Raw genomic sequence first — 144,179 nt, forward strand, 5'->3', positions numbered from 1 at the left:
TAAAGACGGCCCTGTGTGTGCCGCTGGCGCTGCACTGCCGCTCGTGGGCCCCTTACCGAGAATTGTGTGCCGCTTCGCTGCTGCTCGGGGGCAAAAACAAATGTAAGAATTACCTACAGATGCTCTTCATAAGTCCATAGCAAATGCCTATGGCAGTACATATCAGTATGGGCGGAGTAATTTGTGATGGGTAGGGTATATTGGTGTGGGCATGGCATACCTTGTGGGGGAGGAGCTTAGGGGCCTCCTCAAAAAATCTCGCAGGGGGACCACCAAATTTATTGTTACCCCACTGAGGAGGACCCTACCGGAACGGAGTAACTCGGGCTTTGGGCACCACCATACCAGGTACGGTATACTATACGGTACCGGGACACCACAAATATTTCCCAATCTCTGTTTCTCAGGTTGTTGCAAGACTACAACTCCTATCATGCCCTTATAATGCAGAATAAGTGTTGCTCCAGCCTGTGGCTCTACTACTGTTGCCAAACTACAACTCCAGTCATGCCCTGATAGCTATAAAGCAATGTTTCCCAATCTGTTTCTTAGGCTGTGGTAGGACCACAACTCCCATCATGCCCTAACAATGCAGAATCATTGCTGTTGCAAGACTTTATCTCAGTAGTCTCCACTGTAAACCTCCAGCTGTTGCAAAACCACAACTCCCAGCATGCCTGAAAAGCTAAAGGCTATCTGGGCATGCTGGGAGTTGTAGTTTTGCAAAAGCTGGAGGCACCCTTGTTGGGAAACATACTATGCTATTTTTGACAAAATAGAATCACGTTAGGGAAAGATGGGAGTTGTAGTTCTGCAATAGCTGGAGACCCAGATGATGGGGCACGGCGCTTTATATTGATAAGAGCGGAAACTACTACAAATGCTTCCTGGGTGCCATATTAGTCGCAACCCAATAGTCTCCGAAACAAAACAGGACGGGCAGACCAGTCTTGGTAATGTTTGGTAGATTTGCCACCAGTCACATACTGCTCTCACAGGAGCCCGCGCCACACTGGCTGACGTGTTTCCATGACAACACGCCATTTCCCTCCCTCGCCCCGCCCTCTGCCTATTACTGGCCGCCGCTCAAGCCTTCTGATTGGCTGGCCCACTGTCTCCCTCAGTGCTGCAGTTTCCTCCCGCAGTGGATGGATCGCAGAACGTCGATTGCTGCTGCTGTTTACGGCCACGCCTATAGGGGGCGGGGCTATCGGCTCGGCGTTCTCTGCCGGCGATTGAGTCCGCCTGGCAAGGTAAAATGGCGGATGGTGCTATTAGGTGCTGAGGAGACCGGACAGAAGAGGCAGACGGGGGTAATGTTGGGTATGAACAATGAAATCTCCGTCAGTAACACGTCCTATGCGTCTGTATGTCCGGATCGTGTGCACATGTGGGCTGTAGGCTGCTGTATAGGTGAGGAGTGAGTACTACACTTCCATAGCAGTGTGTATTGTGCAATGCCCTGGGTATGGGGCTGGTACTCCTCTATAAACTGGCAGCACTGTGGGGCATAGCCTGGCATGGGATTTATCCTGCAGTCATATGTGGCCCACAGGAGGACTACAAAGCCTAGCATGTCTGGTTAGCCGCTTGCTGAGATTTGTAGTTCCTCATAGGGACCTATGGGTTGTCTCCCTGATCCAAATCACATGATGCAGTTTCGATCACACGCTGAGCTGTTGCAGCTTTTTACATTTACACACATACACATATATCTATATATATATAAACAATTGGCGTAACCCATGGCGTCTGAAGCCCATCATTCCCAAACCTCCTGGATCAAGTCATTGTTTCCCAACCAGGGTGCCTCCAGCTGCTGCAAAACTACAACTCCAGCAAGCCCGGACAGCCTTTGGCTGTCCGGGCTTGCTGGAGTTGTAGTTTTGCAACAGCTGGAGGCACCCTGGTTGGGAAATGCTCTTTAGCCCCGCCCCACATATTTCCACTGGGTTTCGTTTCATTGTGTCCAGGTGCATTATGTGTGTCCCATCTGATTAATGTTTTTTTTTTTTTTACAGATAGGGGGCTGCAGCTGCCCGTGTTCCGCCTGGCCGGGCGACATCATCCCCCAAGGACTGGACGCAAATGAGAATGGAAGAAATGTCTCTGTCTGGCCTGGATAACAGTAAACTGGAGGTGAGGAGGGCCTCTACCCTGATATCATGATGAATATAAAATCTATTGTATCCAGTGACTATTAGAAATGTCCGCACGGGAATGTGCCGTCTCATAGATGGCAATGCATTCCGTGTGGAGTCCGCAGAAAGAATGGACGTCTTTATTCTTAATGCGGACACCAGAATCAGAATTTCTGCAGAAATTCCGCCACGTGCACAGCAGAATCCTGTTGAATTCAACAGGACTCTGATGCCACGGAATCTCCGTGCAAAATTCCAATGTGGAATCCTGCACAGAAATTCTGACATGTGAACATGGCCTTATAATCAGGAGTCTCAGAAAGTAGTTTAAAACCTATGCCAGTGTTTTCCAACCATTGTTTCCAGCATCGATTTGTTTAGTCTTGTATGAATCAGTCCTTTTTTTCCCTAAGTGTTCTGATTCCCTGGAAAAGACTGGAATGAATCTTTGGATATTCCCATTCTTAAAGGGGTACTCCGCCCCTGGCATCTTATCCCCTATCCAAAGGATGGGGGATAAGATGTTAGATCGCCGCGGTCCCGCTGCTGGGGACCCTCGGGATCGCGCTGCGGCACCCCGCCATCATTACTGCACAGAGCGAGTTTGCTCTGTGCGTAATGACGGGCGATACAGGGGCGGGAGCAGCGTGACGTCATGGCTCCGCCCCTCATGACATCACGGCCCGTCCCCTTAATGCAAGTCTATGGCAGGGGGCGTGACGGCCGCCATGCCCCCCTCCCATAGACTTGTATTGACGGGGCGGGCCGTGACATCACGAGGGGCGGCGCTGTGACGTAACGATGCTCCGGCCCCTGTATTGCCCGTCATTACGTGCAGAGCGAACTCGCTCTGTGCAGTAATGATAGCGCAGTGCTGCAGCAGCGATCCCCGGGGTCCCCAGTAGCGGGACCCCGGCGATCTGACATCTTATCCCCTATCCTTTGGATAGTGGATAAGATGTCTAGGGGCGGAGTACCCATTTAAGGGGGTAGTCCAGTGGTGAAAAACTTATCCCCTATCCTAAGGATAGGGGATAAGTTTCAGATCGCGGGGGGTCCGACCACTGGGGCCCCCCGTGATCTCTCTGCATGGGGTACCGGCTCACTGGCCAGATAGCGCATATTTACCACCGCATGAAGCAGTGGCTGACATGCCCCCTCAATGCATCGCTATGGTAGAGCCGGAGATTGCTGAAGGCAGCGCTCCGGCTCTGCCTTAGAGTTGTATTGAGGTCACGTGTCAGCCGCCGCTTTGTGCGGTGGTCAACACGCCCCCTTCCCACGGGCCCCGTACAGGAGATCGACTCAGTTGTCTGGTCCGTATTTTCAGCCTTAGGCTATGTTCACACATCAGAATGTCCGCACATAAAATCTCTGTGCGGACATTCCGCAGACTGCGGGTGCCGGCATAACATGCCGGCGCTAGGACCACATGGGAATGCGTCGTCTTATAGACCGCAATACATTCCATACGTAGTCCACAGAAAGAATGAACTTGTCAAACACCTGAATCAGAATTTCCAAACTGGAAACATCTGGTGTGGAAGTTCAGGGGTGCGCATAGTGCAGCAGAATCCTAGAACCTGTGGAATCTGCGTGTAGAATTCCAATGCGAAATTCCGTCTTGTGAACATAACCTTAGGTTACGTTCACACTGTGGAAATTCCATACGGAATTCCACATGGATTTTATGCCAGAAATTCTACATAAATGTATTGCCCATTCACTTTAATAGAATTCCGCATGGTTGTTCACACAGCAGAATTTCTGCTGCAAAATGTTTGATGCGGAACTCCCGCCTTCCGCGCTCCGGAAAAATATGCCTGGTCTTGATGCGGGCATGCAGATTTAGGCTATGTTCACACGGCAGAATTTGCTGAAGAAAAATTCAGTTTGGAAATTCTGTTTCATGAGGTTAACATTGTGGTAAATGGAATTTCCATTGTCCCATGGTTTTTTTTTGTTGCAGAATTTCTGCATGCCAAAATTCTGCAAAAACATGGGGGGATTTATCAAAACCTGTCTGGTTGCTATGGGCAACTCAGCAACTTTTCCTCTGGACATTTTTATTTTTTTATTTATTTTTTCTATTATTATAAATCTCCCAATCATGGAACCGGTCTATAGTTTTTGCAGTGTTTCTCAGCAGAATCCACTGAAGTCAGTAATTCTGTCAGGAATTTGTGGGGGAGATTTATCAAAACCTGTCCAGGAAGAAAAGTTGCTGAGTTGCCCATAGCAACCAATGACATCACTTCTTTCATTTTTGAAAAGGACTCTGAAAAATGAAAGAAGCGATCTGATTGGTTGCTATGGGCAACTCAGCAACTTTTCCTCTGCACAGGCTTTGATAATTCTCCCCCTATGTGTTGAGCGCAATAGATTCTGCATAGATTTAGCACAAATTCCATGCACATTCCCAAAGAATCTTTAAGGGTTTATTCACACGTACAGGATTAGAAGCTGTGTTTAGTCAGTTTACATTGAAATCTGCAGCAGAAAATCCTGCGCATCAAAAATGTGCAGAATACTGTACATGTGAACAGACCATAAAACTGCAAAAAATCTGCGGCCAGCTTGGTAGACAGAAATTTGAGCAGAAGCACAGAAATTCCAGTGTGAACATAGCCTCAACAAGGTTGTCCAGTTAAAATATTCTTATGCCCTTCCCACTGGATAGGGGGAAAAGTATCTGATCACATGGGGTCTGACCACTCCTGAATGGTACTCTGTGCTTTTTGAGCTGTAAATTCAGCTTTATTACTCCAGAAAATGGCCCAAAATACTGTGTTTTAACATATCTTCACACTCCATAAACTTCAGTGGAGAAAACCGAGATCTTACTACATAGGGCGTCTGACATTAGAGGAAAAAGTGGTTTCTTTTTTTTCTTTCTGTTTGTCCGTAGACTGTATCTGGTATTGCAGCTGAGCCACAATTACCTAAATGGGGATGAGCCGTAATACCAGGCTTTTCAACAAGATCAGCGCTGTTAATAGAAGAAAAGCACACCATTATATATATATATATATATATATATATATATATATATATATATATATATATATATATATATATATATATATATTCCATCCCAATACCTGTCCAGCAAAGCCCAACAACTTTCCAGAAAATAGTGATACAGATATTGCTCTGTACACAGATCTTCTCACTGTTGAAGAAAATCCATATAACATTGTTACTTTAAGTGTAGCAAAAAACAATACACATTAAGCACATTTATAAATAAAATAAAATTAAAACAAAGTACTATAGTGGAGCACAGTGCACTGTAATAATTTTTATAAATCGTGTTCATTTTGAATTTGATGCCTTCTTGGTCATCCATTCTCTCTGCCACTTCCATCTCCATAGCGCACATCTCTAGTATAACCTTGCCCTGGGTCTCATGCTGGAGGTAAAGAGGGAAGCTCCAAATGCACGGTTATATACTGCAGGAAGCACAGGCGTTCATGAAGATATTCCGGCACTAAATTCAAAGCGAAAAATGACTATTGTGCACAGTGCTGCATAATAATTATTCATTATAGTATCCAAAACTGTAGAAGTACACTTAAAGGAGATATCTAGAGATGAGCGAACTTACAGTAAATTCGATTCGTCACAAACTTCTTGGCTCGGCAGTTGATGACTTTTCAGCTTTCAGGTGCTCCCGTGGGCTGGAAAAGGTGGATACAGTCGTAGGAGACTCTTTCCTAGGACTGTATCCACCTTTTCCAGCCCACCGGAGCACCTGAAAGCTGAACTAATTTATACAAGAAAAGTCATCAACTGCCGAGCCGAGAAGTTCGTGACGAATCGAATTACTGTAAGTTCGCTCATCTCTAGAGATATCCAGTGCTGAAAAACGTATCCCCTAGCCTAAGTATAGGGGATAAATTTCAGATCGTGGGGGGTCCGACCGCTGGGGCTCCCCGCGATCTCCTGTACGGGGCCCCGGCTCGCTCGCCAGATAGCGGGGTGGTCAACCACCACTCGAAGTGGCGGCCTACACGCCCCCTCAATACAACACTATGGCAGAGCCAGAGATTGCCGAAGGCAGCACTTCAGCTCTGCCATAGAGTTGTATTGAGGGGGAGTGTCAGCTAACGCTTTGTGCAGTGGTCAACACGCCCCCTTCCCGCTGCCGGGGCCCTGTACAAGAGATCGCGGGGGCCCCATCGGTCGGACCCCCGCGATCTGTAACTTATCCCCTATCCTTAGGATAGGGGATACGTTTTTCAGCACTGGATATCTCCTTTAAACCTGTAAGGCAGCGATCCCCAAGGTGTGGCTGTCAAGCTTTGGCAAAACTACAATTCTCAGCATGCTCTGACACATGCTGGGAGTTTTAGTTTTGCAACAGCTGGAGGACCTCACCATGGGAATCACTGCTATGTTCCCACTAAGCTGCAATTTGTTTCCTTTTTATGGTTTCCTTTGCAGTATGTTGTTTTATAGCACAGAAAATAAGTATACCTTGCTTTTATTATAAAGTAAGTCAAGTAATGGTAGTCTGTTACCATGGAGACACATAGGTCTGCATATAAACTGTGGACACAAACCGCTGTATCATTTAAACTTAATGCAAAGTAGCTTCATGTTTTATTGTGGAGATGATGGGACAGTAAACAAATATACAGTTGCTAAGGTGAGAGATCCTTTAACCCATTGTTTCCCAATCATTGTGCCCGCAGCCGTTGCAAAATTACAACTTTCAGCATGCCTGGACTACCACATGCTGGGAGTTGTAGTTTTGCAACAGCTGGAGGCACACTGACTGGGCAAACACTGCTTTAATTGTTTAGGCTTGATGCTGAGACACTGATGTATATCTGGTGCTGTGCTTAAATGCCTCTTACTGACATTGATCTCTGCTCTTCCTTAGGCTCTTGCTCATGACATATACACAGATCTAGTAGAGGACACGTGTCTGGGGCTGAGTTTTGAGGTCCACAGAGCTGTCAAGTGTGGATACTTCTTACTTGATGAGACAGACCCTGAAAGTATGAAGGATTTTGGTATGTACCTACACACTAAATGTGTTATATATGTACAGATAGGTATCTGGGGGGGTGAATTACCGTATAACACGCACCCGCATTTTAACAGGGAAATTTAAGTAAAAAAAAAATTTTTTTAAATAAATGACTTGGACTAAATGCCACATCATCCCCCCCAACTTTGTTTTCTTCTGCACCTCAGTTTGGTCCTGTCCCCTCCAGTGCCACATCATTCCTTCCCTTTTATCAGTCCCTGTGCCACCTTTACCCCTCTCATCGCCACCCCCCATGTCTCATCACTTCCCCCTGTCGTAGACTACCACTAGCCATACAGACATTAAGCATTTAGTGCCTCCCCTGTCTCATCATCCCCCACCCTGTCTCATCATGTCCCCCATCATGTTCCTCCTATAAGTGGTTTTCAACCTGTAAACCGCCAGATGTTGCAAAACTACAACTCCCAGCATGCCCGGACAGCAGTTGGCTGGGAGTTGTAGTTTTGCAACATCTGGAGGTCGGCAGGTTGAAGACCACTCTTCCCCTTTCCTTAACTGGCTGCGCTTCGTCAGGTCAGGCAGGTGGTCTTGTGGGCTGTGGTCAGTGAAGCAGATGAGTGACGTCCTCTGCCGGCTTCTTTGCACGGCATCAGGGATGTCACTTTTCGGCGGCGACTACAGGAAATGAAAAGTGACGTCACTGATGCTTTTCAAAGCAGGGAAAGGGGGAATGATAAGGAAGGAGGGAGGTAGGGAAAATAAAAACTGTCACTTGTTTTCTCCCGCACTATCCACAGGTACTGGTGGATAGTGCGGGAGACGCTGACAAAAAAGGTAGGGCAGATCCGGACAAGGTAGGGCTCATTTTAATCAGCGTCTCCCGCACTATCCACTAGAGGTGCACCGAAGTGGAAATTTCAGAACCGATACGAAACCGAAATAAAAAAAAATGTCCGGCTGAAACCGATACCGAAAATGACTTCTACCCGTCTTCTGGTAAAATGCAGCGCTCCGCTCATTAGCTTAGATTCCCCCACATTAGGTCGGGAATTCCCCCACAATAGTAGGCAGCTCCCCCACAATAGTAGGCAGCTCCCCCACAATAGTAGGCAGCTCCCCCACAATAGTAGGCAGCTCCCCCTCCACCATAGTAGGCAGCTCCCCCTCCACCATAGTAGGCAGCTCCCCCACCACCATAGTAGGCAGCTCCCCCACCACCATAGTAGGCAGCTCCCCCACCACCATAGTAGGCAGCTCCCCCACCACCATAGTAGGCAGCTCCCCCACCACCATAGTAGGCAGCTCCCCCACCACCATAGTAGGCAGCTCCCCCACCACCATAGTAGGCAGCTCCCCCACCACCATAGTAGGCAGCTCCCCCACCACCATAGTAGGCAGCTCCCCCACCACCATAGTAGGCAGCTCCCCCACCACCATAGTAGGCAGCTCCCCCACCACCATAGTAGGCAGCTCCCCCACCACCATAGTAGGCAGCTCCCCCACCACCATAGTAGGCAGCTCCCCCACCACCATAGTAGGCAGCTCCCCCACCACCATAGTAGGCAGCTCCCCCACCACCATAGTAGGCAGCTCCCCCACCACCATAGTAGGCAGCTCCCCCACCACCATAGTAGGCAGCTCCCCCACCACCATAGTAGGCAGCTCCCCCACCACCATAGTAGGCAGCTCCCCCACCACCATAGTAGGCAGCTCCCCCACCACCATAGTAGGCAGCTCCCCCACCACCATAGTAGGCAGCTCCCCCACCACCATAGTAGGCAGCTCCCCCACCACCATAGTAGGCAGCTCCCCCACCACCATAGTAGGCAGCTCCCCCACCACCATAGTAGGCAGCTCCCCCACCACCATAGTAGGCAGCTCCCCCACCACCATAGTAGGCAGCTCCCCCACCACCATAGTAGGCAGCTCCCCCACCACCATAGTAGGCAGCTCCCCCACCACCATAGTAGGCAGCTCCCCCACCACCATAGTAGGCAGCTCCCCCACCACCATAGTAGGCAGCTCCCCCACCACCATAGTAGGCAGCTCCCCCACCACCATAGTAGGCAGCTCCCCCACCACCATAGTAGGCAGCTCCCCCACCACCATAGTAGGCAGCTCCCCCACCACCATGGTAGGCAGCTCCCCCACCACCATGGTAGGCAGCTCCCCCACCACCATAGTAGGCAGCTCCCCCACCACCATGGTAGGCAGCTCCCCCACCACCATGGTAGGCAGCTCCCCCACCACCATGGTAGGCAGCTCCCCCACCACCATGGTAGGCAGCTCCCCCACCACCATGGTAGGCAGCTCCCCCACCACCATGGTAGGCAGCTCCCCCACCACCATGGTAGGCAGCTCCCCCACCACCATGGTAGGCAGCTCCCCCACCACCATGGTAGGCAGCTCCCCCACCACCATGGTAGGCAGCTCCCCCACCACCATGGTAGGCAGCTCCCCCACCACCATGGTAGGCAGCTCCCCCACCACCATGGTAGGCAGCTCCCCCACCACCATGGTAGGCAGCTCCCCCACCACCATGGTAGGCAGCTCCCCCACCACCATGGTAGGCAGCTCCCCCACCACCATGGTAGGCAGCTCCCCCACCACCATGGTAGGCAGCTCCCCCACCACCATGGTAGGCAGCTCCCCCACCACCATGGTAGGCAGCTCCCCCACCACCATGGTAGGCAGCTCCCCCACCACCATGGTAGGCAGCTCCCCCACCACCATGGTAGGCAGCTCCCCCACCACCATGGTAGGCAGCTCCCCCACCACCATGGTAGGCAGCTCCCCCACCACCATGGTAGGCAGCTCCCCCACCACCATGGTAGGCAGCTCCCCCACCACCATGGTAGGCAGCTCCCCCACCACCATGGTAGGCAGCTCCCCCACCACCATGGTAGGCAGCTCCCCCACCACCATGGTAGGCAGCTCCCCCACCACCATGGTAGGCAGCTCCCCCACCACCATGGTAGGCAGCTCCCCCACCACCATGGTAGGCAGCTCCCCCACCACCATGGTAGGCAGCTCCCCCACCACCATGGTAGGCAGCTCCCCCACCACCATGGTAGGCAGCTCCCCCACCACCATGGTAGGCAGCTCCCCCACCACCATGGTAGGCAGCTCCCCCACCACCATGGTAGGCAGCTCCCCCACCACCATGGTAGGCAGCTCCCCCACCACCATGGTAGGCAGCTCCCCCACCACCATGGTAGGCAGCTCCCCCACCACCATGGTAGGCAGCTCCCCCACCACCATGGTAGGCAGCTCCCCCACCACCATGGTAGGCAGCTCCCCCACCACCATGGTAGGCAGCTCCCCCACCACCATGGTAGGCAGCTCCCCCACCACCATGGTAGGCAGCTCCCCCACCACCATGGTAGGCAGCTCCCCCACCACCATGGTAGGCAGCTCCCCCACCACCATGGTAGGCAGCTCCCCCACCACCATGGTAGGCAGCTCCCCCACCACCATGGTAGGCAGCTCCCCCACCACCATGGTAGGCAGCTCCCCCACCACCATGGTAGGCAGCTCCCCCACCACCATGGTAGGCAGCTCCCCCACCACCATGGTAGGCAGCTCCCCCACCACCATGGTAGGCAGCTCCCCCACCACCATGGTAGGCAGCTCCCCCACCACCATGGTAGGCAGCTCCCCCACCACCATGGTAGGCAGCTCCCCCACCACCATGGTAGGCAGCTCCCCCACCACCATGGTAGGCAGCTCCCCCACCACCATGGTAGGCAGCTCCCCCACCACCATGGTAGGCAGCTCCCCCACCACCATGGTAGGCAGCTCCCCCACCACCATGGTAGGCAGCTCCCCCACCACCATGGTAGGCAGCTCCCCCACCACCATGGTAGGCAGCTCCCCCACCACCATGGTAGGCAGCTCCCCCACCACCATGGTAGGCAGCTCCCCCACCACCATGGTAGGCAGCTCCCCCACCACCATGGTAGGCAGCTCCCCCACCACCATGGTAGGCAGCTCCCCCACCACCATGGTAGGCAGCTCCCCCACCACCATGGTAGGCAGCTCCCCCACCACCATGGTAGGCAGCTCCCCCACCACCATGGTAGGCAGCTCCCCCACCACCATGGTAGGCAGCTCCCCCACCACCATGGTAGGCAGCTCCCCCACCACCATGGTAGGCAGCTCCCCCACCACCATGGTAGGCAGCTCCCCCCCCCCCCTCCCCCACCACCACCACCATAGTAGGCAGCTCCCCCCCCCCAGACATACAGCTTCCAGCCATATACAGTGTATGGCTGTATGTCTGTACTGCTGCCCCCACAGTGTTCCGGTCACCGCTCCTCCGGCCCGGGGTCACATCTACTGCTATAGCCTATGGACCATAGCAGTAGGTGCCGGAGGAGTGACCGGAACACTCAAGAAGATGACGCGCCGCCGGTCACTTACCAGGCCCCGGCCAGCGCGCGTTCTCCTGCGACGATCCTGCGGTCCTCCTGTGTCTCTATGGTTGTACGCACGGGACGTCAGTGACGTCCCGTGCATACGACCATAGAGGCGGAGAAGTGAGGGACCGAAGGAGGATCGCAGGAGGACGCCGGGGAATGGTGAGTGACTGGCGGACATCCTTATGTCCCGAAAAGATTTTTCGGGACACAGGGATGTCCGGGATAGGAATACTTCTTTTTATGTGCCCGGGCCGGCTCCCGTGTGTGGCTGCAGGCGGGGGCCGACCAGAGCATATAAAACCTAATACTGTATACTAAAAACCAGGGGGCCTCCAGCTGTTGTGAAACTACAACTTCCAGCATGCCCGGACCGGCAAAGTCTGTCCGGGCATGCTGGGAGTTGTAGTTTCACAACAGCTGGAGGCCCCCTGGTTTTTTTAGTATAAAGTATTAGGTTTTATATGCTCTGGCCGGCCCCCGCCTGCAGCCACACACGGGAGCCGGCCCGGGCACATAAAAAGAAGTATTCCTATCCCGGACAGCGCGCCCCCCCAGATGTTGAGGCCGCCCCCCCCCCCCTGCACCCCCCACGAGTGCCTCTGCCACTGGCAGTGTTTGTAACTTGTGCTGTGGGCGGGCAGGGGAGGTGGGTCATTATCGGCACATTTTTTGTTGTTTCGGCATTTCCCCGAAATGGCTATTTTCGGCTGATATGTATCGGCCGCCGATATATCGGTGCATCCCTACTATCCAACAGTACCTGTGGAAAGTGCAGGAGAAAACAAGTGACAGTTTTACAGAGCGGGGAGGCGACGCCGCTGGTCACTGATTTAACCCCGTAACAACGCAGGACGTATATTTACGTCCTGCGCCGGCTCCCGCGATATGAAGCGGGATCGCGCCGCGATCCTGCATCATATCGAGTCGGTCCCGGTGCTCATCAACGGCCGGGGCCCGCGGCTAATACCACACATCGTCGATCGCGGCGATGTGCGGTATTAACCCTTTTAGAAGCGGCGGTCAAAGCTGACCGCCGCTTCTAAAGTTAAACTGAAAGTGGCCCGGCTGCTCAGTCGGGCTGTTCGGGACCGCCGCGGCGTCCCGAACGGCTGACCGGACACCGGGAGGGCCCTTACCTGCCTCCTCGGTGTCCGATCAGCGAATGACTGCTCCGTGCCCGAGATCCAGGCAGGAGCAGTCAAGCGCCGATAATGCTGATCACAGGCGTGTTAATACACGCCAGTGATCAGCATAGGAGATCAGTGTGTGCAGTGTTATAGGTCCCTGTGGGACCTATAACACTGCAAAAAAAAGGGAAAAAAAAGTGTTAATAAAGATCATTTAACCCCTTCCCTAATAAAAGTTTGAATCACCCCCCTTTTCCCATAAAAAAAATAAAACAGTGTAAAAAAATTTAAAAAAAAAAGCATATGTGGTATCGCCGCGTGCGTAAATGTCCGAACTATAAAACTATATAATTAATTAAACCGCACAGTCAATTGCGTACGTGCAAAAAAATTCCAAAGTCCAAAAAAGCGTATTTTGGTCACTTTTTATACCATTAAAAAAATGAATAAAAAGTGATCAAAAAGTCAGATCAAAACAAAATCATACCGATAAAAACTTCAGATCACGGCGCAAAAAATGAGTCCTCATACTGCCCTGTACGTGGAAAAATAAAAAAGTTATAGGGGTCAGAAGATGACATTTTTAAACGTATAAATTTTCCTGCATGTAGTTATGATTTTTTCCAGAAGTGCGACAAAATCAAACCTATATAAGTAGGGTATCATTTTAACCGTATGGACCTACAGAATAATAAGGTGTAATTTTTACCAAAATATGCACTGCCTAGAAAAAGCCCCCAAAAGTTACAAAATGGCGTTTTTTTTTTTCTCTTTTGTTGCACAATGATTTTTTTTTTCCGTTTTGCCGTGCATTTTTGGGTAAAATGACTAATGTCACTGCAAAGTAGAATTGGCGACGCAAAAAATAAGCCATAATATGGATTTTTAGGTGGAAAATTGAAAGGGTTATGATTTTTAAAAGGTAAGGAGGAAAAAACGAAAGTGCAAAAACGGAAAAACCCTGAGTCCTTAAGGGGTTAAAGTGTCCGCGGCCGTGCTGCTAATACTTAACAAGCAGCCGCTTTAAATCAGTGACCAGAATACTTATCGGCGTACACCACACAGGCTTTTTGCCTTAAATTTAAGTTTTAAAAGTGCGTGTTATACGCCGATGAATACGGTAATTATTAGTGTCGATTTTTGTGCAATTTTAAACTTGCTGCGCAAGTGTGTATTATGTTGTACACGTCACTTTATAAATGTGTGCAAAAGACAGGAAGCCCAGATATCAGGGTTTCCCAACCAGGGTGCCTCCAGCTTTTGCAAAACTACAACTCCCAGCATGCCCGGACAGCCTTTGGCTGTCCGGGCATGCTGGGAGTTGTAGTTTTGCAACAGCTGGAGGCACCCTGGTTGGGAAACACTGCCCTGGATAGTGCAAAAAAAAGGTGAAAAGCTTACAAACACCCCTACACCAGCTAGTCTCTGAATAATTACGAATACAATTATTTTTGCATAAGTGTTAAATTCAGCGCACTAACTAGTGTATCTGCTAACCGCGCTCCACAAGAAAAATGACGGAGACAGGGCAGACAAGATAAACATAACGCAAAATTAGATAATTGTGGCGCAAGTCAATGCGCAAAATAAATACACACTGCTACACGCAATTTAGCAGATACATGTCACTTGATAAATTCCTCCCCTTGTGTGCAGGACCCTAAACGGGAAGAATGATTTACGTTAAAGGGAACCTGTCGCCACAACAGATATTTTTAGATTAGGACACTAGACTGAAGAGCACAATTGCGCTTCGTTTATAGTGGGGGAAGGGACACTGTCCTGGGGAAAATCCTGTGGCCATTCACAAATACATACAAAGGGGTTAAAAGGGGACTCTGCCCCTAGACATCTTATCCCCTATCCAAAGGATAGGGGATAAGATGTCAGATCGCCGGGGTCCCACTGCTGGGGACCCCCTGCATCTACCATGCAGCACCCACCTGTAGCGGCTTCCGGAACCACTGGAGGTCCTCAGGCTGAGTCAATCTCGACCACCGGGACGGAAGATCGTGACGTCACGACTCCGCCCTGTTTGACATCACACCCCGCCCCTCAATCCAAGTCTATGGGAGGGGGCGTGACAGCCAAATGCAGACTGCAGGTTAGTGCTTTAGGTCTGTGCCCGCTTATATTTTTCCTGGACAATCCTGTTTTTCTTCTGCGCAGGCATGTATCATGTGTTCACCCATTCATCTTTCCTATACAACAATAGGCTGGCCTCTGTCTTCATTGTCTTGTTTTCAGCCGCTGTTTTCCTTCATTTTTTTGCAGAAATCATAGACCAACCTGGTGTGGACATCTTTGGTCAGGTCTATAATCAGTGGAAGAGCAAAGAATGCGTATGCCCCAATTGTAATCGCAGTATAGCAGCCTCCCGCTTCGCCCCCCACCTTGAAAAATGTTTAGGCATGGGCAGGAACAGCAGCCGTATTGCTAATCGACGGTGAGTGAAACAATGGAGGATATACTTGTGTGCTAGAATGGTAAATAGAAGGAAAAGCATACCGTGCAGGATCAGGAATGTGATCATCTAATAGTTCGGACAGTTACGCACGCGGTGATACCAAATATGTGTAATTTTATTTTATTACATTTTTTTTTTTTTTAGTGTTTCATTAAGGCTGCCTTATATAACTACCCATAGAGAATACGGAGTGTAGGTCACATGCTCCTCTATCTTACAGATAGGGGGCAGGGCTTCTCATATGTCCACTGTGGGAGCACATTGCAGTAAGTTAGTGACATAACTTTACTATAAGGCTATGTTCGCACTACAGAATTTCCGAGTAGAATTCCGTTGCAGCAGAATCCCATTGCTGGCTCTTGCACAGACTTTGGACTCCGGCTGGCCTGGCAGAAGTTAAAAATCAGGAAATGCAGTCTGGAGTTCTGGGGGGTGGGGGTGTGTGTGCAGTCTTAGCCAATCATAGCTCATCTCACACACTGAATTGCTCTGGGCTGTGTGTAGCAGAGTGAGGGAGGAAGTTCTCCCCTGTATAGCTTCAGATGATGTCACGCCTGCTGGGGAACGCCCCTTCCCAGTCTGTGAATCTGACTGAGGCTGAGCACAAACTACAGGGCAATATCAAGGTAGAAAACTAACAAATAATAAAAATAAAGGCAGGGGGTGGTTTATCATGATGGGGGCAGTGAGTAGGGAGGATTATAACCTTTAACAAGATCATGAGACATTCTCTTTAAAGTGCAATTATTAATTTTAGCATAAAATGGTCCCCTTTAAGATCAGCATATTGGCAATGGTGTCAGGAGTAGCATGCCATCCTGAACTTTTTGGCTCATAGCAGTGGCACAAGCTTTCACCTCCATAAGTCTCCAATTGATGAATTATATATTTGTAACTCATTTCCAGGATTGCAAGTAGCAACAATATGAATAAGTCAGAGAGCGACCAAGAAGACAACGACGACGTCAATGATAATGACTGGTCTTATGGATCAGAGAAGAAAGGTGCGTTTAGTCAGTCTGGAGGTAACTAACGTGCTGTGTTTTATTACTATACTGCATTTCTGCATCACATTCATTGGCCTGAACTGAACATTTTCTTTTTTTTTTCCCCCTTCCCCTCACACACACTTTCTTTTCTGCTTTGCTTCCCTATCCATATTTTTTTCCCTTGCTTTTTCATGCTTGGTAAACCTTAACACTGCTCTTCTCCCATTCTCTGCCATTTTCTCCTTTCCTGCTGGATCCCTACTTTCTTCTTTATATCTGTATCCATCTTTCCTTTTTTGTAGCAAAAAAGAGAAAATCAGAAAAGGTAAGAGATCCCTCTACTCCTTATATTAAAAGAAATTAGGCCATGTTCACACGTCGGAATTTCCGTGCGGAATTCCCCATTGGAATTCTGCACAGAGATTCTGCTGCAGCAGAGTCCTGTTGAATTTAGAGGGATTCTGCTGCTCTGTGCACACGGCGGAATTCAACGGGACACTGTTGCAGTGGAAATTCTGGCATGTAAACATAGCCTTGGGCAATAGGAAATTGCGATTTCTGTGTCCACAGAAAGAATGAATCTGTCCATTCTTTCTGCAGACTCTGCACGAATGCATAGCAGTCTATGTGACAGCACATTCCCGTGCAGTCCTAGCACCGGCATATTGTTCTGGCACTATGCAGTCTGCGGAATTTCCGCATGGAGATTTTCTGAGCGGACATTCCGAGGTGTGAACTTAGCCTTAAGGAAATCTAACCTTGCATAGGAAAGAGAGCAACAACTTATTTAAAGGAACGCTGCTAGCGAAATGAAGGCACTGTTACTCCTAGCACAGCACCTAAGGGGGATGGAGCATGATACAGGGATTCAAAATGCCCTCTAGTGCTGCCATTCTTCAATCCTAGTCCCTGCATTCACCAAGACTTAGTTTTGCCTGAAGTGTTCCTTTTGGTTGCGTTCCCACCTGGCGTATACGCAGCGTATTTCACGCACAAAATTTGCGGCAGCAGCGGGAAATACGCTGCGTATTCCTCTCTCACTATACACGCAGGGCTTTCCGGCAGCAGCCTTATGCGTGTAGTGAGTTTGAGGCGGGGCCCTGTGCTGGCGTGCCGCTGGAAAGCCCTATGTGTATAGTGAGCGAGGAATACGCAGCGAATTTCCTGTTGCTGCCGCAAGTTCTGCGCAGCGTGAAATATTTACGCTGCGTATACGTCAGGTGGGAACGCACCCTTAAAGGAAAACTCAGCAAACTTCCCCTCTATTAACCAGAGGCACTGGCTGATAGTGTGGGGGGCGCTGATCAATATGCTGCCTACCATGCCCAGATCTGTCCCGCCGTTCGCCCGTTATCATCTTTTTTGTGAATATGCAAATGAGCTGCACACTGGCACAGGCGGGGTTACAAGAATCCTTCTGGCACTCTGACGCCAGCGCTGCTTGTTTGCCGCACCACCCGGCTTATGAATATTTATCCCCTCCCTCCTCAGTGGAGTCCAGTACAGAGTGGGGAGGAGCAGTCAGAGGGAGGGGATGAATATTCATAAGCCTGGTGGTGCGGCGGACGGGCAGCGCTGACATCAGAGTGCCAGAAGGAGCCTTGTAACTCCGCTCGTGCCAGTTAGCAGTTCATTTGCATATCCACAAAAAAAGATAACGGCAGGACGGGAATGGTAGGCTGAAAATTGATCAGCGTCCCCCACACTACCAGCCAGTACCTCTGGTTAATGCAGGGGAAGTTTACTGACAGTTTTCCTTTTAAGTGTCCCTGTCACTTTAGAGAAAGAAAAAAAAAACTCTTGACATGGGTCTGGTTGTTCAGGTCCCCACCAGCCTAGCGCTTCTCTAGCTGCACTTTCCATCTGGCTGCAGCACATTGATCCCATAGTTGAGATCCTTGTAGAAAAATGACACTATTTTGGCGCTTGCTGGGTCAGGAGATGGAGTAAAGGTTGGCAGATGGTTCCAGATGTAGGGTGAACAGCGTTCTTTTATTGCAGTTGGAAAGGGTTGACAACGCGTCTCGAGGGGGTCTGCATCCCTCTTCCTCAGGTCAGGGAGGGGGGACATGCATACAGGGGCAGTTTATATACATGTACAGTTTGAAAAAAAGCCTGCGAGTGAGACCCGGTCTGTGGGCAGGTCAGGTGACGTCACAGTGGGCGTGCGCTTGCAGAATAAACAATGAACATCTGGTTTAAACATTACATTGAGTTATGCCTAACAGCAAGTGCATAAAGTGTAATAGTGTCCACAATGAGGGACATCTGCGAGGTGTTCCGTGTGTGACAGTGAGCGCAGGGGATCGGGAGGGATCCCGTGCCCTGTGCTATTGATGAGATGGCCGTCGGGGTAACATGCCGTGCGCTGGGTGCTTTCATTTGCTCCGCAGACAGCATCCAGCCCTAAGCATGGGGCCGCCGACAGCCGTAGTAAGTGCCGTGATGGGTCTCCGGGTGAAGATAGGGGGTATCTCCGTGCGCGTTTACAACATCTGCAGTCCCCCGAATCCGGGACCACTGTATGTGTGCGCCTGCGGGAGCTGCGGACGCCTGTCAGGTCAGCGCCCGGCCGGGAATAGCTGACATGCTGCGCTTGCGCAGAAGACTCGTGTGCTCGCAGGCATGGGACATATAAGGTAGGTTTGTGGCAAAAATCCTGGTGATATTAATTGAACATATTTGTACAAGGGGAGGCATATGTAACGGTTTGTAGTAATGTGTGAAATAAACACATGTAGTAGGTTGTACTGGTTTAAGAGAGAGGTGCATAGGGCGGGTTGTAGTACTGAAAAGGATCATGTTAAAAACTTGGCTGACGTATATGATGCAAGGACCATCTCACCTAGCATAGGATAGCGATGGTGCTTATGGTTGCTGTAATAGTGCAGAGGTACCAGTGCTGTGGTGAAGAAGTTCATGTTAAACAATAGGGGGGGGGGGGGTGAATAGTGGCTTTGATTTAGTGTACGAGTTCAGTCATTTCGTTGAGACCTTGGGTTGGAGTGTGTCCAGGTTGTAGATCCAGAACATTTCTTTCTTCGTTAGGGCTTAAAATCTGTTTGTGAGATGTCTGGGTACCTGGTCAATCAGAAGGATGGAAATGGGATTTTGGTTCCCAGGGTGAAATCTACTGCAGTGGCGTGAGAGACCATGCAGCTGGTAGCATTTTTATGTTTGCCCTGTGTTGGTTGAGCCTTATATGCAGGGGTTGTGTGGTCCTACCCAGGTATTGCTTTCCACACTCGATCAGGTAAACGACATATCTTGATTGGCATGTCAGATGTTTTCTTATGGGGAATGATTTGTCTGTGTTGTTGCTCTTAAATGTTGTTTCGCCATGTCGGATCGTCTGGCAGCACATGCACCTAGGTGCTTTGCATTGAAAAGACCCTTTCTTTGCCGTGGATTCAAAATAGTGTTTCCTGGAGTGTCGTTTCAGTTTGCTTGGGGTAATCATCCCCCTCAAGGTGGGAGCTCTCCGAAAGGTGATACCTGGTATTTTGGGAATGATGTCCTTCAGATAGAAGTATATTCTTCTATCAGATCCCTATCTGAAGGACATCATTCCCAAAATACCAGGTATCACCTTTCGGAGAGCTCCCACCTTGAGGGGGATGATTACCCCAAGCAAACTGAAACGACACTCCAGGAAACACTATTTTGAATCCACGGCAAAGAAAGGGTCTTTTCAATGCAAAGCACCTAGGTGCATGTGCTGCCAGACGATCCGACATGGCGAAACAACATTTAAGAGCAACAACACAGACAAATCATTCCCCATAAGAAAACATCTGACATGCCAATCAAGATATGTCGTTTACCTGATCGAGTGTGGAAAGCAATACCTGGGTAGGACCACACAACCCCTGCATATAAGGCTCAACCAACACAGGGCAAACATAAAAATGCTACCAGCTGCATGGTCTCTCACGCCACTGCAGTAGATTTCACCCTGGGAACCAAAATCCCATTTCCATCCTTCTGATTGACCAGGTACCCAGACATCTCACAAACAGATTTTAAGCCCTAACGAAGAAAGAAATGTTCTGGATCTACAACCTGGACACACTCCAACCCAAGGTCTCAACGAAATGACTGAACTCGTACACTAAATCAAAGCCACTATTCACCCCCCCCCCCCCCCCTATTGTTTAACATGAACTTCTTCACCACAGCACTGGTACCTCTGCACTATTACAGCATCCATAAGCACCATCGCTATCCTATGCTAGGTGAGATGGTCCTTGCATCATATACGTCAGCCAAGTTTTTAACATGATCCTTTTCAGTACTACAACCCGCCCTATGCACCTCTCTCTTAAACCAGTACAACCTACTACATGTGTTTATTTCACACATTACTACAAACCGTTACATATGCCTCCCCTTGTACAAATATGTTCAATTAATATCACCAGGATTTTTGCCACAAACCTACCTTATATGTCCCATGCCTCTACAATTAACTATCTCCCTTTATTTTGGACATACCATATTGGTGAGTCACCCCTATAATGCTACACCACATCTGGGTGCACAGCATAACCCTGCATTTGTCATATGCACCTATGACATCTCTTTACCACCCCAAGTTGCCCCCGAACAGAGTTACCTCATCACAAGGCACTTCTGTCACAGGCTGACCTCTACAGCCTCCTATGTGACCATATCTGACCCCACAGGTTACAGCAGCCGAACCCAGCCAGTGGTCCCGAGCTGGTACTGCGGCTGCTGCGAGCGCACGAGTCTTCTGCGCAAGCGCAGCATGTCAGCTATTCCCGGCCGGGCGCTGACCTGAAATGCTCACGCAGGCGCACACATACAGTGGTCCCGGATTCGGGGGACTGCAGATGTTGTAAATGCGCACGGAGATACCCCCCTATCTTCGCCCGGAGACCCATCACGGCACTTACTACGGCTGTCGGCGGCCCCATGCTTAGGGCTGGATGCTATCTGCGGAGCAAATGAAAGCACCCAGCGCACGGCATGTTACCCCGACGGCCATCTCATCAATAGCACAGGGCACGGGATCCCTCCCGATCCCCTGCGCTCACTGTCACACACGGAACACCTCGCAGATGTCCCTCATTGTGGACACTATTACACTTTATGCACTTGCTGTTAGGCATAACTCAATGTAATGTTTAAACCATATGTTCATTGTTTATTCTGCAAGCGCACGCCCACTGTGACGTCACCTGACCTGCCCACAGACCGGGTCTCACTCGCAGGCTTTTTTTCAAACTGTACATGTATATAAACTGCCCCTGTATGCATGTCCCCCCTCCCTGACCTGAGGAAGAGGGGTGCAGACTCCCTTGAAACGCATTGTCAACCCTTTCCAACTGCAATAAAAGAACGCTGTTCACCCTACATCTGGAACCATCTGCCAACATTTACTCCATCTCCTGACCCAGCAAGCGCCAAAATAGTGTGTCATTTTTCTAGAAGGATCTCGACTTATAAGACCGCCCCAGAACGCCTGGTACGGGCAGACACAGGCAGCTGCTGCTTCATCTTCCGCCTTAAGGCTGACTACGGTGTTGTGCCCGAAGCACAACACACCCAGGTGAGCAGCTATATTTTACACACCTATATACACTGCCGACACAAGGTAAAGGCACAGGTTGCGCCGGTGCATGTCCCAATTTTTTCTCCATACATAGTTGACATTGATTCCATAGAGTTACAAGGGAACCCGTCTTCTGCAGTGAGAGGGTTTGCAGCTAGCAAAGGAGAGAAGTGTTCAGCCATGCGCTTCTCCCAGTTCTGTCTAATGGTCTGTTGGGGCCTAAACATCCAGACCCCGACTGATTAAAACTTTTGACATTTTTGTGTCAAGGTTTATTTTTTATTTAGTGACAGGAACACTTCAAAATGTTACTCTCTGTTGCACAGACATGTCAAATATTTTTGATCGGATTAGGGCTCACACCTGAGACCCACTGGGATCGTGAGATATAAGTCGGGGAAGTGTAGTATATGTGTTTCTGTCGATCTATACATACACTATTAACTTAGCGATAATTTAATTTAATCTTTTATAGAATCCAAATTCTCCACGGAGATCAAAATCTATAAAACACAAAAACGGTAAGTTGTACGTTTAGACCATCCAACATACAGTGCGTGTGTGTCAGTTTCCCAACCAGGGTGCCTCTAGCTGTTGCCAAACTACAACTCCCAGCATGCCTTCTGGATGTCCCGATAAAAAATTTTTTAAGTGCAAGTACAAATACTTTTTTTTAAGTACTCGCCGATACCAATTACCGATACTTTTATTTTTTTCTCTTTAACCCCTAAAGGACCATTTGGATTTTTAACATTTTTAGTTTTTTCCTCCTTGCCTTCTAAAATTAGTAACTCTTTTATATTTTCATCCACAGACTAGTATGAGGGCTTGTCCTTTGTAATAACATCACTCATTTTCCCATAAAATGTATGGCGCAACCAAAAAAATACTATTTGTGTGGGGAATCTGATAAGAAAACTACAATTTTGAAAATTTTGGAAGGTTTTGTATTCATGCTGTACACTTTACGGTAAAAATGACATGTTTTCTTAATTCTGTGGGTCAATACTATTAAAGTGATATCCATGATTACATACTTTTCTATTATTGTACCGCTTTTAAAAAAAATCGCAAACCTCTTAACCAAATTAGTGCGTTTAAAATCCCTCTATTTTGCTGACCTATAACTTTTTAATTTTTCCTGTGTAAGCGGTGGTATGAGGGCTAATTTTTTGCGCAGAGATCTGTACTTTTTTTTTTTTTTTATATGACCTTTGCATGTATAAAACTTTTAATACGTTTTTATAAAAATTTTTGGGGGAATAAAATGTTATTAAAAAAAAAAGCAGCAATTTTGGATTTTTTTTACATTCACGCCGTTCACCATGCAGGTTAATTAACATTATATTTCTCGGTCAGAAACCATTGGGGATGCAGAACCGTGGGTGTATGCTCTTGCCACTAGGAAGCGCTGAGGCATACAAAAAGTCGGCCCCTCCTGGCAGGATATACTCCGCCTACTGACCCTGAGCTAATCAGTTTTAGCTTAGTGTCATAGGAGGCAGACACAGGTCAGGTGTTTTGTTTTTTTAGGTTCTTTTACCCCTTTTTTATTTTCTGTTTTCAAGTGGGAGTTCAGGAGCATGGCGCTACCTGTTCTCCCATATGCAGCTAAGGGGCATGGTACATAAAATGCAAATGTACTGTTAACCCCTTCCAGCCAACAGCCAGCACCTTGGGTACAGGTCCCCCTTTTCTCCCTGCTCGTCCTGGTCTGTTGCAGCATGATGTGATGCAGTCACCCATAAGACTGGCTGAACACATCCTCGGGTGAGTATGGCGGGTACAGGGTAACTATACCCCTCCCCCCCCCCCCCCCCCTTTTCACTACTCTCCACTATCCTATGGAGCCCCTTATTTCTGGGGTCTCCTTTGAAAGAGGACAGGGACTTCTGACCTTTCTACTTCATACTGTTTTTCTTTGCCGGTTCTCCGGATTGCGGGACAGTTTCCCCCCTCTTCTTCTCCTTCCTTAAGGGATATTTGGGGTATGGTTTTTTTGCCGGCCGCAGCTCCAGCATCTGCGGTCGCGTGGCCGGCGGCTTTTACTTTCGGGAGCCTCGCACGGCCGACATCCCGACTGGCGTCTTCCCCCCCCCTCTTGTTATCGGCTGCTGCCGGGACCGCATGGCCGGCGTCTTACCTAGCTGGAACACCTCAGAGCCGCGGGGTTAATATAAGCATGGCGGCGGCCGTGCGGAGTTTCTCCCCACATGAGTTGCAGCTCCGCCCACTTTTTCGCTTGTGGGTTAATTTGATCCAATAGGGCCTTTCTGGGAGGCGGCCTGTTATATGAGCTGCTGGCTCCTCCTCTCTGCTCTGTGCCCCACGCAGCTGCTCCGGGTCTCCTCAGCTCTGCTATACAGCTTCTTCAGCGGGATACAGACCTGGTGAGATTGCTCCAATTTTTTCTTCACTGTCATTAGGCTCCTAGCTATATCTGACCCCGTCCCCCTTGAATCCGCCCACTCCTCCAAGCTGGCTTTGCCGTCTGTTTCGGTGTCTCCTGATGTTCCGTCGGAATGCGTGGGGCCCGTCCCTCCTCCAGAGTGGGTATCTTCCCTTACTTAGTCGATTTCTGAAGTGGCTAGGGTCTCCAAATCTGTCACCTCTACCTTGGAGCAATCTTCGATAACGGGATTCGCCCAGGGAATCTCGCTCCATTTCCCCATACCCACTATTCCTCCCCGCTTCCAAGCGCTCGAAGGTAATAACCTCTGGCTCTTTTCTCAACGGTCTCGTTCTTCCTTTCTTGCTCACCGGCGGCGCCCCCGCTCCAGGGGCCATTCTCCGGGTCTACGTTCTAGGTCCCCGTCCTCTCGTTCTAGGTCTCTCTCACCTCAGTCTAAGGTTGCCTCCGCAGGTTCCCACTCGCCAGGGGAAGCAGCGGACGATGGATCAGATTCCGCCTTGGAACATGAGGACTACTCCGCAAGGTCTGAAATGGACGGATTAGTGTCAGCCATCAGGGACACTTTTCAGCTGGAGGACCCCAGAACTTCGGATCCTGATCCGGAAGCTTCTTTTCGCCGCTCTCAGCGTACTCCCAAGCCTTTCAGTTCTCATGCGGAATTTGACGCCTTGTTGGACGTTGCTTGGAAACACCCGGTAAGAAGATTTCAGGGAACCAAGAGGGTTCAAGCTCAATTTCCCTTTCCTCAGGACCTAGTTTCCAAGTGGACAGTGCCACTTAAAGTTGATCCTCCGGTCTCCCACCTGTCCAAGTCCACTACTCTGCCTCTTGCAGACGCAGCATCTTTTAAGGATCCTGCAGACAAGAAAATGGAGATTTTAGAGAAATCCGCCTTTTGAGGCGACTGGGTCTTCATTACTTCCCGCTTTTGCCTCTGCTTGGGTGGCCAAGGCGGTTTTGGTTTGGGCTTCCCACCTTCGCCAGGGTATCCTTTCAGGTGCTTCCAGGGAGGAACTGGCGGACATGGCTCGCCAGCTCTCTCAGGCCGGGGACTTTCTCTGTTCAGCAGCATTGGAGTCCACTCGCTGCACTGCCTTTTGCCTCGGCTAACATGGTTGCCATTCGCTGCTCCATGTGGCTGAAGGCGTGGGATGCTGATGCTGCTTCAAATAGGTCACTTACAGAGTTGCCCTTCACTGTTTCCCGACTCTTTGGGAAACAGCTGGATGAAATTATTTCTGAAGCTACGGAAGGTAAGAGTTCTTTGCTACCGCAGAACAAGCCTTGTCGCTCCGACCCCCGTCGGAAGGAGACTTCCTCTTGGCCCTTTCGGCCATTTGCATCGGGTCTCCCTCCCAAACAGGCGCAACCCCAGTCTCGGAAAGCCCCCTTTCAAGACATGTCCTTTCGGCCATTTGCATTGGGTCTCCCTCCCAAACAGGCGCAACCCCAGTCTCGGAAAGCCCCCTCTTTCAAGACACGTCCTTCATAGAAGTCGGACAACCGATCTGGCAGTTTCTCTGCCAATTCCGGTACCCGTAAGCCTTCCTTTTCCTCAAGGGGCGCCCCCACCCACGTCTTCTTCTCGGGTGGGAGGTCGCCTGTCTCTCTTCCAGGACGTTTGGCTGACTCAGGTCCAGGACTCTTGGGTACGGGACGTCATTTCAGGGGGTTATCGAATAGAATTCGCTTCCATCCCCAAAAAACGTTTCTTCCGATCCCACCCTCTGCATTCCCCTTCTTTAGCAGCGGCCTTTCAGGTCGCTTTGCGTACACTCCTCTCTCAGGGAGTGATAGTACCAGAAGAGCTCTTTTCAGGGTTCTACTCAAACCTCTTTGTCGTTCCCAAGAAGGAGGGCTCTGTTCGCCCCATTCTGGACCCCAAGTTACTCAATCGCCATTTGTGTCTCCTCCACTTTCGGATGGAGTCTCTCCGGTCCGTGGTGGGCTCCATGGATCAGGGCGAGTTTCTTTCAGCGGTTTCTTCCACCTCCCTATCTCCCCGGCCCATGAGCGGTTCTTCGCTTTGCTGTTCCGGTGGGCCACTTTCAGTTTGTGGCACTCCCTTTTGGCCTCCCCTACCTGGACGATCTTTTGAGCAAGGCCCCATCCCAGTCCCAATACCTGGAGAGTCTTCAGATCACGCTTCACACCCTGTCCTCTTTCGGCTGGGCGATAATCTGGGAGAAGTCGCATCTGTCCCCTTCCCAGTCTCTAATATTTCTGGGTCTTCTTTTCAACACAGCAGTAGCCCGTGTCCACCTTCCCTTAGATAAATGTCTCTCTCTGCAGCTGGGTGTTCGTCGCCTACGACGCCCCTCCCTGTTTACAATTAGTTTCTGCATGGAGGTTTTGGGCCGGATGGTGGCTGCCATGGAAGCAGTCCCCTTCGCTCAGTTTCATTGTGGCCCCTCCAACTGGCCATACTGGCCAGTGGGACAAGTCTCCGTTTCTCTATCGGCTCCATTGGGGGGGGACAGACCGTGGGTGTATGCTGCTGTCTCTAAGGAGGTGTGACACTATGGTAATAAAAAAGTCAGCTCCTCCCAGCAGGATATTCCCGCCTTCAGGCTCTGAGCTAGTCAGTTTAAGCTTAGTGTCTGAAGGAGGTGGACATGGTCTGGATTTTCCAGACCAGGTCTTCTGTTTTTTATTTTCCTAGTATAGGGACGTGTTTAGTTTTTTTTATTCCTTTCTTTTCCGTTTTCAGGTGGGGGCTCAGGGACTCCGGTTCCCTGTTCCCCCATTGCGAGTAAGGGGGCACAGACATTGCGTATATGCGCTGTTCACCCCCCCTCGCCAACGGTCAGCGTTTGTGTGGTACCTCATGGGTCCGGGTCCCCCTTTTTCTCTGCTCGCCTCGCTCGCGCATAGCAGCCAGGCGTGATGCAGAGACAAAAGCTGATTAAAGACTTCACTAAAGACTCCATTAGGTAAGTTCTTCTGACTGAGGTAAGTACCTCCCCCCCCCCCCCCCCCCCCTTTTTTTTTTTCTCCATAGGTACGGACTCGCAACCTCTGGCGACCCCCTGTTTTGGCCCACCTTCAGTTATGGGGCTTGATTATACAGGGGCTGCATGTTATGCTGGGGGAGCAGTGGCACCTGAGGGCATATAGTATGGGGCACTTTATTATCTGGTGTGTGTTGGTGCAACTACTACAGTGCCTTGTTTGCGGCTCTCAGCTCCGGGCCGGGCGCTCTCAGCGCCGGCTTACTTTCGTTATTCTTGCAGCACCTTATCGCGGCTGACAGACGCGGCGCTGCTACGAGCCGGGCGCTTCAGCGCCGGCTTACTTTCACTCTCTGCCGGCCGCCCGCTCTATTCACCCGAGCGCATATACGGCTAGGCAGATGCGCTCGGGACAAGGAGCGGGCGCCATGACAGTTCTTCTTTGGCCATCTGTAGCTCCGCCCACTGGGCTGGGAGCTCTCAGAGGTGCGAAGCAGCACCCAATCAGCGGTGTGGGTGCGATTTTCTATGTGAAGAGGTCAGTTACTGTGTGTCTTGCTTCAGGCACGCCCCTCCCTCCCTATTGGCTGGCCTGTTCAGTCTCTCTGGCTGCACGGAGCGAGTTCTCCTCACTGCAGCTGACAGGGGACACAGACCAGGGTGAGAAAGTTCCTGTCTTCTTTTTTTCTCACATTATGTCCGTACCCAGGGCTGTTCCTCCCTCCAAACAGAAACATGGGAATTCAGTGACTTATTATATCTGTAAGCACTGTAATACCAAAATGTCTGGCTCTGCTGAGCCCTCTTGCCCTGCCTGCTCCACTGCTCCCCCAGACCCCCTGGTGCCCCCCCGATGCCCCTTCGGTCCCAGTGGGTTCAGCCACCTCTCCAGCCTGGGTTTCTTCCCTGACCCAGTATATGGCTGACTTGACCCAAGTCTTCCGTTCGGTGGCTGAGGCCTCCCGGGAAATGGTGTCCGCCTTGAAGGGGTCTTCCCTGCGCAGAACCTCTGAGAGGGCCCGCTCCTCGTCTCCCCGTACTTCACGCTCTCATAAGCGTGCTAGGGGGGCCTCGTCTGACTCTTCCATTGAGTCTTCTGATAGACGTGAGCGTTCCCCTCGTTGGTCCCGCCCCCCTATCTTCTGGGCACAAACGTCACTCCTCCAGAGGACGTTCTCGGAGTCGCCGCTCTGCTACACCAGAGCCGCGTACCCGGTCTGGGTCACCCCCCTCCAGGACTGCCTCTACTCATTCACATTGCCCTGGTGGATGAGGTTTCCGAGCTGGCATCTGACTCAGAGGACCGCTCGGTGAACTTATTGGTGACAGCCATAAGAGACACCTTTCACTTGGAGGACCCAGGATCCCAGGAGTATCCTTTCATCGTGCTAAGCCAGCACCTCAAAGGTTCAGCTCTCACGCTGACTTTGACGACATTCTGAAATCCGCATGGAAACATCCAGACAAGAGGTTCCCGGGAATCAAGTCAATTCAAGAACGTTATCCATTTGACAAGGACTTTGTCGCTAAGGAGGTTTCCCCACCCTCAGTGGATCCACCAATCTCCTGGATCTCTAAGGCGACTACACTGCCTCTGGCAGATGCCGCTGCCTTCAAGGATCCCATGGACAAGAAGGTAGAATCTTTAGCGAAGTTCGCTTCTGAAGCAGCTGGCTCTTCTCTTCTTCCCATCTTCGCTTCGACATGGGTGTCCAAGGCCCTGTCGGAGTGGTGCCAAAAGCTCCATCAGGATATCTCAGCGGGTCCCCCCCCCCCCCCCCCCCAGAGGATCTATCTGCTCTGGCTCTCCAATGTGCTAAAGCTGGGGACTTTCTGTGCACAGCTTCCATGCAGTCAGCCCGTTGTTCTGCCTGTGCTGTGGGTCACCTAGTGGCTCTCCGCCACTCTATGTGGCTTAAAGCTTGGAATGCGGATGCCGCTTCCAAGAGTTCTCTCACTGAGCTTCCCTTTACGGGTGGCCGTCTTTTTGGCAAACACCTTGATGAGATTATCTCTGAGGCGATGGGAGGTAAGAGTTCCTTGTTACCTCAAAATAAGGCTCGCCCTACTTCCCAGATAAAGTCCTTGTCCTTTCGGATCTCTGGCCCCAGTAAAGGTTCTGGGCAGGCGCCCTCGCAGGACAAGAAGGCTCCCTCGTTCCGGGCACGCACATCTTGGAAGTCGGACTCCAACCGGTCCGGCCGTTTTGCGCCCAAATCGGGCAACCGCAAACCCTCTTCTGCATGAAGTGAGGCCCCCACCCGCGGTTTCTTTTCGGGTGGAAGGTTGTCTCTTGTTTTTCCGAGACATCTGGACTTCGCACATTTAGGACTCTTGGGTCAGAAATGTGGTGTCCAACAGTTACCGGATCGAATTCGCCTCCCTTCCGAGGGATCGCTTTTTTTCGATCCCGGGCCCCCCGGTCTCCTCCTCTGGCGAAGCAATTTCGAGCGGCTCTCCAGTCTCTGCTTTTCCAGGGGGTTATTGCCCCCGTTCATCCAGGGGAACGGTTTCGGGTTTCTATTCAAATCTTTTTCTGGTCCCCAAAAAGGACGGTTCCATGCGACCAATCCTAGACCTCAAGCGTCTCAACAGTCACCTTCTCATCCACCACTTCAGAATGGAATCCCTCCGTTCGGTGGTGGCGTCCCTGGAACAAGCAGTGTTTCTTTCATCGGTGGACATCAAGGATGCTTACCTCCATGTGCCAATATTTCCTGGCCATCATCGGTACCTCCGCTTTGCAGTTCCGGAGGGGCACTTTCAATTCGTGGCCCTCCCCTTTGGTCTAGCCACGGCTCCTCGGGTCTTTACAAAAATCCTTGCGCCAGTGATGGGCCTGTTACGGTCGTGGGGGATCTCGGTGATACCTTATCTGGACGACCTTCTCATCAAGGCTCCAACCAGAGCCCACACTCTGGAGAATCTGGACGTCACTCTCCACACTCTGACTCGCTTCGGGTGGATGGTCAACGGGGACAAGTCAGTCCTCTGTCCTACCCAGTCTCTAACCTTCCTGGGACTTCGATTCGACACTGCCTCTGCCCGAATGTGTCTTCCACCGGACAAACGTCTGGCGCTCCGGTCAGGGGTCCGCTCCCTTCGGACCCAGGTATCAATCTTCATCCGCACTTGTATGGAAGTCCTGGGTCGGATGGTGGCAACTATGGAGGCCGTACCCTTTGCACAGTTTCATTACCGCCCCCTTCAACTGGCGATTCTCTCTCGATGGAACAGGTCTCCCCTGTCCCTCGATTGTCAGATTGTTCTCCCTCGCAGGGTCCGTCAGTCTCTGCTCTGGTGGCTCCGCTCCCCCCTTCTTCTCCAAGGGCGGTCCTTTCTTCCCCTTCACTGGCAGGTTGTTACAACGGATGCCAGCCTGTCGGGCTGGGGCAGTGTGTTCAGGGATTGGACGGTTCAGGAACTCTGGTCTCCCCCAGAGACTCTTCTCCCGATAAACGTATTGGAATTAAGGGCGATTCTTCTTTGTCTTCTTCATTGGGAGTCCCGTCTTCAGTCCCGTCCTGTCCGCGTTCAGTCGGACAATGCCACGGCCGTGGCGTACATAAATCATCAGGGCGGCACTCGCAGCTCGGCAGCCATGGCCGAGGTGACCAAGATTCTCACCTGGGCGGAGAACAAAGTTCCGGCCATTTCTGCGATTCACATTCCGGGAGTGCTCAACTGGGAAGCGGACTTCCTCAGTCGGTCCTCTCCTGACCCCAGCGAGTGGTCTCTTCATCCGGAGGTCTTCGCGCAGCTCAGCGACCTCTGGGGCATTCCGGGCGAGGATCTCTTCGCGTCCCGGCACAATCGGAAGATTCTTCCGTTTGTGTCCAAGTCCCGGGACCCTCAGGCTCTGGCCGTGGACGCCCTAGTGATTCCTTGTGCGGGGTTCCCCCTACCTTATCTGTTCCCTCCTCTTCCGCTCCTTCCCAGGGTGCTGAGGAAGCTCAAGTCAGAGGACGTCCCCACCATTCTGGTAGCTCCAGATTGGCCCCGAAGGTCGTGGTACGCAGATGTAGTCAGGCTCCTGGACGAAGCTCCTCTGTGCCTTCCGCTCTGCCCGGACCTACTCTCTTAGGGTCCTCTTTGCCACCCCAATTTACAATCGCTGCATTTGACAGCGTGGCGGTTGAGACCGCGGTTTTGAGGGCCCGTGGGTTCTCTTCCCAAGTCATTCATACCATGCTCAAGGCTCGTAAGCCCTCCTCCGCAAGAATTTACCACCGTATTTGGCGGTCTTATTTTCGTTGGTGTGAAGCTCAGGACTTCTCCCCGGTGACCTTCTCGGTTCCCTGTCTTCTCTCTTTTTTTGCAGTCGGGGCTGGAACTGGGGTTGTCTGGTACGTCCCACGGTCTGTGTCCCTCAATGGAGCCGATAGAGAAAAGGAGATTTTTTAACACTTACCGTAAAATCTCTTTCTCGAAGGCTCCATTGGGGGACACAGCTCCCGCCCTTTTTTGGGTTTTTTCCTTGGTTCTCTGTCCGAGGGTGTGTTCAGTTATGTTTTTTTCTTCTGGTTCTCGGATAGTTTTGGGTTTTTCCTTGACCTATTGGTCTCCTCCTATTGCTCTGGAACTTAAACTGACTAGCTCAGAGCCTGAAGGCGGGTATATCCTGCTGGGAGGACCTGACTTTTTCTATTACCATAGTGTCACACCTCCTTAGAGACAGCAGCATACACCCACGGTCTGTGTCCCCCAATGGATCCTTCGAGAAAGAGAGATTTTACGGTAAGTGTTTTAAAAATCTCCTTTTTCCCTGGATCTCCGGATCCTTTTGCCTCCGGCTGTTCGGCGGTCCCTTCTTTGGTGGCTCCATTCTCCCCTTCCTCTTCTGGGGAGGTTATTCCTCGCTCTCCTTTGGCAGATCGTCACGACCGATGCGAGTCTTCAGGGCTGGGAAGGTGTGTTTCGGGACCTGACGGTCCAGGATCGCTGGTCCCCTCAGGAAACCCGCCTTTCCATCAATCTTCTGGAGCTCTGGGCCATCTTTCTTTGTCTCCTCCACTGGGAGAATCTTCTTCAGGATCGGCCGGTCCATGTTCAGTCGGACAATGCGACGGAGGTCACATACATCAATGGCCAAGGTGGCACGCAAAGTCGTTCAGCGATGGAGTAGGTCTCCAGAATTCTTCTCTGGGCTGAGGCTCGAGTTCCGTCTCTCTCTGCGGTCCACATTCCAGGTGTGGAAAATTGTGAAGCAGGCTTTCTCAGCCGCTCTTTGGCGGATACGGGGGAGTGGTCTCTCCATCCGGATGTGTTTACATAGATCTGCAATCTCTGGGGGACCCCGGATGTGAATCTCTTCGTGTCTCGCCAAAACAGGAGGGTTCCACTCTTTGTGGCGAAGTCGCAGGACCCTCTGGCTTTGGCGGTGGACGCTGTGGTCATTCTTCCGTTTCCTCTTTCCGCCCCTTCCTGTCCTGCCCAGGGTTCTGAGGAAACTGAAGGTGGATGGCGTTCCTGCCATTCTGGTGGCTCCATATTGGCCCAGATGCGCGTGGTACGCTGACGTAATTCGGCTGGTCGACTACGTACCGCTGCGTCTTCCGCTTCACCCCGATCTACTTTCTCAAGGTCCCCTTTACCACTCCAATTTACTGTCGCTGCATTTGACGGCGTGGCGGTTTAAACCGCGGTATTAAGGGCGCAGGGTTTTCCTCCGGGGTAATTCTCACAATGCTTCGGGCATGGAAGCCTTCGTCTGCCAGGATTTATCACCGCACCTGGAAAGCTTATTTTCGGTGGTGTGAGGCGCAGTCTTTTTCCCCGGTCGTCTTTTCTTTTCCACGCCTTCTTGCTTTTCTCCAATCAGGGTTGGATCAGCACTTGACCCTCAGCTCCCTTAAGGGTCAGGTTTCGGCTCTTTCTATCCTTTTCCAACCGCAGTTGGCTTCTAATTCCCATGTCTGCACCTTTCTGCGGGGTGTGGCCCACAAAGCTCCACTTTTCATCGTACCGCCACAAGGGCAAGGTTCCACCTTTTCAGCTGACAGCACATTCCATGCGTTTCGTTGGGGCTTCTTGGGCTCTCCGCGATAGGGCTTTGGCCCTGCAAGTCTGTAAGGCGTCCACCTAGTCGTCCTTGCACACTTTCACCAAATTCTATCAGGTGCACACTTTTGCTTCGGCTGACGCCAATTTGGGCCGCAAGGTGTTGCAGGCGGCAGTGTCTTTGTCCTCTGCCTTATTTTGGGTTGAGGGCTTTTCTTCCCACCCCGGGGACTGCTTTGGTATGTCCCATGGTTCTGTGTCCCCCAATGGTTTCCAACCGAGAAAAGTAGATTATTATTTTTTTTTTTTTTTTATGCTTACTGTAAAATCTTTCTCTGGGATCCATTGGGGGACACAGCGTCCACCCATGGTTTGTGTACAGGTTTTGTTTGTTTTGTCCGAGGGGTGGCTCAGTTTCCTTTTTTGTCTGGATCCCTCGGACTCCTGCTGGTTTATTTTTCTGTTGGTTTCCTCCTACTGCTTTGGGACTAAACTGATTAGCTCTGGGTATATCCTGCCAGGAGGGGCTGACTTTTTTTTGTATGTCAGCTCCTCCTAGTGGCAAGAGCATATACCCACGGTTCTGTGTCCCCCAATGGATTCTCCGAGAAAGAAAGAAAGATTTTTAGGATGAGCATACAAAATCTACTTAATAGTTATATAATAATAAAATATATATATATATATATATATATATATATATATATTATTTTTTTTTTTTTTATTATTATTAATAATAAAAATAAAAAATTATATATATATATATATATATATATATATATTTATCATTATTATTAATTTTTTTTAACACTTTTTGGGGGTAAAATGAGGAAAAGGGGACAATTTAAATATTTATTTGGTGAGGGGGTTTTTCAAATATTTTTAACTTTTTTTTTTTTTTTTTTTACACTTTAATAGTCCCCATAGGGGACTATTTATAGAAATCTTTTGATTGCTAATACTGTTCAGTGCTATGCATAGGACATAGCACTGATCAGTGTTATCGGTCATCTTATGCTCTGGTCTGCTCGATCTCAGACCAGAGCAGAAGACGCTGGGAGACGGACGGAGGCAGGTGAAGGGGACCTCTATCCGCCATTATGGATGATCGAATCGCCGCGGCAGTGCTGCGATCATCCATTTTTCTGACCGCACTTTCGCAGATGCCGTTATCTGTATTGTTCATGGCATCTGAGGGGTTAATGGCAGACATCTGTGCGATCACAGATGTCGGCCATTACCGGCAGGTCCCTGGCTGCTGTCAGCAGCCGGGAACTGCCGGTCATGACCCGAGCATCGCTCCGATGCTTGCGGTCATGTATAGGACGTAAATGTACGTCCTGGTGCGTTAAGTACCACCGCACTAGGACGTACATTTACGTCCTGTGTCGTTAAGGGGTTAATGGGGTGTTTTTTTTTTTTTTTTTTTTTTTTTTTTTTTTATAGAAGTGTGTGTGTGTGTGTGTGTGTGTTTTATATATATTTTTTAAATTATTTCTATTATAATATTTAAACTTTTTGAAAAGGGGGGTGATATTAAATTTTTTATTAGGGAAGGGGTTATTTCACATTTATTTATTACACATTTTTTCACAATTTTTTTTTTTTTAGTCCCCATTGGGGGCTATCACTTCCAATCTGCAGATTCCATACAATAAATTAATGCTATTTAATAGCATAGCGTTGATCAGTGTTATCGGCACTGCTTTACTACTGCCTGTCATGGGTAGCTGCATTAATGGAGCGACGATCGGACAGCTCTGAGCTTGGTAAGGGACCTCCGGCCATCCTTTCAACTGATGGGGACACCGCGATTCCACTGTGATCTCGATCGGCATCCCTTAGCTAACCGGCAGTAAACCTCAGGACTTTTAGACGCAGAGATCAACTTTGATCGCAGCGTCTAAAAGGTTTATGCGGATCCCGGCTATGATGTGCGCTCAGCTTCTGAGCGTGCTGCATAGCTTGGGAGTGGGCACAGTGCGTAAATTTACACCCTGCATCCTCTAGGAGTTGATCCGAGCATAGAGTGGAGGCTGCTTACTGCACCTCTGAGTAACCTGCCAATGGGAGTCCCGCTGGCAGGTATCGGATTAGGTATCGGGGACATTTGCAAATACTCGTACAAACATCCAGTATCTGTCCTGATCGGGACATCAGGTATTGGGACATCCCTACTGTCCGGGCATGCTGGGAGTTGTAGTTTTGCAACAGCTGGAGGCACCCTGGTAGGGAAGCATTAGTCTATTTTATAAAAGCTGCTTTACAATAGGTTGACCTCTGTGTCTTCCAATTCTTCTAGGAGACATCTCTGTAAACCCAGACCCCTTTAAGGTACATTTATAGCTTTTATATTGAGGGGGTTTATTTTGTTTTTAATCTGTTTATTAGTCATCAGTTTATTAGCCTAGTTAGATGTACCTGGATTGCATGTGGTGTGTGTGTGTGTATATGTGTGTGAGTGTGTGTGTGTGTGTGTATATATATGTGTATATATATATATATATATATATATATATATATATATATATATATATGTATATGATATTTATATATTTATATATTCCCGGTGAATTACTCCCGACCACAACGTTCAGGTCTTCTTGCAGATTTCTTTCAGGTCACATAAGATTTAACTTTTCAATCATATTCGAGAATAACATGGGGTACGATGGTTTACATCCCAAACAGCTGCGGCAGACTGGAGCTGAGGTATTTGTCGTCTTACCTGTTTGGGATGTAAACCATCGTACCCCATGTTATTCTCGAATATGATTGAAAAGAAAAATCTTATGTGACCGGTCGGAAATCATGCTAAAAGATTAGAATCTATAGTCATTCGTGTGTGTGTGTGTGTATATATATATATATATATATATATATATATATATATATATATATATATATATATATATATATATATATATATATATATATATATATATAATATAATATATATATATTCGCCGCATGCAATCCAGGTACATCTAAGCTTGTATGGACGGTGATGGCTTTGTTAGATCCATAAGAATACATTTTATACATAAGAGTAATCTATTGCTATTGAATCAGTTTATTAGCAATCAACGTTGATGAACATTAGTCAGCATATCCCTCGCCTGAAGTGACCGATAACAGGGAAAAACAATTAAATAACACTGAACCGTAGTGCAACATGAGATCTTTCTGTGCGTACCTCTGAGAGGGAAGCTGTTTTGATCTACATATTTCCAATGTTTTAGTATTTAAATTGTACTGCTTTGCAGACCAATATGCTGGCTTTGATGATCATATATGTTGTTTGTTTTCACAGCAGTACAGTAACAATTCAGGAATTAGTTACGAAAATCTGGGTCCAGAAGAATTGCATACGCTTCTAACCACGGTAAGCTACCAGATTCTCTAGCTTCCCTCCCCCACCTCTTGGTTTACTCTGCAGTTGCACAGGATAGGGGATAAGTAAATGGTCGTGGGGGTCCAATCGCTGGGACCCCGGTTCTCAGTGACGAGCATATGTATCAGACGGCATGCGCTCCAATTATTTCTATGGGAGCTCTGAAGGGATCAGAGTACAGCACTTGGGCATCTATGGCTCTTCCATAGACATGAATGGAGTGCATGCTGTCTACCGCACTCGCTCCTCACTGAGAACCGGGGTCCTATTCAGCAGATGCGTGGAGTCAGAACCCCCCGCGATCAGGAACTTTTCCCCTATCCTGTGGATAGTGGATGAGACAGTTTCCCCTGGACCACCCCTTTAAAGGGAGCCGGTTATCCCTTCCTTTCATGCTGCCTTAAAGGGCAAGTATCATGTAAAAAAACGTATCCGCTATCGCGATCTAAAACGTATCCCATATCCTTCAGATAGGGGATACGTTTTTTTTACATGATGCTTGTCCTTTAACCACAAGTCATCATGGTGGTCCCCAGTGGCTTCTTTTCACTAGCCTTGTGTGATAGACCTCTACAGGGAGATATCTATCAAGGCTGGTGGTTCTGGGATAAGCCATAGGGGACAACCCTAATGACTATTGGTTCAGGCAGCATGAAAGTGATGACAGGTTCCCCTTAAGTTGATGTTGGGGTTGAATGTTTTGCTTTGAATTTATCAGCTAACATCTAGCTGCACTGTAACATGGTGCTGAATGGCGTTTTTACACATCTGCAGGCACAGCTGCCACCCTGTTTGGTGTTTTTATTTTTTTATTTTATTTTTTTTTAAACTCCCTTGAGATTAACTTTACAAGGTCTGCAAAGAGATTGCATCAGTCTTGCAGTGACCCCACTAGTTGGCTATTTCCCGACAATCAAAATATCAAGAAATGCAAAAATCATATAGGGGCTGAGCATGTTCACCTCAATCGAGTGTGCTTAAAGGGACATCCCCCCCCCCTAGTTATTTCTGGTGGACCCCTACGTGTTTGTCACCTGTATTGTTGACATCATCAAGGGAAACATACAATAGATGTAGAGGCAAAAAACCTTGGATGACAGAAAGTGCTAGGATCTGTGCCATAGGTGTAATAAAAATACAAATGACTTCCTTGTACCAACAATCAAACCTGTGATCAGCAAAGTGATGCCAAATCTATGCATTAGCGCTGTGTTTTCCAAGCAGGGTGCCTACAGCTGTTGCAAGACTACAACTCCCAGCATGCCCTGACATCCTTTGGCTTAGTCTTGCAACAGCTGTAGGCACCCTGCTTGGGAATCACTGCATTAGTGGTTGATATTTTAGCTACATGATATACTTAGACATGTGCCGTGTTCACCTAGGAGAAGGTCAGAGATGCAGTGTACTTGTAATAAGGCAGGAAGACTTCCAGCTAAATAGTGCTCGGAGTACGTGAGGCTCTGTGAATCTACAGCAAAACCCATTCACACTGTTATTCTCAGTACTCTTACTGCTGTTTGTAATATAAGCCTTATAAACTCTCCGATGCCATCTTTTATAGTAAGGCAAGCTCAGGGCGTGGCACAGCAGGCACCATCATGCCCAGCCATTGTTGAAGAAAACGAGAAATTGAAGTATTTAGCCACAAATGTCTCACTCACCAATGCTGGATATTTGTTCTTTTTCATTCCTAGCAATGTGGTGTAATATCTGAGCATACCAAGAAGATGTGCACCAGGTCTCTACGCTGCCCCCAACACACTGATGACCAGCGGAGGTCAGTCAGGGTTTACCTCCTCGGATCCTCAGCGTAAGTGATTTCCAGCTTGACTGTAAAGGAAAACACTGTAGCACTGTAGGCCCGAGACATACAAGGGAGTTTTAATGATCTTACAATGGCCAGTGTCCCCCAACCTGTGACTCTCCAGCTGTTGCAAAAGTACAGCTCCCATTATGCCCTCATACCCTGAAGCTGCGAGTGCATAATGGAGGGGGGTGAGTGGGCTTGCAACAACTGGAGATCCACATATAGGGGACAGCACTGGTTCAGCCATCTCTGTTTAAAGTGGGGATGAACAGATGAAGGGATGAGCAGCACTTGCTGGGGCACCTCAGCCCAATTAATGCACAGAAGCCTAAATAGACGTGGTCCTGTTTACGTGAATGTGTTGAGCTGCAGTACCAGACTCAGCCACACTCTTTGGATGTCACTGTGTGTGTGGTACTAGAGTGAAGGGCTTGCAGAGCTTCAGTAAGTGCCCTCAATTCTTTGATCTGTTGATCGTGGGATCTTGGCCCTTATATGCAATCTTACTTTTTTTTTACAGGGTTTATTCTGTGTATATGTGATATATACACAAAAAAGTCAAAAATTTGCAGAACTACTGAAAAAAATAAATACCACAAGGTGCCAGCATCCACAACCTGTTCACAGTTCCAGTAAACATTCAAACAATGGCGCTGGACTCAATGCCAAAATAAAGTGCAGTTTATTTTCTCATGTCACAGCAAGGTTTCAGCTTCTCCCTGATGCCTTTATCAAGCATTATAGCCTTCATGGAGAAGCTGAAACGTTGCTGTGACATGAGAAAATAAACTGCACCTTATTTAGGAAAAGATATAATATTGGTTACACCTATAAGGCCACTTCCTTTTTGTAGAGGCTTCCTTTAGCCAGTCTGCAACCACGTCACGTGACCATCCTGCTGTATGCTTCCCCCGATCAGTGATCATCGTATTCTGATCACATGCTCTCTGTAAGCGCAACCACAGCTCATGACCACCTTGTTGCTGTACACTTCCCTGATCAGTGATTTTGTGGAGTTGGAGAACCCCTTTAACCTACAAACGTGTCATAAAGTGTGCCCCATCTGTGATGTGTATGAAGACCATTGTTCATATCCTTCTCCCTTCATATACAGCTCTTTACCAGAGCCTGATGGCAGCACGGACAACGACAGCTTCGACATAGTGGAAGGACAGGCGTTGATGAGTAGATTGCCGTGGGATGGATCATCTGATATCTCTCCGTCTGATTCTGCCTCCTCCAAAGCCAGTAAGAGTGTTAGTCAGAGGTCTAAGTGACGTGTGTTAGCAGATGGGTACTTAAAGGGAGACTCCACTATTAAAGGGGTTGTCCCACCTTGCCTGTCTACGGCCGCAAAAGGTGGTCGGAAAAGCTGGAAGCATCTGAAGCTGGGAAGTTACCCAATTTGCAGAACTCCAATTTACTATGAGAGTTAAAGGGGTACTCCGCTGCTCAGCATTTGGAATAAACAGTTGCGAACGCTGGCGCCGGGAGCTCGTGACCTCATAACCATGCCCCTTCCTCACGCCCCTCCCCTCAATGCAAGTCTATGGGAGGGGGCATGACGCTGTCATACCCCCTCCCATAGACTTGCATTGAGGGGGGGGGCTATGATGTTACGAGCCGCCAGCTCCAGCGTTCGGAACAGTTTGTTCCAAATGCTGAGCAGCGGAGTACCCCTTTAAAGGGGTACTCCGGTGAAAACCTTTTATTTATTTATTTATTTATTTATTTATTTTTTAAATCAACTGGTGCCAGAAAGTTAAACAGATTTGTAAATTGTAAATTACTTCTATTAAAAAAATCTTAATCCTTCCTGTACTTATCAGCTGCTGAATACTACAGCGGAAATTCTTTTCCGTTTGAAACACAGAGCTGTCTGCTGACATCATGACCACAGTGCTCTCTGCTGACATCTCTGTCCATTTTAGGAAATGTCCAGAGTAAAAGGAAATCCCCATAGCAAACCTATGCTGTTCTGGACAGCTCCTAAAATGGACAGAGATGTCAGCAGAGAGCACTGTGGTCATGATGTCAGCAGAGAGCTCTGTGTTTCAAAAAGAAAATAATTTCCGCTGTAGTATTCAGCAGCTGATAAGTACAGGAAGGATTAAGATTTTTTAATAGAAGAAATTTACAAATCTAGAAAAGAACTCCATCCGGCACCAAAGTATGGGGTAAAAGGCTTGTCTTTATTTATTCCACAGCAGGATACATACAGATCAAGATGTCTGACGTGTTTCGCCCTTTACAGGGCTAAATCGTAGACTCAAGCCCTGTAAAGGGCGAAACGCGCCAGACATCTTGATCTGTATGTATCCTGCTGTGGAATAAATAAAGACAAGCCTTTTACCCCATACTTTGGTGCCAGACGGGAGTTCTTTTCTAGTACAAGGAGTTGCCGGAAGCGGTGACGGCAGTCCGCTTCACAGGTGTGTGAGGTTTCTGACGCTGGTGAGAGCGGTATCCATATCCTTTTTTAATTTACAAATCTGTTTAACTTTCTGGCACCAGTTGATTTAAAAAAAAAAAGTTTTTCACTGGAGTACCCCTTTAAGGAAATGTTCTAGCTCCATGAGTTATGTTGTTAACGTAACACCCGGAGCTAGCGGGGCTATGGTGTTTACACAACTGCCATTAAAGTCAATAGGAGTTGTGCAAATTGAGTAGTGTCCCCACTTGGGCTGCTTTCGGCTTTTCCGGCAGACAGCTGGCTGGATCATAAGAGTAAGCTAACTATGTAATGCTTTGCTTGTCTTGTCTTGTTTCTGTTCTCCCACCATTGGTTCTTGAGCTGCTTTAAAACTACGGCTGCCATCATGTCCTGACAGTCTTTGGATGTTAAGATTAGGTGGGAGCTGTAGTTTTGCTCGAGAGCTTTGCCAAAGTGTTTCCCCAACCAGGGTGCCTCCAGCTGTTACAAAACTACAGCTCTTAGCCTTCGGCTGTCTGGGCATGCTGGGAGTTGTAGTTTTTGCAACATGTGGCGGCACACTGATTGGGGGAACACTTGTATAGAATGTAAAAGCCTTATGGGGACACAGACTATTGTCTAGTTATGTCCGATATCACAGCACAGAGGAGCCAAAATATTTGACGCCACTTTCAGGCCACGTATGGTATTGCAGCTTAGCCATGTTCACTTCAATGAACCAGGATGTAATACTGAAGGACAAGCCATATACGGGTGTGGGGATGTTCCTGGAAGATTTTCTCTAATATCTATTACCCATTTAAAAGCTTTTTTTTCCCCAGAGACCATTCTACACTTAAAGGTGAATTGAGAATAGGGAGGTTTTTAAGCTAATGTAACATTTTGTCAGGCATTAATAAAAAAAAAAGCCTGTTGCATTTCCCTTCTGGGTTCCCCGTGGTCAACATGCCACGCTGCCCCACCTCGGCCAGTGATCGCTGGGCTGCAATCTGACATATTGAGCCCCTCCACCAGTGCCTGACAGAATTAAATTTGCTTAAAATGGGCTCAATATCAGTTGAATGAGCGCTCCAACCTACGTTTGTTAACCATAAACGGCCTTTGAAAAAGGGCCAGCGAGCAGTCGACGAACTAGCAAACTCGTTAGGTGGCTGATTGGATTTTTTGTGCTGCCGGTAAAATGTTCACTGTTGGCTGCACATCGCTCTGTGTACGCAGTCGTTGTGCGTTCGATGGTGAAGAATTTAATGGGCCCCACAAAAAATCCAGGGACATTGAGGTTAAACCAGCCTTGGAAAGGCAGAACAAATTCGCGCCAATCACACAGATCGTTGTTTCTTATCTGCATCCTGATGGCCCACGTAAAGGGACTGTCCACGGACTGTGTCAGGTATTGGAGATAGTGCCACTTGGGTAATCCACACAGTTTATTTCCTCTGCAAGTCTGCAACAGAGAGACAGGCCGCACGCTTGAGACTCTACACCGCAGCATGGGGAGCCACTTTTCAATGACTGTCCTCTGCAGCAGGTATTTCCTGGGCAAATCCACAGCTCTTCTGCCTTGGATGAATTTGTTTGATTAGCACTGGACTGCAATTCCTGACACAGCCCATGAACAAGAGGGGGCGCTGTTTCTTGAGAAACACATTTATTTTCTGATCTCCTGTATAATCATAGCAAAACCATAGAGCACTATTAGAGAATTCTGATTTGTCCTTTTGACCCTTAGGTACAAATAACTCCGACACAAGGAAACCCAAAAAGAAAAAGCCAAGTCACATCAACATGAGTGCAGGCGGAGCCAGCAAAAAGAAAAAACCCAAAGGCCCCGCACCACTAACGCCGGGAATGTACAGTGAACTCAACTGAGCGTAAGACGTTGTGGTGTCATGGATCCAATGGCTGTGGGCCTTTTTCTACATGGGCTGTTACCTCTGCCTGCTTAGCCCACTGGCTGCAAATGGTTAATACCAGGCTCCCCTCTAACCCCATGTGAATTAACCCTCTACTGTGAAAAAAGAAAAAAACAAATCCTGTCCTATATCCAAGGTAAACGTAATGCCTTATGCGAGGCAGCGCACTCCTTTCCACCATTTCTGGCGTGTCTGTTTGCTGCCATGTTCTGTATGCTGCATCTGTGCTGCCTGGCTGATGTCATGTGTGATGTCAGAACTATAATGGGAGGAGCTTCTGAGAGGTGGGGGGGGGGGACTTGAAAACCGAGGAGAGGTCTACATTAAGATGAACATTTTACCTAATCATGAAGTGTTAGACCCCTGCTGCTGAGTTGAACGGAGACTCGGGGTCTTGCAGTGGATGAAGTGGACCGTGCATTACACAACGGGACTCCGGCTCTCATCTCTGGAAAGTGAGACAGTAAACTTGAAGATTTTCCAAAAAAAAAAAGAGAAAAAAAAAACAAAAAAAATAAAAAACCATGTGTGACCTCATCACTTCTGAGAAGGAAGTGCTATAGGTGTTTGGGTGCGGGCCCCCCACACAACCCCAAGGGGCGACTAAGTAAGTGTTTCTGCCCCTGGCGGATGAAGGGTAAAAAGATATCTTGCACGTATTAAAAATTCACACTAAGTATTTCCTTGTAAGCAGATCTGCTTCATTGTAAATGTGTATATATGTGTATAGCGGGAGCGTCCTTCACATCGATGTAAGGGCCACAGGGACTTTGTGACAGCTGCAGCTTTGTTCCCCGGTTGAAGGAAGTGCGTGTCAGGTGACGGTAGGAGATTATATTGCACTTGTATTCAGTGTTGTTCAGAGAGAGAGAGAGCGCCCCCTATGCTTGGGCCTGGTGGGGAATCGTGTGTAAGCTGCTACCATTGTGCTGCCGGAGATTTTATGAATCGAAAAATCATGTCATTAGAAGACGGCTGAGATGTCGTGACAGTGGTGATACTACAACTCCCAGCATGACTTGACTGCTGCAGGCAGCTTGTCTTGGGGGGGGGGGGTGTCCTCTGCTTTATTAGAAGGGTCGATTCTTCCTGGGACTCTGTAAATTGCGAAGAATCCTGGCAGTGATTAAAGGGGTATTCCAGGCAAAACCTTATTTTATATATAATCAACTGGCTCCGGAAAGTTAAACAGATTTGTAAATTACTTCTTTTAAAAAATCTTAATCCTTCCAATAGTTATTAGCTTCTGAAGTTTTCTGTCTAACTGCTCAATGATGATGTCACGTCACAGGAGCTGTGCATGATGGGAGAATATCCCCATAGGAACTGCACAGCTTCCGGGACGTGAGTCATCAGAGAGCAGTTAGACAGAAAACGACAACTCAACTTCAGAAGCTAATAACTATTGGAAGGATTAAGATTTTTTAATAGAAGTAATTTACAAATCTGTTTAACTTTCCGGAGCCAGTTTATTTATATATATATATATATATTAGTTTTTGCCTGGAATACCCCTTTAATTTCCCAGCAGCGCCACCACAGGTGAAATGAAGCATTGCACAGTGTCCGTTCCCATCAGTTGGTTGTCTGTGTAACGTAGGACTAGACAGGCCCCACTTATGCAGGAGACGCTCTTTATATAGCTGCTGTTCCCTCTGGCCGAGAGATGGGGACCTTCCCCCATGAAAACATTCGTGGAGGCAGAGAGACAAGTGGTCACTGCTTAATTAATTTCTTCCCCTTCCCCAAAACATCTAATGTTGGACAAGGGTCTGGTGACCCCCATAGACATTAGATAGTCTGTGGGATTTGTAGATGAATGCCTAATTTCTATGGTTTTGCTTAGAGCAGTGTTTCCCAACCAGGACGCCTCCAGCTGTTGCAAAACTACAACTGCCAGCATGCCCGGACAGCCTTTGGCTGTCCGGGCATGCTGGGAGTTGTAGTTTTGCAACGGCTGGAGGCACGCTGGTTGGGAAACACTGACTTAAAGACCTACCAAAATGTTATAAATTTAGTCTAATCTGTTCTATGCTGGGATGAGGCTGCACTACTGAATAATTTGGATGGAAGCATTTCCTGTTCTGGATTATTTCCTGTTCTGGATTATTTCATGTAAACGTTGCGTTCGGGTTGTAGACATTGATGTGGATGGTGATTTTCGTTTGTCTACGTTGGATAAGTGTTGGCTGAACCCAACAATTTTGGTGGAAGCACTGACCCTTTATGTAGGTCTGCCTCTTGTTTCTCTCTCATGACATTGAGGAAGTTAAAGGGGTACTCCGGTCCTATCCTTTGGATAGGGGATAAGATGTCTGGTCCCGTCGCTGGTGACCCCCGCGATCTCCCTGCTGCACCCACTTATCATCAGCCTTACAGAGCGAATATCGCTCCGTGTCAGACTCGTGCTACAGGGGCCATAATATCGCGATCTCACACCCCGCCCCCTCAATCCAATCCTATGGGAGGGGGCGTGACATCTAGAAGGGGGCGAATCCGAGACGTCTCGATACTCCAGCCCCTGTATCGCGAGTCATCAGACATGGAGCAATCTTCGCTCTGTGAGGCTGATGACAAGTGGGTGCAGCAGGGAGATCGCGGGGGTCACCAGCGGCGGGACCCCTGCAATCAGACATCTTATCCAGAGTTCCCCTTTAAGGAGCAAGCAGTTAGGTTATCTCATGCCTGGTCCTTTTTGTTCTTGTCCACATAACCATCCGCCAGAGGAGTCTGGCAGCAGCTTTCTCCTCTTTCCCTATTAAAAGGGGGGGGGGGGGGTTTAGGAGCGATAGCTGTCGGCTAACAACTAACTTATATGTACTGTATAAATAGGAATTAGAATAGTGATTTGAATCCACACTATTCTCCATGTTAACACTGAACACCCCCCCCCCCCCCCTTTAAGAAACCGGATCTATAGTGGTCACAGCTCCCCAAGCATCTGTTAACAATCCCATTGGTCCTTACAAAATGAGCGTCTCAGGTGTCACCTCTTATCTCCCCCATAACTGTAGTAACATGCGGAGCCCAAGTTGGTTGCTATGGGGACTGCTCGATAATTTTATTTTGCACTAGTATTGATCAATCTCCACCAGTGTTATGACCCTCAAACACTGTGACTTAAAGTCAGCGGAACCTGCTGCCTTGTGTGAGGCCGGCTGACTCTTATAAGTGTATGGGGGTCTCCCGACTCTTCCCGTCGGGGAGAGCAGGGTCGAGCTTCTTGGATATTAACTGCATGTCATATTTGTTCTCAGATAAGCCACTGCCAGAGATGTCTGGCAGCAGCCTACCCCTCTCCAGGAGAACACATGAATGGTCATGTGTATGGGGAGATCAGGTAAGAGAGCTGTCGGATGAATGCACGTTCTGCTGACAGCTATGAAAGGGGTTATCCAGGAATAGAAACAAAAACAGCACCACCTCTGTCCTCAGGCTGTGTGTGGCATTGCAGCTCAGGTTTATTAAGCCAAGTTGTGATAAAAAAAAACATGACCTGAGGATAGGGGTGGTGCTTGTTTTGGTAGAATTTAGCTCTTTTTCTATCCCTGGATAATCCCTTTTAAAGGGGGTACTTCAGGGAACTCTACTTATCCCCTATCCACAGGACCCCCACGATCTCCTGTACAGGGCCCAGCAACTCTCCTGTCCTTGGAGCGCTCCAGCCCCCCTCCTCCTGAGATGAGCCTACGTGGCGGCCGCTCGGCCAATCATCGGCTAAAACGGGAACCCCTGCTGGTCTCATGGGGGGCCAGAATGCCCCGAGGATGGGCAAGTTGCCAGGAACCTCAAAAATTGGACACTTATCACCCATCCTGTGGATTGGGGATACATAACTTTCCTTGGAGTTTCCCTTTAAAGGTTTAATGCCACATTTAATCAGTGACTTTGATGCTGAGATTTACCGCACAGTCAGTGATGCAACTTTAAGCAATCGTGTCTTCATGTAGTCACCGAGGATCATGTTCTGAAACCTCATGAGATATTGGCTACTAACAGGCTTGTCTGTGCTGTACACTATGCATTGACAGGACTTCATGTGGCACTGTTAAAGGGGTACTCCGGTGAAAAACTAGTTATTAAATCAACTGGTGCCAGAAGGTTAAACAGATTTGTAAATTACTTATGTTAAAAAATCTTAATCCTTCCAATACTTATCAGCTGCTGTATGTTCCAGATGTTCCTTTCTGTCTGACCACAGTGCTCTCTGCTGACACCTCTGTCCGTCTAAGCAACTGTCCAGAGCCGGAGCAAATCCCCATAGCAAACCTCTCCTGCTCTGGACAGTTCCTGACATGGACAGAGGTGTCAGCAGAAAGCACTGTGGTCCGACAGAAAAGAAAATCGAAAAGAACTTCCTCTGGAGCGTACAGCAGCTGAAAAGTACTGTAAGGATTAAGATTTTTAAATAGAAGTAATTTACAAATCTACAAAAAGAAAGTTGCAACAGCACTCTAGGTAAAAAAATGGAGGCTCTCAGCGCACTTTTTGATCAAAATGTGTCTCCCCATCCACCACGCGGAGGTGGCCTCATATCGGATGGGACCCTAACATGATAACTCACCTCTGCTGTGCATATAGCCTCTGACTGTGTGACATGTTGGATCAGCCATTGACTAAACCACCTCCAGTCTGAGAGGGGTGAGGTGCACGGCTAAAGAGGGTGCCACACCCCCCAACTTACAAAGTAAAAAAGGCCACCTCCGCGTGGTGGATGGGGGGACACATTTTGATCAGAAAGTGCGCTAAGAGCCTCCATTTTTTGACCTAGAGTGCTGTTGCAACTTTCTTTTTTGTACATTGTGTATTTGCCACAGCAGCGGGCACCTGTGTACTAGGTTGTTGTGCTGGCTAGTTTTCTTTTTGTTTTTAATTTACAAATCTGTTTAACTTTCTGGCACCATTTGATTTAAATAAAAATAAATAGTTTTTCACCAGAGTACCCCTTTAAGGGCTGCTGTCTTGAGACTGGTATAGGATGCTTCTATCTTAGTGTCTGCTAAGTTCACTCTTTAAAGGGAATCTGTCACCACCCTTTACTGCCCAACCAGGAGTCATTGGGTACCCTCCCTTGTGGCTTCCCCCGCCCCACCAGCCCTGACTGATTTCTCCCTGGTAGAGAAATCAAGGTTGATGGGTCGGAGACCATCCTGATGACTGGTGGTTCGGGCAGCATGGAGGAGAAGACAGGCTCCCTTCCAAGTTTTTAGGCTGCATATGTGTCTGTATATTATGTGCCAAAACAAACATGGATGCCAGCTGAATGTGATAGGTTGTCTTCAGGCTCTAAAGCTGTGTGGTAATAGACCCTGAATGTTGGAAATTTTTGCCCTCCAATTTTTTTCAGAAATTCTGAAAGGCCCCTATTAAAGTAGTTATCCAAGCTTTAACTTAATTTATTTTTTATTTTTAAGACAAGGCCAGTGTTTCCCAACCAGTGTGCCTCCAGCTGTTGCAAAACTACAACTCATGGCATGGAGCGCACAGTCTTTGGCTTGAAGTATTCTGATGTATTTATGTGCCAAAAAAAAGTTCTATGCACTTTTTTTTTTTTTCATTTACAGTCCTAATTAGAGATGAGCGAACTTACAGTAAATTCGATTCGTCACGAACTTCTCGGCTCGGCAGTTGATGACTTTATCCTGCATAAATTAGTTCAGCTTTCCGGTGCTCCCGTGGGCTGGAAAAGGTGGATACAGTCCTAGGAAAGAGTCTCCAGCCACCGGAGCACCTTAAAGCTGAACTCATTTATGCAGGATAAAGTCATCAACTGCCGAGCCGAGAAGTTCGTGACGAATCGAATTTACTGTAAGTTCGCTCATCTCTAGTCCTAATAATTTCAGATGCACAATAGAGCTACATTTCCGACATAATACAGACATGTTTTGAGGTGTAAAGCTGCCGTTCTGCAACTCAAAATATGTAAACTGGTTCCAAATGCAACAAGCAGAATTGTGAATGCAGCGCTGCAGTACAATGCTGTTGCTTAGGATCAGTACAAGAAAAGCAATGTATTTACAATGGGACTCTACTGTTTAGGTAGAGTAGTGTTCCCTAATTTATGGCTGCCCACCTGCATGCTGGGAGTTGTAGTTTTGCAAGAACTGGAGGCACCCTGGCTGGAGAACACTGGACTACAACACAAGTTTTCCGATCCACTAAACTGCTTGAAAATCAATATACAGATTAGGCTTCCCAGCTAATCCTAAGCAACATCATTGTACTGCAGCGCTGCATTCACAATCCTGCTTGTTGCATTTGGAACCAGTTTGCACATCCGTAACCTCTCCGATGAGCTCCTATTGTGCAATGCGTTATCTTGCATTGCATTCTGGGGACCTTTTTTTTCTGGTGTGAATGCTACGCTTCCTAGTAGAGATGAGCGAACTTACAGTAAATTTGATTCGTCACGAACTTCTCGGCTCAGCAGTTGATGACTTTTCCTGCGTAAATTAGTTCAGCTTTCAGGTGCTCCGGTGGCTGGAGACTCTTTCCTAGGACTGTATCCACCTTTTCCAGCCACCGGAGCACCTGAAAGCTGAACTAATTTACGCAGGAAAAGTCATCAACTGCCGAGCCGAGAAGTTTGTGACGAATCGAATTAACTGTAAGTTCGCTCATCTCTAAATACAACCTGTGGAGATCAGCCAACATGTATAATATTATTTAAAAGAATACTAATACATATATATATATATATATATATATTATAAAAAAAATATATACAGTCAGGTCCATAAATATTGGGACGTTGACACAATACTAACATTTTTGGCTCTATACACCACCACAATGGATTTGAAATGAAATGAACAAGATGACTGTCGGCTTTAATTTGAGGGTATTTAGATCCAAATCTGGTGACCGGTGTAGGAATTACAACAGTTTGCATATGTGCCTCCCACCAGAAGTAATGGGACAGAATAATCATCTTATATCAAAGTTTCTCTTTTTAATACTTGGTTGCTAATCCTTTGCAGTCAATTACAGCCTGAAGTGTGGAACGCATAGACATTGCTGGGTTTCATCCCTAGTTATGCTTTGCCAGGCCTCTACTGCGACCAGAGATGAGTGAATTTACAGTAATTCGATTCGTCACAAACTTCTCAGCTCGGCAGTTGCTGACTTTTTCCTGCATAAATATGTTCAGCTTTCAGGTGCTCCGGTGGCTGGGAAAGGTGGATACAGTCCTAGGAAAGAATCTCCAGCCCATCAGAGCACCTGAAAGCTGAACTCATTTATGCAGGATGAAGTAAAACTGCCGAGCCGAGAAGTTTGTGACGAATGGAATTACTGACGAAGTTCGCTCATCTCTAACTTCCACTGTCTTCAGTTCCTGCTTGTTCTTGGAGCATTTTCCCTTCAGTTTTGTCTTCAGCTAGTGAAATGAATGCTCAATGGGATACAGGTCAGGTGATTGACTTGGCCATTGCAGAACATTCCACTCCTTTCCCATAATAAACTCTTTGGTTGCTTTTGCTTTGGGTCATTCTCCATCTGCACTGTGAAGCGCCGTCCAATGAGTTCTGAAGCATTTTGCTGAATATGAGCAGATAATATTCCCCGAAACACTTCAGAATTCATCCTGCTGCTTTTATCAGCAGTCACATCATCAATAAATACAAGAGAAGCAGTTCCATTGGCACCATACATGCCCATTGCCCACTATGCCATGACACTCCCACCACCATGCTTCCCTGATGAGGTGTAGGCTTAGGATCATGTTCCTTTCCTTCTCCTTCTCTTCTCATCACTCTGGTACAAGTTGTTCTTGGTCTCATCTGTCCATAGGATGTTGCTCCAGAACTGTGAAGGCTTTTTTGGATGTTGTTTGGCAAACTCTAATCTAATCTCACCTTCCTATTTTTGAGACTCGCCAATGGTTTCCATCTTGTGGTGAATCCTCTGTATTCTCTCTGGTGGAGTCTTCTCTTGATGACTCTGACACACATACACCTACCTCCTGGAGGGTGTTCTTCATCTGACCAACTGTTGTGAAGGGGGTTTTCTTCACCAGGGAAAGAATTCTTCACTCATCCACCACAGTTGTTTTCCTTGGTCTTCCAGGTCTTTTGGTGTTGCTGAGTTCCCCGGTGCGTTCCTTCTTTTTAAGAATGTTCCAAACAGTTGTTTTGGCCACGCCTAATGTTTTGGCTATCTCTCTGATGGGTTTGTTTTTGTTTTTTCAGCCTAATGATGGCTTGCTTCCCTGATTAGTGACAGCTCTTTGGATCTCATCTTGAGAGTTGACAGCAACAGATTCCAAATGCAAATAGCACACTTGAAATGAACTCTGGACCTTTTATCTGCTCATTGTATTTGGGATAATGAGGGAATAACACACACTTGGACATGGAATAGCTGAGAAACCAATTGTCCCATTACTTTTGGTGCCTTAACAAGTGGGAGGCACATATGCAAACTGTTGTAATTCCTACACTGTTTAACTGATTTGGATGTAAATACCCTCAAATTAAAGCTGACAGTCTGGAGTTGAAGCACATCTTGTTCGTTTTATTTCAAATCCATTGTGGTGGTGTATAGAGCCAAAAATGTTAAAATTCTGTTAATGTCCCAATATTTATGGACCTGACTGTGTATGTGTGTGTGTGTATATATATGTGTGTGTGTATATATAGTGTGACAGCTGGTACCAAGGCTACATGAGCCCCTGTCTACCCAGATCACTATGGGGAATTTAAAGCAGCTCTGACTTATGCCCAAGTTTGACCAATGCTGGATTTAGACTTCAGATATTATTTGTTAATTCTTTTAAAGCTATTAAATGAACTCTGCCCCCTAGCTGCCTGCAGCAGCAACTACAGCATTAGCAGTGCAGATAATGCAATAATTCTCACTATATTATGTACATAGAACATCACCAATGGCTGGATTCCATGCGTATAATGTCACAGCTTGGATCAGGGTTTCCCAACTAAGGTGCCCCCAGGTGTTTCAAAACTACAACTCCCAGCATGCCTGGACAGTCTCTGGCTGTCCAGGCATGCTGGGAGTTGTAGTTTTCTAACATCTGGAGGCATAGTGGTTGGGGAAACACTGACTTAGATATAGGCGTACGCAGTGTCCACTTGTTTCTACTGTGGGGCTGACAGCTGGTTCTGGACATGAAATGGTTATTGGATTGTAATATATAATTCATGTACTGTATATAAGGGGATCCATTCACCTATCCTGGACCTCCTGAGGAATAGGATGTTGCATATATGACTCTGTAAATTGTATGTGTAATAAAAGTGTGACAAGACCTGGTGGTAGTATTACTCTCATCATTGCTTGTACCTGTGGTTAACAAAAATGTATCTTTATATATATATATATATATATATATATATATATATATATATATATATATTTATATATTTATATATTTATATATATTTTTATATATATATATATATATATATTTATTTTTATATATATATATATATATATATTTATTTTTATATATATATATTTATATATATTAATATAATATATTTTTTTTTTTTTATTTAATTTTACTTTTAAAAACTGACCACTAATCTCCCTACATGTCCCGGTTCATAGAGTTGGGACTCATGCCGGGCTGGCAGCAGGAGTCCGCACACTCAGTGCAGCCGAAGAGCACAGCGCAGCTCCCTGCCTGTCAGTCAGACAGACGGGAGCGAGCACTGTGCATGGCAGGCCGGATGGCTGCTGTGTCTGCTATATTGTGCACCCGCCCTTGATGACAAGCTGGCCTACAGCGCTGTGTACTGCTATAGCCCCGACACATACCACCCCCCACCCCACTGTGCACGGCAGGCATGACAGCTTCTGTGCCAGCTAATCTGTGCACGGTTGGCATGTTGGCTCCGAACTCCCACCTCTCTATTATGGACATTTATCAATGGGTTTAGTCAGGTTTTCTTTACTATAATTGTCGCAACTGTGACTACGCGATTTTTCGTGCGACATTTTGACTGGAAAGCGAGAAAAGCAAGTTTTCCAAAAATTAACTACGTAGTAATTTTAAAATGGACTCTGGGTAGTCAGGTATTAACTGCGACAGTCGCAACTGCGCAAAATTTTTTTTAAAATTGACTACATTTACTCCAGCTCAAACATGGAGCAGAAAAAGTTACTACCAAAGTAAAAAAGGGAAAATTGCTTACGTGAAAGAAAATTATCAACAGGCTGAAACCAGTTGATAAATAAGTCACACATAAGCAAAAAAAATAGTAAGGAAAAAATTACTAAAAAAAAAAAAGAATACATAAGCAAACATTGATAAATGTCCCTCTGTCTTGTGCTCTGAATAGGAGAGGAATGACAGCCTGCCTGAGCCCGAGCGCAGCACATAGAACAGGGAAGGGCGGAAGTGTGACTCGGCAGGCTTCAGCTGACTTCACGCCTGCCGAGTAACGCTCCCTTGAGCCCAAGAAAGCTCACAGGCAGTGAGCGAGCTTCAGAAGAGGATTATAAATTAATTACTGACCAAAAATGTAAAATAAAAACTGTGGGGGGCAGGTAATGAGGAGGGCAACATACCTGGAGGATAATTTAAAGTAGCTGAGATGGTGGCAGGTACTCTTTAAGGAATACAACCATCTTCCTGTATGGGTTGCCCTCCCAGGCTGCACTCCAAATCCTACCAGCTTCTGGTTCGGTGTCTGTGTATACCAGTGTTTTCCAACCTACAGCGGTTTCAAAACTACAATTCCCAGCATGCCCTGACAGCCTATGGAAACCACTTGCCTATACAGATTACACTTTGCAGATTTACATTCTGGAAAATGTCTACACAAGGTTCGGAGTACCCAGAATACAATGCAGGTGTGTCAGCACAGGGATGACTGATTCCAGCAAGATTTTGTCTACAGCCCTAGATATGAATGGGGTAGAAGATGGGGAAATTGGGTATTTAGATCTAAAGGAATACTCCGATTAAACATTTTTAAAAAAATTTTTATAAATCAACTGGTGAAAAACAGATTTTTAAACTACTTCTATATAAAAATCTTAACCTTTCCAGTACTTATCAGCTGCTGTATGCTCCACAGGAAGTTTTTTTCTTTTTAGTCTGACCACAGTGCTCTCTGCTGACACCTCTTGTCTGTCTCAAGAACTGTCAAGACCAAGAGCAGATCCCCATAGCAAACCTCTTCTGCTCTTGACAGTTCCAAAGACAGACACAGGTGCCAGCAGAGAGCGCTGTGGTCAGACAGAAAATAAATTCTAAAAGAAAAGAACTTCCTGTGGAGCATACAGCTGCTAAGTACTGGAAGGGTTAAGATTTTTTAAATAGAAGTCATTTACAAATCTTGTTAACTTTCTGGCACCAGTTGATTTAAAAAAATAAAAATAAAAATTTCACCGGAGTACCTCTTTAACATTGTGCTCGGTCTATACCTGGACTTTGCGTAGCACTATTGCCTTGAACTTGAATCACCGTATAAGCCCTAACCAGCCTTACTCTTATGGATATATGGATAATAAAAGAGCCCTTGGTGGTATCAGGAGCTAGAAATAAAGCAGTGGTCTCAAACTGTGGCCCTCCAGATGTTGCAAGTGGACCTGTACAGCAATACATAATGTTGACTGAGCTGTCAGTGATTGTTCTCTCATACATAGTCCTTTAGTGTAGATTTCCTATACACATTACAGTATCCTATTACTGTACCCAAACAGACCAGGGGACAGAAGAGCTTGTTTCTATAGCTGGGAATAAAAAAAAGGCCTGATCTATTCTTGTAGCACAGTGGTCTTCAACCTGCGGACCTCCAGATGTTGCAAAACTACAACTCCCAGCATGCCCGGAATTGTAGTTTTGCAACATCTGGAGGTCTGCAGGTTGAAGACCACTGTTATAGCACAGCATGCCCACATGGTGGGTCTGGAGAAGGGCACAGTCTGATCTCTAGATATAAATAAGGTCTTTATTTGTCCCAGAAATAGTGCTTGTTACTGCATTTAGAGATGAGCGAACTTACAGTAAATTCGATTCGTCACGAACTTCTCGGCTCGGCAGTCGATGACTTTTCCTGCATAAATTAGTTCAGCTTTCCGATGCTCCCGTGGTCAGGAAAAGGTGGATACATTCCTAGGAGACTCTTTCCTAGGACTTTTCCAGCCCACCGAAGCACCTGAAGGCTGAACTAATTTACGCAGGAAAAGTCATAACTGCCGAGCCGAGAAGTTCGTGACGAATCGAATTTACTGTAAGTTCGCTCATCTCTAGTTATTAACCAAAGCCAGTAGGGTGAAGAGAATCCACCACCTGCATAACTCATGGTTCAGGCAGCATGAAAGTAATAGTTCACTTTAAAGGGGTACTCTGCCCCAAGACATCTTATCTCCTATCCAAAGGATAAGGGGATAAGATGTCTGATTGCAGGGACCCCTGTGATCTCCCTGCAGCACCAGCGTTGTATGCGGGGCTGCGTCTCCAGTTTCTGAAACCTCCGGGACTGGGGATGTGACGCCACGCCCTGTCCATTCATGTCTATGGGAGGGGGTGTGGTGGCCATACACAGCCATATTACAGTGTATGTGAAGTCCATATATTCCTCATCAAACATGATCCCAGGAATAAGTCACAGACTAGTCTAGATTTTGTACAGTACTACGTGCCTACTGGATCCAACGGGCGTTCACATGTTCCATAAATAACTGCTCCACTAAAGCCCAGATAAGAGTCACTACACTGTTAGGTGAACAGAGCCTGCAGAACCTCATTTACTTGGATAAATAATAAGGCTCTGAACCCTAAAATCCAGTTCATGAAGAAGCAAAATTATTTTATTCATTCATATATTAACCGTTTAGATTCATATTTAAAATAGGATGGAAATCATCACCCCCGTCCTCCCCAGAATCGTGAGTCAGGGGGCGATGCAACCTTTTCATCAGCAAAGCTCTTGTGTCTAATGTCTCGTCCATGGTGGAAACATCTACGGGTCTCACCGGTTTTCACTCCATCAACAAAAAAAAGAACAGATAAATAATTACAAGATCGGATTGTAAGACAACTCATAGATGGACTTCAGGACTGTGTTACCAAGTTCAAGAAGATGTAGAAGTCCTCCTGGTGTTAGCCGAATCCCTGAAGGACAGGTGGGTCCTCACCGATGATCAGGACTACTGTCAGGGGGTGTAATGCCTTTAGTTATCCTCCCAGATTTTATAAGACGTTCTTCTCAATGAGATGAGGTGCAGATTCTGCTTAAATAAAACCTGTGTGGGTCCTAAAATAGTGCATCACAACATGCACACAATCCCCAAAACCTGTGGTTTGCGCGACTTACACATGCATCATCCGAATTTTCAAGGTGTGAAAAAAAGGTCTTCTGAAAGATCACATGTGAGGGCCAAGGATTACGGTCTAATGTGACTCTTTAGGTGGCACACAGTAATAGATTGTGGTATATTGCACCTTTACAGTGGCTCTACTCCTAATGCCTTCCTTCTGGAGGTGGTGTCATGGGGACAATGCCTGCTAGATAGAAAACCTTGTTCCTTAAAGTACAGTGATGACCTCAATGCCCGCATTGCGTCTTAAAGGTTGTAGGGTGATGCTGTATGGCATAATATGGACTTGTTACACAAGGCCTTTAGGGATAGATCGGGGCACCATGACAATAGGCATATCTGATACCGCACAACAAATTTATACTGCATAAAATCATACTCAGTACCGACAGATTAGGTCTGATTAAGGTACTGGTGACCTGATACACAATACATACCAGAGGCTTTCTTGGTTCATCCCATTCTACCCCACAGTCCAATGTTCCTGTACCCTCATTGCCCTGTCTCTCTCTTATCGTCCATACATGCCGAAGACCAAAAAGCTGAAAAATACAGTGACCCCCACCAAGGAGACAGTGGCTGGAGCCGTAAAAAACTGACGGTAATTGATTCGGAAATACCAGATCAGAGCCAACATGACCACAAAGACTGGTATCATCAGGTTCCCGATGGGCGGTGTGAGGCCAGCGTGCTCCTGGGAAGTCCCTCCCGATTCAGGTCCTACAGGGGAGGAGGAGACGGTGGCCTGAGAACGGTGGCAGTGGATGACACAGTTGTCTGTGATATGGAGGGAGCGCAAGGTCTGGGTGGAGTCGTGGAGAAGCTGTCCCTGGAAGATGAGCTTCATCTGTGGCTCCTGACCAGGGAAGTATTTGCTGGTGCAAGAAAAAGAGAAGGACAAGTAAGAAAGAGCAGAAACCATTTAAAATATACATAACTGTTCTCAATACCCTCCCTGAGCTCTACCATCAGACCCAGTATCATAATCGGAGGAAGCATCTTGTCTGGATTTGAACACGTTATTAGTGCCAGCAGAACCTCCCTCCTATGTCCCCAGAAGTCCCAGCAGTACTTACCCACCCACCCCCCTACTTTTCTAGTAGCCACAGTGATGCCTCCCTCCAACTTCTTTAATAGTCCATAAGGGGCTTATCTCCTACTTTTCCAGTAGTCCCAGCAGTATCTCCCTCTTAATTCTCCAGTAGTCCCAACAGTATCTCCCTCTTAATTCTCCAGTAGTCCCAACAGTATCTCCCTCTTAATTCTCCAGTAGTCCCAGCAGTATCTCCCTCCTACTTTTCCAGTAGTCCCAGCAGTATCTCCCTCCTACTTTTCCAGTAGTCCCAGCAGTATCTCCCTCTTAATTCTCCAGTAGTCCCAGCAGTATCTCCCTCTTAATTCTCCAGTAGTCCCAGCAGTATCTCCCTCCTACTTTTCCAGTAGTCCCAGCAGTATCTCCCTCTTAATTCTCCAGTAGTCCCAACAGTATCTCCCTCTTAATTCTCCAGTAGTCCCAGCAGTATCTCCCTCTTAATTCTCCAGTAGTCCCAGCAGTATCTCCCTCTTAATTCTCCAGTAGTCCCAACAGTATCTCCCTCTTAATTCTCCAGTAGTCCCAGCAGTATCTCCCTCTTAATTCTCCAGTAGTCCCAGCAGTATCTCCCTCCTACTTTTCCAGTAGTCCCAGCAGTATCTCCCTCCTACTTTTCCAGTAGTCCCAGCAGTATCTCCCTCCTACTTTTCCAGTAGTCCCAGCAGTATCTCCCTCCTACTTTTCCAGTAGTCCCAGCAGTATCTCCCTCCTACTTTTCCAGTAGTCCCAGCAGTATCTCCCTCCTACTTTTCCAGTAGTCCCAGCAGTATCTCCCTCTTAATTCTCCAGTAGTCCCAGGAGTATCTCCCTCTTAATTCTCCAGTAGTCCCAGCAGTATCTCCCTCCTACTTTTCCAGTAGTCCCAGCAGTATCTCCCTCCTACTTTTCCAGTAGTCTCAGCAGTATCTCCCTCCTACTTTTCCAGTAGTCCCAGCAGTATCTCCCTCTTAATTCTCCAGTAGTCCCAGGAGTATCTCCTTCTTAATTCTCCAGTAGTCCCAACAGTATCTCCCTCTTAATTCTCCAGTAGTCCCAACAGTATCTCCCTCTTAATTCTCCAGTAGTCCCAACAGTATCTCCCTCTTAATTCTCCAGTAGTCCCAACAGTATCTCCCTCTTAATTCTCCAGTAGTCCCAGCAGTATCTCCCTCTTAATTCTCCAGTACTCCCAGCAGTATCTCCCTCTTAATTCTCCAGTAGTCCCAACAGTATCTCCCTCTTAATTCTCCAGTAGTCCCAGCAGTATCTCCCTCTTAATTCTCCAGTAGTCCCAGCAGTATCTCCCTCTTAATTCTCCAGTAGTCCCAGCAGTATCTCCCTCTTAATTCTCCAGTAGTCCCAGCAGTATCTCCCTCCTACTTTTCCAGTAGTCCCAGCAGTATCTCCCTCCTACTTTTCCAGTAGTCCCAGCAGTATCTCCCTCCTACTTTTCCAGTAGTCCCAGCAGTATCTCCCTCTTAATTCTCCAGTAGTCCCAGCAGTATCTCCCTCTTAATTCTTCAGTAGTCCCAGCAGTATCTCCCTCCTACTTTTCCAGTAGTCCCAGCAGTATCTCCCTCTTAATTCTCCAGTAGTCCCAACAGTATCTCCCTCTTAATTCTCCAGTACTCCCAGCAGTATCTCCTTCTTAATTCTCCAGTAGTCCCAGCAGTATCTCCCTCTTAATTCTCCAGTAGTCCCAACAGTATCTCCCTCTTAATTCTCCAGTAGTCCTAGCAGTATCTCCCTCTTAATTCTTCAGTAGTCCCAGCAGTATCTCCCTCTTAATTTTTCAGTAGTCCCAGCAGTATCTCCCTCTTAATTCTCCAGTAGTCCCAGCAGTATCTCCCTGATACTTTTCCAGTAGTCCCAGCAGTATCTCCCTCTTAATTCTCCAGTAGTCCCAGCAGTATCTCCCTCCTACTTTTCCAGTAGTCCCAACAGTATCTCCCTCTTAATTCTCCAGTAGTCCCAGCAGTATCTCCCTCCCACTTTTCCAGTAGTCCCAGCAGTATCTCCCTCCTACTTTTCCAGTAGTCCCAGCAGTATCTCCCTCTTAATTCTCCAGTAGTCCCAACAGTATCTCCCTCTTAATTCTCCAGTAGTCCCAGCAGTATCTCCCTCCTACTTTTCCAGTAGTCCCAGCAGTATCTCCCTCTTAATTCTCCAGTAGTCCCAACAGTATCTCCCTCTTAATTCTCCAATAGTCCCAGCAGTATCTCCCTCCCACTTTTCCAGTAGTCCGAGCAGTATCTCCCTCCTACTTTTCCAGTAGTCCCAGCAGTATCTCCCTCTTAATTCTCCAGTAGTCCCAGCAGTATCTCCCTCTTAATTCTCCAGTAGTCCCAGCAGTATCTCCCTCTTAATTCTCCAGTAGTCCCAGCAGTATCTCCCTCTTAATTCTCCAGTAGTCCCAGCAGTATCTCCCTCTTAATTCTCCAGTAGTCCCAGCAGTATCTCCCTCTTAATTCTCCAGTAGTCCCAGCAGTATCTCCCTCCTACTTTTCCAGTAGTCCCAGCAGTATCTCCCTCCTACTTTTCCAGTAGTCCCAGAAGTATCTCCCTCCTACTTTTCCAGTAGTCCCAACAGTATCTCCCTCTACTTTTCCAGTACTCTTAGCAGTATCTCCCTCTACTTTTCCAGTACTCTTAGCAGTATCTCCCTCTACTTTTCCAGTACTCTTAGCAGTATCTCCCTCTACTTTTCCAGTACTCTTAGCAGTATCTCCCTCCTACTTCCTCAGTACTTCCAGCAGTATCTCCCTCTACTTTTCCAGTACTCTTAGCAGTATCTCCCTCTACTTTTCCAGTACTCCCAGCAGTATCTCCCTCTACTTTTCCAGTACTCTTAGCAGTATCTCCCTCTACTTTTCCAGTACTCTTAGCAGTATCTCCCTCTACTTTTCCAGTACTCTTAGCAGTATTTCCCTCCTACTTCCTCAGTACTCCCAGCAGTATCTCCCTCTACTTTTCCAGTAGTCCCAGCAGTATCTCCCTCTTAATTCTCCAGTAGTCCCAACAGTATCTCCCTCTTAATTCTCCAGTAGTCCCAGCAGTATCTCCCTCTTAATTCTCCAGTAGTCCCAGCAGTATCTCCCTCCTACTTTTCCAGTAGTCCCAGCAGTATCTCCCTCCTACTTTTCCAGTAGTCCCAGCAGTATCTCCCTCTTAATTCTCCAGTAGTCCCAACAGTATCTCCCTCTTAATTCTCCAGTAGTCCCAGCAGTATCTCCCTCTTAATTCTCCAGTAGTCCCAGCAGTATCTCCCTCCTACTTTTCCAGTAGTCCCAGCAGTATCTCCCTCCTACTTTTCCAGTAGTCCCAGCAGTATCTCCCTCCTACTTTTCCAGTAGTCCCAGCAGTATCTCCCTCCTACTTTTCCAGTAGTCCCAGCAGTATCTCCCTCCTACTTTTCCAGTAGTCCCAGCAGTATCTCCCTCCTACTTTTCCAGTAGTCCCAGCAGTATCTCCCTCCTACTTTTCCAGTAGTCCCAGCAGTATCTCCCTCTTAATTCTCCAGTAGTCCCAGGAGTATCTCCCTCTTAATTCTCCAGTAGTCCCAGCAGTATCTCCCTCCTACTTTTCCAGTAGTCCCAGCAGTATCTCCCTCCTACTTTTCCAGTAGTCTCAGCAGTATCTCCCTCCTACTTTTCCAGTAGTCCCAGCAGTATCTCCCTCTTAATTCTCCAGTAGTCCCAGGAGTATCTCCTTCTTAATTCTCCAGTAGTCCCAACAGTATCTCCCTCTTAATTCTCCAGTAGTCCCAACAGTATCTCCCTCTTAATTCTCCAGTAGTCCCAACAGTATCTCCCTCTTAATTCTCCAGTAGTCCCAACAGTATCTCCCTCTTAATTCTCCAGTAGTCCCAACAGTATCTCCCTCTTAATTCTCCAGTAGTCCCAACAGTATCTCCCTCTTAATTCTCCAGTAGTCCCAACAGTATCTCCCTCTTAATTCTCCAGTAGTCCCAGCAGTATCTCCCTCTTAATTCTCCAGTACTCCCAGCAGTATCTCCCTCTTAATTCTCCAGTAGTCCCAACAGTATCTCCCTCTTAATTCTCCAGTAGTCCCAGCAGTATCTCCCTCTTAATTCTCCAGTAGTCCCAGCAGTATCTCCCTCTTAATTCTCCAGTAGTCCCAGCAGTATCTCCCTCCTACTTTTCCAGTACTCCCAGCAGTATCTCCCTCCTACTTTTCCAGTAGTCCCAGCAGTATCTCCCTCCTACTTTTCCAGTAGTCCCAGCAGTATCTCCCTCCTACTTTTCCAGTAGTCCCAGCAGTATCTCCCTCTTAATTCTCCAGTAGTCCCAGCAGTATCTCCCTCTTAATTCTTCAGTAGTCCCAGCAGTATCTCCCTCCTACTTTTCCAGTAGTCCCAGCAGTATCTCCCTCTTAATTCTCCAGTAGTCCCAACAGTATCTCCCTCTTAATTCTCCAGTACTCCCAGCAGTATCTCCCTCTTAATTCTCCAGTAGTCCCAACAGTATCTCCCTCTTAATTCTCCAGTAGTCCCAACAGTATCTCCCTCTTAATTCTCCAGTACTCCCAGCAGTATCTCCTTCTTAATTCTCCAGTAGTCCCAGCAGTATCTCCCTCTTAATTCTCCAGTAGTCCCAACAGTATCTCCCTCTTAATTCTCCAGTAGTCCTAGCAGTATCTCCCTCTTAATTCTTCAGTAGTCCCAGCAGTATCTCCCTCTTAATTTTTCAGTAGTCCCAGCAGTATCTCCCTCTTAATTCTCCAGTAGTCCCAGCAGTATCTCCCTGATACTTTTCCAGTAGTCCCAGCAGTATCTCCCTCTTAATTCTCCAGTAGTCCCAGCAGTATCTCCCTCCTACTTTTCCAGTAGTCCCAACAGTATCTCCCTCTTAATTCTCCAGTAGTCCCAGCAGTATCTCCCTCCCACTTTTCCAGTAGTCCCAGCAGTATCTCCCTCCTACTTTTCCAGTAGTCCCAGCAGTATCTCCCTCTTAATTCTCCAGTAGTCCCAACAGTATCTCCCTCTTAATTCTCCAGTAGTCCCAGCAGTATCTCCCTCCTACTTTTCCAGTAGTCCCAGCAGTATCTCCCTCTTAATTCTCCAGTAGTCCCAACAGTATCTCCCTCTTAATTCTCCAATAGTCCCAGCAGTATCTCCCTCCCACTTTTCCAGTAGTCCGAGCAGTATCTCCCTCCTACTTTTCCAGTAGTCCCAGCAGTATCTCCCTCTTAATTCTCCAGTAGTCCCAGCAGTATCTCCCTCTTAATTCTCCAGTAGTCCCAGCAGTATCTCCCTCTTAATTCTCCAGTAGTCCCAGCAGTATCTCCCTCTTAATTCTCCAGTAGTCCCAGCAGTATCTCCCTCTTAATTCTCCAGTAGTCCCAGCAGTATCTCCCTCTTAATTCTCCAGTAGTCCCAGCAGTATCTCCCTCCTACTTTTCCAGTAGTCCCAGCAGTATCTCCCTCCTACTTTTCCAGTAGTCCCAGAAGTATCTCCCTCCTACTTTTCCAGTAGTCCCAACAGTATCTCCCTCTACTTTTCCAGTACTCTTAGCAGTATCTCCCTCTACTTTTCCAGTACTCTTAGCAGTATCTCCCTCTACTTTTCCAGTACTCTTAGCAGTATCTCCCTCCTACTTCCTCAGTACTTCCAGCAGTATCTCCCTCTACTTTTCCAGTACTCTTAGCAGTATCTCCCTCTACTTTTCCAGTACTCCCAGCAGTATCTCCCTCTACTTTTCCAGTACTCTTAGCAGTATCTCCCTCTACTTTTCCAGTACTCTTAGCAGTATCTCCCTCTACTTTTCCAGTACTCTTAGCAGTATTTCCCTCCTACTTCCTCAGTACTTCCAGCAGTATCTCCCTCTACTTTTCCAGTACTCCCAGCAGTATCTCCCCTCCTACTTCCTCAGTACTCCCAGCAGTCCCTCCCTCCTACCTTTCCAGTAGTGCCTTACTCTTCCCCAGGAGTCCCACCCTATTCACATCTTGTAAGTTCTTGTGCTCATGCCTTTAGACTGAATTGTTAATGGTCTTGTTTCTGTGTTATGTCTAATTTTGTCTTTACATGTCTCCTTTGTATTGTCAAGTGCTGCAGACTACATTGCAGCTGAAAAATAATTATAATTATGACCTCCTTTTAGTAACAGCAGTATCTGCTACTTCCACCTGCCCACCCCCTACTCCTAATGGACACAGCAGAATTCCCCCAAACTAACCTTCTAACCTAGAGGTCAAAGCAAGGAATCCTTATGTGCACTTACCTCCTGCATGCACCTTTTCTAACAGACGCCAATGCAGGAACAGCATAAAGTCCTATTATTTCTTTGCATGCTGGACACATTGGCGACCTGGCTACTAGGATTTTTAGCCCAGATGTCACCTGAACAATCCCCTAAATCTGGAGGAGACTCCTCACCGTGTTACACAACACAGGGCTCACACCTCTTCATTTACAGGCTTTCTATAATATCTGGTCTGTCAACATTCTTAAAGGCACTCAGCAGAATCTTACACAGTACAAGGACATACTGAGAAACCATGAGGTGCACAGACTAGGGATCGACCGATATCGTTTATTTAGGGCCGATACCGATAATCGGTGGAGGTTAGGGCCGATAGCCGATTACTTATACCGGAATATCGGTATAAGTTATCGGCTATTTATCCCCCCGCGACACTGCTGCAGATCATTGATTTTGCTGTGCCATAGACCGCCACCCGCTTCTCTCCCCCTGCCTGTCCGGGGGTCCTCCTGAGTCCTATCACCGCCACCGCGACTGCCCCCATCGCCGCACCGATCCGCTCCGCGCTCCCTACCGCCCCACGTCGCACCCCCCCCCCCACCGAACCGCCCTGGCCCCATTGCCTCCCTCATCCCCTTCCCGGGGTCCACTCTACATCTGGCTCCAGTGGCGTCCTCCTGAGCTGTCACTGTGCGCACTGATTGTGACGTTGCGTAGCGTCACGTCACTCCTCATTGCGCACAGCAGGACGCAGCAGCAGCCAGAGTAGCGGTGGGGGGTGGGGGGTGCGACGCGGCGTGGTGCGGTGGGTCGTGGGGGGGGAAGGTTGCGGTGTGGTGGGGGGGGAGGTTGCGGTGTGGTGGGGGCGGTGCGGGGGTGGGGCATTATCGGATTATCGGCAAGGTAATTGCCAATACCGATAATGCCCAAAATAGTGATTATTGGCCGATAATATCAGCCAAACCGATAATCGGCCGATCCCTAGCACAGACCCAGCTACCACAACAATGTCTTCTACAACCCTGCATTGGTTGACCCAGCAGCACAGAGGGCATAGGGTGCCACACATATTCATGAGGTTTAAAGAACATCATAAAGAAGAAATGTCTCTGTCCAATATATATTTATGAGCTAGAGCGCTGACCTGTGTCTCTCCAGCTGCTGCACTGCTACAACTCCCAGCATCCTCTGTGCCCTGTCATAGCCTGCTGGGAGATGTGCTTTATGATCAGACAAGGCCTCCTCACCTTTTCAATGTCCCAATGGTGTCATCTGGCCTCACCAAAGCCAGTTCTTCAGTTTCATTCAGGAACTTAAGCCTGACCGTGATCATTCCTTCTTCGGGCTGAGTCTGCTCCTGGACTGTGCCGGCCTTCTTCCTCCATTCGTGATCTCTGCCTATACTTCGCTGCGGGATACCGGAATCCTGCTCTTTACCTTCATCTTCTTCCGGACCTTTACTGCTAGCTACTTCCTGAGAGGCCTCCTGACCTGCAGCGTCTCCTGCATCCAGCACTTCCTCCTCTTCACCTGTGGGGGGCGCTGGCTGACCTCGCTTAGGCACTCCTTGGATATCCAGCATCTGATCAAGGGTGGCGTTCTCAGTGTCTGTATCTTGCTCACCTCCTTGGCCTTGTTCCCCTTCTTCTGGTTTCTCTACTTGAGGCTCCACAGCTCTTGGTGGTTCTGGACTTGGAGGCACAGGGTTGCTGAGGCCTAGAAGAGGTTCTCTACGTCCGGTGGGTATCAGACTTCCAAGCAGAGGATCATTGCCTTCGGCCACATAAGTAGACAGCCATGCCAAAACTAGTGCTAGCAGCAAAATAAAAATCCCCACTACAACAGTCACCTCATCTCCGAGCCCCTCTATCATGGTGGGCGGGGGCGACTCCATGCCCGTTTCCTATGGTAAAGAGGGAAAATTATATTAAATCAAACTTTTTATTTAACATAAATGAGACATCGTCAAGCTCCAAATAACCCCAAGTTCTAAGCTGCGGAATTCCCATCTGCATATATGATCATATGGATCTGAGCCCCAAAGCGTTCCTTTCTATCAGGAAAAGCCATGCAGCAGCATGTGGCAGCTCGCAATAGGTGTCCATTGGTCTCCAAGGTCATTTGCAGAGCTCTATCTAGTAGATGTGGGTACCACAGACCCCATAACGGTGCTTATTGAAAGGGTTGGATGAGATTTTTTTTTCTAGAAACACTACTTCATGGGCTGTGCCTGGTATAGCATCTAATCCCCATTCACTTGTAGACGTATTAGCTGTAGTTTAGAGATGACCCTCACTATCAGATAGGACAGGTCGGACTGACCAGCTGACTAAAGAGGTCACAGTAATTTGGCTGACGCTGTCACCTTTTACTGTCAGCTCTAAAGTAGGGCTGGGCGGTATGACCAAATGTGTGTATCACGGTATTTTTTAAACTTTTGGCGGTTCCACGGTATATAACGGTATTTCCTACCCCCCCCCCCCCCATATGAATTATCAGCCCACATCCCCAACGGGGTGCTACTCACATATGTCACCCGCATGCGCTCCCCTCCTTGCCCTGTTCGTTGCGGCCGCCGGCGCTGACACTCTATACTGTGCGGTATCCCTATGCCCGGGCTGCAAAAGGTAAACAAAATAAACGTTAACGCACCTACGTCGGCCTTACGCCGGGGACCGGAACGACGGAGAGCTGTCAGCCTATCGCCGGCTGCAGTGATGTTCCGCCTCGGCCGGTGATAGGCTGACCCCACTGTCATGTGAGGAGCCGGCTTCTTACATGACAGTGCGCTCAGCCTATCACCGGCCGAGGCGGAACATTGCTGCGGCCGTTGATAGGCTGACAGCTGCAGACGTTCCCGTCCCCAGGAAACAAGTGAGGCCGGTACCGGACCAACGGGAGGTGAGTTAAAGTTTTTTTTGTTTGTTTTTTGCAGCCAGGGCATAGGGATACCGCACAGTATAGAGCAGTGGTCTCCAACCTGCTGACCTCCAGATGTTGCAAAACTACAACTCCCAGCATGCCCGGACAGCCAGCGGCTGTCCGGGCATGCTGGGAGTTGCAGTTTTGCAACATCTGGAGGTCCGCAGGATGGAGACCACTGGTATAGAGTGTCAGCGCCGGCGGCCGCAACAAACAGGACGAGGAGGGCAGCGCTTGTGGGTGACATGTGAGTAGTACCCTGATGGGGACAGCGCTGGGCTAATAATCAATTGGGGGGGAGGGCAGAACAGTGCTTGCAGGTCACATGATTAGTTCCGCGATGTGTGGACAGAGCAGCACTGGACTGATAATACATTCATTCCCGAGGGAAAGGGGCCAAACCGGTATTGCGGTATGGCTTAAAATTCATATCGTGCCGCACAAAAATTTCGGTAATCGGTATGAACCGGTATACCGCCCAGCCCTACTCTAAAGCACAGTGCATGGTACTGCAGCTCAGTCCTGTTCACTTGAATGAGATTATACTGAACAAAGCCGCAGTACCACTCACAGCCACAACAACACAAGTGGCACAATGCTCACTGAAGTCTCTCGAATTAGCAGATTGTTTTGCATATCATGAATTAGACCCCGAATGAACTAATACTAGTGGTCTATCCTAGAGACGGGTCTTTAATAGTTAAGTCCTGGAGCATCCCTTTTAACACATGATCCAGTGAGGAGTATTGGGACCTATAAATCTACATGAAAGGACTTGTGAACCTCCCTGATGTTCATAGCACAGACAGGGCACTACACATAGAAGATTATGTAGGTCAGGCTAAGGCAATGGATGGAGAGTGATCCTCATACGACCGCACCCATATAACATCCTGGCAATCTCAATATAGGATAAAAATAGCCCTATGCTGGATTAGCAGGAATCTTTCTTCTAGCCTTACATTAGTAATACCCAACAGCAGGGCCATAGCCTCTATTCACAGGCACCATCACTATTAGGGCTGCAACGATTAATCCATATTATCGATTAAAATCGATAACGGGATTTGTTGCCAATGAATCCCCTCATTGAAGAATCAAGCTATGATTCATTGTTAAGCAAAAAAACGAGTTACAAATGCCAGCATTATGACAATTAAAACTCTTTATGGGTCAGCACTGCGCCCCACACGCTCCCCGGTCTGCTCCCAGCACGGGAATATGAAGTTACAGTGCTGTGATGTCATATTCCCCACCGGGAGCTCTGATTGGTCAGCACTGATTGACCAACCAATCAGGGCTCCTGGCGGGGAATATAAAATCACCCCACTGTAACTTCATACGGGTGCTGGTAGACGGCTGGGGGCCAGAGCACAGTGCCCCCTCACCTCTGTAGGAGGAACAGAGGTGCAGACACCATCAGTTGGGCATAATGCGATCTAAGAGAAGGTCCTTTTCCTTACTTTGCTGGTCCCGCATGATTGACGTACAGGGCTCCCTGCTGGGAGCGGGTTAGGGCGGGGAGTCCGCAGGCCCCTCTGACTGTTCATGGGCATTACAAGACAGCGTGAATATAACTTCACAAACCACAAGCAAAATAAGGAAAATAATCTTCTGTTAGATCTGCCCAGACTGCCGAAGGGTGTCTGGGCATTTTGGGAGTTGTAGTTTTGCAACAGCTGGAGGCACCCGGGTTGGGAAACACTGTGCCACATAATAACCGGGGAAACATAAGAACCTTGTTCACTTGTTTTATATGCCTACTGTACTTTTTTCATTGATTAATTTCTCAGCAATGAAGCGATTACTCAGGATGTTGGAATTATACTGGATTGCTCTCTGGACCATGTCAATACAGGGACTGCTACATGAACCTTTTTCAAGTTAGTTATATAGGTTTCTGGATGACAACAAAATCACTGCAACTCCCAGGGGTTGTCACCCGGCCCCAACATAGTCTATTCCGTTCTCCTTCGCTAAAGTCTACACTAAGAAGAAATGGCCCCATCCCAGTATAGTTCTATAGCAGTGTTCAGCAACCAACTGCTGCAAAACTACAACTCCCATCATGCAATGCCAGCCATTGGATCCACTTCTATATGTAGAGCTTATTGTTGTGCTTCGTGATCTGTAGCTTTTATCCGTAACATTTTTGTTTTAATGGGACTCTGATCACTTTTTATTATTTTTTTCTCATATATGAAGTGACCAAAAATCCATATTTTCGGCGTTTAGTATTTCTTACATTTACACTGCTTACCCTTTGGGATACTGAACATTTTACTATTTCTGACAATTACGCATGTGGCGATACCAAATACGTTTATTATTTTTATGTATTTTTTTAAGGGTGGGCTAAAATGGGAAGAGAGTGATTTTATTTCCCCTTTTAAAGGGGTACTCCACCCCTAAACATCGTATCCCCTATCCAAAGGATAGGGGACAAGATGTTTGATCGCTGGGGACCCCTGTGATCTCGGCTGTGGCACCCCGCTGTCAAACTTGTTCTGTGCGTAATGACGGGCGATACAGGGGCCGGAGCATTATGACATCACAGCTCCGCCCACTCATGATGTCACAGCCCGCCCCTTTAATGCAAGTCAATGGGAGGGGGCGTGACGGCCGCCATGCCCCCTCCCATAGACATGTATTGAAGGGTCGGACCGTGACATCACGAGGGGGCGGAGCTGGGACGTCATAATGCTCCGGCCCCTGTATCGCCCGTCATTATGCACAGAGCAAGTTTGGCAGCGGGGTGCCACAGCCGACATCACAGGGGTCCCCAGCGATCAAACATCTGATCCCTATATAATGCTATACCTATTGCATAGCATTATACAGTCTGATAAGCCAGGCTGCATCAGTGAATATTGGTGGTCCGGCAGCAGGTAAGGGGCTTCCGCTGCCATCTTAGCTCATTGGATCCCCCGACCATGTCGCAGGGGTCAAAGGAGTCCTCTGAGCTAGTTGGCATCTATGATTAAATGCTTTAAATGTCTTAAGGGTTTATGAATGGGCGCGGCGTAATCACGGCTCCCCGTCATCAGCAGTGAGTGGCTGGAAACTTGGGACAGATAAGATAAGATAAGGCAGTGTTTCCCAACCGCTGTGCCTCCAGCTGTTGCAAAACTACAACTCCCAGCATGCCACTGTTATCATTATGGGCAAAAAGAAACTCATACCTGCCACATCGGCTAAAACAGGTGAGCACAAGGCCCACACAAGAACCTCTACATTAATGTTTCCCAACCGGTGTGCCTCCAGCTGTTGCAAAACTACAACTCCCAGCATGCCCGGACAGCAGAAGGCTGTTCAGGCATGCTGGGATTTGTAGATTTTTAACAGCTGGAGGCACACCGGTTGGGAAACATTAATGTAGAGGTTCTTGTGTAGGCCTTGTGCTCACCTGTTTTAGCCGATGTGGCAGGTATGAGTTTCTTTTTGCCCATAATGATAACAGTGGCATGCTGGGAGTTGTAGTTTTGCAACAGTTGGGGGCACCAGTAAAACACTGACATAAGGTAATGGGTGCCACCTAATGAATCAACCACTGCATCGGCTACAACTGTATCCAGCCTACAATCCTATGTGATCTGATACTTTGTGTCTATGGCTGGAACCAATCTTAGCTCTGTACTGTGGTGTTCAGCTCCAGGCAGATACATTACAAATAGAGATGAGCGAACTTACAGTAAATTCGATTCGTCACGAACTTCTCGGCTCGGCAGTTGATGACTTTTCCTGCATAAATTAGTTCAGCTTTCCAGTGCTCCGATGGGCTGGAAAAGGTGGATACAGTCCTAGGAGACTCTTTCCTAGGACTGTATCCACCTTTTCCAGCCCACCGGAGCACCTGAAGGCTGAACTAATTTACGCAGGATAAGTCATCAACTGCCGAGCCGAGAAGTTTGTGACGAATCAAATTTACTGTAAGTTCGCTCATCTCTAATTACGAACAACAAACTTAAAAATGGCAGAGATTGTCTTTCTACAACGATTTAGCATTGTTATAAACATGGAGGACCCCTTTAACCACAAAAAATTTCTAGATGCTTTACGATCCCCCGCCGGACATTGGTCACACACCGTACGATGGGACAGCAGGGCCAAACTAAAACTCCACACAGCAGTGTTTCCCAACCAGGGTGCCTCCAGCTGTTGCAAAACTACAACTCCCAGCATGCCCAGACAGCCGAAGGCTGTCTGGGCATGCTGGGAGTTGTAGTTTTGCAACAGCTGGAGGCACCCTGGTTTGGGAAACACTGCCATATGGCATGGAGAGCCACAGGTTGGGGAACACTGCTCTAAGGCTGCCTGCACACCACGTTTTTGCTATACAGTTCCCGTATACAGTTTGAAGTTAAAAACCATACGGAACTGTATAGAAAACCGTATGCATTGACTTAACATTGTAAACCGTATGTCAAACGCTTCATCCGGTTTAGTCCATTTTGCGTCTTATACGGTTTTGTCAGTTTTTTTTCCAGTACCCAAAACTGTAGCCTACCACGGTTTTTGGTCCGGGTGAAAAACTGTATTAAACCGTATACTTTTTTTTTTAACATGGGAGTCAATGGGAACCGTACAGAACTGTATGTGCGTACGGTTCCATCAGGTTTTCACCATACGTTTTTTTGACTTTGCAGTTTTTTTTCTTGGAATTTCAATCAAACAAGTGAAACTTTATTCATAATGGAATGAAAAGTTAAATACCTATACGTTTTTTTTCTTAAAGAAAAAACGGATGCAACCGGACATCATTTTTCAAACCGCATACGGTTTTCAACCGTATTTGGTTAAAATTTGTACACACGTTTTGATACAGTTTAGTCAGGTTTTGAGGAAACCGTTTTTCATCAAAAACCTGATACGGGAACTGTATTGCAAAAACGTGACGTGAATGCAGCCTAAGGCTGTACCCCATGATGGGAGTTGTAGTTCAGAAACAGCTGGAGAGCCACAGGTTGGGGAACACTGCCCTTGTAATTTAGCAACAGCTGGAGGGCCACAGCTTGGCGAACACTGCCCTTGTAACTTAGCAACAGCTGGAGGGCCACAGCTTGGGGAACACTGCCCTTGTAACTTAGCAACAGCTGGAGAGTCACAGCTTGGGGAACACTGCCCTTGTAATTTAGCAACAGCTGGAGGGCCACAGCTTGGGGAACACTGCCCTTGTAACTTAGCAACAGCTGAGGAGCCACAGCTTGGGGAACACTGCCCTTGTAACTTAGCAACAGCTGGAGGGCCACAGGTTGGGGAACACTGCCCTTGTAACTTAGCAACAGCTGGAGGGCCACAGGTTGGGGAACACTGCCCTTGTAATTTAGCAACAGCTGGAGGGCCACAGCTTGGGGAACACTGCCCTTGTAACTTAGCAACAGCTGGAGAGCCACAGCTTGGGGAACACTGCCCTTGTAACTTAGCAACAGCTGGAGAGCCACAGCTTGGGGAACACTGCCCTTGTAACTTAGCAACAGCTGGAGGGCCACAGGTTGGGGAACACTGCCCTTGTAATTTAGCAACAGCTGGAGGGCCACAGGTTGGGGAACACTGCCCTTGTAATTTAGCAACAGCTGGAGGGCCACAGCTTGGCGAACACTGCCCTTGTAACTTAGCAACAGCTGGAGGGCCACAGCTTGGGGAACACTGCCCTTGTAACTTAGCAACAGCTGGAGAGTCACAGCTTGGGGAACACTGCCCTTGTAATTTAGCAACAGCTGGAGGGCCACAGCTTGGGGAACACTGCCCTTGTAACTTAGCAACAGCTGAGGAGCCACAGCTTGGGGAACACTGCCCTTGTAACTTAGCAACAGCTGAAGGGCCACAGCTTGGGGAACACTGCCCTTGTAACTTAGCAACAGCTGGAGGGCCACAGGTTGGGGAACACTGCCCTTGTAACTTAGCAACAGCTGGAGGGCCACAGGTTGGGGAACACTGCCCTTGTAATTTAGCAACAGCTGGAGGGCCACAGCTTGGGGAACACTGCCCTTGTAACTTAGCAACAGCTGGAGAGCCACAGCTTGGGGAACACTGCCCTTGTAACTTAGCAACAGCTGGAGAGCCACAGCTTGGGGAACACTGCCCTTGTAACTTAGCAACAGCTGGAGGGCCACAGGTTGGGGAACACTGCCCTTGTAATTTAGCAACAGCTGGAGGGCCACAGGTTGGGGAACACTGCCCTTGTAATTTAGCAACAGCTGGAGGGCCACAGCTTGGGGAACACTGCCCTTGTAATTTAGCAACAGCTGGAGGGCCACAGGTTGGGATACTGGAATAAGAGATGGTGGGGATCAGCTGGCCATAGGGGGCGCTATCCATCCGGACACTATCCCTTAAAGCAGATGTTGGTCACAACCTCATACTAATCAATGTACATCCAGCTGTTATGGAACTACAACTCCCAGCATGGTGTCCAGGGCATGGTGGGAGCTGTATATCACTAATGTACATGGTGGAGATAGAACCAACGCCATATACTCCCTAGAGGAGCCGATAGTGTACTGGGCCTGCGGCATAAACACCATAGGGAGCCCAGGATACATGTTTACCCGGGGACGTCATGTTTACTATGACACAAGAGCCGCTGACTCCTCCCTACAGCACAAAAACACCGTCACCCGCAAGCAGCTGATAACAAAATGACGTCAGAGAGTGAGGCAAGACATGACGTCACTCACCGCCGGCCACCGCTGGGGTCCTGACAGTCCCAATCCAGATCACCCGACACAGGAAGGCGTGGCGTCAGCCAGAGCGCGACCGAGGAGGCGTGGCGCCGCGTGACGTCATCGGTGCGAGACGGAAGTTATACAACAACCACTACTGGGGGTCATGTGACTGAAACTTGGGGCGGGGCTTAAGCGCGTCCGTCAATCAGTGTCCCCCGGCCGTTTGGAAGCGGTGTCATGGCGGTGGAGTGATGGACGCGGATCTGCTGCTGGCGATACAGCTACAGGAGGAGTATGACCGGGAGGAGGCAGCGGAGAGCCCACGGGGGAAGGGCTCCAGGGCCGCCTCCGGTCACCCCCCGCCCATGGCTGTAGTGGACCCGTCCTGGGAGCTGCTGGACCCCAGTCCCAATATCCACGAGCTCTTCCTGCAGTTCAATGCGATGTTCTTCTGGGGGAAGCTGGTCGGGGTGGAGGTGAAGTGGAGCCACAGGATGACGCTGTAAGAGCCGGGGTGATGGGGAACACTACAGGGGAAATTTATCAAAACCTGTCACGAGTTGCCCATAGCAACCAATCACATTGCTGCTTTCATTTTTGAAAAGGCCTCTGAAAAATGAAAGAAGAGATCTGATTGGTTGCTATGGGCAACTCGGCAACTTTTCCTCTGGACAGGTTTTGATAAATAGGGATGAGCGAACTTACAGTAAATTCGATTCGTCACGAACTTCTCGGCTCCGCAGTTGATGACTTATCCTGCATAAATTAGTTCAGCTTTCCGGTGCTCCGGTGGGCTGGAAAAGGTGGATACAGTCCTAGGAAAGAGTCTCCTAGGACTGTATCCACCTTTTCCAGCCCACCGGAGCACCGGAAAGCTGAACTAATTTATGCAGGAAAAGTCATCAACTGCCGAGCCGAGAAGTTAGAGCCGAAAAGTTAGTGACGAATCGAATTTACTGTAAGTTCGCTCATCTCTATTGATAAATCTCCCCCTACATCTCTATTGTCCAAGGTCTTGAGTTCCCCTATAGACCAATATGTATCCCTGATCTAACTTGTGGCTCGTCACCCTTTGCAAAACTACAACTCCCAGCATGCCCTGACCGCCGAAGGCGGTCAGGGCATGCTGGGAGTTGTAGTTTTGCAACAGGTCACACTCCACCGCTTCTTAATGGTGAATAAGGAGGGACAAGAAATTCTATTCTTCTTTTGTGTCTCCCCAGATGCGCCGGGGTCTGTTCTTACGAAGGACGAGGAGGCTTGTGCTCTATACGTCTCAGCAAACCGCTCCTGATGCTCCGACCGAGGAAAGATCTCGTAGAAGTAGGTGTCCCGTAGGGTACAGGGACCGCCACCGCTTCTGGCCACTAGGATCAACATCAGGCAGTCCCATTAATGTGTACCTGTCGCTTAGAAAAAAAAAAACTTTTGACGTGTCCTTTGTGTTCAAGCGTTCAGACCACGACTAATCGCTAGATAGAGCGAGGAGAACAGCGTAGCTGATGGAGACAATCCCATAGACTTACAGTGTAAGTTTGTCTCGCTTAGCGCACGCTCCTCCGTTTGCCTAGGGGGGGGGGTCCAGGCACTCAAAACTTGTGATAGTTTTTTTTTTTTTCAACAAGCGACCGTGCCCGTATTATATATTTTTCCCCATCCACAGCTGGACCCCCTGCAATTTCTGGGCCGGCGCGGCGGTCTTCTGAACGCCGAAGCCTGGGGCTTCCGTGTTTGTGACATCATACCATGTCCCCTGCATTCATGTCTATGGGAGGGGGCATGAGGGCTAGTACACAGCTGTCACGCCTCCTGCCATTGACATAAATGGAGGGGGCGTGGTGGCTGTGTTTGCTAGTCATCCGGCACAGATCGGTGTTTGCTCCATGCGCCGAATGACTGGGGTGCTGTACCGGAGATCACGGGGTCCCCAGCAGCTGGACCCCCGCTATCGGACATCTTATCGGATTATGCTGCTGACAGATTCCCTTTAAAGGGAATCTGTCAGCAGCAGCATCCGCACTATCCTGTTTATACAGGGTAAGGGCTCATTCACACTTTGGAATCTCATACTGACCGGAGATTCAGGCAAAATAAGCCGGCACAAGGACCGCTCGGAGTCTGGAGCCTGAAATTCCTGCGGTGGAATGTCTTGAGTGTGAATGGTGCAGCAGGATCCCATTGAGAACAATGGGAGGCTGCTGCACCATATTTTCCAAGAAGTGTTTCGGAGCGGAGTTCCTCTTGGAATATACGTAGTGCGAATCAATCCTAATAGTGTTGGTGAAGTAGAATCTAATCCATTTCACCTTTTTAAAGGGGTTATCCAGGAATTAAAAAAGAAAAGCTACTTCCTATCAAAAAACCCTCCCCATCTGTCTCCAGGCTGGGGGTGGTTCTGCAGCTCAGTTCCATTGAAGTGAATGCAGCAAAGTTGTAAAACCACACCCAACCTAGAGACAGACATGGAGCTGTTTTTGAAAGAAATTAGGCCCCTTTCACACTTCAGGTATCGCCCTTTAAAAACCTCCATAATTTCTCCCATCAAATAGTCCTGAAAACGGCCGACAAAAAAATCCTTTTCATGTCATTGGGAATGTTTGACCATCCTTTTGCATCAGGTATGTCCGTTTATACTAATCTACGTTATTTTTGCCGGCACAAATGACTGCATGCACTAATTTTTGTTCCGGCAAAAATAAAGGTGAAATAATGTCTGTTAAAATTTAACATTGAAGTCTATGGGAAACGGATGGTCACAAAAAATATTCGTTATTGTCCATTTTTATATGATCCGTTTTTTTCTACTGAGCATGCTCAGTACAGCATTACAACCAGGAAGTCACTTGGAAATAAAATAATGGACTATAACGGGTGATCACGGATGGCACATGTCCGTTATTTTGACAGAATGTCCGTTATTATTGGTAATCAGTTATCATCCGTTGTTTTCAGTAATTATTATTATCCGTTTTTTCATGACCCGTTATTGCTGAATAACAGATGTCAGAATGCAGGAACATAATTGTAGTGTGAAAGGGGCCTTAGCTGTGTTTTTCTATTCCTGAATAACCCCTTAAATTCCATTGCGCCATTCCTGAGAAAAATAGATAAATGCTAATATTCAAATGTTCTGATGTGCATGGAGGGCATTCCCTACCCCTTGGTGCACCTTTCTACTTGTCTGGTCCCTGTAATACAGCCCCCTTAAAGGGGTTATCCAGGAAAAAACTTTTTTATATAAATATATATATATATATATATATATATCTCAACTGGCTCCAGAAAGATAAACAGATTTGTAAATGACTTCTATTAAAAAATCTTAATCCTTCCAATAATTATCAGCTGATGAAGTTGAGATGTTGTTTTCTGTCTGGCAACAGTGCTCTCTGCTGACATCTCTGCTTGTCTCGGGAACTGCACAGAGTAGAAGAGGTTTGCTATGGGGATTTGCTTCTAAACTGCGCGGTTCCCGAGACAGGTGTCATCAGAGAGCACTGAAAAGAACAACCTTAACTTCAGAAGCTCATAAGTACTGAAAGGATGAAGATTTTTTAATAGAAGTAATTTACAAATCTGTTTAACTTTCTGGAGCCAGTTGATATATAAAAGAATTTTTTTTTCCTGGATAACCCCTTTAATATATATATTTTCTGATCGTGGTCTGGGGCTGTATATGATGACGTGATGACAGCACATAACAGCGCCGTGCTTGAGAGCAAAAGATGAATATTTATGAAGGGAACAGCTGAGTGGACAGAACAGTCACTGTAAGAATGCTCCCGGCCTCTCTGATGTTCAGGGATCTGCAGGGAATCCTATCTACTTGACTGGATCTGTGCTGCAGCATAGTGGATATCTAAGGGAGGAGGAGCACTATGCAGGAAAAGACCTGTTCATTCACTTGATCAGTGAGGGTCCCAAAGGTAAAACCCCCACCAGTCCAAGCAAAATGATATCCGCAGTAACCCTATAAAGAGTTAGAGCCCATAACATGGGGCTGGAAATTACCATGGTGTGAAGTTTTGTATTTTATACAGTCCGGTAGTTTGAGTGGATTGTCCGTAATCCAGAGGATCTGCTGATCCAGCACTTCACATGGAGAGTTGTATAATGCGGAAGAGGTTCCACAGGATCACGTGCAATGCTAATACATTCACTAAGAGGACAAGGGACCTAATCAAAAGGGGGTCCTAGGAGTTGAACCCCCACAATCAGCTAGTTATCCACAGGGGAGCAGCCTCTTTAATGGTTTTTTTCTTTTCCTTTGCAGACTCTTCTCCATGAGATGATTCACGCTCTTCTGTTTGTCACCGACAACAATAAGGATCATGACGGTCACGGGCCGGAGTTCCACAAACACATGAATCGTATTAATGGACTGACAGGTGCTAAGATATCGGTAAGCATGTCTGAGCATGGGACAATGCGTGTAACAATAGACTAGTGCAGGTAGCTGCATAAGTTGTGGGTGTTCATCTTCTTATCTAAGTGTCAATCAATATGGCCACCTTATCCAAAGTACTGCCCCCAAACCCTCTCAGAGACAAATTACTTTAAGTGGTTAAATGCTCCCCACTCCTCAGTTTTATAAAGTGCTGCTAAATACTCTACCACTCTAGACCACCAGGAATGTACATATCAGCTGTACAGCCCTAGACCACCAGGGATATTAGCTTTACATCCCTGGACAACCACACATTACACCAGTACCCTCTGCTGGCACTACTGTGTTTGGATTGCACAATTTAGGGGTAGAAGGGGTACTTCAGTGCTAGGCATGTTATCCCCTATCCAGATAGCTGGGGACCTAGTGTTCTCCGCAGCGCACCCCAGTCATACGGTGCATGGAGCTCCATCCGCTCTGTGCCGGATGACAGGCGATCACAGCGTGACTGCTCTGTAACGCTGCACCGTCAGCCAGGAGATCATAGGATGGGGAGAACATGTCTGACTCCGGGGGGGAGGTCCTTTGGATAGGGGATAACATGTCTAGGGGCGGAGTACTAAAAGGGGCACAATTATTGCCCAATTCATTGATGATTATTATCATGCTCCTTTTATTACAAGAGTGAATTGTGTGTGCTGTATAGTGGCTTTATTTATGTGGCAGGGTTTTTTATATCTAATGTATAGTGACATCAGTTGTGTACCATATGGCAGCATTGTACAGTACACTGTATGGTGACATTAATTGTGTACCATATGGCAGCACTGTCAGTAGTGTACGCTGTATGGTGACATTAATTGTGTGCCATATGGCAGCATTGTCTGTAGTACTCTGTATGATGACATTAGTTGTGTACCATATGGCAGCACTGTCAGTAGTGTACGCTGTATGGTGACATTAGTTGTGTAAAATATGGCAGTACTGTCTGTAGTGTACGCTGTATGGTGACATTAGTTGTGTAAAATATGGCAGCACTGTCAGTAGTGTACGCTGTATGGTGACATTAGTTGTGTAAAATATGGCAGTACTGCCTGTAGTGTACGCTGTATGGTGACATTAGTTGTGTACCATATGGCAGCACTGTCTGTAGTGTACGCTGTATGGTGACATTAGTTGTGTACCATATGGCAGCACTGTCTGTAGTGTACGCTGTATGGTGACATTAGTTGTGTACCATATGGCAGCACTGTCTGTAGTGTACGCTGTATGGTGACATTAGTTGTGTACCATGTAGCACAATTGTCTCTACTGTACGCTGTATGGTGAGAAGTGTGTACTCATTTTATGAGGGATTGTGATATCCTTTACATGTGTTTTCTTGCTTTGTGTTCAGGTTTTTCACAGTTTCCACGATGAGGTGGAGGAGTACAGAAAACATTGGTGGAAGTGTAATGGACCCTGTCAGCACAGACCTCCATACTTTGGTTATGTGAAGCGTGCAATGAACAGAGCTCCATCCAAACTCGATCCATGGTGGGCTGACCATCAGAGATCTTGTGGAGGAACATATATAAAAGTGAAGGAGCCAGAGAAGAAGACTGATAAAGACAAGAAGAAGGGAAACTCCTCTGAAGTCCGGCCTAGTAACATCCCAGAAATAAAAGGTATTGTAGGGTTAATAAACATATGGTCTTCCCCCTGTCAATGTGTCACTTCCTCTGTCCAAGATGTCTTGCTTGACCTCAAACACTTTCTTCTCCCTTTTTTCCCTTTTGACTTGTCCTCACCCAGCTCTAATATTCTTTATATCTGAGTAATAAGAATGTGTCTGGGCTATTACAGCTGGGATCTCTGGGATCTTCCTACATTTGGCTGCGGTTTGTGCATTGCGTGTGTGAGGCTTTCAGGTGCGCAGGGCCCAGTCCACAGGCTCTCCTGGGCCATAGACAAACATCCTGCTCATAATTTAGGATCGTTTACACTGAACGATCACTGCATTAGTAAAAGCTGGTGCCTGATTTCATGATACCACGCAGGGGCCACATCACCATCTGCTCTCTGGTAATGTTTTGACCTCTCAGCACAAGGCAGCATTTGATAGTCCTGGGTAAATATTGGGTCCCGGAGGTGTGGTGTCAGTATTCCTAAAACAGCCGAACTTGGCTGTTCCTGAACCAGGGTATCATGAGTGTACCGAGACTGGACAAACCATTGAAAGACAGCCAGCAGAAGATCATACAGCAGTGGGCCACGTGTGCTTTATGTCACGCCCCCATAGGCTGGCATTGAGGGGGCGGAGCGTGATGTCACAATGCTCCGGCCCCATGATCGCCAGTAATCAGACCCGGAGCAAACATGCTCAGGCGACTGATTTAACAGGGTGCTGCGTGCAAGATCACGGGGGTCCCCAGCGCCGGGACCCCCGCGATGAGGCATCTTATCCCCTATCCTCTGGATAAGGGGTAAGATGTCTTAGCGCCGGAGTACCCCTTTAACAACGCAGGACGTAAATGTACGTCCTGGTGAGGTGGTGCTTAACGCACTAGGCTGTACATTTACGTCCTATACATAACCGCGAGCATCAGAGCGAAGCTCTGCTCATGCGTGGCAGGTCCCATCTGCTGATAGCAGCCAGGGACCCACCAGTAATGGCCAACATCCGTGATCGCGCGGATGTCTGCCATTAACCCCTCAGATGCCGTGATCAATACAGATCACAGCATCTGCGGCTATCTGATCATCCAGAACGGCCACCGGAGGTCCCCTCACCTGCCTCCGCTGCCTTCCACGGGTCTTCTGCTCTGGTCTAAGATCGAGCAGACCAGAGCAGATGATGACCGATAACACCAAATGATTGCTAGAATTAGTCCTCTATGGGGACTATTAAAGTGTAAAAATAAAAGTAAAACAAATTTGAAAAATCTCCTCCCTCAATAAAAATGTAAATTGTCAGTTTTTCCCCATTTTACACCCAAAAAGTGTAATAAAAAAATGTATAAACATATTTGGTATCGCCACATGCGTAAATATCCGAACTATGAAAATATATTGTTAATTATCCCGTACGGTGAACGGCGTGAACGCAAAAAAAAAAAATAGTCCAAAATTGCTGCTTTTTTATAACATTTTATTCCAAATAAAATTGATAAAAATTTTATTAAAAGTTTTATATATGCAAAAGTGGAATAAAAATAAATTACAGTTAACAGTGCAAAAATTGAGCCCTCATACTGCCGCTTATACGGAAAAATAAAAAAGTTATAGGTCAGCAAAATAGAGGGATTTTAAATGCACTAATTTGGTTAAAAAGATTGCGTTTTTTTTTTTTAAGCGGTACAATAATAGAAAAATATGTAATCATGGATATCACTTTAATCATATTGACCCACAGAATAAAGAAAACATGTCTATTTTACCATAAAATTTGCATAATTGTGGTTTTCTTATCAATTTCCCCACACAAATAGTATTTTTTTTTGGTTGCGCCATACATTTTGTGGGAAAATGATTGATGTCATTACAAAGGACAACTGACCGCACAAAAAAAGAGGAAAAAACGAAAACGTAAAAAATAAAATAGTCCTTAACCTCTTAAGGACCCATGACGTATGCATACGTCATGAGTCCCGGTCCTGCTATATAACGCGGGGTCACACGGTGACCCCGCATCATATCGCGGCGGGCCCGGCGTCATAGTGAAGCCGGGACCCGCCTCTAATAGCGATCAGTGCCGCGCGCTATTAACCTTTTAGCCGCGCGCTCAAAGCTGAGCCGCGTGGCTAAAAATGAAAGTAAAAGTTGCCGGTTAGCTCAGGGAGCTGTTCGGGATCGCCGCGGTATAATCGCGGCATCCCGAACAGCTGTAGCACAGGAGGAGGTCTTCTTACCTTCTCCTGTGCTGTCCGATCGCCGAATGACTGCTCAGTGCCTGAGATCCAGGCTCGAGCATTCAATCGCCGAAAACACTGATTGATCCATTCCTATGGAGATGAATCAATCAGTGTAAAAGATCAGTTAATGCAATGTTATAGCCCCCCCTATAGGAGCTATAATGTTGCATAAGAAAAGTGTAAAAAAAATCATTAACCCTTTCAATTATCCCTTCCCCTAATAAAAGTTTGAATCACCCGGCATTTCCAAAAATAAAAAAAAACATTATGTAAATAATAATAAAAATATATGTGGTATCGCCGCATGCGGAAATGTCCGAATTATAAAAATATACCTCTTTTTAAACCGCTCGTTCAATGGCGTACGCGCAAAAAAATTCCAAAGTCCAAAATAGCGCACTTTTGAATAAAAAGTGATCAAAAAGTCTGATCAGAACAAAAATCGTACCGCTAAAAACTTCAGATGACGGCGCAAAAAATGAGTCCTCAAAGCGCCCTGAACACAGAAAAATAAAAAAGTTATAGGGGTCAGAAGATCACCATTTTAAACGTATACATTTTCCTGCATGTATTCATGATTTTTTTCGGAAGTGATACAAATTCAAACCTATATAAGTAGGGGATCATTTTAACCGTATGGACCTACAGAATAAAGATAAGGTATCATTTTTGACAAAAAATGTACTGCGTAAAAACAGAAGCCCCCAAAACTTACAAAAGTGTTTTTTCATCAATTTTGTCGCACATTGATTTTTTTCCCGTTTCACCGTAGATTTTTGGGTAAAATGACTAATGTCATTACAAAGTAGAATTAGTGACGCAAAAATTAAGCCATTATATATAATTTTAGGTGAAAATTTTTAAGAGTTATGATTTTTTAAAGTTAAGGAGGAAAAATTGAAAATGAAAAAACGGAAAAAAGCCCGGGTCCTTAAGGGGTTAAGGCCCACACTTTTTTTTTTTTTTCATTTTAGATGAACTGGCTCCAGAAAGTTAAACAGATTTGTAAATTACTTCTATTAAAAAATCTTAATCCTTCCAATAATTATCAACTGCTGAAGTTGAGTTGTTCTTTTCTGTCTGGCAACAGTGCTCTCTGCTGACATCTCTGCTTGTCTCAGGAACTGCACAGAGTAGAAGAGGTTTGCTATGGGATTTGCTTCTACTCTGGACAGTTCCCGAGACCTGTGTCATCAGAGAGGACTTAGACAGCTCATAAGTACTGAAAGGATTACGATTTTTAATAGAAGTGATTTACAAATCTAACAGAAGCAAAGATATATTCGGCACTGCTATAACTGGCTCTACCGGACAATCAGGACTGACGCTAATTCGGAGAAATATTAAGAGATGTGGTGGTGCACTGATACTTGGCAAAAGTTCTTATCTTCAGGTGCAATGGAGTAGAAATGATCGGAAACTCACCAGTCTTCTCTTTAAAATCGGTTTCTTCACTTATACTCACAACCCCCCCGCACTGATCCCTCTCCCCGACTGCATTACATGTTGTGAGTATAAAGAAACCGATTGTAAAGAGAAGACTGGTGAGTTGCCGATCATTTCTACTCCTTCATTGCATCTGATTTACAAATCTATTTAACTTTCTGGAGCCAGTTGATATATAAAAAAAAGTTTTTTCCTGGATAACCCCTTTTAATGGTGATCGATATATGGACTATCTGCACTCATATCTTCAGACTAATAGTGCCATTGTTGAACAGAACCATACTCTGTGTCTTCAGGCTTATATCACTGGGGATTGGAACATGACAATGAATTCTCCACACGGCCCTGGTGCTAAAACTCACCAGACTGTAACCCTGTTTTGACATAGTCTGAAATGGGCTTTGAAATCTGCTCCCACTCCTCAAAAAATGTCCACCCCCTGTGGAATCTGCTCCCAAACATCTGCAAACTGTGATCTCCCACAAAGATGTTCCAACACACTATTGGGTCGGTGTTACTACTGCTGTGGTTGTTCTGTGTATACAACCGTAGTCTATGTAATACCTAAGCACGCCATCATGTCACGTGTAGTTACCAGAGCTACTGCCTGCAGACAATGGCTTCTACCAACTAAACATCACATATTATTTCCTTTTTGATTATGTGATTTAATGATCTATTTTTGTTTCTTAAGGAAAACCTGAGAAAAGTGCAGAGAAAAGCGACATTCGTTCATTCTTCCCATTCAGTGGCACAGGTTACAAGCTCGGCGCGTCCAGCCAAGTATCAGTCTTGATGAAGGTGCCAACCAGTTTACCATCCTCCAGTAAAGCCATAGCAAACTCTCCTGTAAAGCCAGTGCAGACCACCAGTGCCTTGTCCTCCATTACCAACAAGAGCATGAACCCAAGACCCAACTTGCCCAAAGTGTCAGTGGCAAACACCAAAGTGTTCAAAAACATCAATGGTTCCCCAATGAGAATCCCTGTGAAGGACAGGAACATTTCCAAACCATCAGGGTCAAAGTTTGGTTTTCCTGACAGCTTTACCCAGAAGAGACTCTCCTTTGCAGTACCCACCTCCTCTCAAGGTGCACCATCTACCTCACAGGAGTCACACTGTGATGAAAGTCAAGACCGGCCACCAAAGAGACCACGTCTGGACACCCAAATCTCCAAGGACAATATGCCAGGAGGCAATTCACTTAGAGAACAGCCAGTTATAGTCTTAGATGAGGAACCATCATCTACCCCCACACTTGGGATGGTGAGCTGCCCGGTGTGCGGAGCAAAGATGTCAGAAGCCAAGATCAATGAACATTTGGACAGCTGCTTAAATGGCTGAATACAGAGGAGAACTGGTGCCGCTTGTCATGCGGGGGTCTTGCATGTTCTTCCTTATTCCTTTACAGTCTCAGGGATGTTTAGGCCACTACTGCTTCGTAATACTGTTCTCTATAACATGGACCCCTGAGCATTCCGATATCTTTGGAGGGGGCAGACAAGGCAAGTGGGAAGGATTTTAAAGGGGTACTCCGGCGCTTAGGCATCTTATCCCCTATCCAAAGGATAGGGGATAAGATGCCTGATCGCGGGGGTCCCGCTGCTGGGGACCCCTGCAATATAGCACGCAGCACCCACCTGTATCTGCTTCAGGGAGTGCTGGAGGGTCTGGCTCCCAACCACGGGAAAGGAAGATAGTGACGTCACAGCCCCGCCCCCGTGTGACATCATGCCCCGCCCCCTCAATGCAAGTCTATGGGAGGGGCGTGACAGCTGCCACGCCCCCTCCCATAGACTTGCATTGAGGGGGCGGAGCATGACGTCACACGGGGGCGGGGCCGTGATGTCTCAATGCTCCGGCCCCATGATCGACAGTAATCAGACCCGGAGCGAACACACTACAGGGACTGATTATAACGGGGTGCGGCGTGCAAGATCACGGGGGTCCCCAGTGATGGGACCCCCACAATCTGGCATCTTATCCCCTATCCTTTGGATAGGGGATAAGATGTCTAAGCGCGGAGTACCCCTCTAAAGCAGGTTTTTTCCATAATGAAAATATATTTTTTAATCACAGGGATAGATACGTGTCTGATCATGAGGGTTAGGTTAGTGGGACCCGAACCATCACAAGGACTGGGTGCCCCTGATTAAATGGAGCAGCGCTGAGCATGTGCACTGCTGCTCCTATACACTTTAAATGGAGCAGCAATGTGCATGCTCAACTCCACTCCGATCAACCAGGGGGACTAGAGACCATGTGATCACTGGGGTCCCCACAGTCAGACCCCACCTGATCAGAGACTTATAATCTGTCCTATGGGTATAGATGTTACGTTTCAAACATGGGCCAATTTGTTATATGCTCCTTACCACATTACCTGAGCTGCAATACCACACACAATCTGTGGAGAGGTGTGGCGCTGTTTTTCTGTTTTTTAATCCTAGTGACAGATTAGGCAAAGTTATTCACCTATCTCAAACCCGGTGTCATCATGGCTGCCATATATTTGTGGAAACAAGGACGAATTTAGGACATTTATATATCACAAATTTTATTATAGAAGAAAGTACAATATAACCCCAGCCCAAAGAGCTTCTGCCTTTTCTTAGTATTTAGTTTCATTTTATTAGTTCTGGATGTTCTGTTTCATAAATGCCAAATGTTTCTGTCTACATAGCTGCTTTTATATTCAGAACAGCGCCACTTTTAATCATAGGTGGTGTCCCTTATTTTATTATTTGTTTCAGCAGATCTGAACTGCACTACCAGACACTACCTAGGGGTAAAAGTGGCGCTGTAAATCTTTCCCCTCTGTGTCCAGCTTTATTTTACTGCATCACTGAATGAGGATTTCACCTGCAGATTCATTGATGTGGGACAATGTTTTTTTCTTTTGTTTGTTTTTAATCTTTTCCATGTTAAATTAAAAAGTTTTAATATTGAGTGAAGACTTTTTATAAAGTTCTTTTGTTTTACACAATGAATAGAAAAAGAATGGTGTCTTAATTTTACTGTTGTCTCAGACCTTTCCCAGCATTCCATGCAGCCAGAGACAATGCCATAAGTCACATGGTCTCCAGGGGGTGTGGCTATACTGTGGTGTGTGGAAGGGATTTACTGAAGTAATACTATCCACTCTCCAGCGCTTTGTTGCCATCCATTTTTGGGGGCTTTTTGACGTATGTTTGGGGTCATTGTTCTGCTGGAAGACCCAAGATCTCAAACGCAAACCCAGCTTTCTGACACTGGGCTGTACAAGTACACTGTAGGTACAGTGTTCTCTTCTTTGTAGGCCTCATACCATTTTTGTTAAAAAGTAGAATGATGTGCTTTACCAAAAAGCTCTATCTTGGTCTCATCTGTCCACAAGACGTTTTCCCAGAAGGATTTTGGCTTACTCAAGTTCATTTTGGCAAAATGTAGTCTTGCTTTTTTATGTCTCTGTGTCAGCAGTGGGGTCCTCCTAGGTCTCTTGCCATAGCGTTTAATTTCATTTAAATGTTGACGGATAGTTTACGCTGATACTGATGACTGATGCTCCCTGAGCCTGTAGGATAGCTTGAATATCTTTGGAACTTGTTTGGGGTTGCTTATCCACCATCCGGACTATCCTGCGTTGACACCTTTCATCATTTTTTCTCTTCCATCCACGTCCAGGGAGATTAGCTACAGTGCCATGGGTTGCAAACTTCTTGATGATGTTGCGCACTGTGGACAAAGGCAAATCTAGATCTCTGGAGATGGACTTGTAACCGTGAGATTGTTGTTTTTTCCACAATTTTGGTTTTCAAGTCCTCAGACAGTTCTCTTCTCCTCTTTCTGTTGTCCGTGCTTAGTGTGGCACACACAGACACACAATACAAAGAATAAGTGAACTTCTCTCCTTTCTATCTCCTTTCAGGTGTGATTTTTATATTGCCCACACCTGTTACTTGCCCCAGGTGAGTGTTTTTTCCTCCCTTTTTTGGTTTAGTTCCAATACACACAAAGGGAATAAACATGTGTATAGCAAAACATGTGTTACTGGAATCCTTTTCTGTGAGAAATACTTCATTTTCTTGAAAAATTTCAGGGGTGCCAACATTTATGGCCATGACTGTATAACATATAGTCTCTGGTACATGGAATGCTGGGAAAGGTCAGGGACAACAGTAAAATAAAAAAACACACAACAGCATTTCTAGGTGTGGGTCCTGTGCGTTAAAATAGAGCAAAGCGGCGCACGGAGGTAATAGAAGCAGATTATACAGTATTTATTATAACTTGGTATCATGGGCTCAAAGGCTGAAGAAAATCCTGGAATACCCCTTTTTAATAGGGGTACGATTATTCTCATTGCAAACACTTTTAAGAGATGTGGATCCTCAAGTATTAGATATTCTTGAGATATCTTCATTAGAGATGAGCGAACTTACAGTAAATTCGATTTGTCACGAACTTCTCGGCTCGGCAGTTGATGACTTTATCCTGCATAAATTAGTTCAGCTTTCAGGTACTCCGGTGGGCTGGAAAAGGTGGATACAGTCCTAGGAAAGAGTCTCCAGCCACCGGAGCACCTGAAAGCTGAACTAATTTATGCAGGAAAAGTCATCAACTGCCGAGCCGAGAAGTTCGTGACGAATCGAATTTACTGTAAGTTCGCTCATCTCTAATCTTCATCACTTATAGCAGTGTTTTCCAACCAGGGTGCCTCCAGTTATTGCAAAACTACAACTCCAAGCATGCCCGGACAGCCTTTGGCTGTCCGGGCATGCTTGGAGTTGTAGTTTTGCAACAACAGGAGGCACCCTGGTTGGGAAACACCTATAGAATAGCATTTCCCAACCCAGGTGCCTTCAGCTGTTGCAAAACTAGCCGAAGGCTGTCTACGCAGTGTAGTTTTGTAACAGGTAGTTTTGTACAATATGCTATAAGGGTGTGTTCACACGCTATTACTAGCAGCGGATTTCCCGCTGCGAGTTACACTACCATTTAAATGGGTCCATATACAGTCGGCAATAGTGTCAGATTTGCGGACTCTCCGCGGACCCATTCAAATGAATGGTAGCATAACTCACAGCGGGAAACCCGCTGCTAGTTACTAGCGTGTGAACGCACTCTAAGGGTACGTTCACACGCGCAGATTTTTTAGCGGGTTTTCCGCTGCGTATGTGAAAGGGGGCGGGCTCTTCTCGGCTGTCCGCAGCAGATTTTTCACGGTGGAATTTACGCTGTGGAAAATCCGCCACAGTCCCTACTGACTTCAATGGGGCTTGCGGCGGTTTTACCGCAGTGTACATTCCACCGTGGAAAATCGGCTGCGGACAGCCGCGAGAAGAGCCCGCCCACTTTCAAATACGCAGCAGAAAACCCCGCTAAAAAATCTGCGCGTGTCAACGTACCCTTAAGCAGTCTATCTGAACACACAGACTGCAGTGTAAAGCATGGGGGTGGGAAGACAACCTGAACCTCGCATTAAAAGGGTGATGACAGACAACTTTATTTCATAAGTAAAAGGGGGCGGCTCAACCTATCAAATAATGTAATAGGGGTGCTACTAACAGCGAAAACATGTAATATAGCACAAAAAGAAAAAAGGAATTTTTTGAAAGTGCACACCCAAAAGGAAATCAATAAACGAATATATCTTTATTTTAGAAAAAGGCACATGTATATAACTATAAGACAACAAGGACATCTAAAAACAATTAAAAAAGCTCACAAGTGAGCAAAGCACAACATGGGGAGGGGTAGCAAACCGCAGACGGAGGAGCAGCTGGAAGTCACACCCCTGAGGAAGTCACCGTGGTGTGAGAGAACGCGTGGGATCCTGTCTGTCCTGTCCTGCACAATTTATCCAGCTGCTCCTCTGTCTGTGGTTTGCTACCCCTCCCCATGTTGTGCTTTGCTCACTTGTGAGCTTTTTTAACTGTGCCTTTTTCTAAAATAAAGATATATTCGTTTATTGATTTCCTTTTGGGTGTGCACTTTATGCAGCGATTCCTTTTTTCTTTTTGTGCTATAGGACAGACAACTTTAGACGCATCATAAACTATGCAGATAAGCTGGAGTCATTGACCAAAGCTAAACAGTAGGTAAGCAATGCCTAAATCTAGTAGCCATTTCTGAAAACCATACTGCTTCTGGGAAATTCTACTTTTTTTTTTTTTTTAAATCAACTGATGCCAGAAAGTTAAACAGATTTGTAAATTACTTCTATTAAAAAATCTTAATCCTTCCAGTACTTATTAGCTGCTGAATACTACAGAGGAAATGGTTTTCTTTTTGGAACACAGTGCTCTCTGCTGACATCATGACCACAGTGCTCTCTGCTGACATCTCTGGCCATTTTAGGAACTGTCCAGAGAAGGAGAAAATCACCATAGAGAACATATGCTGCTCTGGACAGTTCTTAAAATGGGCAGAGGTGTCAGCAGAGAGCACTGTGGTCATGATGTCAGCAGACAGCTCTGTGTTCCAAAAAGAAAATAATTTCCTCTGTAGTATTCAGCAGCTAATAAGTACTGCAAGGATTAAGATTTTTTAATAGAAGTAATTTACAAATCTGTTTAATTTTCTGGCACCAGTTGAATTTTTAAAAATAGTTTCCACTGGAGTACTCCTTTAAGTCCCCTTTTTCACCCTTTACTACATGCATTAGAGATGGCATAAGAAAGCCTCTATTCCGGTCATACAGAAGCTGAATATTCCTGGGCTTTTTGCCATCCCAGTATACAGTAAGTTTTTCTTTTGGACACACCAGTGCCATCTTGTGGACAGTTCACTGTGCAGTTGTTCCTAGTTTACAAAGTTTAGTGGATGATTCCCTCTGGAAACAGCAGGAGGTATGCAGTGAGGGTAGCCGGTAGTCCTAGGTCTGGAATTGCCCGGTGGCACTGCCCATTATATAGTTTCCTCACAGCGCAACGTGCGAGGTGCTGGAGACGACGAGGCTGATTTGCCACTTGCTGGACGGACTCGTAAAATGCGAGATGTTCCTGCAAACAAAGAAGATGTTGTTATGGGACTTAAGAATAACCAGCATGTGGCCATGAATCTTGGGTAGAGCTATAGCTGGGAAAGCTAGGTGACAACTAATTCGGCACAGTTCTAGCTTTTGGATTAGAAAGTTATGGCTCATTTTGTCTAAAAACAGTGCCACCCTGTTCCCAGGTTGGTTGTGGTATTGCAGCTCAGCCCTCTTCACTTCAGAGCTGAGCTGCAATACCAGACAACCCATGGACATCTGTGGTGCTGTTTGTGAAAGAAAGCAGCCATGTGAGCAGGGTATTGTCAATGGGCACGGTCAAAATTAAAGGAGTACTCCAGTGGAAAACTATTTTTTAAAATTCAACTGGTGCCAGAAAGTTAAACAGATTTGTAAATTACTTCTATTAATAAAATCTTAATCCTTGCAGTACTTATTAGCTGCTGAATACTACAGAGGAAATTATATTATTTTTGGAACACAGAGCTCTCTGCTGACATCATGACCACAGTGCTCTCTGCTGACACCTCTGCCCATTTTAGGAACTGTCCAGAGCAGCATATGTTCTCTATGGGGATTTTCTCCTCAGCAGAGAGCACTGTGCTCGTGATGGCAGGAGAGAGCACTGTGTTCCAAAAAGAAAATAATTTCCTCTGTAGTATTCAGCAGCTAATAAGTACTGGAAGGATTAAGATTTTTTAATAGAAGTAATTTACAAATCTGTTTCACTTTCTGGCATCAGTTGATTAAAAAAAAAAAATATTCCACTGGAGTACCCCTTTAAAAACTTTTTATATGTTGTACATCTTGGCAAAACGTTAAAGGGGTACTCCTCCCCTAGACATCTTATCCCCTATCCTCTAGATGTCTTATCGCATGGGGGTCCCAGCTGCAGATCTCTGGGCAGCACCTGGTGTTCCTTTAGAATGCTGGGTGCGGGGGCTCATGATGTCACGGCCACGCCCCTCAATGCAAGTCTATGGGAGTCCACGGTGTGGCCGTGACGCCACGACCCCCGCTGCCCGCTCCAAGCATTCGGAACAAAATGTTCTAAACGTTGGTGCAGCAGAGTGCCCCTTTTACATTTCTAATATACTTAATAAGAAAAAAGTATTTCCTTCTTCTAGAAGCCATAATTTCTATAAAAGACCACTAGGGGTCCCCATACAATCCAGAACATAATCCTGCCCAGCTGCAGCATCATCTTTGTCCCAGCTGAAGCACAGACTGGGACAAAGCAGCCAACAAGTGAGGGCAAGACTAACACTCGTCTGTGCTCACTCCTGTCCTATCAGACTGCAGCATGAAAACAGAGAGGAGGGGGTTACAGGGCAGCCTGCAGTGATTGGATGAAGAGACCCAGCACAGCAGACTCAGGGAGGAAGTGAATGCATGGTGAGTGATGCTGGCCAGTGGAGTACCCCTTTAAATGGTGCATGGCCTGTGATAAATGTGCGGCTAGTGCACATTTTTGTGAAATTTCACTTTGAAGCACAACTTTGTATGACTCCTTCTCTGAGACTTTTTTCACCCGTGCGACTTTTTCTTTCTTTTTTAAATGCTGTCTACATAAGTTTTGTAAGCCAGGTCTGGGCTGGTGTATTTTATCTTTTATAAGAAAAGTCACACGTCATAAATATCTTACCACTGCAAAGTGAAAAATAGTATGTGTCTAAGTCAGTTTAGTCAAACTCCTTTTAACAGAAAGCGACACACTCTTTGCACAAGGTTGACAATTCTGCAACAAACTTTCACTGAAAAACTGAAAAACAGTGTAAAAAGCTTGATAAATATCCCCCTATGTTTATCTGTGATACGATCGGTACATTTTCAGTTTATGAGCAAGAATGTTCACATTCACTAACAGCAAGCAGTGATCTTAAGTTGTAAGGCATTAAAGGAAGTACACTGCACAAAAAAATAAAGGGAACACTTATACAACACAATGTAACTCCAAGTCAATCACACTTCTGGCACCCTGTGCTCTTCACAGATGAAAGCAGGTTCACACGGAGCACATGTGACAGACGTGACAGAGTCTGGAGACGCCGTGGAAAACGTTCTGCTGCCTGCAACATCCTCCAGCATGACCGGTTTGGCAATGGGTCAGTAATGGTGTGGGGTGGCATTTCTTTGGGGGGCCGCACAGCCCTCCATGTACTTGTCAGAGGTAGCCTGACTGCCATTAGGTACCGAGATGAGATCCTGAGACCCTTTGTGAGTCCATATGCTGGTGCAGTTGGCCCTGGGTTCCTCCTAATGCAAGACAATGCTAGACCTCATGTGGCTGGAATGTGTCAGAAGTTCCTGCAAGAGGAAGGCATTGATGCTATGGACTGGCCCGCCCGTTCCCCAGACCTGAATCCGATTGAGCACATCTGGGACATCATGTCTCGCTCCATCCACCAACACCACGTTGCACCCCAGACTGTCCAGGAGTTGGCGGATGCTTTAGTCCAGGTCTGGGAGGACATCCCTCCGGAGACCATCCACCACCTCATCAGGAGCATGCCCAGGCATTGTAGGGAGGTCATACGGGCACGTGGAGGCCACACACACTACTGAGCCTCATTGTGACTTGTTTTAAGGACATTACATAAAGTTGGATCAGCCTGTAGTGTGGTTTTCCACTATGATTCTGAGTGTGACTCCATATCCAGACCTCCATGGGTTGATAAATTTGATTTCCATTGATAATTTTTGTGTGATTTTGTTGTCAGCACATTCAACTATGTAAAGACGAAAGTATTTCATACGATTAGTTCATTCATTCAGATCTAGGATGTTATCTTAGTGTTCCCTTTATTTGTTTGAGCGGTGTATATTAGTAGGTTTCCTTCTGTTCTATAGTGACTAATAGGATTGTCTCTTTTCGGTCAGGGTTCACACTACGGAATTTACGATCAGAATTCTGTTTTGAAAATCCACTCGGAAATTCTGGTGCAGCAGAGTCCCATTGATGGCACTGGGATTCCACTGCACAGTGCACACTGTGGAGATTTCGAGGCGACCTTTCCGCCCGGAAAATCTGCTCAATGTTCTGGTGGATTTCCGCTCCTCAGACATTCCCGTCTATGAGGGGAGACAATATCTGCGAGATCTACCAGTGACTGTCCACCTGTAGCAAAACTACAACTCCCATCATGCAGCATTCACAACCTGTAGCACTCCAGCTGTTGCATAACTACAACTCCCAGTATGCTCGGACAGCCTTAGGCTAAGTTTCCACTTGTTTTTTTTGTGGCCCCAAAAAAGCAAGACAAAAACGCCACAGCATTGTCCTATGTTTGGTGTTTTTTTCTTGCATTTTTTCTGGCGTTTTTTGTCTTTGGGTGGAAATTGCATTTTTTGGCCCCTTTAGGAGTTTTTTTTTTCAAAATTTGTTGGGTAAAAATAAATAAATAAATAAAATAAAATAAAAAAGAAGAATGCAGTAGTGATGACATTTTTTTTTTAACAAAATTAATATTTTTTATAACAAAATATAAAAATTTTTTTTTTATCAAGGATCAATTTATGTGGGTGGACAAGGCACTAAAAATGCCTAGGAATAGGAACTACTACTCCATGATGGGAGTAATAGTTCCTGTATTAACAGACAGATCGCCCTGACACCCGATGCAATTGTCCTATTTATTGCAGAGATGTGGAGCGGCTCTATAGAGCGTTTGCATCTCTGCTCTGTACTCCAAGCCGGCTAGTGATGGGAATAGAAATTCACCTCACTCATTCATATTTTCTGCCCAGAGGGAAGGGAGGGAAATATGAATGGTGAGTGGCCGGAGTACAGAGCAGAGATTCGAACGCAGGAGAAAGCCGCTCCACACCTCAGGGATGAAGGACAAACGCAGCGGGTGTCAGGAGTGACACCCACTGTGATCTGTCCTTAACTGCAGGTACTACTGCTCCCAACATGGATCACACTTTGCTCCATGCTGGGAACTGTAGTACCTGCATTAATAGACAGATCGCAGCGAGTGTCACTCCTGACACCTGCTGTGATCTTTCTGTCTAATGTATAGACGCGGCCACTCTTCTATGGTCCCCTGCACTACCGTGTATATATATATATATATACACCTATTCATATTTCCTGCAGAGAGTTGTGATTGGCTGGAACCATGTGGCCAATCACAGCTCTCTGTGGGAAATATGAATAGGTGTATATATACGGCAGTGCAGGGGACCATAGAAGAGCGGCCGGCCGCATCTATACATTATCCAGAAGGATCGCAACAGACCCAGGGCGATTAGTACAGGTACTACTACTCTCATCATGGAACAGTGTGTTCCATGCTGGGAGTAGTAGTACTACCTAAAAATTGTATTTAAAAAAGTGAAAAACACACACACATATTACATTTTTATTATTGTCGGCTACATTTTTAGTGCTCTGCCCGCACATATAAATTGATCCCTGTTTAAAAATGTATGAACATTTCATTATATAAAGATAAATTGTTAAATACAATCTTTTCCATCACTACTGTATCTTTTTTTTAATATTTTTTTAAATGGTACCCTAAGAAATTTTATTAAAAAGGTATCTTCATCACTTTTTTGGATCGCTAAAGTCCAAAAAAAAATAAAAAAAACACAAAAAAAATACCAAAGTTAAAACCCACATGTCGTTTGTCTTGATGTTTTTTTACTCCCATAGACTTCTATGGGAGAAAAACGCCACAATGTCTGGGGAAAAAAATGCCATAGGCTCAACATGCTGCAACCTTGCAAAGCCGCCAAGGAGCTAAAAAAAAAAAAAAAAGAGTGAAAAAACACCAAAAGGATCAAAAAAAACGCCAAACTGAAAAATGCAAAGTGGAAAAAGAATATTGCAATTTCCCATGGATTTATAGTTAACATTTGGCCGCAGTGTTTCTTTGGACAGTTTTGGTTTTTTTATGGGGGAAAAACACAAAAAACCAAGTGGAAACTTAGCCTTAGGGCCGTGTTCCTCGACCTGGGGCTCTCCAGCTCTTGCATAACTACTTCTTATCATTCCTGACAGTCTTAGTGCAGTGTTCCCTAAACAGGTAACTTTCCAGCTGTTGCAGAACTCCAACTCCAAGCATTCCCTTACAGTCTCTGCAGTCTTTGGCTGTCAGGTCATGCTGGGGATTGTAGTTATTCAACATCTGGAGAACCACATGTTGGGGAACACTGATTGAAGCTGTTGATTAGTGGTAGGTGCCATGTGCTTTGCCTATGGTACCAGTGCCTGATTTTGGGTTTATTACAAAAAGATAAACAAAACCCGTCTTTCTTACCTCCCTTACTTCCGGGGGCACCGCTTCTACCCAGAAATCCCCTGCTGGTATTCGGTCATACGAGTTGAGAAGGATCTCAAAGGCCAGAGGTGAAGCGGCACAGCATCGCCACATCTGTGGGCACAGTACAGATATGAGAATTTACAAAATATCCATTTATACTTCCACTGGACTCCCAATGTTTCCCAACCAGGGTGGCTCCAGCCTTTGGCTGTCCGGGCATGCTGGGAATTGTAATTTTGCAACAGCTGGAGGAACGCTGTTTGGGAAACACTGGCCTAGCATAAAGCAGAAAACAACTGAACCACTGTATGACTGGCTTCCCCCACCAATCTGCAGAAGTAGTAGTGGCATGAATGAATATTGTGCCACTACCACTATAAGAGCCAGGATTTGTAATGCATATGGGGGCCTCCTGACTCTCTCCCTGACAGATGATGTTGGGAGAGAGAAGGATCAGGCATGTTGGAATACAGCCAAGGTAACCTGTTGCTATTGGTGCCTGGCAGGATCTTATCCCTGCTCTCCTTAAAAAAATAAATAAAGAAAACATGTACGCTCAGCTAAACTGAGCATGCATGTGAATAGAGAGATAGGGAAAAATAGATATTGACAAAGCTAAAAGTTATCTAATATGTATGCCCATATGTAAGTCAAGTATTTAAGGCAGTGTTTCCCAACCAGGGTGCATTCAGCTGTTGTAAAACTACAACTGCCAGCATGCCCGGACAGCCAAAGGTTATGTTGGGAAACAGTTATATAGGGTAAGGGTAACATTTATACCTTGGAGAGGGTAGGACCTGGCCTGGTTGTTCTGATCCTTTTTTTTTTACAAGTCTTCCCTATCCAAAAGAACGTCATTGCAGGTGAACAAAGGGTGGAGAATTGGGTCATAGCAGGGGTTAAAAAAGATCTGACCCTTCTATTGTGGATGGCATAACCCGAAACTATAATAGCAGGCCATGTACTTGATAACTATTTCTAGGGGAGACCCTCTAGGCCAGGGCATCTTTCTGGCATCTCATAGGTGAAGCTGTGACGCTTATTTCCCCTTTTTCCTATACTAGTGACCTGTTGGCTTGTGGTAGCCCCCTACTCTACAGAGACCCCCTTAACGCAATACTATCAAATATAAATACAGTGTTTGAGAGATTACATTCCATCAGCATAACAGAACTTCACATCAAACTCCAAAAATGGTCTGGACAAAATTATTGGCACCCTTAATATTTGGATGCACACCAAATGTGGATAGGTGATAAAGGTTTTCAGTGGCCAAACAATTGTAATATTACCAACCCAGCTCTGCTACATTTGTGCGCATTGAATAGCATATATAATTAGAAGTCTACATAAACCATGTGGACAAGCTAAAGCAGTTAAAACCAGTTTTTTAGTTATAACTGGTTTTCCCTAGTGAAAACTAGTTTTGACTAAATGCCTTTGTGAAAACTAGAATTGACTGCCTTTTCCTAGTTAGGCGATGTCGCACAACCAATAAGGGTACGTTCACAGGAGCAGATCCCCAGCGCGTATTACACTGTATGCTGCCTTTACAGGTGCCTGCTCGGAGCAGCAATACGCCGCTACTAGAAGACACACTGCGATGTGTGATATACTTGCACATTGCGTCAGCTCTCGGCCTAGCTCATGGAGCAGGGGGAGCGGCCGCGATGTGTGCGAGTACACCGCTTCAGTGTGTCTGCTTGTAGTGGCGTATTGCCGCTCCGATCAGGCTCCTGTAAAGGCAGCATACAACGGTCCTTCAGTGGCGGATCTGCAGCGTAATACTCGCTGGGGATCCGCTCGTGTGAACCTACCCTTAGAATGCTTCTCAAGCACCACGTGTGAGCTAGGTGAACTCTGACCTCAGCGGAAACAGTTTGAACTGAGTCATTTTGATAAAACTAGTTTTCTCTACTTTATACAAGTTTCAATTGACATTTGGTTTTTGATTAGCAGTAAATTCTAGTTTGTACGAAGGTGTTTAGTAAAAACTGGTGTTTCAACAAAGGCGTTCAATAAGAACTGGTTTTAACTAGGAAAAAAAAATGCCAATTCTAGTTTTCACAAAGACGTTCAGTCAAAACTAGTTTTCACTGGGGAAGAGCAGTCAATACTAGTTTTTACAAAGGCATTTAGTCAAAACTAGTTTTCACTAGGGAAAAGCAGTTTTAACTAAAAACTAGTTTTAACTGTAACAGATGCACATACTACATCTACATAGTATTTTGCATAATAGATGCTACTCATCAGAGCTGAGTTTGTCATCTTGTGAATCATTTAATAAAAGCTCATCTAAAATTCATGGATTTGGAATGACAGTTCACACTGACCTTGACATTAGGGGGCGCTGCGCCGTGATTGAGTAGCGTCTGCACCAAGTGATGGAGATCTTCATCAGGATAATCTGTGCACACCTGCAAAGCACAGTCCAGAGGCGTGTAACCAGCACTATTGGTCACATTGACAGATGCCCCATGGTCCAGCAGCATCTGTACCAGCTTTAGGTGGCAATTGGAACTGGCATTGTGCAGGGGTCCGTGGCCCTTCTTCCCTGGCATCCTGGCATCCCCTCCGGCTTTCAGGAGCATTTCTGCCACCCTCAAATAGCGAGCGTATTGGTGAGGGGAATCGCAAGCAGCGCAGGCTGCATTCAGAGGTGTCTCACCCTCGCGATTGCGGGCACACGGGTCAGCACCAAGGCTCAGATATAAGGCCACATGTTCTTCCAGGCCTCGTACAGAAGCCACATGTAGCGGCGTGGCACGGGTGTAATGGCAGGGAAGGCTGACCAGGGCCCCGTATCCCAAAAGCAATTTTGCACACCTGAAATAGAGCAAGGAAAATGGATGTAATAGTTATATATATATATATATATATATATATATATATATATATAAACCAGGTCGATGTATCCAGTATATCTGTTAGGGAAAATTGCTCTGTTATGCAGCATTTAGTGGAACATGGCGTCTGATGAAATCAGAGACGTACAGAATTTTTTTTTATTATGAAGCTTGATTGGGTTTTTAATATTGTACCCACTGCATTGCCCTCTTTCTTATAGCTTCCTCTACAGATGGCTGAACAGGGGGCAGGGAGAACGCCAACAGCCACATCCTCTGCTCAGCAATGTCTGCTACACTGTATAGCAGTGTTTCCCAACCAGTGTACCTCCAGCTGTTGCAAAACTACAACTCTCAGCATGCCCGGACAGCCAAAGGCTGTCCGGGCATGCTGAGAGTTGTAGTTTTGCAACAGCTGGAGGCACACTGGATGGAAAAAACACTGCTGTATAACATACCCTGCCTGTCCCAGCAGTGCTGTACTGGGAGAAAACACCACTAACAGTAGTAGTTGTCGGTAGGAGTAACAGGACAGGCTGTGTATAGTACGAGAGACTTTGCTGAGCAGAGGATACAGCTACCAGTGCATCCTCTGCTTATCCTACTGTGGTGTCCCTGTACAGGACTTGGTCCTGTCCCTTTGCCTGGAGTCCCCTCGGCCAGAGTCCCTCCATGCTAATGGGCTCTCCTGAAGGGCTAACCCCTAGTCGCCTCTTAATATTGTAATATTTAATGTAAATATTTATATATCTAATTAATCTAGGATACCTCTGTATAGGACCTTAGAGGTCACGTGCCTTTAATTTATGTTATGCTATGGTTTAAGGACCTTTGGGTCATGTGAGATACCCAGAGTTCCATGGGTCAGGACTGACAGGTTTGGCTATCCAATGAGCTTTGTCCCACCCCTTAATATATAAGGGTCTGCTGCCACTAAATTTGCTCTCTTAGTTCCGGACTATCAAGCAGCACTAATCTCAGCACAAATCATCAATTCAAGCTAGGCCTGAAGCCTTATCTTCCGCAGCCACTAAACCGCGAGTCATCCAGCTCAAAACTACTAAAATCCTGTGTGACTACTGCAACTCCATTATCTTAAAATCAGTAGCACAGTGGCTAGCAAACCAAAGCTCATTGTACTAAGAAGTCCCAGCAAACCTGTGAGGAACCTGAACTATGGACCTCTATACAAAGACTGTTTTGTTACCAGCGGTTGCATAAAATATGCAGTAAAGTTTATTCCGGTTTTCATCAATATCTGCTGTGGACATTATTTTTCCCTGCCGTTTGTGGGACGGTTGGCAGTAGGACCATTACCCTAAGGAAACCTCACCCTGGCGTCACGACAACAAAGGGTTAATACCAATACCCTACACTACCACTCTGCAACACCCAAGACACCATTACCCCTCCAGAGTACCACACTACCATACTGTACACTGCATCCAGTAATACAGGCGCTAAGTATCTCCAAACCAGGACCACATATTACCACCACATGGTGACTACACCCTGTTACAAATTATACATTTTTTTCTCATTTCCCTAAATAATTGATGTAAATAAGTCAGCATAATTCTCATGTTATCAACTATTAAGAGTACAATTCAATATTATTGTACAAAGATGAGAACAGTATTTTTTTAAACATAAAAAACTTTTTCAAAACACTTTATAGATTGTAAAGAACTGAAAATTGTCATTTGTTGTGTTTGCAGCTTATTTACCAAAATCAAAAGTTATTTCAATCAAACTTTTAACTACATTTTAACTTTTTAAACATTTTAACAGGTCACATTACATTTTAACATAGGACCCCTTATTTGATAGCAGCTTCACAAGTCTTGCATCCGTTGAACTTGTGAGTTTTTGGACAGTTTCTGCTTGAATTTGTTTGCAAGATGTCAGAATAGCCTCCCAGAACTGCTGTTTGGATGTAAACTGCCTCCCACCCTCATAGATCTTTTGCTTGAGGATGCTCTCATGCATGAAGATGATTTTATTACAGAAAGCATAGTTCTTCCTTCTGTACTAGGGAAGAAAGTGGTCAGTCAGAAACTCCACATACTTTGCAGAGGTCATCTTTACACCTTCGGGGACCCTAAAGGGTCTGTCCAGCTCTCTTCCCATGATTCTGGCCCAAAACATGACGTAGCAGCCTTGTTGGAACAAGGTGGCCGTCCACCAACCATCCACTACTCAATTCATCTGGACCATCCAGGGTTGCACGGCACTCATCAGTGAACAGGACTGTTTGAAAATTAGTCTTCATGTATTTTTCTGCCCAATGCAGCCATTTCTGCTTGTGAGCATTGGTTAGTGGTGGCTGAATGTAAGGTTTATGCACAGTTGCAAGACTCTGGAGAAATCTACACCTTGATGTCCGTGGGACTCCAGAGGCACCAGCAGCTTCAAATATCGATTTGCTGCTATGTAATGGTATTTTTACAGCTGCTTTCTTGATCTGATGCATGGATCTGGCAGAAATCTTCCTCAATGTGCCTTTATCTGCACAAAGCCGTCTGTGCTCTGAATCAGCCACAAATCTCTTAATAGGGCGATGATCACACTTAAGTTTTCTTGAAATATCTAATGTTTTCATACCTTGTCCAAGGCATTGAACTATTTCCCTCTATTCGGCAGCAGAGAGATCCTTTTTCTTCCCCATATTTTTTGAAAATTGTGTCTTTTTAATAATGGGGAACACCAACCTTTAGTAGTTTTTCCTTATATTGGGCTCCCCGGGCAATCTAATTATCACAGATGTCCGAGATTGTTTTCAGTGATCAAAAGAGCCTGAGACACAATGTCATTCATGAGTTACACTGAAAAACAAAATATTTTATCTTTGTGACACTTAAATATCATTTACATAATAATTTGGAACAGGGTGTATATAACACAAACTTACTATTACCAAATAATACCTCAACACCAGGACCACATATTACTGTGACGTCCCAGTACAGGTACACGTTCCTGTATTACCTGTAGGCCCTGTCAGGTTGAGTCCCTCAGTGACCTGGTGGCTCCCCTTCAGGGACTCCCCTTGTCTTCCTGTTAATTCAGTAAAGGTACATACACCAACTTTAAGAGCATATACAGGATCCTTATGTCTACATAGTATACAGGATCTGGGGAGGTCTCAAGGACCTGTGAGTAATCCTGTCACATGTTATGCAGTTATATGATTTGTTGTCACATGTATTTCCAGAGAGCACCAGCTTTAACCTATGACCCACAGCTTGACCAATGGGCTTTAGTTCAGCCCCCACTATATAAAGGGTGGCCATCTTTAATTCACTCTCTTTGAGTTAAGTGCTCATTGCTACAACATCTAAGTCTTTGCAGAAGCTGCTACCAGAGAACCCAGGATAAGTGTTCAGCATCTGGTGTACCACAAAGCTACAACTCTCCAGTAAGTCTATAGGTCTATGTCTGCTGTCACTGAAGTTAGTCAAGTCTAGTTACAAGCCAAGTTTATTACAAGTATTGGTCCAGCAAGCTTAGAGGTCCTCTGGGTACTGGCCACCTCTCTGGGAATTCTGGCCTTAGCTGTGAAGATAATTACACCTGTCTTCTACTCAGTAAAGCCTCCGTTTACCCTCAACTGGTTGTGGACTCTTTATTCACTACTAGCCCATGGGATAGTGGAGAATCCGAGCATGTGGTGTTCCAGAACCCGAAAACCACACTGGTGTCACAAACACATAGGGGTTAATACCATCCGACCCCCGGGGTTAATAACATCTGATCCCAACACTCACACTGCAACACCCGTGGCCCCGCCACTCACCACAGTGGCACCCCACATTACCATCACATAGTAACTATATAACACCGGTTCACATATATCAAAGAAGACCTCAACACCAGGACCACATATTCCCACCACGTGGTGACTATATAATACAAGCGTACTCTTACTAAAGACCTCAACACCAGGACCACATATTCCCACCACATGGTGACTATATAATACAAGCGTACTCTTACTAAAGACCTCAACACCAGGACCACATATTCCCACCACATGGTGACTATATAATACAAGCGTACTCTTACTAAAGACCTCAACACCAGGACCACATATTCCCACCACATGGTGACTATATAATACAAGCGTACTCTTACTAAAGACCTCAACCCCAGGACCACATATTCCCACCACATGGTGACTATATAATACAAGCGTACTCTTACTAAAGACCTCAACACCAGGACCACATATTCCCACCAAATGGTGACTATATAATACAAGCGTACTCTTACTAAAGACCTCAATCCCAGGACCACATATTCCCACCACATGGTGACTATATAATACAAGCGTACTCTTACTAAAGACCTCAACACCAGAGTCAGATATTACCACAACATAGTGACAGGATAATTCCACCATACTGTTACCGAATCTGCACTAGATCCACGTATTACAAACGTATAGTGATTAACTAATACGGTTATTGAATAAAACCACTATACAAAGACTAATTTTACCCCTATAGAGGGCTCATATACTGGTAGGTACCTGTCCTACACAGGCTCTGCAGACCATAAAAGTGGTTAAGTTACCTCCAGTGACCACAGGGGGCATCTTCTCTAATCAGAATAGTTCACTTTATGTGCCGGCTGGTATCCTCAAACCTAAGTAAGAGTTCCAGACTGATGGTGCCTCAGAGGGTTTTGGTGACCCACAAAATAATTTCCTTTCGTGGAATCAACATAGTGCTTTATTAGTGCCCTCCACAAAAACAGTCCCCCAATAAAGTAAAAGTGCCCTCGTGACAATTATAGAGCTAAAATATCACCTTAGTGCTACCGCACAAAGCAAATTGGCTCACTTTGTGCCTCCTCAAAGTAATAGTGCCCCCTGACAACTAAAGTGCTACTTTAGTGCCCCAATAGTGTTTCCTTAGTGCCTTAGCACCTCCTTACACTAAAGTGCCCCACACACAGAGTGTCCCCATACGGCCCCACAAAACATTATTACTTCCATTGTAGTATTAACAGAGTACTAGTCCCCTCTACACAGTGATAGTGCTGCCAGCACAGCTTAAGTGCCCACTTAATGCCCTTTACAATAATATTGCTCCCTTAGTGGCATTATCATACTTACGTGTCCCACATACAGTTAAAGTGGCTCCTCAATATATATACAGTGACCCCCCGAACTACGATGGCCCCGACATATGATCATTTCAACATACGATGGACTCTCAGAGGCAGCATCAACATACGATGCTTTTGTATGTCGGGGCCATCGCATAAACGGCTATCCGACAGCGCAGACTGCTTCAGCTGCCACCGGATAGCCGTTTAATGTGCCCCGTGAGCTACGGTGATGGTCACTCACCTGTCCTCGGGGCTCCGGCGCGTCCTCTTCGGGATCCCCTCCATTGCCGGCGCTCTCCATCACGTCGCTGCGCACGCTGTCCCGTCATCCAATAGGAGCGGCGTGCGTAGCGACGTGATGGCGGCGACAGAGAGCGAGGATGCCGGGGAAGCAGAGGCCTTGCCGGAGCGTCGGGGACACCTCGGGGACGCGGCGACAGCGATGGAAGGCGACATCCAGGGCAGCGGTGACGAGCGGTGACAGTCCGGAGCAGCGGGGACAGGTGAGTACAACTTCCTCTAACAGTGCTCTACAACCTGCGGACCTCCAGATGTTGCAAAACTACAACTCCCAGCATGCCCGGACAGCCAACGGCTGTCCGGGCGTGCTGGGAGTTGTAGTTTTGCAATATCTGGAGGTCTGCAGGTTGGAGACCACTGTCCTATACATTGCACGGATCCCTCAACATACGATGGTTTCAACAAAGGATGGTCCATTTGGAATGGATTACCATTAGAGATGAGCGAATTTACAGTAAATTCGATTCGTCACGAACTTCTCGGCTCGGCAGTTGATGACTTATCCTGCATAAATTAGTTCATCTTTCAGGTGCTCCGGTGGGCTGGAAAAGGTGGATACAGTGCTAAGAAAGTCTCCTAGGACTGTATCCACCTTTTCCAGCCCACCGAAGCACCTGAAAGCTGAACTAATTTATGCAGGATAAGTCATCAACTGCCGAGCCGAGAAGTTCGTGACGAATCTAATTTACTGTAAATTTGCTCATCTCTAATTACCATTGTATGTTGAGGGACCAATGTACATCTGACTGGCAGGTAATATCCTTCTGTTAGGCCGGGTGAATACCCATACCATACCTACAACGCTCACAACTTGCTTCACACTGTGTATTCCAACTTATGGATGTAACAAGACTTTGAAAACCTATATATGCACATTACACTGGACATTTAAATTGGCACAAATCTAGGTGGCATTATCTGTGTATGTATCATCATTTTATGCAACTATATTTGACCATATTTGGTTTTACCAGGTTTTATGATATAGTGTGCTATATGTATTATATGTATTATATGTATTATATCTGTAGCTCAGATAACAGGCAGTCACATTTTATCTAAATAAAGTATAATTCATTATGTACAACCAGCTACATCCCCAGTCTTACATTCCCAGTTCACCCTATACCTTGAGGTCTGAATCCTAATACCGTTTTTATCCTTTGATTTTTGGCACTACGGGTATAGTGCAACTCAGTACCTCGGTATAAGGCATAGCATCAATTATAGTGTGTAGCCACCCGAACGCTCAGCTTTTTCTTGAATATATATATATATATATATATATATACAGTGGTCCCTCAACATACGATGGTAATCCGTTCCAAACGGACCATCGTTTGTTGAAACCATCGCATGTTGAGGGATCCGTGCAATGTAAAGTATAGGACAGTGGTCTACAACCTGCGGTCCTCCAGATGTTGCAAAACTACAACACCCAGCATGCCCGGACAGCCGTTGGCTGTCCGGGCATGCTGGGTGTTGTAGTTTTGCAACATCTGGAGGTCCGCAGGTTGTAGACCACTGTTAGAGGAAGTTGTACTCACCTGTCCCCGCCGCTCCGGACCGTCACCGCTGCCCTGGATGTCGCCTTCCATCGCTGTCGCCGCGTCCCCGGGGTGTCCCTGATGCTCCAGCAAGGCCTCTGCTTCCCCGGCATCCTCGCTCTCCGTCGCCGCCATCACGTCGCTACGCACGCCGCTCCTATTGGATGACGGGACGGTGTGCGCAGCGACGTGATGACGACGATGGAGAGCGCCGATGATGGAGGGGATCCCGAAGAGGACGCGCCGGAGCCCCGAGGACAGGTAAGTGATCGTCAGCGGACCACACGGGGCACCGTAAACGGCTATCCGGGGGCAGCTGAAGCAGTCTGCGCTGCCGGATAGCCATTTATGCGATGGCCCCGACATACAAAAGCATCGTATGTTGATGCTGCCTCTGAGAGGCCATCGCATGTTGAAATGATCGTATGTCGGGGCCATCGTAGGTCAAGGGGTCACTGTACTACCTAAAAAAATTTACTAAATACTCACCCCAACCCCATAATACGCAGAGCAGCTCAATATACAGCCGGTGCTGACAGCAGTCACAGCACAGACAGGTGTGAGGACTTTACTACATCACGATGACCTTTGTCAAGTCTCGTAGGTTGCAGCCTGAAGCCCCTGCAGCCCACCATTGGCTCCCTGCTCTAGTACGGTATTCAAGAATAAGGGGTTAGTTTAAGCCATGTAAATCTTGTGTATGCCCATTATAACAATGTCTCCACAAGTTATTGCTAATAATACTGGATGTTCTAGTAATCACCAATCGAACATTACCCACAATCATCATGGCTGCTCTTCATATGCCCAGCATCCTCCCATACTAGGTACTTACTCCAGTGTTTCCTTGGTGGTACATAGGTGGAGGGGCGCTTGGCCATCTTCACTCTGTAGATTGGGGTCAGCTCCCCGACTCAGTAACAGTTGAGTACACTCGGTATGGCGGCCCTCACAGGAGTCATGAAGGGCACCACGTCCACCTGCTAGAGTGTTGGGGTTTGCTCCACGGCATATCAAGTGACGTACACATTCCGAATAACCCCGACCGGCAGTGATACGCAGAGGACTGGTGTGTGACTTCTTAGGTATCAATGAAAAGAGGCCTGGAAAGAAAGCAAAAGAAATATCAGTACTACCTGGAGGAAGTACAATCCTTAGTAATGGCTTCATGGTTATATGGCGGCATTATGGCTGCAACACCTAGACCTTTAATGGTTCTACTGAACTGGGCTTAGATCCATATAATGTATCGTACCAGGGACTGCTGATCATTCTTAAAGGAATTGTACAGGACTAGGAAAACATGGCTGTCTTTTACCAGACCTAATACAATACCGTATTAGCTTGAATAAGCAGTGTATGAAGCATGTGTAAACATACCCAAACTGGACAGCCAGCACGTGGTTTAGCCCATTGTATGCGGCTAATATGCACCATGAACCGTGACATAGAAAGTAATAACCTGCAGCATTCATCCGAGGTTATGTTTAGGGAAAAATCCACCGTGTGAACATGCCCTTATGCCCTTATGTCTGAGGTTCTTCTGACTCTTTGGAATAGTGATTTTGTAGAGAGGTATTTTTAGTAGTTGAAGTTCCTCCCTCCGGTTAAAGGGGTACTTCGGTGGTCAAGGTGTTTTTCGGTTTGTGACTTACCCTATTTGTTTTGTTTAATTTCTATTCTTGTTGTTTAGGCTACCTTATTTACGTTCTTTGTTGTCTTTTTATCCCCCACTTTGTTTTCCTATCTTTGCTTCTATTTCCTGTTTCTTGCTGTGCTGAAAACTACAAATCCCAGCATGCCACATGCCTTGCTGGTTTGGGGCGGCTCCATTTTTTGGTTTGTTTGTTTGTTCCGCCCTTTACCCATCCTACCCATCCTTATACACAGCACACTAATATAATCAGCCTTGGTTGGGATACACTGTCATACACACACAAAAGGGACTACAACTCCCAGCATGTGTCATTCAGGAGTCTCCAGTCTGTGGTATAACACCAGCATGCTACCTCTGTAGTCTCCTGGGGGTTGTAGTTCACCACACCTCTGTAGGGTATACACCAGTGTTTCCCAACCAGGGTGCCTCCAGGTGTTGCAAAACTACAACTCCCAGCATGCCCTGACAGCCTTTGGGCATGGTAGGAGTTGTAGTTTTGCAACAGCTGGAGGCACACTGGTTGGGAAACACTAGTGTAACATGATGTGTATGCTGAATAGGCTAGAACAGTGTTTCCCAACCAGTGTGCCTCCAGCTGTTGCAAATCTACAACTCCCAGCATGCCCAAAGTCAGTCAGGGCATGCTGGGAGTTGAAGTTTTGCAACACAACAGCTGGAGGCACACTGGTTTGTAAACACTAGCATACACACACACAACAGGGACAACAACTCCCAGCATGTGTCATTCAGGAGTCCCCCCCTCCCCCTTCACATATAGAGATCATCCCCAGTATGAGATTTATTCCCCTGCAGTCCATACATCCCCAGCTCGTGCACCTTCTCATCCTCCCCTTCAGATATCACTTATCTTCTCTGTGCAGACCTGTGTCCTTAGAATACAGAGCAGGGGGAGGGGAGGAGCTGTGTACTCAGCTGGATGAGATGAGGGGGCGTGGCTTATTCCTCTCATGCAGACAGAGAAGAAAGAAAAAAAAACTGTGACATCTTGTCCACCAGAACTGTGGACAACGGTAAAGGAAAACCCTCTGAACTACAGAACTTCCTGCCCAACAAACAGGTAAGAAACACACATACATGCTGCCAAAACATATAACACATGTATATTGCAAAAAAACTAAACTTACAAAGAAGATGCCATATAGTCAAAAAAATTAACCACCGGAGTACCCCTTTAAGCTTTGATAGGACGTCATACAGATAGATAAAGAACCTCTTTTGGAGGCAGGGTTCCTCTATATCTATCAGTGTCCCATTGATCAGATTTCACAACCACCATTGCATTATACAGTAATGTTTTCTGCAAACTGTGTCTCCAGATGTTACACAACAACAACCCCCAGCATATCTAGGCATGTTGGCAGTCGTAGTATTGCAACAGCTATAGAGATGCAGGTTGGGGGTCTTTGCTCCATATGGTACATTCATAACGCTACATATCACAATTACATTAAAACGCAGAGGCAATCTAGGGGAGAATACCCCGATAACAGAGGGGCACAATTCTTTGGAATATATCACACCCAACAAAAAGAATCTGTATAAGGCATAAGGAGGGCACCATAGACGCCTCTGGGTTCATGGAGGTTGCCCAATATATATATATATATATATATATATATATATATATATATATACACACTTCTTCATGTAAGGGTATATATCTATGTCATATCTATCTATCTATGTATATATCAATCTCATATCTATCTATCTACATATCTCATATCTACGGTATCTATCTAATATCTATCTATCTCATATCTATCTACCTATCTATCTATCTCATATCTATCTATCTATCTATCTATCTCATATCTATCTATCTATCTATCTCATATCTATCTATCTACCTATCTATCTATCTCATATCTATTTACCTATCTATCTCATATCTATTTATCTATCTCATATCTATTTACCTATCTATCTCATATCTATCTATCTATCTATCTAATATCTATCTACGGTATCTATCTATCTCTATTCTTGCCTCCTCTATGTCTGGGTATGTTCCAGCATCCTTGCAGCTGGCGTTTCTTTATGGTCACGATAAGATGTTTAGCAGATTTAACCCTTTATATCCTAGAACCCTTTATATCCGTGAACAGATCATCCCAGATTCTCTCTCACCCATTTCCGGGGACCACTGGAGCTCCTCGCTGACTGTCTCCACCACCACTTCCGCTGAACCATCTTCTTTGAATATCCCTTTAATCCTATCCACGTCTCCTGTGTATAGGGCATTATGAATGGCAATATCCCGGCAATATTGGCGTCTTCGGTTGGCAGGTGGGTTCGAGGGCCGGCTGTCAGCCAACAACCTTCGGGTCAGACACTGACTTCTCACCGCCCTTCTCCGTTCTTCGTCCTCCAGCTGTTCTCGCTGCTGTTGCAGGGCTCGTAGGGTGGTCGCCGTGTAGGGGAAGGTCTCTTTGGCCATTTTACATGGGTTTTTACATTCCCTTCCAGTCCTGGAAGTCAGAGCCTCATTGCAGAGAGAGTCAGTGAGAGAGAGGAGCGCCATCCTATTTATAACCCAGGCATCTCTGCTTCTCCACATGGTAAACATATTTTTGCAGTGTCACCTTTCTGAAAATAATTATGGGGTCGCTTGTCCCTGTCAGGTCTCTTATTGTGACCGTCACTGTGCGAATGGAAGAACAGTATCTGAACATATAAAAGATAAGGTGTTGAATTGCCCTCCAGCTACAAATTATTTGGCAAGGAAATCATAGAGAGAGTAGGACTTGGGGTCTAGTCACTATGATGATGCTGGTTCAGGTCATTACACTCATGGTCAGGACATTCAACTGTATCATGCCACTAGGGTGTGATCCTATTATGGCCATCCGTATGCAGAAGGACCCTTGTTCAGTGTTATTCTCCTCTGTCAAAGAAAAAAAAATCCTTCTTGGAGCTGACAATTTCCCGCACTTTTTCATGTTCCTGTTTTAGCCCACGCTGTAAGGATAGCTGCTTGCTTGTAGAAACCACACTTCACTATGGCCTAGGTGTCTGTGTGCCTAGCAATAACAGAGCCAGGGAAGGAGGGGGGGGGGGTAAGGAAATGTCCTTTTTATTCTTCTGACTTATTGCTGCTCTTAACTGTGAGCATGTCCTGAAGATGCGCTTACGGTTAATCGCTATAACGTTGTCTATTAGGCTGAAGGGATAGTCAATACTGAATGTGGGGTTTGTGCACCAGAGCTGCATTTTAGTCCCAGTCCGGCCCTGGTGTGGAGGGTGGAGGCTAGCCCATCTGGTCTGATCTTAAAGAAGAGTAAGTGTCGAGGAAATGGCAAATAAAAAAGTTACTGTTTGCTATAGGAGTCAGGAAACACAGGGCTGCAGACTGTTCAGAGGGCCCATACTTACCCTTGTCTACCATCAGAGCCTACAATGTGTCCAAGAGCAACGCAAAGAAGCAGCCTGCTCTGATTGTTACATTGTGCTAAACGCTGCGTGTGCACATCAAATTGGAAGAAGATGATCTGGCAGAGACAGTGTGATGGTCAATGTTCTGCTGGGAAACCTTGGATGCTGGCATAAATTGGATATTACTGAAAGGGGTGCACCCAGAAATTTTAGGTGTGTGGGGGGGCACGGTGCTGGGTCACAAAGACTGGCAAGTGATTCATACTATATAATGTATCAGGCTAGTTTAATGTCTAGTCTAGGGCAGACTTACAGTGACCTGGCTCATAACCATATTTGTGAACTTTTGAGAAGGGGTATCATGGAGATACATAAGGGCAAGTAGTGCATGTCGCATGCCGCACAATATTTTTTCTTATGCCCTGCCTAATTTTATGCCTATATTGCGGCACCTTCTGCCCAGGGCCACATTAAGGCTATGTTCACACTTCGGAATGTCCGTGCTGACATTCCGGAGACTGCAGGCGTCCGCATAATATGCCGGCACTAGAAACGCATGGGAATGTGCCATCTCATAGACGCCTATGCAGTCCATGCAGAGTCCTCAGAAAGAATGAACGTATTTACATCAGGGGAATTGCCAAGCATCTTTTAGGGAATTACCAATGATACCACTATTAAATGCACAAATAATTCCACCACAGCATGACCCCTACCATGACACCATGACCACTACAGACTATAAAGTTCTTATTAGAGATTACAATGCATTTATATGCTCATACCACCAGAACTTACAGCCACAACTTATCTCTGCAGAACCTGCCAGACAAACATCTTAGGCTCCGCATTTTAGGCAGGGTTTCAAACAATAATAATCCCGTCCTTTGGTGTCACACACAGTAAAGAAGGTGGGTAGGTGGGGAGGGGTTATGTAGATATATATCAGATTAGATATAAGATATATAGATTGCTTCAGTAGGTAGTTTCGCTCATTAGGTAGGTGCTCCTGTGGTGTCCCTGTACAAGACCTGGCCCTGTCCCTTTGTCTAAAGTCCCCTCAGCCAGAGTCCCTCCATGTCAATAGGGCTCTCCTGTAGAACTAACCCCTAGCCGCCTCATATAAATTGTATTTAATGTGTGCATATATATATATATATATATATATATATACAGTGACCCCCGACTTATGATGGCCCCGACATATGATCATTTCAACATATGATGGCCTCTCAGAGCCCATCGTATGTTGAAGGCAGCCTCGACATATGATGCTGCTGTGTGTCGGGGCCATCGTACAAACAGCTATCTGACAGCGCTGACAACTTCAGCAACTGACCGATAGTTGTTTAATGTGCCCCGTGTGCCCTGTTCTGCCTCCTGTTACTCACATGCTGTCCTGCTAACTCACGCAGGCTTCCACTGTGAGCTCCGTGTAAGCCCCGCCCCCCAGTGCAGCTATAGCCAATAGCCTGCAGCATCTTGCTGCAGGCATCCAATGAGCTGCTCCCCTTCCTTTCCTATAGAGCTGTAGTCGGCAGGATCGTAATGGAGGACATTCTGTCCCCCCTGAAGGTATTTAAAGAACTGTACAGTACTGTATGCGATGTCACACATCACATACAATACATATACACACTATACACCCCATACATCAATGTTTTTCTATCAGTGTGCCTCCAGCTGTTGCAAAACTATAACTCCCAGCATGCCCAGACAGTCAATGGCTGTACATGCATGCTGGGAGTTGTAGTTGTGCAACAGCTGGAGGCACCCTGGTTTGTTAAACACTCCCCATACACTCCACATACAATGGTCATCCCAGAACCAATTAGCAGTTTCCCATAGAGATATGTATTCAACATACAATGGTTCCGAGGCCCCAGAACCAATTACTATTTTTACATAGACATGTGTACTCGACATATGATGGTTTCAACATATGATGGTTCTCCTGGAACCAATTAATATCATATGTTGAGGGACCACTGTATATATATATATATATATATATATATATATATATATATATATATGTTATATAGGAATACCTCTGTATAGGACCTTAGAGGTCACATGCTTTTAATGAAATTGTACTTCGGTTTAAGGACCTTTGGGTCATGTGATACCCAGAGTTCACTGGGTCAGGAATGACAGGTTCTGCTGACCAATGAGCTTTGTCCCACTCCCTTAATATATAAGGGGCTGCAGCCACTAAATTCTCTTTTACTCTCTTGTTCCTGCACTATAAAGCCAAGCACATCTCATCATCTCATCAGCACCAATTCAAGCTAGGCCCAAAGCCTAAGAATCCACAGCTACAAAACTGTGAGTTATCCGAGCTCAATCTACTGAATACTGTGTGACTACTACAAATCCCATTCTTCTAAAAATAGTAGCACAGTGGCTAGCACCAAAGCTCATTGATCCTGGAGTCCCAGCAAACCTGTGAGGAACCTGTACCACGGTTATCTCTCTCTCTCAAAGACTGTTATGTTCCATACCATTGCATAAAATATGCAGTAAAGTTACTTCAAGTTTACTTCATAAAATCTGCTGTGGACATTCCATTATTACTCCATGCCATTTGTGGGACGGTTGACGGGAGGACTATTACATTGAGGAAACCGCAGCCTGGCGTCACGACAATTGAGGGTTAATACCAATATACCCTACACTATCATCACAACACCCCAGACACCATTACTCTCTCTCTCTCCTGGCACCACACTCCCCTATATGTAGTTGTCCCCAGTATATAGTTTATCTCCTTAGTAAGCTGGTGCCCCCAGTAGGTAGTTTTCCCTATTATGTAGTTTCCTTCAGTAGGTGGTTGGCTCCCTGTAAGTAGTTTGTCAATAGTTTGCCCACCTGTAGGAAGGTCCCTTCTTCGGGTAGTTTGATACCCTGTATGTAGTTTGCCCCATGTAAGCCTCCCCTTTTGAAAGAACCCCCTCTTAAGGTACTCCCCCTCCATATATTGGACCCCCAGTAAGTAGTTTGCAAATTACCTGCAGGGGAGGCAATCTGTTTTGTGTTTTTTTTTACAATGGGCGAGATTCATCAAAACCTGTCCAGAGGAAAAGTTACCCAGTTGCCCATAGCAACCAATCAGATTGCTTCTTTCATTTTGCAGAGACCTTTTCAAAACTGAAAGAAGTGATCTGATTGGTTGTTATGGGCAACTCAGCAACTTTGCCTCTGGACAGGTTTTGATGAATCTCCCCCACAGTGTTTTAATACCTTTGTTATGTGTGTGTTTTTATTTTGCATTTTTTTCCCATTACAAATCATGTTATCCTCTGATGATGTAATTTGAGTATTTATTAAGAAGAATGTGAAAAAAGATTACACAAAAGGCACCAAAAATGTAACCTGTATCCATACAATTTTGTTTAACTCCTTATGGTCTGAGGCTGTCATAACAAAGGGATGTAATTTTCCATTAGCCGAAAAGCCACAGGTTATATAGATCACTAATCTACAGCGTTAGGAGTTTACAGAATATCCTTATCCAACCCCTAAAATAAATAGTAGAATTTATATACAGGTTGTTTGCTGCTGTGTTAACATTATGGACGGCACTTCACATGATAAAGTGCAGGATGACATCATGATGACTAGTTGGTACAAAGGTGGGCGAGATCAGCCATTAAAGGGGTTCTCCACCATAAGGTGATTTTATGTACCTGGCAGACAGTAATGGACATGATTAGGAAGGGTCTGCGCATGTCTTGGGCCTAATAGCTATGTTGTGAGATTACCATAATACTGTGGCTAGCTTTTTGGGAACTAGTATTTCCTGTTTGACTTTTCTTTTTTGACTACAAATCCCACAATTCCATTTTGCTCCCTCCCACACATCAGCCACCCCACCCATTGAAACATAAATGAGCTGCATCCATTCAAAAGACCTGTGGTTTTCAATCAGGGTGCCTACAGCTGTTGCATTAGTTGCAGATTGATCTCTCTCCCACCAAGCGATCCTGCCACCCATTGAAGCAGACAGGCTCCCTGTCATCAGCTGACTAGTGATGTCAGGTCTCGGCCGCATTGCAACCTGGGAAAAATCTGAGACAACAGTCATTTTGTATGCTGTTAAAAATAAATATTGGGGTGAAAATCACAGAAGAATTGTGAGAAAACCGTCACACACAGGTACAGACACTATATTATGTACTACACTAACTGTAGTCCTGAAAAACCTCTTTTAGGGTAGGGTCACACTTAACAGATCCGCCGATGACACACTCTTTATCAGTGTTTCCCAACCAGGGTGCCTCCAGCTGTTGCAAAACTACAACTCCCAGCATACCCGGACAGCCTCTGGCTGTCCGGGCATGCTGGGAGTTGTAGTTTTGCAACAGCTGGAGGCACACTGGTTGGGAAACACTGCCCTATATTGTGCCTCCTGCTGTGCCTGCAAGTGATTTCCTGCACGCATTCGCAGTGTACTCAGACATCACAGTCGCTCTCGGCCTAGTTTAGGTAGCAGGTCCTGTGTGTCTGCTCAAAGCTGCTACGAGCAGGCACAGCAGGAGGCACACTATAGGGTCGGTCATCAGCAGATCCGCAGCATATAATACGCTACGGATTCATTACGTCTGACCCTACCCTTAAGGGGTAATCCAGGATTTGTTTTTTTTGACTATGCTACAGGGGCTGTAGAGTTAGTAATATAGTGTCTGTACCTGTGTTTGATGATCTTGCTATTTTTCTATGATTTTTGCCTCAATGCTTATTTTTAGCAGTTTACAAAATGACTGCTGTCTCAGGTTTTCCCAGGTTGCAGTGCGGCTCAAGACATTACATCACTAGTCAGGTGTTCAAAGGAACCTATCTGCCTCAAAGGGTGGAGCAACCACTGGGTGGGGGTGGAGATTATTTAAGTTTATTTAGACAGCTGAAGGCACAACCACTATTGGTCTATTGTTTACAGCACACATGGACGGCAGCACAGGTAAGAGAAAATTGACCTCACACTTACAAAAAAGGAATCATAGGACTTGTAGTTGGAGGGAGGGAACTCCAACAGAAATTAGCCATTTCACAAAAAGAAAAAAATCAGCAGTGTTATAGTGAAATCACAATGAAGCAATTTAGCCCCAAGACAAGCACAGATCCTTCCTAAGCATGTCCATTACTGTCTGGCAGGTAAGTACTAAAATCAGAAAAAAAAGAGAGAGAAAAAAAGAGATTCGGGGGCTCACACACACACACACACACACATATATATATATATCTATATATATATATATGCGCCAAGGTACTTGTGTTGCACGTACCCTACGTGCCAATAAATAGTATTATAGAGTAGAAAAGAGAAGACAGACCTCAAGGTATATATATATATGTAAAGATGAACAAGCTAGTTAGATATGCATAAACAATTTATTAGTGAAATACAATTGAAAGTATGTCCAAGCAGGGCCCTTGCTGTGGACTGTATACTTATTGGTACTCAAAATTCAAACAAAAATTAACTGTTAAAATGATTTAAAATCATATAAAATTACTTGAAAGTCATTGGAGGTATATATGTTGTAGAAAAGCGTAAAAAATCCTCAATACAGCCACCCGCAAGTAGTTCAATATATTGCTATTGTATCCGTGGTATTAAGTAGCAAAGTGATAGTTTGTAATAAGAGGCGGGTGCTATGCACCACTCACCGCACCGCTTCTAATGATCTCCGGCATGGGAACCTCGCTTGTCAGGACTGGTACGGCTGTGCGGCCGGCCCGGGGATGTGTCCGTGCGCTGGTCTGGCTTGGTATCCGGAGTGGCACAGGTTGACGTCTGGCTGGTATTTGGCGGTGGAATGAAGGCAACAGTCAGGCGGTGAGTGTGAGCAGACAGCGTCCTCGTGTGAGCAGACAGCGTCCTCGTGTGTGTCCAGCGATGCAGAGCGCTCGTCTTAGCGGTGGGCTGCAAATTGGGGGGTTCCAGCAGTTGAAAGTGCTGGAAATGCTGTAGATGGTTGTTTCTTCAGGCGGGTCTGTATTGACAAGGTGGGTAAGTATGCTGGACACGTTTCGGGGAGACCCCTTTCTCAATAGCAATCCCCGGCCGTGCCAGTCCTGACAAGCGAGGTTCCCATCCCGGAGATCATTAGAAGCGGTGCGTGGTGCATAGCACCCGCCTCTTATTACAAACTATCACTTTGCTACTAAATACCACGGATACAATATCAATATATTGAACTACTTGCTGGTGGCTGTATTGAGGATTTTTTACGCTTTTCTACAACATATATACCTCCAATGACTTTCAAGTAATTTTATATGATTTTAGATCATTTTAACAGTTAATTTTTGTTTGAATTTTGAGTACCAATAAGTATACAGTCCACAGCAAGGGCCCTGCTTGGACATACTTTCAATTGTATTTGACTAATAAATTGTTTATGCATATGATCTAACTAGCTTGTTCATCTTTACATACATATATATATATATATATATATATATATATATATATATATATATATATATATATACCTTGAGGTCTGTCTTCTCTTTTCTACTCTAAAGTACTAAAATCCCCTTATGGTGGATAACCCCTTTAATTTGGGCATAAACTGATATTGCAGCCTGAGGGTGGTTTTACACCTAGAGGGACATATTCATAAAACCTGTGTTACAGTCATTTTAATCCGGCCTTTTGTTTCTCGCTGTATATGCATAGCTCACTTGTGTTGCTTTGAAAATATGTGAGATCTCGGTTTTATGCCACTTTTACTATTTTGCCCCAAAACAAAAAATAAAATAAAGTTTAAATCTCTAAAAAATCTGAGGTTCCAGATCCATCATACTCTGAATTTAATAAGGATTCAAGAAAAAAAAAAAGCTTTCACATGCTAAAAAATAGATACTTGAGGAGGTAAGTGAAATACCGTATTTGCCTATTTTTAAGTGGTGTTCGCACATTGCATTTTATTTGTGGCACTGTTGCGTTATTGTCATGGTAACGACATGTTTTCTTTACCATGAGATTTCAAAATCTTTGTAAAAATCATACAAATTTAGTGGGATTATAACCCTGATTATTCCGTAATGGCTATAAAATGTGCATGGTACTTCTACAGTACCGCAGAGCAACAAAGCCAAATATGTCTCCAGTTCAAAGTAAGGTGCACAAGATGTGTATGTATATATATATATATATATATATATATATATATGTATATATATATATATATTACAGTCGAGATTTTTTTTTTTTTTAACCAGTAAAAGCTCTAGATTGAGATATTAGCTGGAGCCAATAGGGAAATCTACAATGCTTTATCTACAATGTTTTTCTATTTATGGTGTTTTTTCTCCTTGAGCAGTTTGCTGCTGTGTATTTTTCTACCCATTGAAGTCAACAGGGTAGCAAAATCAGCTGCAGAAAATACGCAGCAAAATACGGCACATGTGAACCTACCGTAAATGTGTGTTTGCACTTTTTATGGTTTTTTTCTAAATCACATGATCAAAGCATCACCTGACTTATAAGAAAAGGTGGCTAGCCGTCACTCCTCCTCCCATAGACATGAATGAAGGGGGCATGGCGTGATCGCTGCCGGCCCGAAGATCGTGGGGGTCCCAAGCGGCATGACCTCCTTGATCAGACATCTTATCCCCTAACATTTGGATAAGGGATAAGATGTTTTCCGGCAGAGTACCCCTTCAAGTTAGATGGCAGCATGTCCAGGACATATTTTTGGCTCCCTATCCGGCCTCCCCCCAACCAGGCAGATAAATAGAAATGGGGGAGAGATCGATAGATGATGGATAACTAGATAGATATGACACACAACAGAGCCCTGCACACAACTGGTTCCTTTAATCCCACTCCAGATTCATTTCTGACCATGATCGCCCGCTCTCGCTATGTGTGTGTCCAATCCTCCCTGCTCCTGCAAACATTCCAGGCTAGTAATGGTGATCATGTGGTTTTTCTATTAACCCCTTCATGACCCAGGAGTTTTCCGTTTTTGCACTTTAGTTTTTTCCTCCTTACCTTTAAAAAATCATAACTCTTTAAATTTTGCACCTAAAAATCCATATGATGGCTTATTTTTTGCGCCACCAATTCTACTTTGTAATGACCTCAGTCATTTTACCCAAACATCGACGCCGAAATGGAACAAAAAATGATTGTGCGACAAAATTGAAGAAAAAACACAATTTTGTAACTTTTGGGGGCTTCTGTATCTACACAGTACATTTTTCGGTAAAAATTACACCTTCTCTTTTTTCTGTAGGTCCATACGGTTAAAATGATACCCTACTTATATAGGTTTGATTTTGTCGGACTTCTGGAAAAAATCATAACTACATGCAGGAAAATTTATGCGTTTAAAATTGTCATCTTCTGACCCCTATAACTTTTTTATTTTTCCGTGTATGGGGCGGTATGAGGGCTCATTTTTTGTGCCGTGATCTGAAGTTTTTAGCGGTACCATTTTTGTATTGATCGGACTTTTTGATCGCTTTTTATTCATTTTTTCATGATATAAAAAGTGACCAAAAAGACGCTATTTTGGACTTTGGAATTTTTTTGCACGTACGCCATTGACCGGACGGTTTAATTAACGATATATTTTTATAATTCGGACATTTCTGCACACGGCGATACCACATATGTTTATTTTTATTTACACAGTTTTTTTTTTTTTTTTTTAAATGGGAAAAGGGGGGTGATTCAAACTTTTATTAAATTATCTTTATTCACTTTTTTTTTGCAGTGTTATAGGTCCCATAGGCGACTATAACACTGCACACACTGATCTTTTACATTGATCAGTGGTTTCTCATAGGAAACCATTGATCAAAATATTCTGTCACTTGACTGCTCATGCCTGGATCTCAGGCACTGAGCAGTCATTCGGCGATCAGACAGAGAGGAGGCAGGTAGGGGCCCTCCGGCTGTCCTGTAAGCTGTTCGGGATGCCGCCATTTCATCGTGGCGATCCTGAACAGCTCCCTGAGCTAACCGGCATTAGTTTACTTTCACTTTAGACACGGCGTTCAACTTTGAACGCCGCGTATAAAGGGTTAATAGTGCGCCGCGGCACCGCGATCAGTGCCGCGCGCTATTAGCCATGGGTCCCGGCCGTTGCTAGGTGCTGGGCCCGACCCGCTATGATGCGGGGGCCACACTGTGGCTCCGCGTTATAGAATGGGAGCTGACCCATGACGTACATGTTTGTCATGGGTCGGGAAAGGATTAAGCAGATATGCCATTCAGGAGCCTGGGAAAGCTGTGTGTGTGAGTTAGTCAGACCTGGTAATGACTCATGATCCTGTAATCATTACAGGGTCTGACTGTCACACACAGCTTTAATATGAAATGCCATTCAGAAGCATGTAAAAGATAGGTGGGACATTCTCACCTAGCTTTTCTATGCTCCTGAAAGGCATATCTGCACCTTCAGGTACCATAGATATGTCATGCAGTACCATTAAGTGTGCATAGGGCACTACTGATTTGAGTCAGACAGTATATAGAGGCATCCTCAAGTATTATACAGGAGTAAGTACAGCACACATGGCCTGCCATTATGTTTGGCAAGTGCACTGGTTGGCACTATATGGAGGTACAGTCAAGCAGTGTACGGTGTACTCCTAAGGTGGCTGTGTAGTGTACCTGGTCCTTAGTGATTAAAGCCGAAAGTCCTCCCAACCTTTAGGGTTGATGAGAGCAGCACACGGGCACATCCCTATGACCAACCAGTCACCATACGACTGCCCCCAGCGCACTGCCAAGATGACCTACACTAACGGCAGGAGGAGGAGTTAGTTGGAGTGTAGCCAGGTGTCGGACACTAAAGGCTGCACACAGCATGACTCTAGTATCCTACTCCTCCCAATGAGCTTCAGGACACACCGGACACCGGGTGAAATTAATTCTAGTGAAAGTGACTTTAGGTTTAGGGCCGTTTTTGCTGGGATATAAAAAGAGCAGAGGGCCGGGGTATGCGGAGTGCTCTGCGGTGTGAGAGTGCACGGGATTTGTGGGTCCCACAAGTATAGTGTGTCACCGCCTGGAACATACTAATACAACCCACAAGTTCAACGGGTGTGTTACACGTTATCGTGGGTCCACGCGTCTGAACTGCCAAACAAGGGAAGGCCATTGAGCCGAAGATTGGGAACTTTATCGTCCCTTCTTTTTCCCTCTAATGTTGTCACATCCTTGACACGCTTATTATTGCGCAACCATCATCATTTACCACAGCAACCACCATATAGAAAAAGGGAACAGCTATTGTATTGATCATGATGGACTGATTGTAGGTCTAGGAGTGCATTGATTTCTAAGTGGGAGTCCTGGTCTTGAATTTTACCTGTTCTTGGAGGTCATCTAAAGTGTATCTATATAGTCCTGCTGAAACAGTTTTGGGACTACTTCATTACTTGTGATGTGCCTTGTCAGCGGCTAATACATGGGATTAATACAGAGTTATATCCACCTCAACTTGGCCGTACTCTGGAATAGGCCGGCGTCATATATATATAATAGAGGGGACGCATCATTCAACATGTATCAATTATATTGAATGAACTCAGCTCCTACTTTGGATTGCCATCTTAAGCAGTTCTGACTCACTCAACTGTGCCTTATAAATATAATCATATTTATCATATTTTGACTACATCATTGGGATTATATATATTTTTTATCTTGTTGTACAGTTTTCTCCTCCATTCCCTGATGAACCCTAGTTATGTGCTTAGGGAGAAACGCGTTGGAAAGGGAGCACGAGATGTCTCAATAAATGTATTTCATTAAATTTTTTATATTTCTAATGGAATACTAATATCTTCCTAACCCCGTCCACACTTATCGTTCAGTGAGGGCAAGGGTTTAGACTAGGTAGGGTCTTCCAAGAAGTAGGGGGTTCACCTGTACCCTATACCCCGTCCCTTCCTGATCCATGATCTGTGCACATTGTCGGATCAAGAAACATAATTCTGTATTGTCAGTGCATTTTTCTATGTCTATATGTATTTATGTTTTCAATAAAGATTTATATTTTATTACTTAGGCCTAATCAATGATTTTGAGAGTGTTGGTTAAATTTCTTTTCAGTCTGACCACAGTGCTCTCTGCTGACAACTCTGTCTGTCTCAGGAACTGTCAAGAGCAAATTCCCATAGCAAACCTCTCCTGCTCTGGACAGTTCCTGACATGGACAGAGGTGTCAGCAGAGAGCACTGTGGTCAGACAGAAAGGAAATTCTAAAAGAAAAGAACTTCCTCTGGAGAATACAGCAGCTTTTAAGTACTGAAAGGATTGGGATTTTTTATAGAAGTAATTCACAAATCTGCTTAACTTTCTGGCACTAGTGGATTTAAAAGAAAACGTTTTCCAGTGGAGTACCCCTTTAAGGACGCTTTTTGGCTTGCCAGGAACTGCCTCGTGATCAACAGGGAAATCATGTCCGTCCGGGACTGCCGCAGGTTCATCAGGAGCCTGCTGACAGCAATGACATCTTTCACAGTCCGGGTATCGATGAAGAAGACCCCTTTCCTTCCCCATGTCCCCCTGAAGTTATTGCCCAGTAGTTTGGCCCTGTGATCTGCCCTCCTTACCCCCATAGCCCCACACCCCTCCCCGATCACAGATTGTATTGTTTGGTTATGTCGATTTCTTGTACTTCTCTATTACAGGATTGAGCGGAGTGTTAGAGTAGCATGCCGTGCGATGAATAGCTTAGGGAACCTGTGCTATGTATTCTACTGACATATTTTGTGTGATTGTAATTTATTGTATAACTGAACAATCAATAAAGCTCTTTCAATAACGAAAAGTCCAAATAGGTAGGGATAAAAGTTTGGGTGGAGAATAGGGCTGCACATCTCTATCCTGACACAAGTTCTCTCCCAGGCAACACTTGACAGACGGGCAAAACAGGCAGGGGTTTCAAGATGTGCTGTTCAAGCTTTTTTAAAGAAACAAAAAAGAAACTGCCCATGTTTAGAACTGTAAACGTGGCCAGTGGTTGGCTAGGAGACCTTCAGAAGTTTTACAGCAGTGCCATCAGCTCTGAAATGGCAGAAGCCAGTGAGACCCAGGTACACCTATCTACTGTTTGGAAAAGTCTGGACAGAAGTGGTTTTAATGAAAGAATTGCTCCCAAAAGGCCAAACCTCAACGTGGAAACAAGGTAAATTGACTCAACTATTCCCGAAAACATAGGACCTGGGGTGCAAAAAAATTTCAGCAGGCGCTCTGACCTGATGAGTCAAAATGTGAAATATTTGAAGGTAACAGAAAGCGGTTTGTTTTCCAAAGGGCTGTAAAGCTATAAAATAATGGGGGTCTGCAGGACACAGTGAAACATGATGGAGGTTCCTTAAAGGGGTACTCTGCCCTTAGACATCTTATCCCCTATCCAAAGGAAAGGGGATAAGATGTCAGATCGTGGGGGTCCCGCTGCTGGGGACCCCCGGGATCTCGGCTGCAGCACCCACCTCAATGGCTTCCGACAACACTGGAGGCTTCGGATCCCGATTATGCGAGCGAAAGAGCGTGACGTCCCGACTCCGCCCCCATGTGACATCACGCCCCGCCCCTCAATGCAAGTCTATGGGAGGGGGCGTGACATCCGTCACGCCCCCTCCCATAGACTTGCATTGAGGGGACGGGGCGTGACGTCACATGGGGGCGGAGTCTACGTCACGCTCTTTCGCTCGCATAATCGGGATCCGAAGCCTCCAGTGTTGCCGGTAGCCATTGAGGTGGGTGCTGCAGCCGAGATCCCGGGGGTCCCCAGCAGCGGGACCCCCACGATCTGACATCTTATCCCCTTTCCTTTGGATAGGGGATAAGATGTCTATAGGGGTGGAGTACCCCTTTAAACGTTTATATACAGATCATTAACTACTGCTCTAATAAAATAAATTCTAACCCACTGGTGAAACAGAAGGAACATTTCCATTAACTTTATTAAACCAGCTCAGAATACAGCTTATACAGAAAAATATGGACTCTTAACCATTTACTGTCGCCGACACTCAAATTGGATGTATTTGAATGTGGGTGATCAAGCTAGAAAACCAGAAGTACTAGATTCCTGTTTACTTTCATCCACATTACTTTGGATATACGAATACTGCATAACCACTGGGCAGGGCATGCTGGGAATACTAGCTTCACAACTGGGGGTACTGCATTACCCTTTAATATGTGTCTATTACTCTAATCCAGTGTTCCTCAACCTAAGGCTCTTAAGCTGTTGCCAAGCTACAACTCCCACATACTTTGGCAACAACCAGTGAGCCACAGGTTGGGTAACACCGCTCTGATCACTAACAGTGGGACATTTATTACTTTAGGGCTGGGATTGCTTCAATTGCAACTCTTGGCAATGTCAGTAGAACACAGATGTCACTTATACCAGTCTGTATTTTATATAGAGAGATCAGAAGGGCTGTAACAATGTGCGGCTGCTCTCTCCATTCACAATATACAATGACAAAAACTGAAGTATGATGAGGCTCTTGAGAATCGAGATCACTGAGGCAGTGTTCAAATCCTTCTAGTATATACCATCAGTCTTATTTATTTACAGGTCCCAGCAGCCAGTGCATCGACAGATTCCGGCCAATGCTATAATACTGGTGATATTTGGTTTGAAAGCCACATGTTAGTCTTCTGGAAGGTCACAAAACAGCGAGTCAAGATCATCTGCACAAAAGAAAAAAGTATATTTAAAAAGAAAAACAAAAAACATTTTTAAAGAAACAGTACCTCTCATGTATAGGCTGTATCTGGTATTGCAGCTCAGCCACATTTAAAAGATTTGTACACTATGCCTGGATTTTTCCACAAATGAGCACCACCATATGTACAGTGTCCCACCGACACCATTGTATGAACTGCACCATACCTAATAAGCTAGTCCAGCAGTGCCTACATCTATCTGTATCTCTATAGTGAGACATTTTAAAGATAACTCGGTCAAAAATAAACGTATCCCCTATCCACAAAATAGGGGATAAGTAGCTGATCGCAGGGGGTCCAACCGCTGGGGCCACACGTGATCACCGGGACAAGACCCCAGCACTCTGTGTGAGAAGCTCCATTCATTTCTATGGGAGCGCTGATGATGCCCCAGAGCTGTTCTCCGGTCTTTTCGGTGCTTCCATAGGAATGAATAAAGCGTGTATCGGCTGCAGAACACATTCTTCACTGAGCGCCAGGTCCCGTCACAGTGATTGCGGGGGGTTCCCAGCGGTTGGACCCCCCGCAATCAGCTACTTATCCTCTATCCTGTGAATAGGGGATGTTATTTTTCACCGGAGATCTCATGACATTGCTGAAGCCTTGAATCGGCTGAGCGGGCAATTCCTTATGAACACCAACACCTAAAAGTCCTGCGCAGTGGTATCAGGCTCCATCAGACTGGCAGTGGCAGGGGAACAGGGAAGGAAAGTACTTTTTTCAAACAAGCTTGAGCATAATGATTTATAAAGTTAAAAAAAATATATATATCCCAGGAATAATCCTATAGGATGCATTAACACATGCCAAATCTGCTGTAAATTTTGCAAGGCCAGTCCTATGTATTTTTGTTTGCCATGCCAATGGCACGCAGATTTTCTAACTAAAGATCCACAAGTGCACATCTGTGTGTGAGAATGCCCCCTCTAAAGGAATACCAATTATTTCACTCACCCAATTCCCAGTCTGCCTGTGGGGTTTCTGGCTGCTCTGTGCTGAATGGTGGGTGAGAAAGTGCTGGTTGGGTGTTTCTTGAGCATGTAGTGTTGAAGGAAGGAAGAGATCTTGCAGGGTGAAGACTTCTTGAGGATGGGTGAGACTCTGTTGACTGGGAGACTCCGGGATGTGAAGTGCTGGAGTGAGGGGGAGAGGGTCTCTGTGCAGCACTGGGCTGGTCTCTGCTGGATGAGGGATGGAGTGGTGACCGTGTTTGGTTGCTGTTAAAATCCACTTCATGTGGTCCCTGAATGTAGGCAGAAGCAGTAACATTTCTATCAAATAAAAACTGATTTTTTCCTTTAGAACTCTATTATCCCTACTAAACGGGCTAGGCTGACAACTGGTATTGCCATAACTCTTGCCCATAGGGAGTGTCCTATAGAACCAGCACAGATTAGACACTGTCAGTATGTGCAGGGACAGGTCTCATAAGCAAGTGGAATACTAACTAAGATGTCAGTCTATGAATTAAAGGGGAACTCCGGTGGAAACAAGTAGAAAACAAATGTTTTCAAATCAACTGGTGCCAGTTAAAGTTAAACAGATTTGTAAAATACTTCTATTAAAAAATCTTAATCCTTCCAGTACTTATTAGTAGGGTTTGGCCGATATTATCGGCCGATATTCACGATTTTGGACATTATCGGTATCGGCAATTACACGCCCCCGTGTGACGTCACGCTCCGCCCCTCAATGCAAGCCTACGGGAGGGGGCGTGATAGCTGTCACGTCCCCTCCCGTAGCTTGCATTGAGGGGCGGAGCGTGATGTCACATGGGGGCGGAGGCGTGACGTCACACGCCGCCGGCCCTGTGGTCGCCGGTAATCAGACCTGGAGCGAACAAGCTCCAGGGACTGATTACAAATGGGGTGCCGTGGTCAAGATCACGGGGGTCCCCAGCGGCAGGACTCCCACGATCAGGCATCTTATCCCCTATCCTTTGGATAGGGAATAAGATGTGTAAGCACCGGAGAACCCCTTTAACCCCTTAAGGACTCAGCCCATTTTGGCCTTAAGGACTCAGACAATTTAATTTTTACGTTTTCATTTTTTCCTCCTCGCCTTCTAAAAATCATAACTCTTTTATATTTTCATCCACAGACTAGTATGAGGGCTTGTTTTTTGCGCGACCAGTTGTCCTTTGTAATGACATCACTCATTATATCATAAAATGTATGGCGCAACCAAAAAACACTATTTTTGTGGGGAAATTAAAACGAAAAACGCAATTTTGCTAATTTTGGAAGGTTTCGTTTTCACGCCGTACAATTTATGGTAAAAATGACATGTGTTCTTTATTCTGAGGGTCAATACGATTAAAATGATACCCATTATTATATACTTTTATATTATTGTTGCGCTTAAAAAAAATCACAAACTTTTTAACCAAATTAGTACGTTTATAATCCCTTTATTTTGATGACCTCTAACTTTTTTATTTTTCCGTATAAGCGGCGGTATGGGGGCTCATTTTTTGCGCCATGATCTGTACTTTTTTTGATACCACATTTGCATATAAAAAACTTTTAATACATTTTTTATAATTTTTTTTTTTAATAAAATGTATTAAAAAAGTAGGAATTTTGGACTTTTTTTTTTTTCCCTTCACGCCGTTCACCGTACGGGATCATTAACATTTTATTTTAATAGTTCGGACATTTACGCACTCGGCGATACCAAATATGTCTATAAAAAATGTTTTTTACGCTTTTTGGGGGTAAAATAGGAAAAAACGGACGTTTTACTTTTTTATTGGGGGAGGGGATTTTTCACTTTTACTTTTACATTTTTTTACATTTTTTTTTTTTACACTTGAATAGTCCCCATAGGGGACTATTCATAGCAATACCATGATTGCTAATACTGATCTGTTCTATGTATAGGACATAGAACAGATCAGTGTTTTCGGCGATCTTCTGCTCTGGTCTGCTCGATCACAGACCAGAGCAGGAGACGCCGGGAGCCGCACGGAGGAAGGAGAGGGGACCTCCGTGCGGCGTTATGAATGATCGGATCCCCGCAGCAGCGCTGCGGGCGATCCGATCGTTCAATTAAATCACGAACTGCCGCAGATGCCGGGATCTGTATTGATCCCGGCACCTGAGGGGTTAATGGCGGACGCCCGCGAGATCGCGGGCGTCGGCCATTGCCGGCGGGTCCCTGGCTGCGATCAGCAGCCGGGATCAGCCGCGCATGACACGGGCATCGCTCCGATGCCCGCGGTTATGCACAGGACGTAAATGTACGTCCTGGTGTGTTAAGTACCACCTCACCAGGACGTACATTTACGTCCTGCGTCCTTAAGGGGTTAAAACCAAGCACATCATTATTTTTCTTGTGAAATTTCCAATAAGTTTGATGAGTCACATGACCCTCTTCCTATTGAAAAAACAAAAGTTGGATTCAAAATGGCCGACTTCAAAATGCCACCATGGTCACCACCCATCTTGAAAAAAGTTTCCCCCCTCACATATACTAATGTGCCACAAACAGGAAGTTAATATCACCAACCATTCCCATTTTATTAAGATGTATCCATATAAATGGCCCACCCTGTATATCTGTAGTATACAGCAGCTGATAAGTACTGGAAGGATTAAGATTTTTAAATTGAAGTAATTTACAAATCTGTTTAACTTTCTGGCACCAGTTGATTTGAAAAAAAAAAAAAAACATTTCCACCGGAGTACCCCTTTAATGTCCAGAAGGACTAAAAGAAGAATGGCACAATCATCATCTGGAACACAAGTATTTACTCAGCCGGACATGTCAGGAGAGGGGACGCATCCTCCTTAAGGTCAATGAATAGTAAAATATGCAGCTGATTTTGCTACCCATTGACTTCAATTCCCACGGACCATGCAGATGGGAGACAACGAGGCATATTCCTTACCTTGGTTTTCACACCCTCCTCTAGAGGGGGATAGATTTTTACCAAGTTGCTTGGGGTCACATTAAGATAATGATTACGATGAGACGGTGAGAACACTCCGACCTGCAATTGCAAAAAACAAATGCTCAATGTGTACAATATAGGCATTATTTTTATTTTAGTTTTATATATATAAAAAAAGCAAGCAGGAGAAAGGTAAGTAGTGTCTGTAATAAGTACTTAATTTTAGGGACAATAACCATTTGGTGAGGTTACAACGACCTTTCCAGGAAGCATAAGGGATTCGCCAGGATTTTATAGCTTTATCTATAGAAAATAAACCCAATTCTACAGGAGGACATAGCATCACAGGATCCAACTCGAGTAGTATAAATTGCAGATGAAGTGCATACTAGAGAACAGGTCCCATTGTAAACATTATGGTTTGGGATTTGTTCTGTGGACAGAACAAGCAGTGCTAGGCCCCCTTTCTCCAAGGGCCCCACAACAGCAACTGGTTTGTCTTTTTTTATACAACATAAAATATATAGAAAACCACAAATACCTGTTCTAACAAGAGAATGCTCCCAATCTTTAGTTCACTCTCTCGCTCTTCTAGTAGAAGATGATGGACGGTGCCTTGAATATCTCCTGGAGGAAAGCAGACACATTAGTATTTAATGTACAGTGACCATAAAGGAGAAAACTGGATAAGGAAATGGTGGCTGACATAGATAAGATGACCCTCATAAGATGACCCTCATGATTTATAAAGGGGTCCATCAGAGCTCTATTGTGGTGTTCGAAAAACTAGGTCTAGAAGTAAATGGGAGGCCGAGAGTATAAAAGGGACACAATACCTGTTGGGTCTCTGAACACTGCACTAGCATCTCCGTTGGCCGGGGTTAGCGTTTTAAGGGCCACTGCCATTCTTGGGACTTTGTTCCGCGGGAGTTGCTTGAGAGCTGCCTGTACATATTGAAGAATAAACAGGGGGTGAGCGGTGATGTCACAGAGCTTCTATCACTCTGAAGAAGGGAGAGAAGGTACTGTCACCTTGCGCAGAACCATGACCACGCTGTATGTTCGGAGGAAGCAAGTGGGGTCATTTTCATCCAATGACAGCTCGGCTTTCATGGCGGCCCAGGGACCTCTGATAAACTGATCTTCTGTTTGCTGCTGTGAGGATCTCCCTTTCTGCAAATCAAGGGAATTTTGAGCCTATAAAGGGGCTGATGTTATGTAGAGGAAGAATAGATGGGAGCTTGAAAAAGACTGTACACATAGGAAGGAATAATGTAGTAAAAACCTACATTACTATGTGGCTTAGCACGTGCTCCGTGGCTCGGCGTGTGAGGAGTGGACACCAGGATTTCATCAAGCTTTCTGCCACTGCCCTAAGAACAGATGTAAATGTAAAGTTTATTCAAGGACAAAAGTACAGTAACAAGTCATATGACACAGGAAGATTATCAGGTTACCTTCCTGGCACTATCCCTTATACCAGCAGAGGGCAGTCTAACACTAGCATACAGGACTCAAAGCACCGGCCATTACTGGCATTGTTACATTATATACACACCAATCTGCCATAACATTAAAGTGTCCCAGTGACTTCGTTTTTTTTACATAATGCAGGGACATGTCAAAAGTGCAGAGACCCCGACCAATTAGAAGAATGAGCAGGGATAAGTGGCCAGTAGTGCGGTTTACTCCTTGTCTAGGGCAGTGGTCTCCAACCTGCGGATCTCCAGATGTTGCAAAACTACAACTCCCAGCATGCCCGGTCCGGGCATGCTGGGAGTTGTAGTTTTGCAACATCTGGAGGTCCGCAGGTTGGAGACCACTGATCTAGGGAGAGCCAAAGATTAAAGCATACTGACGCACTCTTATCCTTGCTCGTTCTCCTGATTGACGGGGGTCTCAGCACTGAGAAACCAATCAAAGCTTTTGCCGACACATGCCCTCCATGCATCTCTATGGGAGAGCCGGAGTTACCCAAACTCTATATCTTCGGCTCTCCCATAGAGATACACGGAGGGGGCGTGACGGCCACAGCTTCGTGTGATGGTCAACACGCCTCCATTCATGATTCCCAGCTTATCCTCTATTCTGTCGATAGGGGATAACTTTTGTTATACTGCTTAACTCCTTTAATATTATGCTGGTGCATGTCCGGGGGCAGAGGGAAAATGAAGCCAGGGTAAAAAGTTCTCAAGATGTGGCTGCACACACTAAGGGCACAGAGCAGATCCTACTGTGCACAACATCCAGTCCTTAAATTACATTATTACACCTCTGTCCGCCAACACCACACGAACACATGACCATCAGATGCGCTAATCCTCTGCACCTAATCAGACCTGATGACGGGAAATCTACAATACAAGCACTTGGCTGGCACTTGAATTGATGGCGATGTCTAGACGGCTTGGTCATCAGCTCAGCACTCCTGACAAAGGGAATGTGCCAATTTGTCAAAAGTGCTGAATGACAAACTACTGCTGTGCAGGTATGACTACTGATTGAAGGAGGAGGAGGGCTAGTGACCGACACTACACCACCAAATACTAGAACAGAGTCAGCATATTAAAGGACATCTGCAGCGTGAATAACACTTATCCCCTATCTACAGGATAGGGGATAAGTGTTTGATCGCCGGGGTCCGACCGCTGGGACCCCCTGTGATCTCCTGTGCAGGGGGCGTGCCGGCCGCAGCATGACGTTGCAGCCGGAACGCCTCCTCCATACATTTCTATGGGAGAGGCGGGGAGGCACGAACGCTGCCTCCCCGCCTCTCCCATAGAACTGTATGGGGGACGAGGAGGAGACGGGGCGTCACCGTCGACCTCTAGGTCGACGCTACGCGCCTTAGTGCTCACCATGAGTGCAAATGGCGGCGCCCCGTACAGGAGATCACAGGGGGTCCCAGCGGTCGGACCCCCGCAATCAAACACTTATCCCCTATCCTGTGGATAAGGGATAAGTGTCATACCGCTGCAGTTGTCCTTTAACTACACAGAAGGCATATCAAAGACTTCCATATAATGTAAAAGATGTCAGCACAATCTATATTAGAGGAACACTCCATGCCTAACCTATAAACTGTGTTACGCTTAGTGCAATCCTGAGGGGGCAGGGCATGACACAGACCCCCGAACACATTTCTTCCTCTGGATAGATCACCTGCTGTGGAAGGAGTCCTGCTGGTCCTGGAAATCTCCTCTCTTTGGGTGGAGGGGTCTCCCATGGCAAATTCTTAGGGGTCTTGTTAGCTGCTGTCATTAGCTGTAGTAGATGATTGGTGACCACCGGTGTCTGCAGAGTATTTGGTGTGTTTGGACGAGGAGATGAAAGAGGAGTTCTTGGTATTGGGTGCGAGTTAGTAGGTCCAGTCTGCCATGTGTTTGCTGAGCCTGATGCACTGGGCGACACAATGGGACGGGGATAAGCAGAATTTGAGAAGTGAGTGAAGCTTCCACCTCTCACAGGGGTAACAGGCTGGGGTTCCACACCAGGCCTCAAACATGGCCTCTTAGCACTTGGTCCTGGGGATTGACTTGGTCCATTTTCACTTAGATGAACACTGGGATTATGGTTAGCAATGAAACTTGGATGCTGTGACTGTGCAGTGATATCGCTCAGACAATGTCTGACTCCTGCATCATTGTTACTTCGAGGTGGTCGCAACTGGAATGAAGAATTATTTGAGTCTTTTCCAATGTCCTGGTTAACTGGTCTGAGAAGCAGATGAGGTTTTGGTACCTGGCGGTGATGTTGAGACACCTCAGCCTCTACCTCGCTGCAGAGAGACAAAAGTTCCTCATCATCCACTTCCTGGACTGCGGGGGGTGCATTTAGTGTTTCTGAAGATCTCACACTTCTATCAGCAATAGTCATATGCTGCACTGGTAAGGACTTTCCTGCCCCTGACACTTCAATAGTGTATTTAGGGATAGGCCTAAGATTGACAGATGTTGGTTCATGGTTACCCTGACTGGACTCTACATCTTCAAGTGCAGACACGAAATCCTAAAGAAAAGGGATGATATAAATAACAATATATGTAAGATGGTGAGGAGCGCACCCCTACAAATTGGGAGTATTCATTCTCCTGACCCATGGCCAAAGAGAGCCGTATACAGCTTCTTACAAGAAGTTTCCGTTCTGAAGAATAAGGGTCCCAGATGTGCGTGTCCCTCCTCAGCTGAATTAATAATTCTCAGAAGGTAAAACACAGAATCTAATTTGTTAAAGGGGTATTTAGGGGAACTGGACGTATCTCCTATTCAAAGGATCTTCTGTACAGGGCCAGGAAACTCACCCACACATGGGGGGCTCTAGCTCCCACCCTTGGAGAGGTCCAGGAGTGACGGCCCGCTCAGCCAAGACTAAGATGGGGCTCTGTCTCAGCCAGTGATTGGCTAAGCGGGCTGTCACTCCTGCTTGTTTTGGAAGGTGGGGGCCAGAGCGCTCCAAGGAGGGGAGAGTTGCCTGCTCCTTTACAGGAGATCATAAAAGGTCCAGAGGTCGGACACCCCTTCCCCCTCGATCAGACACTTATCCCCTATCCCATAGTAAGGGAATAAGTTGCGTTCCCCTGAATACCCTGTTAATATTATGGCACAGTCAATCTGTCTGTATCTTATGACAACCAGTCACTGCACATTTTGAGAAACAAAAGCCGAGCTCTGATTGGTTACATTCTGTCACACACATTTTTGTCTTTTGACAAATTGATAAATCTGGGCATGCGAGTAACTTTTGCAGAGAATCACAATCGCTTTCCCATCTTACAGGTAGCACCATAACATTTAGGGAATGTTCACATCTAAACTGAGACTATGTTTGTGGGTCTGGAAGACCACAAAATGGAATGCGCTGTATACCGAATATACTCGAGTGATAGCCACCACATTGAATGGGCACAGTATTAAAACAGTGACTACATTGGGTTCATTTCTAAGTGCCATTTTCTTTGTGGGTGCTTGCACTTTTAAGTCCCCCCAAAAAAAAGACACTTAGAAATGGACCAAACATATAGAAAATATGAGACTACATTAGGTCCACTGAACCCCTGCGCAAGTACTCCACTGGCATACCCGTGTACACTCAAATGTAGTTTTGGTTGAGATGTTAAGATTACTATTACCTCATCATCAAAATCTTCAGACCCGGAACAGAAGAGGTCCTGAAAACTTAAAGCCTGAAAAAGACAAAAAGTTCTCATAAGAAATTAACATAAAATTTGCAGTCTACAGACACTACAACTCCTAGGTCAGTGGCCTGGCCTCCAGTCATTATTTCAGTTTAAAGAGGTCTTCCGCTTCGTACAAACCCTTGACAATAAGCTGATCACAAAGTGTCCTCCTGCTGGGACCCTCAGCGGAGAATCATGGCAGTAAGCATTTAAAGGAAAACGGTCACCTGTTCACCCACACTAAACCCAATACACCAGGTTATGGTGCGGGTGAACAGGAGACTAGTGAGGGGTCTCTGACCAATACACATACCTTCAAACCGGTGCCCGGATTGGCTTCTATCTGCATTGAATTGCGTGCTGGAGGCGGGCCCACCGGCTGGATTTTTTTTTGTAAACTTTTTTTTTTAAACTCAACTGGTGCCAGAAAGTTAAACAGATTTGTAAATCACTTCTATTAAAAAAATCTTAATCCTTTCAGTACATTTTAGGGGCTGTATACTAAAGAGAAATCCAAAAAGAAATGCATTTCCTGTGATGTCCTGACCACAGTGCTCTCTGCTGACCTCTGCTGTCCATTTTAGGAACTGTCCAGAAAAGGAGAAAATCCCCATAGCAAACATATGCTGCTCTGGAGAGCGGAGAGCACTGTGGTCAGGACATCACCGGAAATGCATTTCTTTTTGGATTTCTCTTTAGTATACAGCCCCTAAAAAGTACTGGAAGGATTAAGATTTTTTAATAGAAGTGATTTACAAATCTGTATAACTTTCTTTTAAAAAAAAAAAAAAAGTTTTCCACGGGAGTACCCCTTTAATGGTCGCTGGTCACGTGAGCGCTTGTGCCTTCTGAACACTCACGTGACCAGCAACCATGAATACTCAAATCCAGCGCACAATTCAGTGCAGATAGAAGCCGATCTTCATAGGGACCGGGTGCTGGACTGAAGGTATGTATGTTAGTCAGAGAGCCCGCATTGGTCTCCTGTTCACCCGCACCATAACCCGGTGTATTGGGTTTAGTGTGGGTGAACGGATGACCGTTTTCCTTTAATTTTCCTGCAGCGCCACTACAGGGTAAACTGAGCATTACACAATGAATTTCAAATCAATAGATTGTTTATGTAATGCAGGACAGCTCCTCTAGAGCAGTGATCTTCAACCTGCGGACCTCCAGATGTTGCAAAACTACAACTCCCAGCATGCCGGGACAGCCGTTGGCTGTCCGGGCATGCTGGGAGTTGTAGTTTTGCAACATCTGGAGGTCCGCAGGTTGAAGATCACTGCTCTAGAGCATTGTTATCCAACCAGGGTGCCTCCAGCTTTTGCAAAACTACAACTCCCAGCACGCCCAGACAGCCGTTGGCTGTCCGGGCATGCTGGGAGTTGTAGTTTTGCAACATCTGGAAGTCCGCAGGTTGAAGATCACTGCTCTAGAGCATTGTTATCCAACCAGGGTGCCTCCAGCTTTTGCAAAACTACAACTCCCAGCATGCCCAGACAGCCCACAAGCACCTTTGTTAGGAAACATTGCTCTTGAGTGAGGGATCCTCTCTGTAACCACTCTCCTTTTTTGGCCAAAACATGAAGATCCTGAACATGACATCTTCATGTTTTATTCATACGGCTGCTGCACTAAATTATGGATGACATGTATGTGAACCAAAACTGCACCTTTCCTAAAACTGAACTTTTGCACAAATTATGAGAAAACATACCATGTGGGCATGGGGGTCCTGAAGGACTGGAGGAACAATGCCTTTCTTAAAAAAATAATAGGACCTCATACTATCTATTAGGTTGCTGGTAAGGAATGTTGTCATTAATTCCCACAAGGCCTAGTTACATTATAATCCAACAGAAAGACTGGCACAGTTGTAAAGGCTACGGTGAAGGGGGGCGCTCTAGGGCCTCACTCTACATGAATCTGCTGGAAGAGGACCCACGTAAAGTTCTTGCACTGGCCTGTGCTGACCTTACGGTCCATTGCTGTTTGACTCATAGTCCTCACTGTCCCCTGAAAATATTTGCTTTGTATCCTGTAAGAATAGAATGCCACTTTATACAGCATCTTCTCCTCATGCACCTCTGAATGAGGTTCCCCTTATCCCAAGATAAGCAGCTGATCAGTGGGGTCCAACCGCTGGGACCCTGCACTGATCACCGAGGTCCCTTGTTCAGTGGAACATTAGGGCGCATGCTCAGCCACTACTTCCAAATTTACATGAGATTAGCGCTTGACAATGCTATAGACCTGTGCTTCCCAACCAAGGTGCCTCTAGCTGTTGCAAAACTACAACTCCCAGCATGCCTGGACAGCTAAAGGCTGTCCGGGCATGCTGGAAGTTGTAGTTTACAACATCTAGAGGCACCTTGGTTGGGAAACACTACTATCGACAGCGAATAAGTGGTGGCTGAGCATGCACGTTGCCTCTCCTTTCACTCGGGAGACAAGGGACCTCTGTTCTCCTGATCTGTGGGGTGTCTCCCAATCAGCTTATCACCTTTTCTGTGGTAAGGGGAACACTGTTACGGTATGTTCACATGCTGCAAATCAGCTGCAAAAAATGCGTAAAATTTCTGCACCAGAACAAATCAATGTACTTACAATCAATTGCAGAAAATCCCCAGCTGATCAGCTGTGTGTGAACATACCCTTAAAGGGGTACTCCGGTGAAAACCTTTTTTCTTTTAAATCAACTGGGGGCAGAAAGTTAAACATATTTGTAAATTATAACAAAAAAAGAGAAAAGAGTCTCAGCTCACCTGGGGCGTGCACGGCTACGTCCAACCAAAGCAGAAAAAAGTAGAAAAAGGCCAGCACGGCTGAATGAAATCTTCAAAACTTTATTCACAAATCCTCGTTAAAAAACATTCACGGTGGCAGAAAGACACGGACATAGAAAAAATTGCACATGGAAAAACAGTCCCAAACAAGGTCAGCCTTGTTTGGGACTGTTTTTCCATGTGCAATTTTTTCGATTTTTGTATATGTCCGTGTCTTTCTGCCACCGTGAATGTTTTTTAACGAGGATTCGTGAATAAAGTTTTGAAGATTTCATTCAGCCGTGCTGGCCTTTTTCTACTTTTTTCATATTTGTAAATTACTTCTATTAAATCTTAATCCTTCCAGTACTTATTAGCTGCTGAATGCTACAGAGGAAATTCCTTTCTTTTTGGAACACTGATGACATCACGAGCACAGTGCTCTCTGCTGACATCTCTGTCCATTTTAGCAACCATGCATAGCAGATGTATGCTAAGGGCAGCATGGTGGCTCAGTGGTTAGCACTGCTGCCTTGCAGTGCTGGGGACTTGGGTTCAAATCCCACTAAGGACAACAATAAATAAAGCGTTATTATTTTTATAATAACGTCAGCAGAGAGAACTGTGTTCGTGATGTCATCAGAGAGCATTCCAAAAAGAATTTCCTCTGTAGTATTCAGCAGCTAATAAGTACCGGAAGGATTACGATTTTATAATAGAAGTAATTTACAAATATGTTTAACTTTCTGCCACCAGTTGATTTAAAAGAAAAAAGGTTTTAACCGGAGTACCCCTTTAATATTGCGATAACTCCCTTAACCCCTTAAGGACTCAGGGTTTTTCCGTTTTTGCACTTTCGTTTTTTCCTCCTTACCTTTTAAAAATCATAACCCTTTCAATTTTCCACCTAAAAATCCATTTTATGGCTTATTTTTTTCGTCGCCAATTCTACTTTGCAGTGACATTAGTCATTTTACCCAAAAATGCACGGCGAAACGGGAAAAAAAAATCATTGTGCGACAAAATCGAAAAAAAAACCGCCATTTTGTAACTTTTGGGGGCTTCCGTTTCTACGCAGTGCATATTTCGGTAAAAATTACACCTTATAATTATTCTGTAGGTCCATACGGTTAAAATGATACCCTACTTATATAGGTTTGATTTTGTCGCACTTCTGGAAAAAATCATAACTACATGCAGGAAAATGTATACGTTTAAAAATTTCATCTTCTGACCCCTATAACTTTTTTATTTTTCCACGTACGGGGCGGTATGAGGACTCATTTTTTGCGCCGTGATCTGAAATTTTTATCGGTATGACTTTTGTTTTGATCTGACTTTTGATCACTTTTTATTCATTTTTTTAATGTTATAAAAAGTGACCAAAATACGCTTTTTTGGACTTTGGAATTTTTTTGCGCGTACGCCATTGACCGTACGGCTTAATTAATGATATATTTTTATAGTTCGGACATTTACGCACGCGGTGATACCACATATGTTTATTTTTTTTTCTTTTTACACTGTTTTATTTTTTTTATGGGAAAAGGGGGGTGATTCAAACTTTTATTAGGGAAGGGGTTAAATGACCTTTATTAACACTTTTTTTTTGCAGTGTTATAGGTCCCATAGGGACCTATAACACTGCACACACTGATCTCTCATCCTGATCACAGGCGTGTATTAACACGCCTGTGATCAGCATTATCGGCGCTTGACTGCTCCTGCCTGGATCTCAGGCACGGAGCAGTCATTCGTCGATCGGACACCGAGGAGGCAGGTAAGGGTCCTCCCGGTGTCCTGCAAGCTGTTCGGGACGCCGCGATTTCACCGCGGCGGTCCCGAACAGCCCGACTGAGCAGCCGGGATACTTTCAGTTTCACTTTAGAAGCGGCGGTCAAAGCTTTGACCACCGCTTCTAAAGGGTTAATACCGCACATCGCCGCGATCGGCGATGTGTGGTATTAGCCGCGGGTCCCGGCCGTTGATTAGCGCCGGGACCGACGCGATATGATGCGGGATCGCGCCGCGATCCCGCTTCATATCGCGGGAGCCGGCGCAGGACGTAAATATACGTCCTGCGTCGTTAAGGGGTTAAAGGGGTACTCTGGCAGTAGGGTGTTTTTTTGTTTTTCCTTTTTCTTTAATATGTCCATTCTGTCAGGTATATGAATTTAACCCCTTGACGACGAGCGACGTACATGTACGGCGCCGCGAAGTGTCACTTGGCGCGCGGCGACGTACATGTACGTCGCGGGGTTCCGGGAGCGCCGCGTCGCCGGGAGCGGTGATCGGACCGGGATGACTGCTGTTATCTAACAGCAGGCATCCCGGCACATCGCCGAGGGGGGTCCTGAGACCCCCCCATGACCGCGATGCGCGCAAATCGCAGGTCAATTCAGACCTGCGATCTGCGCGATTCCGGGTCATACGGGTCACTGGTGACCCGGTGACCCGGAAAATAAGAGGGATCGTAGGTGTCCGAGACACCCTCAAACCCCCTAAAGGGATAGGAGTTTGGTGGCAGGGTTGCCACCCCTCCTATCCCTGCTATTGGTCGGCCGAGCGACCGACCGATAGCAGACCGGGGGAGGGGGGGTTAAAGTTCGGTTCCCCCGCTTTGCCCACCTATCGGTGTCCGGGCAAAACGGGGGAACCGTCCAGGGAGGGTCGGCGCCGAAGGTCCCTACCTGGATCCCGGATCGCGATCCTCCATGCGGGGATCCCCCACGTGCGGCGGCGGCGGCTTCCGGGTCCTGCTAGGCGAGTTGTTGCCTAGCAACATCCGGAGGGCCACAGTTTACAGCGGTCTCTAAACCGTGGCCCTCCAGATGTTGCAAAACTACAACTCCCAGCATGCCCAGACAGCTGTTTGCTGTGTGGGCATGCTGGGACTTGTAGTTTTGCAATATTTAGAGGGGTTCAGGTTGTAGATCACTAAGTGGTCTCAAACTGTAGCCCTCCAGATGTTGCAAAACTACAACTCTCAGCATGCACAGACAGCAGTTTGCTGTCTGGGCATGCTGAGAGTTGTAGTTTTGCAACATCTGGAGGGCCACAGTTTTGAGACCACTGGACAGTGATTTACAACTTGAACCCCTCTAAATCTTGCAAAACTACAACTCCCAGCATTCAGGAACAGCATAAGGCTGTCTTGGCATGCTGGGAGTTGTACTTGCATGCCTCCAGCCATTGCATAACTACATCTCCCAGCATGCCCTTCCGCAATCAGTACATGCTGGGAGTTGCAGTTTTGCAACAGCTGGAGGCACACTGGTTGGAAAATACTGAGTTAGGTCATAGAACCTAACTCAAGGTTTTCCAGCCAGTGTGCCTCCAGCTGTTGCAAAACTACAACTCCCAGCATGCATGGTCTGTCAGTGCATGCTGGGAGTTGTAGTTTTGACCCCCCTCCCGTGTGAATGTACAGGCTACATTCACACTGGCGGCAGATTACAATGAGTTCCCCGCTGCAAATTTGAGCTGCGGCAAATTTTCCGCCGCAGCTCAAACTCCTAGCGGGAGACTCAGTGTAATCTGCCGCCAGTGTGAATGTAACCTAAAAACACTACACTACACCAACATAAAATAAAGAGTAAAACACTACATATACACACGTACACTGCCCCCCCACCACCCCCCTTCCCCAATAAAAATGAAAAACGTGTTGTATGGCAGTGTTTCTAAGATGGAGCCTCCAGCTGTTGCAAAACAAAAACTCCCAGCATTTCTGGACAGCAATTGACTGTCCAAGCATCCTGGGAGTTTAGCAACAGCTGGAGGCACCCTGTTTGGGAATCACTGGCATAGAATACCCCTATGTCCACCCCTATGCAAGTCCCTAATTCAGGCCTCAAATGCGCATGGCGCTCTCTCACTTTGGAGCCCTGTCGTATTTCAAGGCAACAGAATAGGGTCACATATGGGGTATCGCCGTACTCGGGAGAAATTGCCTAACAAATTTTGGGGGGCTTTTTCTCCTTTTACCCCTTATGAAAAGGAACAGTTGGGGTCTACACCAGCATGTTAGTGTAAAAAAATAAAAAATTTTACACTAACATGCTGGTGTTGCCCTATACTTTTCATTTTCACAAGAGGTAAAAGGGAAAAACGCCCCCAAAATTTGTAAAGCAATTTCTCCCGAGTACGGAGATACCCCATGTGTGGGCGCAAAGTGCTCTGGGGGCGCACAACAAGGCCCAGAAGGGAAAGTGCGCCATGTACATTTGAGGTGATTTGCACAGAGGTGGCTGATTGTTACAGCGGTTCTGACAAACGCAAAAAAAAAAAACACACCCACATGTGACCCCATTTTGAAAACTACACCCCTCACGGATTGTAATAAGGGGTGCAGTGAGAATTTACACCCCACAGATGTCTGACGGATCTTTGGAACAGTGGTCCGTGAAAATGAAAAATTTTGCACAGCCCACTGTTCCAAAGATCTGTCATACACCAGTGGGGGGTAAATGCTCACTGTACCCCTCATTACATTCTGTGAAGGGTCTAGTTTCCAAAATGGTATGCCATGTGGGGGTCATTTTGCTGTTCTGGCACCATAGGGGCTTCCTAAATGTGACATGCCCCCCGAGCAAAATTTGCTCTCAAAAAGCCAAATATGACGCCTTCCCTTCTGAGCATTGTAGTTCGCCCGTAGTGCACTTCAGGTCCATTTATGGGGTACCTCCATACTCAGAAGAGATGGGGTTACAAATTTTGGGGGGTCTTTTCTGCTATTAACCCTTGCAAAAATGTGAAATTTGGGGGGAAACCCACATTTTAGTGAAATTATTTTTTTTTTTTTACATATGCAAAAGTCGTGAAACACCTGTGGGGTATTAAGGCTCACTTTATCCCTTGTTACGTTCCTCAAGGGGTCTAGTTTCCAAAATGGTATGACATGTGTTTTTTTTTTGATGTTCTGGCACCATAGGGGCTTCCTAAATGCAACATGCCCCCCGAGCAAAATTTGCTCTCAAAAAGCCAAATATGACTCCTTCTCTTCTGAGCATTGTAGTTCGTCCGCAGTGCACTTCAAGTCCACTTATGGGGTACCTCCATACTCAGAAGAGATGGGGTTACAAATTTTGGGGGGTCTTTTCTGGTATTAACCATTTAAAAAATGTGAAATTTGGGGGAAAACCAACATTTTAGTGACATTTTTATTTTTTTTTTTACATATGCAAAAGTCGTGAAACACCTGTGGGGTATTAAGGCTCACTTTATTCCTTGTTATGTTCCTCAAGGGGTCTAGTTTCCAAAATGGTATGCCATGTGTTTTTTTTTTTGCTGTTCTGGCACCATAGGGGCTTCCTAAATGTGACATGCCCCCCAAAAACCATTTCAGAAAAACGTACTCTCTAAAATCCCCTTGTCGCTCCTTCGCTTCTGAGCCCTCTACTGCGCCCGCCGAACACTTTACATAGACATATGAGGTATGTGCTTACTCGAGAAAAATTGGGCTACAAATATAAGTATACATTTTCTCCTTTTACCCCTTGTAAAAATTCAAAAATTGGGTCTACAAGAACATGCGAGTGTAAAAAATGAAGATTTTGAATTTTCTCCTTCACTTTGCTGCTTTTCCTGTGAAACACCTAAAGGGTTAAAACATTTACTGAAAGTCATTTTGAATACTTTGGGGGGTGCAGTTTTTATAATTGGGTCATTTATGGGGTATTTCTAATATGAAGACCCTTCAAATCCACTTCAAACCTGAACTGGTCCCTGAAAAATTGCAAGTTTGAAAATTTTGTGAAAAATTGGAAAATTGCTGCTGAACTTTGAAGCCCTCTGGTGTCTTCCAAAAGTAAAAACTCGTCAATTTTATGATGCAAACATAAAGTAGACATATTGTATATGTGAATCCCCAAAAAATTTTTTGGGAATATCCATTTTCCTTACAAGCAGAGAGCTTCAAAGTTAGAAAAATGCTAATTTTTAAATTTTTTCATAAAATTTTGGGATTTTTCACCAAGAAAGGATGCAAGATACCACAAAAATTTACCACTATGTTAAAGTAGAATATGTCATGAAAAAACAATCTCAGAATCAGAATGATAACTAAAAGCATTCCAGAGTCATTAAAGTTTAAAGTGACAGTGGTCAGATGTGCATAAAAGGGCTTCGTCCCAGAGGTGAAAATGGGCTCCGTCCTTAAGGGGTTAAAGGGGTACTCCCGTGGAAAACTTTATTTTTTTTTTTTTTTTTAATCAACTGGTGCCAGAAAGTTAAACAGATTTGTAAATTACTTCTATTAAAAAATCTTAATCCTTCCAGTACGTTTTAGGGGCTGTATACTACAGAGGAAATGCTTTCTTTTTGGATTTCTCCGATGTCATGACCACAGTTCTCTCAGCTGACCTCTGCTGTCCATTTTTGGAACTGTCCAGAGCATGAGAAAATCCCCATAGCAAACATATGCTGCTCTGGACAGTTCCTAAAATGGACAGCAGAGGTCAGCAGAGAGCACTCTGGTCGTGACATCAGTGAAATCCAAAAAGAAAAGCATTTCCTCTGTAGTATACAGCCCATAAAATGTATTGGAAGGATTAAGATTTTTTAATAGAAGAAATGTACACATCTGCTTAACTTTCTGGCCCCAGTTGCTAAAAATAAAGTTTGCCACGGGAGTACCCCTTTAAACCTTTACTCACCTCCCATGTTAATTTGGCATTGATGCTTCAGTCCCCGTGTGATCTTCTGGTCTTTTTCGTGGTGTCGAGGATTGAAGCAGTTTCCTGTCTCGGCCAGTGATTGGCTGAATGGCAGTGTGACATATTGAGCCCCGGCACCAGAAAGAAGACCATTGCCGGGGCTCAATACGTAACATTGCTGCTCGGTCAATTATAGGCGGGACATCGCGATTCACTGTGCTGCACTGTGGCGGATCGACCCCCGGCACCAGGAAAAGGGGGAACAACTGGGATCTAAACAGCAATACTGCTGGAGTGCCCCCTTAAAAGGGGTACTCCCGCGGAAAACTTTTTTTTTATTAAATCAACTGGTGCCAGAAAGTTAAACAGATTTGTAAATCACTTCTATTAAAAAAATCTTAATCCTTCCAGTACTTATTAGCTGTTGAATACTACAGAGGAAATGGTTTTCTTTTTGGAACACAGAGCTCTCTGCTGACATCATGATCACAGTGCTCTCTGCTGACACCTCTGTCCATTTTAGGGACTGTCCAGAGCAGCATATGTTTTCTATGGGGATTTTCTCCTACTCTGGACAGTTCCTAAAATGGACAGAGTTGTCAGCAGAGAGCACTGTGGTCATGATGTCAGCAGAGAGCTCTGTGTTCCAAAAAGAAAACCAATTCCTCTGTAGTATTCAGCAGCTGATAAGTACTGGAAGGATTAAGATTTTTTAATAGAAGTAATTTACAAATCGTTTTAGTTGATTTAATAGAGGTTCTACAGGATTAAGAAAAAATGTCTGCTTTCTTCCAGAACATGCAACACACATATCCATTGGGTCGTATCTGGTATTGCAGCTCAGCTCCACTAAATTAAATGTGGCAGAGCTGCAATACCAGACACAACCTTCAGACAGCACGGCACTGTTTCTGGGAGAAAGCAACCCTGTGGTTGTAATCTAAAACCGGGTTCACCCTAAGCATTGAACGTGGCTAGTCTGTGTCCATGACAACTAGCAAAATACATGACAGAAATCCATAACCAGCTATGGGCTAAACCAGTGTTTTCCAACCAGGGTGCCTCCAGCTGTTGCAAAACTCCAACTCCCAGCATGCCCGGACAGCCAAAGGCTGTCCGGGCATGCTGGGAGTTGTAGTTTTGCAACAGCTGGAGGCACCCTGGTTGGAAAACACTGGGCTAAACAGTGACTGGGGGTGTAAGGATAGGGAGCGCAGAAGCAACAAGGCCCCGAATATTAGGTTCCCCCAACCCAGGCCCCTGTGTCCCATATTAGACATATACTATTCACGCTGCATTTTAGTCAGGGGTCTCAGGGGCTGTAGGTTACAGTTCACACAATGAGAGACACTTATTAAAACTAATGCAAAGGCAATATGGAGTGGTTACCCATGGCAACCAATGAGGATAATGCTTTCATTTTCTACACAGAACCTGAATTATAAAAGCTAGAATCTGATTGGCTGCTGTGAGCCACCTCTCCACCAATCCAATGCCTTAGTTTACAGCAGATGTTTTCCACTTAGCGCTGCTGCACAGGACATTTCAGTCAGGATATGCTGGGATTTGTAGCCCCCAAACAATTTAGAATCGCGATAAAGAGAGAAAGTAGTTCCCATTGTGACTTGTGCTACAGCGGGTGACTACAGAGAGAGGACGAAAAGAAAAGTCACCATGTATCATAAGTATAAGCTGCCGCAGAATCAGCCAGACGGTAAGCGACGGCTCCAGCGATGTATGGTCCGCACGGAGACAGCTTCCGCAAGCACACTTCCGGTAATTGGAACGCAGACTTCCGGTGTTTGGAATGCATAACTCTCGCAAAACTTTGACGTTTGGCTCCGCCTTCATTTCCATATAAGGGTATAGACCACCCTGGCAGTGTGAATCTCAACAGAAACCACCCCCTTGTGTTTTCTTGCAAATCATTTGTAGCTGACCCTAAATGATGACCTTAAATGATTAGGGAAGCAGAGGTTCTCAGGGGGAAAAGGTTTTCCCATTTTTGCACTTTCGTTTTTTTCCTTCCCACCTTCTAAAAATCAGAACGCTTTCCGTTTGTTTTTTTTTACCTGTATGAGGGCTTGTTTTATGTGCTACCAATTTTAATAACATCAGTCATTCCACCACAAAATCTATGGCGATTTTCTGCACTTTTCGGTAAAATTGACACCTTATATTTATTCTATAGGTCCATACATTTACAAGGATACCCGATTTATATAGGTTTTATTTTACTATATTACCGTATATACTCGAATATAAGCCGAGGCCCCTAATTTCACCCCAAAAACCCATGAAAAATTATTGACTCGACTATAAGCCTAGGGTGGGA

General features: G+C 46.0%; 5 protein-coding genes across 17 annotated transcripts in view; 2 read left to right on the top strand and 3 right to left on the bottom strand.

Annotated features, from left to right (window-relative positions):
* The first annotated feature begins 1,063 nt into the window (after positions 1-1,063).
* On the top strand, positions 1,064-43,824 carry ATXN7L3 (ataxin 7 like 3). 7 transcript variants are annotated; one of them, XM_056547810.1, is made up of 12 exons: positions 1,064-1,323; positions 2,022-2,139; positions 7,030-7,162; positions 14,963-15,134; positions 16,062-16,180; positions 16,447-16,469; positions 22,195-22,240; positions 35,386-35,417; positions 36,400-36,468; positions 38,172-38,287; positions 39,399-39,532; positions 42,448-43,824. In XM_056547810.1, exons 2-12 carry the CDS (start codon positions 2,089-2,091, stop codon positions 42,585-42,587), a joined length of 1,035 nt encoding a protein of 344 aa, XP_056403785.1. In that variant the 5' UTR covers positions 1,064-1,323; positions 2,022-2,088; the 3' UTR covers positions 42,588-43,824. The 7 variants fall into 7 exon arrangements, with proteins under 7 accessions (XP_056403785.1, XP_056403782.1, XP_056403787.1 ...); XM_056547807.1 differs by having other exon boundaries at positions 1,065-1,413; positions 36,397-36,468; XM_056547812.1 differs by having other exon boundaries at positions 1,065-1,323; positions 16,062-16,159.
* An 11,560-nt stretch (positions 43,825-55,384) lies between these two features.
* Positions 55,385-72,956, bottom strand: TMUB2 (transmembrane and ubiquitin like domain containing 2). Its single transcript, XM_056548091.1, has 3 exons — positions 72,818-72,956; positions 64,466-65,121; positions 55,385-56,796 (listed from the first exon to the last, which is right to left on the bottom strand). The coding sequence occupies exons 2-3, from the start codon at positions 65,110-65,112 to the stop codon at positions 56,433-56,435; spliced, it is 1,011 nt and encodes a 336-aa protein (XP_056404066.1). The 5' UTR covers positions 65,113-65,121; positions 72,818-72,956; the 3' UTR covers positions 55,385-56,432.
* On the top strand, positions 72,936-84,252 carry SPRTN (SprT-like N-terminal domain). Its single transcript, XM_056548090.1, has 5 exons — positions 72,936-73,307; positions 74,029-74,128; positions 77,079-77,207; positions 78,589-78,859; positions 83,226-84,252. Exons 1-5 carry the CDS (start codon positions 73,057-73,059, stop codon positions 83,873-83,875), a joined length of 1,401 nt encoding a protein of 466 aa, XP_056404065.1. The 5' UTR covers positions 72,936-73,056; the 3' UTR covers positions 83,876-84,252.
* Positions 84,253-89,119: 4,867 nt separating this feature from the next.
* On the bottom strand, positions 89,120-112,619 carry ASB16 (ankyrin repeat and SOCS box containing 16). 2 transcript variants are annotated; one of them, XM_056549055.1, is made up of 5 exons: positions 112,507-112,619; positions 105,418-105,685; positions 97,108-97,600; positions 94,772-94,885; positions 89,120-89,514 (listed from the first exon to the last, which is right to left on the bottom strand). In XM_056549055.1, the coding sequence occupies exons 1-5, from the start codon at positions 112,610-112,612 to the stop codon at positions 89,329-89,331; spliced, it is 1,167 nt and encodes a 388-aa protein (XP_056405030.1). In that variant the 5' UTR covers positions 112,613-112,619; the 3' UTR covers positions 89,120-89,328. The 2 variants fall into 2 exon arrangements, with proteins under 2 accessions (XP_056405030.1, XP_056405029.1); XM_056549054.1 differs by lacking the exon at positions 112,507-112,619 and adding an exon at positions 108,391-108,772.
* Positions 112,620-122,556: 9,937 nt separating this feature from the next.
* The window catches only part of HROB (homologous recombination factor with OB-fold), a 60,091-nt gene continuing 38,468 nt past the window's right edge, over positions 122,557-144,179 (bottom strand). Inside the window, exons 1-11 of one of the 6 annotated variants that reach the window (XM_056549047.1) lie at positions 141,845-141,964; positions 134,141-134,461; positions 132,376-132,429; positions 130,410-131,255; positions 128,537-128,620; positions 128,280-128,420; positions 128,084-128,192; positions 127,789-127,874; positions 127,245-127,346; positions 124,307-124,595; positions 122,557-123,316 (exon numbers count right to left, since the gene is read on the bottom strand). In XM_056549047.1, coding sequence (XP_056405022.1) covers positions 123,276-123,316; positions 124,307-124,595; positions 127,245-127,346; positions 127,789-127,874; positions 128,084-128,192; positions 128,280-128,420; positions 128,537-128,620; positions 130,410-131,255; positions 132,376-132,429; positions 134,141-134,245 — 1,857 coding nt within the window. In that variant the 5' untranslated portion in view covers positions 134,246-134,461; positions 141,845-141,964 and the 3' untranslated portion in view covers positions 122,557-123,275. Of the gene's footprint in view, positions 123,317-124,306; positions 124,596-127,244; positions 127,347-127,788; positions 127,875-128,083; positions 128,193-128,279; positions 128,421-128,536; positions 128,621-130,409; positions 131,256-132,375; positions 132,430-134,140; positions 134,644-135,030; positions 135,112-141,844; positions 141,965-143,233; positions 143,264-143,517; positions 143,623-144,179 lie in introns of those variants that run through there. The other 5 variants (XM_056549049.1, XM_056549053.1, XM_056549050.1 and 2 more) reach the window with 5 other exon arrangements.

The sequence above is a fragment of the Hyla sarda genome, chromosome 12 (assembly GCF_029499605.1).
Source record: "Hyla sarda isolate aHylSar1 chromosome 12, aHylSar1.hap1, whole genome shotgun sequence".
In the NCBI taxonomy this organism is placed as follows: Eukaryota; Metazoa; Chordata; class Amphibia; order Anura; family Hylidae; genus Hyla; species Hyla sarda.

Coding starts and splice junctions, on each gene's coding strand:
- TMUB2 (XM_056548091.1), bottom strand. CDS start 65,112: ATGGAGTCGCCCCCGCCCACCATGATAGAGGGGCTCGGAGATGAGGTG. Junction 56,797..64,465: donor ACCATTGGGACATTGAAAAG/GTGAGGAGGCCT, acceptor TTCTTGCACCAG/CAAATACTTCCCTGGTCAGG.
- ATXN7L3 (XM_056547807.1), top strand. CDS start 2,089: ATGAGAATGGAAGAAATGTCTCTGTCTGGCCTGGATAACAGTAAACTG. Junction 2,140..7,029: donor TGGATAACAGTAAACTGGAG/GTGAGGAGGGCC, acceptor GCTCTTCCTTAG/GCTCTTGCTCATGACATATA. Junction 16,181..16,446: donor TGCGTTTAGTCAGTCTGGAG/GTAACTAACGTG, acceptor CCTTTTTTGTAG/CAAAAAAGAGAAAATCAGAA.
- ASB16 (XM_056549054.1), bottom strand. CDS start 108,700: ATGGCCAAAGAGACCTTCCCCTACACGGCGACCACCCTACGAGCCCTG. Junction 105,686..108,390: donor CCAGTGGTCCCCGGAAATGG/GTGAGAGAGAAT, acceptor CTTTCTTTCCAG/GCCTCTTTTCATTGATACCT. Junction 89,515..94,771: donor TGCCCCCGGAAGTAAGGGAG/GTAAGAAAGACG, acceptor CTTTGTTTGCAG/GAACATCTCGCATTTTACGA.
- SPRTN (XM_056548090.1), top strand. CDS start 73,057: ATGGACGCGGATCTGCTGCTGGCGATACAGCTACAGGAGGAGTATGAC. Junction 74,129..77,078: donor CGAGGAAAGATCTCGTAGAA/GTAGGTGTCCCG, acceptor TTTCCTTTGCAG/ACTCTTCTCCATGAGATGAT. Junction 77,208..78,588: donor TGACAGGTGCTAAGATATCG/GTAAGCATGTCT, acceptor CTTTGTGTTCAG/GTTTTTCACAGTTTCCACGA.